Source organism: Gymnoscopelus microlampas (assembly GCF_963454915.1).
Source record: "Gymnoscopelus microlampas genome assembly, chromosome: 16".
In the NCBI taxonomy this organism is placed as follows: Eukaryota; Metazoa; Chordata; class Actinopteri; order Myctophiformes; family Myctophidae; genus Gymnoscopelus; species Gymnoscopelus microlampas.
In genome coordinates this window covers 11,226,200-11,339,323 of record NC_139953.1, presented here as the reverse complement: position 1 = coordinate 11,339,323, position 113,124 = coordinate 11,226,200, and the positions used below count along the sequence as shown (strand labels likewise).

General features: G+C 43.4%; 4 protein-coding genes across 8 annotated transcripts; 1 reads left to right on the top strand and 3 right to left on the bottom strand.

The window, feature by feature from the left end:
• Positions 1-962: 962 nt before the first annotated feature.
• On the top strand, positions 963-2,477 carry LOC311063879 (insulinoma-associated protein 1a-like; the record flags this gene model as incomplete). The annotated part of the gene is made up of 1 exon (XM_084083500.1): positions 963-2,477. Exon 1 carries the CDS (start codon positions 969-971, stop codon positions 2,475-2,477), a length of 1,509 nt encoding a protein of 502 aa, XP_083939626.1. The 5' UTR covers positions 963-968.
• Positions 2,478-36,460: 33,983 nt separating this feature from the next.
• LOC311062835 (intermembrane lipid transfer protein VPS13A-like) lies at positions 36,461-58,384 on the bottom strand (the record flags this gene model as incomplete). Its single annotated transcript, XM_084082054.1, has 2 exons — positions 36,461-36,950; positions 49,560-58,384. 2 exons carry the CDS (start codon positions 58,382-58,384, stop codon positions 36,461-36,463), a joined length of 9,315 nt encoding a protein of 3,104 aa, XP_083938180.1.
• LOC311063803 (intermembrane lipid transfer protein VPS13A-like) lies at positions 36,968-46,009 on the bottom strand (the record flags this gene model as incomplete). Its single annotated transcript, XM_084083407.1, has 1 exon — positions 36,968-46,009. A coding segment is annotated over one exon (9,042 nt), but the record flags the coding sequence as incomplete, so codon positions are not given.
• A 3,124-nt stretch (positions 58,385-61,508) lies between the features above and the next one.
• Positions 61,509-111,884, bottom strand: filip1b (filamin A interacting protein 1b). 5 transcript variants are annotated; one of them, XM_084081799.1, is made up of 8 exons: positions 111,134-111,884; positions 96,428-96,746; positions 84,522-84,695; positions 83,195-83,373; positions 67,755-70,566; positions 66,764-66,828; positions 66,068-66,125; positions 61,509-63,157 (listed from the first exon to the last, which is right to left on the bottom strand). In XM_084081799.1, the coding sequence occupies exons 2-8, from the start codon at positions 96,737-96,739 to the stop codon at positions 63,089-63,091; spliced, it is 3,669 nt and encodes a 1,222-aa protein (XP_083937925.1). In that variant the 5' UTR covers positions 96,740-96,746; positions 111,134-111,884; the 3' UTR covers positions 61,509-63,088. The 5 variants fall into 5 exon arrangements, with proteins under 5 accessions (XP_083937925.1, XP_083937926.1, XP_083937924.1 ...); XM_084081800.1 differs by having other exon boundaries at positions 61,509-63,141; positions 111,134-111,883; XM_084081798.1 differs by lacking the exon at positions 66,764-66,828 and having other exon boundaries at positions 61,510-63,157; positions 111,134-111,883.
• Between the last annotated feature and the right edge of the window lie 1,240 nt (positions 111,885-113,124).

Genomic DNA, 113,124 nt, shown 5'->3' with positions numbered 1-113,124 from the left:
TATATATTTTTTTTGTATTAACAAAAAAAAGAGTGTAGAAATATAAAATTACTGTAATGAAATTGCATTTATTTATACAATTGCGTTTATTTATACAAGTTTTGCGATGAACTTTTGTGAATTCTGACTCATGGTGAAATTATTTTGGCTTGTGTTGATATTTTGATCGTATACGAAAACAAACACTCACAAAAGATTCTTCTTTTTGAACATGTTCTTTTTTTAATTAACAGCTATGACATATTTTGCGACGGAGGGATTATTTTTATTTTTTTTAAAGATAAATCACAACCCCCTCCCAATCAGACACATAAAGCCAGGGCACGTGTAGATCTCTATACAAACTCAGCAGACCGTAAAAATAGGAGGCTAGTGGCGTGTGCCCTGTCTGTCGAGACGTGGAGGAAGAGGGCGGGGCGCGCACACTAATACAATAAAAGCCTCAGGTATACATCTGCTTTGCAATCTGCAACATCCTCCCTTCAGTTATTTATTTTATTATATTTCTTTCCATTATTTTTGATTTTTTTCTTTTCTTTCCATAATTTTTCTTTCTTTCTTTTTATTTAAAAACATTTTTTTTTTACAAGAGGGCACCCCCTCTCTCCCCCTTCTCCACTATCCATCCACACCTCCCACGCCCACTCCCAAATCCACGGGGAATCACAGTTCCATCTGATTGGTCGCAGATGAGGCAACAAGAGAGGTGGGGGTGGAAGGGGGGGGGGGGCGAGGACAATGTCATCATTTCACCCTTAAAAAGAGTGCCGCTATGTTTGGTGCTGAAAGAAGAAAGCAAAAGGAGAACAGAAGGTCAATAGACAGATAGGCACCCAAAACAAAACGAGACCCAAAAAAAATCAAAACGCATCAGATGTATCAGTGAGTGTCTTTGGAAACTGGGTTTCTCTATTTCTTAAAGCAGCATTTTAGTTTTTTGGTTCCAAAGTGCCTTTTAAAGCGCAACTATGCCGAGAGGATTTCTGGTGAAAAGAAACAAGAAGCCTAACCCGGTGTCTTACAGGGTGCGATCGGATGATGAGGAGACGGAGGCATCCCTGCCCTCCTCCTCCTCCTCCTCCATCTCATCCTTCTCAGCATCTCTGCCGTTCTTCCACCCGGCCGGAGGACGCAGCGCTCCGGCAGCGGCCGTTACGCACGGCGGAGCAGCAGCGGCTCCCGAGCGGGACGTGAAGCCGGCGCATTTCGGGGGCAACCCGGAGGCGGCGTACCAGCACCAGGCGATCTACAGCCCCACCCGGCCCGTCAGCCGATCGGAGCATCACGACCGCGAGGCGTACCTGAGCAGACGCTTCAACCTCGGCTCGCCAGTGTCCGCCGAGTCGTTCCCCACGGCGGCCGCGTTCACCGCGCTGGACCATCTGTTCGGCGCCCCCGTGGACCTGAAGATCGGCACCAGCAACAGCAGCCGCACGGGGACGATCACCGCCGCGAGGGGCAACAATGGCACCAAAAGGCCCGCGTCAGGCGACGCGGATCGCAAAGGCAAGCCGCCCTCCAAGAGAACCAAAGCCATCCGGAAACTGCACTTTGAGGACGACGTCACCACGTCTCCGGTCCTCGGGCTGAAAATCAAAGAGGCACCGGTCGATCAGAAGAAGCCCCCCAACGGAGCCCACCACCAGGCCGACAACGGCAACGTCGGTGAGTTCGTGTGCCAGCTGTGCAGGGAGGCGTACGCCGACCCGCTGGCGCTCGCCCAGCACAAGTGTTCCCGGATCGTGCGCGTCGAGTACCGGTGTCCCGAGTGCGACAAGGTGTTCAGCTGCCCGGCCAACCTCGCCTCGCACCGGCGGTGGCACAAACCCAAGCCACCGCAGCAGCAGCAGAATGTGGAAACAACGGATCATAATAACAATAAAGGGACTGTTCATGTTAAGGACGACGGGAAGGAGGACAGGGACACACCCAGCCCCGGGCCATCATCATCTGACTCCGGGTCCGAGGATCAGGGACTCTATGACTGCAGCCACTGCGGGAAAAGGTTTAAGCGACACGCGTACTTAAGAAAGCACGTCTCCTCGCAGCACAAAGCCGCCTGCGATCCGGACCCCCCCCACCACCACCACCACCAGGACCCCCGAGCCGGCGACCAGGGGACGAAGCCGCTTCATGGCTGCGACCCGGCCGCCGACAACAACAACAACAACGCCGGTACGCCGTTAAACCTGAGCTCCTCTTCCTCCTCCGGATCGCCGCCCTCCTGCCGCCACCCGTGTCCCGTGTGCGGAGAGAACTTCTCCAACCGCGCGGGCCAGGAGAGGCACGTCCGTCTCCTGCACTCCTCCTCTTCCTCCTCTTCTTCGCAAGGCCAGGCGGCGTTCCCGTGCAAGTACTGCCCGGCGGTGTTCCACAGCTCGCCGGGACTCACCAGGCACATCAACAAGTGTCACCCGTCCGAGAACAGACAGGTGATCCTGCTGCAGATGCCGGCGCTGCTGCGCCCTGCCTGCTGAGCGGAGAGCGCGGCCAGTGTTGCCAGTTTTTGAGAGAGAAACAAGCACCCCAGGTCTATGAAAGCAAGCCCCCCAAAAAAGCCCGTGCCTTTTACCTGGAAACCTGTGCGTCCTGTGCGTAAAGGCCAGTGGTGGAAAAAGTACTCACATTTTTGACTTAAGTAAAAGTACCAATACTGCAATACTGTGATTTAGAAGTAGCCTAGTCTACTCTGTTAAAGGTAAAAGTCTGGAATTCAAAATGTACTTGAGTAAAAGGACAAAAGTATTGGTATCAATATGTAGGCTAGTAAGGCTACTGAAAGTACCAAAAGTAGGAAGTACTCATTGTGCAGAATGTCCCATTTCACAAGTTTTCAAATGTATAAAAAACCTTTTGAAAATAGCAGATGTACAAGCTCACAATGTGTCACATTGTGAGCTTGTAGATCTGCTATTTTTTTTCAATTCTTCAGCTATTTTTTTAAATGGCTGAAATCTATGTAGGGCTGAAGTGGTTGATGTATGTTTTTTAATAATAATCCAAATCTACAAAGTTAACTAGTAACTAAAGTTTTCAAATAATAGTGGCGTAAAACGTACAATATTTGCCTCTGAGATGTAGTGGAGTAGAAGTAAAAGTACTGAAAATTGGAAATACTCCAGTAAAGTAAAAAAAAAAAAAAAAAAAAAGAACTCAAAATTGTACTTGAGTACATGTAGGCTTAGTTACTTTCCACCACTGGCATGAAGGCACGTTCACTGGAAAGGTCGCGTCCCCCTCTTTTATGGAGCAAAAGAGGGATGGGAAATGTGTCCATTTAACCCTGAGAGTGTGTGTAGGGGAGGCGGGGTATGTTGTTCCGTGTGGTCAGTAGTTATTCTCCATTTAATAAATGGAGAATAACTACTGACCACAGCCGCCCTCCCCCTACACAGGGTTACACAAGGGGTTCCAGAGTTTAAATAATCTACATTCGGGATTTGACTCTGTTAGAAGAACTTTGCAAGTCATCATAAACATAACTGGTAGTTTTCAAAGGGGAATGAAGCGTTTTAGACTGTTGGTTTATTTTTGTATAGCCTCTGCACAAGTGCTATTAGCTTCTAGACCTAAGAAAAAGCCACATCCTAGCCCAGTGGTTCTCAACCTGTGGGACGGCACCCCCTAGGGGGATCCCCACATGATTTTGGGGGGGTCCCCATGATGACAGTTAAGTGACATGTTAAGGACTTTACCTAATAATACCTAAAAGAAAGGAAATGACATGAAAAAAGACCATTACTGCATCAAAAGTAATCAACAAACGATTCTATAGAAACTGGTCAAACATTGGCCAAATTGTCAAATAATATAAGAAAGAGGCAAACAATTGTGAAAATAGCCGATTACAAGCTCACAACGCCTCGCAACGTGAGGCGTTGTGAGCTTGTAGCTGTTTTCACAATATTTATCTGTGGAACCAAGTCAAACTATATAATGCCTCAACTCCTACAATTCCAAGTGCTTGTCAGGGTGGGGGGTCCCCAGTTCAAATATGATTATTTTGCCGGGTCGCAGCCTGAAAAGGTTGAGAACCACTGTCCTAGCCTACTTAGCTGTACTGTTTGTCAAGATATTTGCCTTTAATTCACAGGCTGGAAATGTTATCTTATCACTTTGATTAGCTTTAAGATAGCTTGTGAATCTGTGACCATTATACATTTAGCTTTGCCTATATAGCAATTTAAAGTTAAGACTAGAGTAGCCAGTAATGCCTTTGGACTAGAACCACTGTATACTGCTGTAAAACTGCCTTAAAAGGATAAGTTAAACTATACGGTTTGTTTTTTGATGACTTATTAGCCTATTTAACTTGCTGGATATTATATTATAATTTTTTTAACGAAACCTACTACTGTATTACCACTATATATCGAAACCCTTATGACCATTTTCTATTTATTTATTTATTAATTAAATTATTTGTGTAAATTATTTACTCAGTGTGATCGACTCTGTGATTCATTACTGTATTTTTCATGATGTAGCCAAAATGTTTCATCATTGTTAACTTATTATAACATAGAAGGAAGATTGCTCCTGAGAATGGTGTGTGTAAGTGACATAGCAATCAATGAAGTGGAATTTTGATTTTATTTAAACGCAATCATCCATTTTTTAAATATTTCTTTGTAACTCTTAGCTCTTATGGCTTTGGATTTCTTTGCAGTCATTTTGCTAAATGTCCAAACAATAAAAACCAAAACTTGAAAACAAAGACTGTATTGTTCCTTTGACTTTTAGTGATCTTGGCTATTGAGATATTTACACAAACACCCTATGTGAGCTTGTGGATCTGCTATTTTCGGTGAAGAGATTTGGTGTACAGGGACCAAGTACAGAGCCAACTCAGGTAAAGTTAAAGCAGAACTATGTAACTTTGTTTAATGAATACATTTTAATTGTGTCCAATCTGTATGGTAGAGTATGTTAATACAATATAACTTATACAATTGGGGAGGTTATATTTAGTCTCCCTGCTCTTCTATTGAGACATTGAGATCGTGTCAAAGGTCATGTCTCACCTAGACACAGGATCTGACAAGAATTCTGACCTGAAGGTCAATATTCAATTTATCCCCTGAGCAAGCAGACCGGCTCTAATAGCTCAATGGTAAAAATGTCAGCAAACCGTGTTCAAATCCAGAGTAGAAGAAGAAAGTTCCAGGGGGGTTCCAGGGGGTCCCCAGCAAAATAGGCTAGCAGGCTAGTTAATATATTAACCACTTTATCCATTTATACGTTGCCAAAGTGCTGCAATTTGAGCTTGTACATCTGCTATTTTTGAAAAATTAAACAATTGTGAACAATTTAGATTTTTTTAACACAAATCTTTTCTTTTGGGGGTCCTTATACTTTTGAATTTGTATACTGAAACGTAACAGTTTTGGACATACCGGTATGACGTTTCCACCCGACAGAGACGATATTCTGGGGGGTCTGGGCGATATTTCTTGTCACATTCCTAAGACAACAATTTGATGAGCAGCGGTTCCGGTAGGGGATACAAAGGAGACTCTTTGTGTATCCTACTGGTCCGCTGGTCATCAAATTATTGGCTTAGGAATGCGACAAAAACAAATGGGGTGACTAATCCATGGGGTGACTAATCGATAGGAAAAAAAGTCATTTTGGGAGTGAACTATCCCCTTAAATATGAGACCGTTCAAACCTGTCCCTCTATTTGCGGGGTCAGTCACTTATTTTGTCTGTTATTTTGCGGCGAAGCAGTTGATCCTTCAGCTTCTTAGAATGACGTTTAGTTTGTACTGTAGCCTCACCGTCATAAACTCACCCTATCCATCATGTTGCTATTGTTGTTCAGCTGCGGTCACTATAAACGGAAGTGGAGAGAAAGCCGTGCTTAGCAGCGTTAAAAGCTGAGGTCAGGGGGGGTCACTGGTAGGTGACACCCACAGGTCACCCAGAGGTCCCCGGAGACAAAGACACCTCATTGCATGTGAAAGACATTCCACCAGTCCCCGGGCTTCCTCTGAGTCTATTCGCTACCACCCCTCAGGTTGATCTCCCTTTCTGTCCCTCTCATTCCGCACGCACGCACGCACGCACGCACGCACGCACGCACGCACGCACGCACGCACGCACGCACGCACGCACGCACGCACGCACGCACGCACGCACGCACGCACGCACACACACACACACACACACACACACACTGGCTTTCACCCCACTCACACACTTTCACCGTCACACTCCCAGGTCATCAGTCTCTTGTCTCCCAATCGCCTCACTCCTCACTCCCTTTGTGTGTGCGTGCATGCGTGTGCGTGTGCGTGTGCGTGTGCGTGTGCGTGTGCGTGTGCGTGTGCGTGTGCGTGTGCGTGTGCGTGTGCGTGTGTGTGCGTCCATGTGTGTGACAGGTGTAGGCCAGCTGGGCAGTAGAGCCCGAGATAAGAGCCCAGATAAAGCCATTCACACTAAACACTGCTGCTGCCGCTGTTGCAGCCACGAGAGAGAGAGAGAGAGAGAGAGAGAGAGAGAGAGAGAGAGAGAGAGGGGGGAGGGGGTCATTGTCACTGTAAACAGGCATCATCAAAAGACACACAACAATGTGGGTGGGGGTTAATGAGTTACATTGATGCCTGCATGTGCCTCTGAAAGGAGAGTCTTGACACATGTTGAATTACATGGAAATGTCTTCAGTAAATCCAGGGCTTCGGTAAATGAAGCTCACTGTAAATTATAAAAAAAAAACAATGTTTTTCATTTTTTTGTGCAAGGTGTCAGAATGGAGAGTGGCATTGCAAGTCAACAAGCGGAGGAAAAGCAGAGGCAGGCGGACGCATGCAAGCAAAGACTCAACTCAGTTCTTAGCGGGCATTAGTCTACTCCCTTTCTGTTTTACCCCCGCCCCCCCAAGGAAACTTCAGAAAGTCAAGTGTGACAGTCCACAAAATAAAACTAAAGCTAACTAATTCATTCATCACTTTTGCCCATATCGTTGTGGTGTGGACTCTGCCATTCACTTGAGTTGAGAACAAGTTTTACAACTATATCGTTATGGTTATATAATAGTATTAGTGCTTGGTGTGGGTGGTCCTTCACTCTCTAACCATGTTGTACGATAGAGAGATAGAATTCTTTATTATAGTGTCCTGCCTGCACCACAATACACTCACAAAATGATCATACACCAAGATGTCCACAAATATTAAACATTGTCCAGGCTGTAAGTGGTAGGGATACATCGTTCTCCAGCTCAACTGCCTTCTCTATGTCCCTGTGTCCAAATACATGTGATGCAGCTACAGTAAATCTGCTCTCGTAGGCTACTCTTGAATACTTACGTATTTAATACTGAAGTGTTAAACTGTACTTTCTGTGCTTTATTTGCAAACTGTTAATAAAGTATTCAATCAATCAATCAATCAAGTATTTATTTTAAAGCATGTACTTTTGTATTTTATAAGCAAGTATTCCAGTACTTTAAGTCAAGTACAAATTTGACAGAGCAACTTTCACCTGTGGGCCTACTTGAGTAATTTGACCAGGCGTATCTCGATACTTTGACTCGAGTACTGGGGGTTGAGTATACTTTGTCCACCACTGGCTGTGACAGCCATCTGATCCCTTCATTAACCGGGCTCAGGATAAGCTCTAATCACTTTGTTGACGTGAAGCGCTGTCCAAGTGCAAACTTCTCTAATTAATTCTTCCCAGTTACTCAGAGTTATTGTGATCTTAATCCTCCTGACAGCTCTGTTGCACTGCTTTCATTTTGTTCATCGAGAGAATAGAGAGTTTACAATATAATATCCCACAGGGAAAGATGGAAGAGAGAGAGGGGGGGGGAGTATTATGATTATGATGAACCTTACGCATGCCACTCTGTAGTTTCTAAAATTATAATAATACAAAATTGTAATTATTTTAATTCATTGTGTGTGTGTGTGTGTGTGTGTGTGTGTGTGTGTGTGTGTGTGTGTGTGTGTGTGTGTGTGTGTGTGTGTGTGTGTGTGTGTGTGTGTGTGTGTGTGTGTGTGTGTGTGTGTGAAGCTGATTCCATGGCGGTGCACACATGCACAAAGGGGCCAGGGACATCCTTCACACATGGCCACTGTACACACACACACACACACACACACACACACACACACGCACGCACGCACGCACGCACGCACGCACGCACGCACGCACGCACGCACGCACGCACGCACGCACGCACACACGCACACACGCACACACGCACACTGTCCATAATGCTTGTAAATCTATTCACTTGTCTAGGTAATGGCAAGCTGTTGTGAATGAATCTGTAACGAGGAGAGTAAAACCTCTCTGAGAATTAGAAAGCTTGTGTTTACATATTTACATAGTGACATACATTGACCCCCTACATAGCTATGCTGTTCAGCATGAGCACGTGTCACATTGCGTCCCGTTGGGAGCTTGTAGATCTGCTATTTGTTTTTGTTATCATTGGTTCTCCCATTTTGACAACCGATGTTTTAAATAATCGTTCATTAATCGTTCAATCGAAGCAAAAGGTTTTGCAATAATCGTGATTATTGATTTGAAGTCACATCGCCTATAGCCCCGCCTTCAATTTGATTCTGGACAGCTGACAGGTCGCAGTTCCGTTAAAGGTCAACGGAGGTCAGAGTGGAGGCTCTCCGTGGCGTAACAGGAAGCAGGGGGCTGTCATTATGCTAATGAACCTGGCTCCCCTAAAGCCCCTTCCTCTCTGCAGCCTGCCACTCTGGCTGGCCCCGCCGGTGGGCATAGACACACACACACGCCAGTACACACCATGCATCCATGCATGCATGCAGACACACATGCACGCACTCACTCACGCACTCACTCACGCACGCACAAGAACACACACACACACACACACACACACACACGCACACACACACACACACACACACACACACACACACACACACACACACACACACACACACACACACACACACACACACACACACACACACACTTAACAAGCAATGACAATAAGGCCTATGCGCATGAAGCACTGATGACTATTTTTAGCCGCTGATCTCTGATCTGTAACAGAGTGCACTTTGACAGGAACAGGACCAAGACAGACAAGACTGAAAGGCAAGGACACAGACTGACTGACTGACAGACAGACAGACAGACAGACGGACAGACGGACAGACGGACAGACAGGCAGACGTACAGGTAGAGAAGGGGCGAGCCAGGCAGAGACACAGTTAGGGGTATACAGTACCAGCTGGGCGGCTCAAACCACGGTGTGACCCACCGTAACTACCGTAGACCCGGGTCAGCCAGGAGTCACAAACCACAGGACGTCATCTGGCTTCATATTGTGTGATTGGAACTTCAAATCACCACACTATTAATGTACAATAGAGTCAACAAGGGTAGAATCAAATGTATATATAATTTATATATTTTTCTCTTTTTTTAATACTAGTATAATTGCTATGGAACTATAATCAGAATCACATAACACAACATATCATTCCATAACATAACATAACATTACATTACACAACAACCCAACCTACACGCAGAGAATAAAGCTTCGCTTTGGCACATCGTTGGTGCTTTGCTCAACACTACAGCACGAGCCACATGCTCTTGAACATCAACCCACACAACCTCATTGTATTCTTTATCGACATATAGTCCCCCCCCCCCCCCCCCCCATGCCAAGCCCCCCGAAAACAGATATTTGGCCAGAGCACAACAGGGTTACAAATATAGATGCTATAGCCTGTCAGAACGGGACAATGAGACAGGGCAGTAATTGAAACATTATGGCACCCCAGTGTTCAAGCTCTTCAGTGATGGGGATGGGGGGGGGGGTTGGTGCAGACCTCAATCAATATAGGTCAGAGGTCAAGGGGTCATGTGGAATCCTCCCCGTAATCTGACAGAGGTTTCAAACGGTCAAGGAGGGGGGGGGGGGGGCAGGGGCAGCAGGTGAGGCCTTTTAACTGAGGCCGATTCTACAAATGCCTTATAAACCAGTAGTGCGCACACTTTCAAGATTTTTCCAAAAATGTTCAAAAATAGCAGATGTACAAGCTTGCAGCGCGGCACGAGGTGACGTGCTGCAAGCTTGTATGTCTGCTATTTTTGAATATCCAGTGCAAAAATCTAAAAATGACACAGACACTTTCCTGGTGTTAATGGGTTAAAGGCTGCAGGTGGCTGGGTGGCCCATATGAAGGGCAAAGCTTTTTTTTTAAAAATCCTCATATCATCCCAGGTAAAAAAATAGCATACTAAAAGTATATTTTTGATGAATGTGTTAAAGTATATTTTTAGTACGGATGTACTATTTTGGCCGACTTAAATTGAACTTAAGTGTACTCAAGTACAATTAAATTACTACTTAATGTATGCTTGAGTATACTAAAAGTGCAATAAGTGTGCTAAATTCGTACAACTTTTTACAAACTTTAAGTATACTTAGTACAGTAGTGAAAAGTATACCCACGAGCAATCAAAATGCACTTTTAGTGCAATTATATTATACTATTAGTGTGTTGTAAATCTACTTTAAATGGGATTACAGTACATTATCAGTAGTGTAAAAGTGTATTATTAAAACACTTTTAACATATTAATAATACTTTTCAAATGTACTTTTTACGTGTCCCATTTAGTTTATTTAAAATGTATTAAAGTATATTTTTGATTATGTCATAATCACATGACTGCAAATTTGAAAGGCAGACCAATGGCTCTGCTGAAAGGGAACCCTGTGACTCTGACCAATCACAGGGAAGCCAGTGCAGCATGCAGTCTCAGGATTGCAGGACTTCTAGTGTATTTAAATTATTCTACACTTTAATAAAGCATATTAATAGTATATTAAAAAGGATTTGCAATAATCATACTTTAGTATTATAAGTTATTTTTAACAGAGTATTAATAATTAATAATTTTTAAAAGTGCACTAAAATACAACTTAAAATTATTATAGTGCATTTTGTATTATTATAATTAAATAAACATATAATGAAGTTAAATTAAAGTATACTTTAATGAAGCATAGAAATAGTGTATTATAACATTCTTAAACTACACTTAATTCCTACTATAAGTATTAGTAGTTAGTATACTTTTTTAAAGTACACTGGCATATCATTTTAATATACTTACATTAAAGTACAGTTATTTTAAGTATATTTAAATACATTTCTAATTGAGTGCAATTAAAGTACACTAAAATAAAGTATGCTAACAGTGTATTACAAATGTCTAAAAAATAAATGTACTTATATTAAGTACACTAAAAGTACACTTATAAGCATTAGTAGTTTATTGTACTTTTTCAAAGTACACTGGCATACAACTTTCAATGTTCTTACATTCAAGTACACTTATTTTAAGTATATTAAATACATTTCTAATTCGCTTGGTTTTCCTCACAAAAGCCAATAGTGTATATTATGGTGCTTGTTGTAGTTTTACGAACAAAGGCAAAGAGTGTCCCCTGATAGGTGAAGGAACTGGAAAAACCTATGTGACGCGAAAGGCTATTTGAAATGTCTGAGAAAAAAGCGGTCAACATCGACGTTATTATAGTTTAGCATTTTCCATTCATTTTGATATTAATTTTGTTTGGACTTTTTGAAAAGGCTTAGTTTTAATTTAGTTCCAATTATTTTATTTAAATTTTTATTGTAGGCCTAATATGGATTAGTCAGAAAAAACACTTTCTTGATGATATTAGTCAGTTTTAGTTACTTTTGTAGACACACAAAACAGTTTAAGGTTGTTTTGTAAAGCCTCATTTATAGTTTTTATTTCAGTTAACTAAAATGTTTTTCCAAGTCTAGTTTTTGTTATTTCATTATTGTTTCAGTTAACTATGATAACGCTGCTTAACGTGTCTGTAGTAGGAGCAGATGCCCTTGAGTTCAAGGAAGGAGACATTTGGCTGATGGAGGAGGACAGTGAGTGCAGAGACTCTCGTAATGCTGGTGTAATTAACCCACATCAATGGTATTGACCTTGCAGTAAGATGCTTGAAGGGGTCACGGTCACGCAGGCAGGCGCTCCCCTCAGAGAGATGATTGCACTGTAACTAAAAAGCTTAAGCTGTTCATAGGGGGCCAGAAACAATGCCCAGAGGCACACACACACACACCACCACCAACAACAGCATGCAAAACCAATATTCAACGTAGACATAGGTCCACCTCTCACACAGCTTGACACTTTAATCTGCTGTGGCCAAAACCTTTCATGGAAACTGTAGCAGGGTTTACCATTCAAAGACAGCACCGCGCTATTTTCAATCTATTAGTATTATTATACATATTTTTGGAATTTTTTCAAAGACATTCTTTTCCTTTATTGATAAACAGTATAGAGACAGGAAATAGGGAGAGAGAGACGGGGGAATGACACACAGCAAAGTTCGCCGGGATCGGGACTCGAACTCGCAACCCGCTGTCAGACTGCAATGAGCCAGCCGTCCGGGCCTTTTTTCTTTTTTTTTAAAAACCAATTGAAATCCAGCATGCCCATTCTGAGGGGAACATTTGTCAATAATAGCTGATCTACAAGCTCTATAAGCTCACAAAGCGCTGTGACGTGTTGTGAGCTCGTAGATCGGCTAATTTGCATACACTCTAGTACAGTATTAATATAGTAAATTAACAGATAAATATTGTGAAAATAGAAGACCTACAAGCTCAAAACGCCTCACGTTGCAGCAATTAACTAAGTTAACTTTTGATGCAGCAATGGTCTTTTTTTTTCTTCTTTTTTTTTGTGGTATTAAAAAGATCTTAAAAGTCCTTAAATTGTCACTACACTGTCACCTGGGGACCCCCCTGAGGGTCCTGACTCACAGGTTGAGAACCACTGCTCTAGTACTGTATGCAGGGGTATTCATTTACAGGGAAATAAATATGAAAAGGTTGTAATACGGAGATACACGGTTTGTGCCCGACAGCAACAACACGGTCTAACAGTGATGTTGAATGTGTGTCGCCGTGCTCCAGACAGCCCAGTGCTGGGAGAGTGGCTGAAATCCAATTTCAACGCCATTAACCAAATAAGTGAGCAGATTAAATTTTCATCCGCGTTTGAGCATTAAGTAAATTAAGACGGGATTGTAACCGAGACAAAGCTTGATTACTTACAAATGTGATTGTCAACTCCAAAACGCTGCTGCTCAGTGATGCTGTTATTCAGCCCATAATACAATTAGACTGAGAGGGCCTGCATCCTAATGCTTGAAAATTCATGATTATGCACAGGCTGTAGAATAGAGAAGCTGGGTGAAAGTATTATTATTTAAAAAATGTGAAACCTTTGCCACCGTATGATCAGCATACGGCATTATCACTTCACATACTATGACCCCGTGACCCTGTTCCGGTTAAGTGGAGGAAGATTCTGAAGTTCTGAAGTAATATTAAGTTCACATGATTTAAACATGCTTGAACATTTGACATTTAAGGCCTAATATCTCTAAATGTTTATCTTCACATACAATAGGCTATATCAGAAGTTCTCAAAGTGGGGTCTGGGGACCCCACATTTACTTAGGTTCAGGGGGTCCCCAGCTAAATTAGTTTCAGTTTAGTAATCAGTTTAACCACTTTAACCCTATAAACGCTATTTGACTGCCAGAGCTTGTACATCGGCTATTTTCACTATTTTTTCTTTTTTTTATATAATAACAAAAAAAGTTTTTTGACACACAAGGTTTCCACCCGACTGCAAAGATATTTATGTCTTACTATTTTAGTTTAGTTTAGTTTTATTTTTCTGATTACTTTGCTAATTTGTTTTACTTATTGTGAAATGAGGTGAGATTAAATGTATAACCCCCATGGGGTTTTTCAATCTCACCTGCACACTCTGGTTTTATTATGTTGTTGTTGCCTATATTGTTTTGTAGCTATTGTGCAAATAAACAAAAACAAACAAAAAGCCCTGAGTGACAGATACAGCATGCTACTATAAAGAGTAGAGCACAATCAGACAATTGGAAACACCTGCTGATCAATTAACCGTGCAGAATTAATGGAGTGATAGTTCACAAAAAAACGAAACAGCTTACATTTTGGGGGGAAGAAAACAAGCATCTGCTTCCTCACTCCCTTCATATGCCACTGTTTTTTTGGACACACCGACTTATTTGTGTATCCCAGTGGTCAAATTAGCCTTCGTGATTTTACAATTACCTCAAGAACAGATGTACAATTAGTGTAATATCACTTATATGCCGATATCTCATTTGGCTGACCAGTTGAATCACTTTGAATCACATTTTTCAGTGTTTTTTTCTTTCGTAGTTACTGCACTTTAGCTTCGCAGGGCAGTATAGCCTAGTAGGATATTCAGTTATAACCACTTTCAACCTGGTGACCCTATTTTGGGTCATGGTGTTGTGAGCTCGTAGATCGTCCATGTTCGCCACGCGACATCATCATACAACAAAGCATTAAACAGGGCCTCTCGATAAAGCTTGGAATCTCTGTTGCAATCCCCTGTCTTGACATAGCTGATCCACCCTTACCTCTTGTCAGGGCATGCCCAGACCCAAGTGTCTCGTTAGCATCTCCGTTTGGCCCCTTGAGAGCCAAACAGTCCTGGTGCTACAATGCCACGCTCACAGGAAAGGAAGAAGGAAGTGAAGAGAGCTGATAGTGAATCAACCCTCCCTCCCTCCTTGCCATACTAACAAACGATATAGCAACCCACAATGTAGAAATAGTCTGTTACAAGTAAAAGTACTGTATTCAAAATATTGGCATCAAAATATACTTAAAGTACCAAAAGGAAAATTCATTATGCGGAATGTCCCATTTCACAAGTTTTCAAATGTATAAAATGTACACAAATCTTTTGAAAATAGCAGATCTACAAGCTCACAACGTGTCACATTGTGACATTGTGAGCTTGTAGACAGGCTATTTTCAAATAGCCAAGGTATAGGGCTGAAGTCGTTAATGTATGTTTTGTGATAATGATCAAAATCTACAAAGTAACTAAAATAATTGTAGTGGAGTAAAGGCACAACATTTGCCTCTGAGATGTAGTGGAGTAGAAGTAAAAGCATTGAGAATTGGAAATACTCCAGTAAAATCTAAATACCAATAATTGTGCTTAAGTATAGTACTTGAGTGAATGTAATTAGTTACTTTTACTTTTCTCCCACCGATGGTGACTCAGCCCTCCCTCCCTCCTTATACCGTACTAACAAACCATATAATAACACCTCCACGCTTCTGAGAAAAGCCCTGCCCTGAGACCATTAGATACCGTAGGATCCGGGCCCTCCTGTGTGTGTAAGCATGTCCCCAAGGTTTCATCGCAGCGCAACAACTGCCACCACCACAAGTTCTTCCAAAGGTGTGTCGGCTCTAAGCAGGAAATCTAATGAAGGCAGAGAGGACCTTTAATTGAGCCTTGGGGACATTCTCTTAGTCTACATCAGCATTCTCTCTCTCTCTTTCTCTCTCTCTCTCTCTCTCTCTCTCTCTCTCTCTATGCCTGTGTTGTACGATGTACCTGGCTGTATGCTGAATAGAGACTACTGGGTTAGATAGAGTCAAACATGTTTTGTATTCTCAGTTCTCAAAAGCAAGATTATGTGCCATGCTCTTCTTCTTAATGTTATGTTATTTTAATTGTTCTTTTTTTTCGATATCTGTTTGTTGTTTGTTAAAAAAAAAGAAAAAACATTTAAGGAAGTAGGCAAGACAAATAATCCTATGCTGAAGATGGAAAGTTTTCATTTCATGTATGCCTAAAACAAGCTTGATATATGCAATCATGCAGATGTGAACTGATTTTGTACCTAACTTTGTACCTAATAATATTAATGAAAAAAACATGTATGAGGTTGTGTTCAATCAATTGTTCAACTAAAGACCTTTCTGTTTACTGCTGCCTTTTATTATTTTCTCTTCTGCACTGTAACTGTATCTATACATTTTTACTTATTTTGTTTTATGTGTCCTAATGTCATTTTACAATTGTATTATTGTGTTTCCATTGCTTGATGTTGTGCGTGAAGCACATTTCATTTCCTTGTTGTTGAAATGTGCTATACAAATAAAATGAACTTGCCTTGCCTATTAGTTGAGTGTTCATGAAGTCTGACCCATGCACTTCAGCACTGTAGGCTGTACTTCATTGTGTGAAGAATACCGTCTACAAGCTCACAACGCGTTGCACCACTATGCAATGTGAGTGGGATGTAATAATAATACTAAGACATCAATAAATACATTGTGTGTCCAAAATAGGGACACCATTAATGTGGTTAACTGTTGGATAACATCGCTCATTAATTATTGACTTATATTTCCCCTATTCATTCTCCTGGCACATCTTGCCTCTATGATACCTCAATGTTGCCTCATGTTCATAATATTCAAGGATTTACTTCCACAGCCTACTGGCAGCATGCTCAAAACATTTGGCACTGATTGGTCTTGTGCATGGGTCTTCAACAGGGGGTCCGGGACACCTGGCCTGGGGGGTCCTCAGAGTTACTACAGGGTTACAGAGTTACTATAAAATCTTTGTGTGTACTTTTGAGGTACTGTAGAGGGAAAAAAGAGCATACCTAGGACAGGGCCAAAGGTCAAGTTCACTAAGTATTGAGAGTTTAAGTGGCGAAATATCTGAAAAGATGCATCAACATGAATCCAACAAAAGAAAACATAAATTTACACACCACTGATGATAGTGCTGTCAAACAAGTCTGTGAAGCTATTTAAGTAGTGAATAAATAGTTACACCACCAGAAAATATGTTGTGCTCCCATAGAAGATTTGAATTGTTAAAATGTTTCAGAAATATTCAAAATGTTTTTTCAATAATTTTTGAAAATAGCTGATCTACAACCTCACAATGCATCGAGCTGATGGCTCATAGCCTATAGTCTACCCTACATCAAAGGGTCAAAGTGGTTAAACTGATTTCATGCATTAACACGTTTAGCTGGGGACCCCCTGAATCTCCTCAAGGACCCCCTGGGGGTCTTTGAGAACCACGGTAGTAAATAATATGCTGAGGAAACATGCTTTTGAAGTTTCATTTATGTCCTTCTAAAAGTATTGTTAATACAGTGTTATATTATTATGTAAGATTTTTTGTGTTATGTGTGATTTTTTCTTTTCAGGATAATATTGTCTCTGTCGGGTGGAAAGGTCATTATGTCCATAACTGTTACTTTTCAGGATTCAAATTCAAAAATAGCAACAGTAGCAGATCTACAAGCTCAAAACGTGTCGCTTGGCTTCGAATTTGTGGATCTGCTATTTTTGATACTTTTGTGTGACGCTGTAGTATGATCAAGTAGCCTAGTAGGGCATTCATTTATTAAAACACGGCGATAAGATGTTTCTGCCCGGACACCAACGACATGTAAAACTCCCAGTCACAACCTTTGACACTGAAGAGACCGGCGGTTCAGGGCGGTGTGCATCAGGCCTCGGCCATCTGTGTCCCTCTGACACCGCGGGGACGACCCATGTAGCAGGTCCCATATGGCGGACACACGGTGCTCCTCTCTTGTTGCTATTTTGTTGTTGTTATTTATTTACCCACAGAAAAAAAAAAAGCAGACGGATGAGACGATGAGTGAGGAGCGCGGGGTTTTGCCACCACAAACATGCCAAGACCCAAGCGTGTTGGCACCGAGTTCCAAGACCGGCAGACTCAAGCTGGGAAGCGGGCAGACGCACTTGCTAGTAACCGGCCAGAGGGAGAGCAGGGGACGGGCCATCTGTGTGGCAGACATGCTAGACTCCCCCCGGTTGTCGCCGTTTAACGGTGCCAGAAAGAGATGGCAACATAACATCCTCCCCTCCTCCATCCCCGTCCACCAGACAAGCTTGATCTTTGTATCATTCAGGGGGCGATTATAGCAGGGGTCTTCAACGTATTTCAGGCCAAGGAGTTGGACCCCTTGGAGCAGTGCTTCCTAAACTGGGGGTCGGGCCCCCCCGAGGGGTCCCCCAAATGATTTTAGGGGGTCCCCAGATGATTAGCTTAATGTGCCACATTGTTTTCTCACTCAACAGTAAACAAACCAACATACAGTATGAGTATATAGTATACTGTTTACACAGGGTATCTGCACATTTCTAAAGTGATAATTGAATGACTTTTAAGACCTTTTTAACACCAAATCAGCCAAATTGTCAAATATTACGTAAGAAAGAGGCAAACATTGTGAAAATGCAAGCTCACAACGCCTCGCAGTGTGAGGCGTTGTGAGCTTGTAGTTCGGCTATTTTCATTTTCATTTTTTGTGGAACCGAGTCAAACTAAATGTAATACCTACAATTCCAAGTGGGGGATTGGGGGGTCCCCAGTTCAAACATGATTATTTTGGGGGGGTTGTGGCCTAAAACGTTTTGGAACCCTTGCCTTACAGAGATGAAGCAGGGACCCCTACTAAATATTATATAAGATCAAACTTTTTCATTGATTTAATTAAAAACAAAAAAAGAATAGTTTTTCCACCACTGGACTGCACTGGCATGCTTTTAGCTCGCTTTCTTTCCTATTCTCCCATTTCAACGGCCCCTTGCCCCCCACCCATGTTTTTTTTTTGACTGACACGGGGCTCAGATGGGTGAACAACACACAATAGCAAACAATTAACCAAACCGACCAGCAAAGGGGGTGAAAAGGGGCGGGGGGGGGGGCTGAATTAATGTGGAAGTTATTATGGGACGAGCGTTGGTGTATGACTCATTTTGCATTAGGGGGGCTTTGAAGAAGAAGGGTCCCAGGTGACCACTGTTGTTGGTTTAGCATTAAAAAGCCACTGGCCGTCTTGGCATCTATTCTCTCTGTAGAAACAGGCGGTTGGTCTCGGCTGCATTAGCGTCCATTCTTTTGTTCTCCAGGGGTCTGTCAAATGGACAGACAGCTTCCTGCAGACGTTTTATAGACATTCGCCATTAAACGGCAGCTGAGCTCTGGCTCAACACGCTGATGAGCCGTTAGAAGAAGTCAATGTTAAAGTATCAACTTAATGCTCTAAATGAACTGGGTTTTTGCGGTGGTGGAAAGTAACTAAGTACATTTCTGTACTGTACTTATAAGCTACAGTAACATTATACTTGTAGGTCTACTCCACTACATTTATTTGAAAACTTGAGTTACTTTGTAGATTTTGATTGTTATTACAAAACATAGCCTACATGATCCACTTCTGCCCTATGCCTACATACATTTCGGCCATTTGAAAATAGCCATCTACAAGCTCTTAGCTCACAATGCATTGCCATGTGATGCATTGTGAACTTGTAGATCTGCTATTTTAAAAAGATTTATACATTTTAAAACTTGTGAATCGGGACGTTCTGCGTAATGAGTAGCCTACTTTCTACTTTTGGTACTTAAAGTACATTTTGATACCAGTACTTTTGTACTTTATTTACTCAAGTACATTTTGAATTCCGGACTTTTACTCGTAACAGAATATTTCTACATTGCAGTATTGACACTTTTGGGCCAAATTGGATAAATTGCCTGACTGGGTCTTCTTCCTTCTTCTATTCCTTCCTTTCTTTCTAGCCTATTTCCTCAGCTTTTATTTTGACCTTTAAGCCTAATTATAGTGGATTTAACCTGTATTGTAGATGCATGTTGTAAGACTACTTCTATCCATTCCAGAGCAACAATGACTAAGCATTGGCATCCCAGAGAATGAGATACACAGTTCACCATAGGGAGACAGTCGTGCAAGGTGGAATGGCAGTTACATTAGAATTGGTGACCCATGGAATTATGTGACTCCAGAGATGGCTGTTGGGAGGCTCATTTACAGGCCAATGCAGCTCTTTGGCGTTTTATCCACTATTTCCAGAAGAATTATATTTACTGTGGAGAAATGACCATACAACAACACGGGACTATTAGCCTAATAGCCCAGGTGGAAATACATTTTTGATAAACCGCCACATTGTTAATTTACTGGCCAATGTGTTGCATTATATTAACCACTTAAACTTAAACTACAATTTTAGAGGCAAATCTCTCCAGTGAAAAAATGACATCAAAAGTAATGAAAAAAGTCAACCAAAGAACTAGATTTTTGATGATGTTTTTGCAAAGTATTGTATATTTGTCTATCATTAAATATTTCGATGAATTGAGTACAAAGGACCCAAATGGAAACAAGCCATAATGCTTTCCTGGGTTTAAAATCAGACCTTGTATTGAACTGTAGCCTACTTCCTTGTGCTTGTCTTTGAAACTGTTCGTGCTGAAGAGAGGACTCCAGTAGTGCCAAAATTACAGAACAGCGCCCTCTGGAGTCACAAGATACGATAGGTCATCAATGTCCCTGTCACAACTGTTACCACGGCAGTGGTGCTGAGGACAGCTCTCCCGCAGTCACGGCCCTCCTCTGGCTTGTGGTTCCAATGGTCCTTTAAAGGGACATTTGATCAATCTGTTTGACTCCTGTAATCATTTTGTTCAGCATATGTTTGTTTGTGTTTTTTTTTTGCTGACTGACATAGCGAGCTATATTTAACTAATTTTAACCATGAACTGTCACTTAAAGGTAGGGTAAGTGATATTTGTTTTGTTTAAACAAAAGTTTTTTGGTTAAAAGGTTAAAGCACCATATTCTGATAGTAATCATTGCTATAAAGTGTTTGTTCTGTTCGGTAACAGGGGCCTCCTTGTCTCTCCAGCTCTTTAATAAACAGAAATGTCGTTTTCAGGTGATTTGCAACATTTCAGCCAATCAGGAGAACCCATTTATCAGCCTCAATTTTAGAGTGTTCCAGTTCCAAATTTGTCTGCTCATTTCTACATGTCATCACTTTCCAATTTCACTTGTTTATCCTGTATCCTGTGTGAGTTCTCTCTCCTGATTGGATGAAATTGGTATCCCGAGTGTGCGTGCGTGCGTGCATCACATATTATGTGTACAAGTGTTTTCGTTGAGGGGGGGGGGGGGGGCTGACTGAGCATGAAAGCCATGGAGCAAAAGCAAAGCAAATGGACCTGTGCTGTGTTCAGCAGCCAGCAGCAACAGCTCTAAATCCTCCAGTGGTTCCCAAACCTTTTAGCTCGAGACCCAAGAGAGAAATTTGATGTCTCCCCCAGGACCCAAACTATAGTGAATATATAGATCATTTAGATCTGCTATGCTCCACTACTTATTAAACGTTTTTTTTTAATTATTAGTATTTATTAAATTCCTTTTGGGTATTTCTTTTAATGTATGAAAACGTTTTTAATTAATAATAATAACATAATAACAATAATATAGGAAACAAGAAAAAGGGATATTTACAAAAATTGTTCCCGTTTGGGAACCACAGCTCTAAATCCTCTGGTCTAAGCTGTACTGTGCACTGAAGCAAGCTATTACACCACAACCAATTAACAAGCTGCAGCCTCAAGCAGCACCTGGCCTCCTGTTCCCCTATTGGCTGCAGGGCCCTTCAGTAGCAGCTGACTGTACACGCACGCACGCACGCACGCACGCACGCACGCACACACACACACACACACACACACACACACATATGCACATTGCACATACATACGCACAGAGACTCAAACTCTATATGCACACACACCAGGTGGTCCCACTTATGTCATATTAGCTAGTCACACACCCCTCCCCCAAAACCAAAACACAGCCCTGAATGAGCAAAAATAAGTAGGCTACATGAATATAACCACAATATACTGGCTAGTGGCTACTGTAGGCCTACTATTAAAATTTGCTGACGATGCCAATCCATTTGCAACACAGGGAGTGTACACATGTAAAAGAGTCAATTTGGTTAGACTCAGAGTTAAGATTTTACTGTGTGCACCTTTTGTTTATAAACCCGAACAGTGATTCCAGCTAAATTATTGATACAAACCAAATGGACCTTTACAGGTCTGTTACTCAGAGAGTGTACATTTGCACACTCTCTGAGTTATGGGGTCCGTGGCCTAATGAATACCAAGCTGGGGGGTCCCTTTAAATGAAAACGTTTGAGAAGCGCTGCTCTAGAAATTGCTGTCCCTCCACCACCATAGCTGTAGCAGCGTAATCATTAGGGAAGGAGGAGGAGGGATGCAGGATGCTTCCAATCTTGAGGCAGTAGGGCGGGGGGGGGGTGCCGTGCCCCCTATCCTCTTAGTAGTCCATTCGGTACAAAGAGCCAAAGGAGGATCATAATGAAGCTTTTCATGAACAGACAAGACAGATGGGGAGGGCCAATTGTAATGAGACAGCCCAGGCACTGTATACGTATCTGCCCGGGCACCAGGCAATATGGAGGGATTCACACACACAAACAAGTGGCTCGAACGATCAAGGCCCAAGCCAAGAGGAATGGCTTGCCTGTTGCTTTTGTGTGTGTTTGTGCCCCCCCCCCACCCTCCCCCCTTCCCCAAACCATGTCTGCCAATGGGTTATCACACTCAAACAGCTTGCAAACAAACCCAAGACAACAATTAAAAGAGGTGCAGGCGAATCCGCCGTGGCTTCGTGATCAATAGTCATTTGTAACCGCAGAGTGCATAGGACTGAGGAGGTCATTATGTAGAGTAATTCAACGAGTCTAGGCCTTTACCCATGAGCAGTGTGACAGATACATCATACAGAATGACTAATTCATATCAAAACTATTCGTAGGAATCTTTTATATTAAGGCCCTTAAAGATCGACCATGTTTCGAATAAAAATTGTGTCGCTTCAAATATCTCGTTCCAGGGTGTGTAAACGACCTCAAAGCTCTTTACACACGATGAATAAACAATACGAAAATGCAGACTAATATTACATACAAAACTATTAATAAAGTTTATTCATTCATACAGGTTGAGGCCTTTATTCGTGGGGAAATATCGACCTTGTGCCATTTAAAATGTGCATTGCTTTATTGCCGTTTGTGTGTAATCATGACACAAAGAACAGTAAAAGCAAGACATGACTCAGTCATGTATACCAGCATGCAGAACGGACGCTACTTTACTTAAATTTTGTCCTATATATTACTCTGTGTCACGGCGATTTGAACCGACGGCAGGCGTGTAATAGTAGCCTTAGAGGCGTGTACCATAGCTTGGGAGGACGAGACCGCCCGTTCAGAGTATGGGAAAGTATCCCCATTGGCTTAAATGACAGCCAATGATCAAAAACATGTTGAGAATATGTCGAGAAATGACTAGTGCTGAGTCTCTTTGTAGACCCGCATTGCATGCTGGTAAAAACTAAAACAAAACACTGCTGCTGTGTGCCGGAAATAGCAGATCTTCAAGCTCACAACAGGCGTCAATTTGCTATTTTTGGCACACAACACCATTGTAAGACAAAGTATAACTTTGACTTTACAATCCCAGACCTAAATGACCTATTCTGGATGGCACCAGAGAAGAATTTGAGGAGAGAAGAGAGAAGGTCGAAGAAGGTGGGTTTGGGGAGAAGAAGAGAAGACTTGAGAGGAGAGGAAAATGGATTGGAAAAGTAAAGCAGAGGTGGGGGAGAATATGAAGAAAGAAGAGAGGAGATGCGTCAGAATGCAGGTGCTTGAATCTCCTTTCTCCATTGATGTGAGGAGAGCCCTGAATTCCATTAAAAAGAAAAAAAGAAAAACTGAAACCGTCTCTATGCCAGACTGAACAAATTGGGATGCAAAACCGCGGCCTTTGAACTGTGTAAAGTGGTATAATGGAAAGAAGCATCAATTATTAATCAGCGTTGGTTCAGCTGAGAGCTGAGCGAGGAACAGATGACATCACCAGCAGTACAACCAGAATGATCACCCAGAATGCATCTCAACTGGATAGAGTTAATAACGTACAAACACACGTTAACTCTAGACGTATTAGATGATGGGCAGAACAATAAGTCATTCATGTTTTTTGGTCAAACGCTCCTTTAAATGACATTTTCTTGTCCAATTAGCAAAAAGAAAAAGGAGCCTGTTGTTCAAATGGATTTGTTGTGGCACTGTTCCATTTTAGCTGTGCTCCTCTCCTCTCCTCTCCTCTCCTCTCCTCTCCTCTCCTCTCCTCTCCTCTCCTCTCCTCTCCTCTCCTCTCCTCTCCTCTCCTCTCCTCTTCTCTCCTCTCCTCTCCTCTCCTCTCCTCTGCATGCGTGTGTGCTGGCCAGACTATGGGAGCAGCTGGTCAGTTAGCAGGCCTAGTCAGCGTCAAGCCGTCCCACTGATAATGGGATTAGGCTAAGACAGGGAGCAGGGAAAGCAGTGTGTGTGTGTGTGTGTGTGTGTGTGTGTGTGTGTGTGTGTGTGTGTGTGTGTGTGTGTGTGTGTGTGTGTGTGTGTGTGTGTGCGTGTGCGTGTGTGTGTGTTGGAGAGGGGTGAAAACACAGAAATGAAACGAAATGGGAGACATGTCTATGCTGAATCCCTCAAATATGTTCTATAAGTGTACAGTACACCCACATGTGAAGACAGTGCAGATATAGCAGTTGTCAGAGACTGGGAGATTTCTGTGGGGGTGAGGGGTTCATGGGGGGCAATCCCCCCAGGGCATCTTCCAAAAAAACACCCCCCAAAAACCCAATTTTTTAACTTGAGCCCTATACTTCATCGTACGACAAATATTAGCCAATCTACAAGCTCACAATGTGGCACATCGCAACGCGCTATGAGCTTGTGGATTGGCTATTTTTGCTATTTTTGGAAGATTCGCCATTTTTTATGTGGACAGCTATTCCTACAACAACAAAAACCTTAACCCATTATCTGCTGTTGAATAATTTAGATTACGCACTCCTGTGTTCATGATATATGTTTTGAAGGGACAGGAGTTCAACTTTCAACCCGTATAATATACGTGTACATCTGGTTACATTTGGTTACACTCTCAGTCAGAGTTAGAAAATGATTTGGAGGATTTTACTGTGCTGCAATGAGCCCGTGGTCTTCTGCATTTGCAGTGGCTTCAGCATTTGGAAGGATGAGTCAAGGGGATTAGTCATGCTGAATCTCAATAATACTCTTTTCAATCATGGCTCCTGGGCAGAGGAGGAGGAGGAGGAGGAGGAGGGGGGGGGGGGGGGGGGGAATAAGCATGGTTATTCTTGTAACATTTTTATCTTGTTTCTGGCTATGTAAGACAAAGCAGAATCTCCACTGATAGAAGTGTGAACCTTATTCAGATTCCCATATTCTTCTACTATACACCGATTAAAGGCTGTGAGGGATTGTGTGACCTTTGTTATCACGGGGTCACTTTCCACTCCACACTTCATCTAAAATCAATGGAGGTCTCTTTCCCTCACACCACACTGTAAAATGCTCAGTGTTCATTTCACTCTGGGAGTGTACAAACGGAACCTTAATAATGGACCCATGCCCAAGGGTGCACCTGTTCTCTCCCATAGGATTAATTCCTTCCAAATCCTACAAATACATGGTTTAAAATGTTGATGTCTTCCCCTCTCTTCCTATCTCGCCTCCTCCCTAGGGTGACCATATTTTTTAAAACCCAAATCCGGACCCATAATCACTCAAATCTACCAACAAGCTCAAAATACAAGCCAATTTACAAGCACACAAGCTCACAACATGAGACATTGTTTTGAATTAATATTATTTTTCATCCAGGATTATTTAGCACTTACTGTAGTACACCAATCGACCACACCTATCAACAGAACAGAACATGATAAACATCCATGAAAGCGCTCAAAGCAAGTGTTATTTTTGTTTTTTATTGTGGTGAAAACCGGGACAATTTAGACATATTTGCCATGACTCGGGACACCCAGCTTGAACCCAGGACGTCTGGTCACCCGTGCCCCTCCCCTCTCTACCAAAATGTCCTCCCTTTGTCTTTCTCTCCCCTCTATTCCATCCCCTCATCATCTCCCACCTCTCTCTCTCTCTCTCTCTCTCTCTCTCTCATCCACTTTCTCCGTCTGTCTCTGTCTCTCTAGGGAGCGAGGCCCCCAGGATAGAGCTGCCTGGGCAGCTTAGTCACTGCTAAATCACTTGGCTTCCTGTGGACGGCAGCTGCACCCCCCACCCCACCCCGACTCCAACCACAAGCACTGCAGGCCCCCTGGGGGGCCCGCCGCAAACAAATGACACTCATGTAAAGGAACCAGAGAGCGGAGCTGGGTGACAAAATGTCAGCAACACACAGTGACAGTCAGTCAGTCAGAGAGAGAGAGAGAGAGAGAGAGAGAGAGAGAGAGAGAGAGAGAGAGAGAAAGATCGGGGGAGGGAGAGAATCAGAGGGATGGAAGGAGGCAGAATTAAGGAGTGGGTTGGCGAGAGAGGGATGGGGAGAGAGAGGGAGAGAAAGTGGCGTAGAGAGAGGGAGGGAAAGACATCAGACGAGTGTAAAGAGCAAGAGGAGAGAGAGAGAGAGACAGAAAGAGAGAGATAGCGAGAAACACTTTTTTTTTTTTTTTTTTTGTTTAGGTACAGCATCACTACCATAACTACTTAGGCCTTGTATGCTTTGTTGTACGACAAGTATAGTGAAAATAGCCAATCTGTAAATGTTTTAGCTATTGTTGAAAATTGTGTTGATTAGTATTATCATTATAGTATTATTATTAATGATGTTCCCAAAATAAGGATGCTAGGTTGAAAGTGGTTAATGAGTGGTTAATAGGTGATTAACCAGTCAAACCCCAGCATCCGTATACAGGGAAAACGTTCGCAGAAAATAGCAGATCAGCTATTTTCAGTGCAGATATTTACTGTACAGTAGAGCGAAAACAGAAACGTTACAAGTATAGAGCCCTGCATGAGGGACGCAACAACGTATGGGGTTTCATGTGTAGTTAATCTCACCACAAATTAACTTTTTGTCCCAACAGTTGAAGCAATCCATTTTATGTTGTATCCATAGCACTAGCTTGTAAACTCTATATGTGTGTGAATACAATACCCAAAGGGCTGAGGTCCTACCAGTGGCACTATCCAATCATTTCTAAACTATTCAACAGTTTTCTGAGATGCAACGCCCCGTGATTCCTAAACCAATCCAATTAATTCACAGAATCCAAACAGCCAATCATGCTTGACCATCACCACCAGTGCTACAATTTACAAGAAATGACTGGCACATGAGATCCAGCATAATGGCTTTTAAAACCATGTTAGCAGAACGCCGTTTCTTTTTGTTGATTACAGGTGTAGCACACTAGGTGAAACGTAGTGTGCTAAAGCCTGATTTATACTTAGTTACGTGTGTGTGTAGCGCACCGGAAATAGCAGATATACAACAAGTAAGACGCGCGAACGCTGGAAGCGAACGCAGCTCGAAAATATTGTATATTTACAGACTTTGTTTGTGTGTGTGTGTGTGTGTGTGTGTGTGTGTGTGTGTGTGTGTGTTTGTGTTTTGACTGTAGCTGCACTCTGGCGCACTCTGTTGGCCATACCCAGGCAGTGCACTGCACACAGACAGACAGACACACACACACACACACACACACACACACACACACACACACACAAGCCGAGCAGACTTTCATAGTAAGCTCCACTTGGGCCTCCTTCCGCGTTCGCAACAATGCGTCACATCGTGACATTGTAGATCTGCAGGTTTTTCAACAGCACCAGCACACAACCGAGTCTAAGTCCGAGTCTACAAATCGAGACTAAGCCCAAATGCCACCATTGTGAATGAGGTCATATCTCCATTCGAAAAATAGAAAGTAATTCATACACTGCGAAAGAAGGATGGGGGGGTGGGGGGGCTGAGGCCATATATGTTTGGAAGTATTCCAAAAACTTTAAAAAGTTTGCACAAGATCATAACTTGCACTTTTGGGTCATTATATTCTAAAAAGAAATTGTCAAAAGTACTCAAAAATAGCATGGAGTCCCAGCTGGCCTTGATGTTGTCAAAAGATCTCCATGCATTAACACAGTGTTAAGTGGTCAGATGGGTGGGCCCGTGAATTTTCAGAGCTTATTTTATCACTATGCCACAGGTTGGGAATCAATGCATTAAGGGACTGCTTAAGCTCGTATGCACGCACACGTGCGAGCGCACACACACACACACACACACACACACACACACACACACACACACACACACACACACACACACACACACACACACACACACACACACACACACAAACACACAAACACACAAACACACACACAAACACACACACTCCAACGCTCCCAAATCAAGCTGCCTGACACAGGCAGCTGCCTAGAGGTGACATGTCTCTGCATGTCATTGTGTGTGTGCTGCTGGCAGGTAGGACAAAGACACAAACACTATACCTCCGCTAACACTTAAGGCTCAAAATACATACATTAGAATAGGATAAGAGTTCTCAAAAGGACACCTAAATTAATATGGATTTGGCCGCAGCCCACTCATCTGAAAATGCTTTGTGCCAGGGACCGCCATACACGATTTGTGTTGTGAAAATGTTTTAACACATAACACATTTTTCAGATTGTGTCAAGTTGTTTTGAAAACAACAGATCTACAAGCTTTGAGAACAATTGGTATAGAATAGAATAGAATAGAATAGAATAGAATAGAATAGAATAGAAAGTGTGTGGGTTCTAATAGATTATTACAGCATTTGTGTATTTCCTGCTACCATATATGAACAGTATTATCTGGAGTAATACTTTTACAAATGTATATTTTGAGTTAATCAGCTATTTTCACAATATTCATCTGTGGAGCCGAGTCAAACTAAATGCAATGCCTCACGGCCTGTAAAGGTTGAGAACCACTGACCTAGAGTACCTTCATTTTTTTCCTTACACCCTACCTGTAAACAGCCCTTCATCTTCCCTTACACCGGCGATTCTCAACGCGGGGTGTGGAGACCCCCAGGGGTCCTTTAGGGGGTTCCAGGGAGTCCCCAGCTAAATTATTGATAGTATAGGAACCAAACAGACACACACTTATGGGTCTGTAACTCCGAGGGTGTGAAATGGAAGCCGTTATGATGAGTAGGCCTAAAATGAACACTGAGGAAATGCCTGTGCAGATTGGGGTCCCAGACCTAAGAAAATGTGTCAAATCAAATGGGGGTCCACAGCCTAATTTATATCAAACTGGGGGTCCTTGAAATGAAAAAGGTTGAGAATGCCCTACTTACAGCTTTTAATCTTCACTGCACCCTGTCCAACCTCGCCCATATATCTGTCCATCCCACCACCCTGTCCTTCTCTCACCTTAAACCCACCCACCGACCCACCCACCCCCGACTCTTACCCCTCAAACCCTCAGCCCCCCTCCATGTCATATTCGCCCGAGTGCCCACTTGGCCAGCCGTGCCATTGTGTGAGGTGTCCACATGCATCTGTCACGCATGGACTGCACTGGCACTGATAGTCCTGTTATATTCTCTCACACACACACTCAGGCAGGTACGCACACACGCACGCACGCAGGCACTCACGTACGCACGCAGGCACTCACGCACGTAGGCACTCACTCACGCACGCGCACACGCACGCACGCACGCACGCACGCACGCACGCACGCACACACACACACACACACACACACACACACACACACACACACTTGTGTGGGCAAACACTTAGGACAAGATGCTGGTCCTCCTAATTAGTACAAGCACACACACACACACACACACACACACACACACACACACACACACACACACACACACACACACACACACACACACACACACACACACACACACACACACACACACACACACACTAGTGCTGATGATTATGGATCCAATCTAATCATAAAGGGTAACTTTTAAAATACAGAAAGCCAGCATTGCTATTTTCCTGTTATAGGCTATATTTCTTTTGTTTATGTCTAGATTCATGTCCACAGTGTGCCAGCAAACTCTCATTTTCTGTTTCTCATGTGTCACTTTATTTCCCTTTCTTCACAATGATGTCTTATTTCCGTTGTGGTCCTCACAATGTATATGACATGACAAATTTGATATATAAGTACAGTATTAGAGTCTGTATTAAAAATCAGCTACCTTCTTCAAGAAAATACAAGCCGTAGGCTTATTATTAAACAATATCGCCATCTAGTGTAAATGAGATTAATCACAGCTAAAGTTCAAAGCTGAAATGCACATTTTGACATAACACGATTGTTATTATAGGCCTATCAAAAATATTTTAAAACATTTCCCTCACAATTCAAATCATAAATCAATAAATCAAAGAAATGTCGTTAAAAATAAATATGTTTAAAAAATGCTGCTTTCTGGCTAGGCCAGTAGGGTTAGGAGAGTAGAGTTAGGCAGAAATGTCAATTTCAAGGCTAACTATTGGTTACTATTGCAGAGGTCTTACAGATCTTTTTGAGTGCGTTTTTCTTTTCTTTTTTTTTGGCACAGGCTGGTTGTGCGTTTTGGTTATGATATATTGATTATAGACTACTTAATATTTTCTTTGCTTTGTTGATCACTGTCTGGGAGGCGCTGTCATTTTGTGGATTAGTGTCTGCTTGTGACAAGCACAAGCAGTGATTTAGTGCTCATTGATTTAGACTAGTAAACAGTGGTGGAAAAAGTAGTATCAATACTGCAATGTAGAAACACTCACTTACTTGAGTAAAAGTACAAAAGTATTGGTATCAAAGTGTACTTAAAAGCACCAAAAGTAGAAAGAATACACGTTTTCAAATGTATAAAATGTTAAAAAGTATTTTTAATTAGCTGATCTACAAGCTCACAATGCGTTGCATATACATCGGGCATTGTGAGCTTGTTGATCGGCTTGTGGTCAAGAAAAGAAACAAATCTAAGAATCTAACAAAAACATACGAACATTGACCAAGATAAATCTGCATAGCATCTACAAGAAGGAAGATAAGTAGAGAGGAGAGAGCTAGGAGTGTCACGGTCCGCTCCTCGGGCCATGGACTTTGACTTTATTATTTAGACCTTGAATCCCCTTATATGGTCATGGACACTTTAGGCCGGGTAGGCCGACTTTATTATTTAGACCTTGAATGCCTTATATGGTCGTGGACACTTTAGGCCGGTTAGGCCTAAAGTGCATCCTGCATGTTCTGTATTCTGTTTACTGTATGTTTCTGAAAACTTCACGTTTGAATTGTATATTTGTATTGGTGGTTACTGTTGCCTTCTGCCCTGATGTTGTGCACCTTATTTTGTAGTCTTGTTTCCTGTCTGCCTTGTTATCGCTTCCTGTCTTGTCTCACCAGTCTGTATTAGTTATGTTCTCCACCTGTGTCCTGTTGTGCCCCAGCCAATCCCTGTGCTGATTTGTCTTGTGTTCACCTGTGTCCAGTTAACCCTGTGTCTATATATATTCCCCTGTTTGTTCAGTTCCTCGTCAGGTCGTCGTTTATTGTCAAGTGAGTTATGTACTGTGTGTTGGCTACAAGCCTTTCTGTATTTGAGCCATTTAGTGTTAGTGTGTTGTACTTAGGCTGTTCGCCATCTGTATCTTGAGTCCTTGTTTTGCCTGCCCCATTTTATGGTAAGTTTAAGTTTGGTTAATAAACCTTTGAACTCTAATCGTTGCTGTCTGTCGTACTGCATTTGGGTCCTCTGAACTCGCATCCTGACAAGGAGTTCCGCAGTTTGGGAGACAGGGGGAAGAATAGTCTAGGCCACATGGGTCTTCAACAGGGGGTCCAGGATCTCAGAGCCAGTTCTGTCAGGACAACTCATAAATGGATAAAGACAACTTATGAAGGATAATATATTTTAATTGAATATAAAATGAGCAATATATTTATTATGTTTTTGCGATGAATTGGATCTGCTTTTAGGTACTCTGATGAAGCGCATCTCCCAACCAGGGACTCCGAATCCCCCGTACGTAAACAGCAGATCCAAAACGACAGGTGGTAGCTGGGGTGGTGGAGGGTGAGCAGCAATGACTGCAGCAGCAATAGCATGAGCGCAGCAAAAGCAAGCACGATGAGAGGTGCAAACTTCCAGCTTAAATAGAGTGGTCTGAGAATGATATGAGTGTGAGTGGATGTGAACGTGGAGCTGAGGCGGTCCAATGGTCAGCTGCCAACAACTGCACTGAGTTCCCTGGCAGAACTTGCTCTGCGCATGGCTGTGCCAGGCGCGACGCTAATTTTTCTGGCAAAATCCTTGTGTGATACTATAATTATTATATATATATTTTTTACATTAACTACTTGAACACTAGCATCCCTATAGTGGGAACATTTCCCGAAAATAGCAGAACTACAAGCTCACAATCCACCGTAGCGATGCGTTGTGAGCTTGTAGATCGGTAATCTGAGTTCCCAGAAGTTTTCGCCGGCTCGGCGAGGAACTTCTGGGCCAAACCCCCTGTATTTGTGGGCGGGATGTACGTCACGCTCTGAATCTGAGCGGACACGCCTCTTACCGGTTGCAACTCGTCTAAAAAGTCCGACGAGAGGCAAACAGCAGTACACAACAATGGCGGTCGAAATTTCTCAAGGGGAAATTGCTTCCCGTCGATCCTATTTAGAATGCAACACCCACTGCATGTGGATCCCGCCCCCTATTCTTCATTGGCTGTTGATTTGAATCACAACGCAGTGGCCGCGCCCCCGCTGTCCAAACTCCGAGGCAATGCCTCCCAGACTAGTAGATCGGCTATCTTCCGCTAAGAGGTTTGGTGTATAGGTAAAGAAGAGTAGACCAAGTACAGAGCCAAAGGTCAAGTTTACTTTGATAAATTGGAGGAAGCAACTTTTTTTTTCATTTACTTTAAGTATTGAGGGTTTACGCTGTTAGATGTCTGAATACACATTAACATGAATCCAACATATTGATAGAACAGATAATGTATAAACAAACACACAAACAAAAAAACCTACATTTACACAACACTTGATGATGGTGCTATCAAACAAGTCTATGATGAAGCTTTAAATGAAATTTATGAAAAAGTTGAATCTGCAACACAGTTTTATACAATATTATTTAGAATATATATAACAAAACCGACTCCTAATGACGTAACCACTCCACACAATACAGTATATAAGACACAGACGGAAGGACAAGTCATAGACAAGACAGAGAGACGTGTCACAGAAAAGAGGGTGTCAGTTCTTTGGGTGTCCTTTCTGGCAAGCGACAGAGAAGCGTGGGTGCAGCATCCAGGGACACAAAGACGCAGCAGCGAACATGGAGGACGACATATCACTGTCTCTCACCGACTATGATGGTTCGATAGGGCAAAGTATGGATGCTGTGCAGCTAGGCGATATGGAAGAGAGCGCGGGGGAGCAACAGCGGACGACACAGCAACAGCAGAAAAGGAGGGTGAAAGTTCCTCGTCGAATCATCCATTTCGTCAGCGGGGAGACGATGGAGGAGTACAGCACAGACGAGGAGGAGGAGGACCTGGAGCAGCTTGAGATCAAACCTCCCCCGCCAAAGAACGTGGGTCCCTACGTCTGGTTCCACCTTTCGAAGGCCGCTAATTCCACCCTCTCTGTCTGCGACTACCTGGGAGAGAAGTTCGCCGACCTCTTCGGCATATCGTCGGCCAAGTATCAGTACGCCATCGATCAACATGACAGGCTGAAGAAGGAGGAGGAGAAGAAGAAGAAGGACGGCCAGTTGCCAGAAGAGTCGGAACACTACGTCATCGACCAATTGCGGTCCGAGGAATATTGGGACGAGCGAATCACCATTCCGGATGTGTCGCATGGCCCCGCTCCCCACAGTGATTTGACCTATGAAATTGCAAAAGAAGAACAGCTCCTGTCTCACTTTTAGTGATAACTCTCTCACTAAAAAGACGACATCATTCAGACTTATGGACTAGGTGTCAAATCACTACGACGTGGGATGTCCTGCATGTTGCTGAATACTTTTGTATACAAAAAGGGGTACGAAAGACGGATGTAGAGAATACAAGTTTTTTGTTGCTGTGGCGTGAGGATAGAGTGAAGGAATAAATGAATTAAGGATGGAGACGTTGGCGAAGGAGACATTTGGAGAAACTAAGATGATTGTTGTTTGTTTGCTTGACAACTGTTACAACAGCCATGTGTCGTAATCAGCCAATAGAGTGCCCTGGTCAACAGGGGCTGTGAAATAGCTAGCCTCGTTCCCAGCCTTTACTCATCTCCAAGGAGAAAGGCCTGGTCACGACCTAATGCAGAGAGTGTCTAGAGCTCGTTCCCAGGCTTTACTCATCTCCGAGGAGAAAAGCCTGGTCAAACCTAATGCAGAGAGTGCCTATTCACCTTATTCTTTGCCCTTCTCCGAGCGGCGCTGTTGTCCTTTTTTGCTGCTTCATTCAATATCTGTCCACTTCCTCCCTAGTAGGCTACAGGTGTAATGCATGTACTCAGTGTGTTGCCAGATTCTGCAAGAAAAACAAGCGGCCAGGTCTGTAAACAAGCCCCCAAAAATCAAGAGTTTTACCACTTTACATCAGCTAGCTTGAAAATAGCAGATCTACAAGCTAACAACGTGTCACATCGCGACATGTTGTGAGCTTCATCTGCTATTACTCGAAAACATTTTTAACAGAAATCTTGTATGGGGTCCCTGGCACAAAGTATTTTCAGATGGGGGTCCGTGAACAAACACATATTAATCTGGGGGTCCTTGACATGAAAAAAATGTGGGAACATGTGTTTAAAAGACATTAGGAAGCAAGCCAAAATAAGCAACTACGATATGGGGCTCCCCACCCCCCTACTCCCCTACCTTCCTACCTACTTTCTGGGCGTGGCCAGGAATAAGGTGGATAGGGGTGGGACTTCCGTCGTATGTATTTCCCCCACAAACTTGTTTCATTCACTGAGAATACAAACAAATTTGAAAACATAATTTCCTTCGGCGGTACTTCAGTTTAGACACTCAACCGACTAGGTCTTGCCCAGCGTGGAGCTGCCAGCACTAATGCCATATTCTGTGAGGTCAACGGTTTTTCTTTTCTTTTTTACGGCGTAGCATGATGGGGTCAGCTTAGTAGGGCTGGGCGATATGACTTTATATCAATATCACAATTATTTCAAACTTCTGCCTCGATTACAATGAATTAACGATTATTTTGTACCCTCTTTTTTTACACTGCCCTCATAGTTCTCTGACAAGATCTGTACTTTACAGGCTCACACAATAACACCACCATTGTACAGTGAAGTGATAATTAAGTGGTTAATCAGACTAATCAATTTAATCTATTATTTAAATGATTAGCATGGATAAAAAAAATCCTGCTTCTCGACAATTTGATTAACCTACAGTACATGAGCAAGATTAAGTCAGTTAGAGGTTCTAAATGTTGGTTTGGAGAATCGATATATTTCCGGTTAGTCTTTGATGCTCCACAGTTCACTACGACTACGCAAACACAAATATATATATTATTATTACAAACTATATTTTCTTACAAACTGGACATGCCATTAGTCCTTGAGTGAACTTACAAACAGAACAGGACATCAGCAAGTGGTGTTAACACTCCCTCTGGAGTGTACCCTAAAGTTTACTTTTACTTTGAAGCCTGGTTCTTGTTCAATTCCAACGTCCGTCAGTAATGCATCCGGTAGCTGTGGAAAGCTATTTTGATAACTTGATGGTTTGTAGTTGGGTTGTATTGATCATTGGCCAATGTACTGTATATAAGGTTAAAGTGGGGCTTGGGCTTCTACTCCCCCCTGGTCTGTTTGGATTGGATTTTTCATGTCAAAGACCTCCAAATTTGGCTGCAGACTCCATCTGAAAATATTTAAATTTCAAATATGGCTGATCTACTAGCTCAAACCTGGCTCATTATGGGCTTTGCAGGTCGGCTATTCAAAAATGAAATAGGGTTAAAGTGTTCCTCACTTTGCTTGGGACCCCCTGGAACCCCCTCACGACTAAGAAAACATTGGTGAATGTAATAATCTTCGTGAAAACTGCGTAAGTGGGTCTTAAGAAATGGTTGGTGAATGAGGCCCAATGTTGATTAATCTTGACAGATGTTCAACTGGAGTACAGAGCTCAGAAGGCTGCTCCTGATAGAGGACGCACAGAACTTAATCAAAAAAGAAAGCGCTCAGCTCAGCTGAAAAAATAACAGTTGAACAACATCATTCACATGCTTATAATGATCTACATTATGAGCATGTAGATCAGCTATTTTCAGCGAAGATATTTAATGTAGAGTGAAAACAGAAAAGTCACTAGTATGCCCTGAGGGACTCCGGCCATCCAAGTATAGGGTTTTAAGTGGTACTGGAGCTGAAATCTCCTAAAATAAGTGAGTGAGATGTAAACTGTACATTTGCTTCTAATATAGCAGGTGTCACAACAATCAGAAAAGTAGGAATAATGGCACAAAAATAAGTTTCAATGTAAATGAAAGGTAAACGCTGACGACTATATACTATTTATAGACTGTGCATATCTGTGGTTTGCATTTCCAGAAGGTGGCATAAATAATTCATATTCCGGGTCAGTTTCCCATAGCTTTGTTTGAATAGCTCGGCAGCAAATCTGAACTGGAAACACACGATACCTTCATGCGTGCGTGTGCGTGCTCATTTCTCAGTTCTGGATTGTTGCTAATCTGTATCAGGAGTGAGGTTCTTGCTTCCTTGCTTCCTCCAATTTATCAAGAAACCACCTTGCTATCTCTGGAGTTTGGAAATGAATAATCTTGCCAAATCCATCCTCTTCGCGACGGATGACATCTGTATGATATTTGACTCTCTCCGCAGCCTCGATGCGAAGGCACTGGCCCTCGATTAAATGAGGGTCCTTGGTGAACTCATTGAACAGATACTGCCACATACAGGTCATTTGGCCATAAGGACGCTTGGTCACATATACGATACCACTCTTGGTAATGATGAGGAAGTTGGACTCATTGATCTTGGTATGAGCAAAGTATATATAGTTTGCAAAACGTCCGTTCTCAATTACCTGAAGAATCTGTCTGCCGATAGCCTCTGCCTCCTTATATGGTCGTATGACCCCATGCTCGTGGATGAAGCGAGGAGGACGCAAAGACTCAAGGTCCTGTGAAGTCGCTGCCATCTTCTTGATCCCGTGGAAGGTACTTCTGAAAACATCCATAACGCCACCTGTAGGTTTGGCCACCAATCCCACCAGACCCTTCACACAACCCTTACAGAAGCCTGCCACACCACCTTTCTGAGCACCTTCTATGGGTTTAGTGAAAACACCTGTGATCCCACCGACAAAACTTGACATCAGTGCGTTTCCAGTTCTGGATATCTGCTCTGCCCGGCTGATGTGTTGATCGTTGTTCATGCTCTCTCTTCTCTCCTGCTGGTACTCATCATCCATCGTTATGGCAGCAAGACTCTTTGCCGCAGTACCCGTGATCTTGGAGGCTACATCGGTAATGCCCACAACAGCACTGCTCACCAGAGCTTTTGTTCCAAGGTTAATGCCTTCTATAAATTCCTCACCCCCCTGCCTGACTCCCTCACGGGACTCAGACACGAATCTCTGCATTCCTTCAGAAAGCACCCTGATCAACCCATATGGATTTCCCAGCACATCAAGACCGAACACCAACACATACGTTTGTTTAATGGCCTGCTTGACATAATGATTTCTAACTTTTATTTGGAGCTGCTGAGTTGTGCAGAACTGGTAAGTCATCTCAAAGAAGCCCAGTTTGAAGACAACGTCCTGTATGTCAGTGAGTATGGCACCTATATTCTTCAGAAGCAGTTTGAGGGACTCGATAGGGATGAGTTCTGTATTTCTCTTATCCTTCTGACCCTCCTCGCCACCCGCACTAAGAGTGAAACTCAGGTGCACCTTTATGTCAGAGATTTGGAAGTTCTCATAGAGGCTGACAGGAGAGGTGTCTGTAGCTGAGATGTGATCGAGTTCTGCCAATGTATACTGCACGTCATTGTCAAAGAGCTGCACCTCCTGCTCTGAGGTTGTGATACTGGCATTCTCAGGTGTGAACAGATCTATGATGGCATTGAGGAAACCCAGGTCGAGCTTCAAACACATCTCCAGGATCACCACCTTGAAGATCTTGATGCGAGAGATATTAGAGTGTCCTGCTGCTCTGGTAAGAATGTAGATATCTGTCAGGGGTTTGGGCGTAGAGGCCCCTGTGATGGACTTGGGCAGTTTGATGGTATAGAACACATAGGGGAAGATGGCTCCTGGCAGCTGATTCTGGATTTGTACACGGTTGATTTGAATGCGGCAGGAGCTCCGTTGTGGGGAGACGCTGTACTGCACCTTCACCCCAGGCAGGAAGTTCCTCTTGAGCTGAGCCTTGAATGGTTTAAGCACCGTCATATCCCTGCCATTGGGAGTCAGATAAACCTTGTATTTCTTCCCCAAAGCAACTGTGGTGTTATCTGTGGGCTCACGCTCTATATACTCTCTGTAGCTGTTTTCCAGCAACTTTGTCGTTTTACCACTCAGTGACTTCCATCTGGCCTTCTTCTTCGTCATGAACTCCCACACCACATCAGAACTTGTAATCCCGATGAAACAGATCTCCTGGCAGGTAGTGTTGTTTACCAGAGACACACCTACATCTTGGAGGGAAAGAATTATTTCTGTCTCAGCCGTCTGAGCTTTCTCCGTCTTGCATAGTAAGTTGTAGATCTGAAGCTCACCTGTAAAGAGCACCACCCGTTGGAGGCCTTCATAGAAGGAGGTCACAAAAAGCTTTCCCTCTTTGTTCATATCCATCCATAGATCTCCCTCACTCCTCAAAGTGCCTTGGTACTTGCCACATATCCAGTGTAACTTTCTAGACCCAGTGGCCTCAGTCCACGTGTAATAAACAGCTTTACCTGGCTGCAACTCTTCCTTCTCCTTCTCCTCCAGTGAGCTCTGGTAGAACTGTAGAACCTGGTTCTTGGTATGGTTGATGATAAGGAAGGGAGCAGCACCATCATGGTAGTCAGAGAAACAAATCACAGTTGAGTGCTCCGATTGGTTCACATCAACTGTGATCCCACCCAGTGTCTTGTCCAGATGCAGCAATAAGCAGTTCTCTGGCCGTGTGAAGTCAATGGTCTGAGGAGGAGATTCACAACCTTCAACTTTTATCTTCAGGTACTTAGTGTCTCTCTCAGGCCAGAATGGAATGGCTGACTGTTCAGGCTGTGCCTTGGTCCATTTCTCCTGTCCCTTCACACTGATCCAGATGGTGTGTTTGGTTCTGTTGACCAGCAGGTAGAATGGCATGATGGTCACAATGCATGTCAAACTGAAGCTACTGGTGTCGATCTTCACCCCAAGATGGTAATCTTTGTCTTTTCCTTTTCCTTTTCCTTTGCCTTTGCCTTTACATTGTATGTCTCCATAGCTACCGACAGTATCCAGAGAGAATTCATTTGAATAGTCACTGTCTGAGATCATCACGCGCACTTTTTTGTTTTTCAGGAACATCCGTGGCTTGAAAGAGAAAAGCAGTGGCATGCCGTAGTCCAGGGGGTGTTTGCAAATTATATCACCAGCACTGTACTGCAGCAGCTGGCCTGTCTTGTTCTCCATCCAGTAAGGTGAATGGATGGCCACTATGGTTTGTTTTGGGTCATATTTGACATGCATCGCTATGTTGAGCTCTGCCCTCTTCCTCTCTGTGCGGTCACTCTGTCCGCTCTTGTCATCCTCCCCAAGAGACTTGAACACAGTAAAGGTGATTTCTTCCTGTTCACTGAGGAGACTGTACTCAGCAGACCAATCCTGAGCCAAGTAGTTGAGGAGGCGGAGAGTGAGAATTGACTGGTCGATAACGGCGGTTTGCAGCTGAGCAGAGTGGCCTGGTTTCAGAGTGTTCTCGGAGGCAATGTCTCCCCTGTCCTGTAGTTTGTAGGTGATCATGTATGGCAGCAGATTACGCAGCAGGATGGATGGCCACAGGTGAAGGATGTAGGGCTCGTCACAATTATCCCTGATGCATCCTGTGTGTTTGAATGTTGTCACTGTGTCCTTCAGCGGTACAATATTGACAATCAGCATGCCAGCCTTTTCTCCATAGTGGTGACAGGTCTGCTGAAGACGTGTGTCAGGTTCCTGTCTGATGACTTCCTTGTAGTTGAAACCCTCAGAGCACTCAAACTCCTCTGCATGACCGCTTTCGCCCGCCTCTATTACTGGCTGCAGACTCAGCTCCGATCTGTAATAATCCAGAGGCACACAGAATTCCTCATTGGGTAGTGACATACCCAGACATGTTGATCCTTCAAACACTTTGAATGGGATAGAAAAGTGATTGATGATCTGGATGGGAGAGCGGATTTTGATGTACTTGTTGCCCTTCACAGAGTAGATCTGACACACCAGGAAGCGAGTGACCCCTGAATCAATATGCACCACACTGTACATTCCTTGGCCCACCTTGACCAGCGGGATGACACTGGACGACGTGTGGCCCACCGGAGTGGACTTTATGTAGTAACGTTTTTCACTTAGGGAAATTATAATGGAGAATTCATCAGAGTCGGTGGCGGTACTTGAGTAGTCCATATTGAGGCTCTCTCCATCCTGCAGCTCCACTGTACAGTTGTCGCCCTGTCCATCGGTGGGGCTGAACATCTCACTGTAGAGGACAGACACCGGCAGGCCTAGACAGTTCTTCACCATAAATGGATGCTTTTGGAAGTATTCGGTTGTCTGTTCTGCTGCCTCTGCAAATGTTGTGTGCAAGTTACTGAGTATGCCCAGTCCACATTTTGAGAGGGTGATGTTGAGATGGTCCTTGCTGCTGACGCTGATAACTGTCTTATACTGTGGGATGTTGCAATCAACCTCATGTGATACTCCTGTACATTCCTTCTTCATCTTTAGGTCTAGAGCCCAGGGTCTTTCTTCCTGTAATGGTTCCTCTAATGGTTCCAGAAATGGCTCCCACACTTCCATCATCTCATTGTAGTAGTGAATCTCTAGACTAAGCTGACCATGGAAGTTAATTAACGTTTTCCAGTTCTTGACATCTGCATTGAAGGAGGACTTGGCCAGAAGCATGGGGACGGCACCAAGCCCGATACCTGCCTCCACATTCAGGCAGATAGAGTTGATGGCTACCTGTAGTGACTCTCCCTGTGGTATCAGTGGGGCCAGTGACTTTGCATCCTCATCCACTTCATCCTCCAGGAACCACAACTTTAGCCTCTTCCAGCTCTGTCGCTCCCATAACTCTGGGGGTACAGGGCTGTCTAGCTCCTGTGGAGCCTCTGGAGCCTCTGCAGCAGCCTTCGACACAGACTGGATGATGGTGTTCACTGTGTCAATGATTATAGGAGATACCGTCATTGTGAGGGCACTCATGCAGACCTCGATAGCTTCAGGGGAGGTGGGCATCTGGGTGCTTTTGAAGGAGACCTGACAGGGCTGCAGCACCGTGGTTACGTTGTTTCTCCTATTGCCCCTCAGTAAAGGACATGCCACAACCTTGAGGTCCTTGATGGTGGCAGTCGTCAGCGATCCCTCAGCATCATTCTTCATCACCAGTTCACACTGCATGACTCGCATCACCAGAGTGGGAGCGTTGGCACGTGTTAAGTCTGCCACAAAGACAATCTCTGGGTTCCTCAACATAATGTTGTAATTGAATGTGCTCACCGGAGCTGGAGCTGGGGCTGGAGCTGGAGCTGGAGCTGGAGCTGGAGCTGGAGCTGGATACACAGCATAGGCTTCCTGGCTGCCCTTGAGGAAGATGTTTGCAACATTGAGCAGGAACTCCATGTTGGCACACAGGTAGAAGTCCTGAATAACGGTGTCCATAGTGGTGAAATTGCAGCCCTCACAACAGGTCACCTCCATCATGATGTTCAACTCAGCAAGCGCCATCATTCTGGGATTAATCATCTCGATACTGGGGTTCTTGTCCTCCAGTAGCCAGTTGGTAAGTTTAACTACGGTCTTCATGGAACAGTCAGAGTACTGGAGGAGAGAGGTGGTGATGGTTCCCAGGGTAAACTCTGCCAGTTTCTGCTCCTCTTCCTGCACCTCGTTCCCACTAGGGCTGTACAGGACCAGAGTGATGGAGTCAAACTTTACGTCCAGTTTGAGTGTGTTAGTCACCTTGGAGGGGGAGGGGGGGGATGGGGGGGAGGGGGGTGGCACGACTTCAGCTACCTCCCCTTGCGACATGGACAACAGTGTACACAGTAACACCGTCACGTCAGCCTGCCTCTGCATCAGAGTCATGGGTTTGATGTGAGCTGTGATCTCCATGTCAGGTATGTCATGGTACCAGGTGGATGACAGGTTTCTCGAGATAGACAAATCCATGTTAACTGGTTTGAGCAGCTGAGTTTCTCCTTGAAACTGATCTGCCTCAAATGTGGTTCTGTAGAGCCTGAGGTCACTCAGTCCCACTGTCATCATATCCACTACAGGGGGGATCTTGGCGTGGGTTTTGGACGGCATCTTGACAAAGTGGTTCTTAACGGAGATCAGGCCCAGGTGGGCTACGATGACATTCCTCCCCCAATCAGAAGATTGGGGGAGGAAGAAGAAAGGCATATTTATGTTGACGTTGAGAGTGATCCGTGCACTGCGCTCCGCCAGCTCCACTACGCCCATGGCAGCCATCTCTGTGGGCTGTACACCTGTGGTAGCCTTCTCTGCAGGCTGTACACCTGTGGTAGCCTTCTCTGCAGGCTGTACACCTGTGGTAGCCTTCTCTGCAGTCTGTACACCTGTGGTAGCCTCCTCTGCAGGCTGTACACCTGTGGTAGCCTTCTCTGCAGGCTTTACACCTGTGGTAGCCTTCTCTGCAGGCTGTACACCAGTGGTAGCCTTCTCTGTAGGTTGGACATGTTGAAAGTTGTTGATGAAAGCCATTATGGAAGAGACAAACTTGGTGAGATACATGACTTGGATGCATCCCACTGTCAGTGTGATGGAAGTGTCAACTTTAGACATATCCAGATAGGAATCTCCCTCTGTGGCATCTGTATAGTTCACCATGTGGAAGGCGAGCACCTCTTTATCTGCTATGGACACCACTTTCTTGTAAACAGCGTCTTTGTCACAGTCCAGGATGGCAATGTTCTTTAGCTTGGCCTGAACCTCCATCTTCTTTTTCATCATCAGAACATCTGACACCAGACCTTCAATACTGATCTCAGAGATCCTGGCTTTCTCTCCTGGGATGAAAACCTTCAGATTATTGAGATCTGCTCTGATGTGCAGATTCACCATATCTTCAAACTTAGATTTCTTTGAAGTCTGTCTCTTGGCAATCACAGGTTCCTCCTTCTTATTCCTCATGCTATTGTCCTCCTCCTGCCCTCTCTCCTTCGACTTAGAAGGAGGGATGAGGTTGTTGACGAAGTTCATGACATTGAAGAGAGCCTCGCTGTAGGGGTGCATGTCTAGCGATGACAGGTTCACCTTGATTAGCTGTTCTGTATTTTTGTGTTGAGACTTGAACTCAGGACCATACCTATCAGCCGTAATGTACTCCAGAGTGAGAAATACATCATCCTTCGGGTTGTCTAGAGTGGTGATGAGATGAACCTCCTTCTCCTCAGAATCCATGTACTCAGGGCACTCGAGGCATATGTTGTGGATTGAAATGGACGATGACATGTCAAAGGTGCACAATTTGAGCACAGTCTTAAGTCCTTCGATGTCCAGTTGAAGGATGGTGACCTCCTGACTCCCTGATAGATGACACAACTGTATGGACACCTTGGTAATCTCAAAGTTTATAAGGAAATCGGTCATGTTCTTCTGAGGATGTTTCTCGGTGTGTTCTGTATTTATGAGTGTGTGGGAAGCAGTGCTTTGTGGGGCAGGTCTGCTCTTAGGCAGTGGGATGCTGTCTATCAGCTCTAGAATGCCGTGAATCTTCTTGTCAAAGATCCGAAGGGATAGCAAAGGTATATCCACAGACATTTTAATCTTGGCCATGCGTGAGTCTGTGACAACCATGGCCTTGCTGAACACCACTTTCAGATCCACCGGCTCAAGAATGTGGAGCACTGACTGCTTCTGTTTACGAGCCTTCTTCCAGTCCCCATCTGGTTTGCTGTAGAGAAATTGCAGCCTGTTGAGCTGTATGTCAAATATGTCGTACGCTCTGGACATGATGTCCTCAATAGCGCTGCTGCCCACTGACAGCTGGGGCAGGTCTTTCTTGCTCTGACTGGACACCTTCAAGTCTCCCAGGTCCAGCACCATGATTTTCTGGGCAGATTCATAGAAGCCGGTCTGGGGAATGATAACATAGGACGCCAACAGGTTCACATTCAGGTCTAGAACCTTCTGTGTCTTAATCACATGCATCAGACCTGAGGATGTACGGTCCCTGAACTGCTCCAGTTTCATCAGGGTAACATTGGTCAGCTGGTCTAACTGCTGGTTGTCGGGGGGTCTGAAGAACTCTAACATGCTGTTCACTGTTACAGCATCATAGATGATTTCCAGGGGTTGTGACTCAACATAAAGCTTCTGGTCAGCGGTCTCATCCAGCGGGTTGGTCTCAAACTCAATGCTTAGCAGCTGAGTTCCTTTTCCCGTGGCAGCCTTCCTTGACGACAGTAGGGTGGGTGCGACTCGGTCACCGGCCAGGCCCGTGACCTCAAACATATTGAGCTTAACTATAAGTTTGATGGCTTGTGCTCCTGATCTCTGTGTAAGAATGGTCTTGAGCTCTCCAAGTGTCAGCTTGATTATCTCATTCTGATCTGTGGTGTTGTCTTTGAAGGACACAGAGAGCTTCTCCATGTGGAAATTAACCTTCATATCCTCAAAGTCCTTTGGCAGGTTGTGATTGTCAGCAACCTCACTGTATCCAATGGCAGTGTAAAGCCTTGCCTTCTCACCAGGGGTCAAAACTTCATCAAAAGCTTCAGTTGTGACATCTTCATGCTGGCCATCAGGCTTACCTGTCTTGTTAAACATCCATCCAAACCAACCTGGGGTCCCTATTTCCGTCTTCTCTGCGGGACGGTTGACATTGCTCACCTCCATCTCAGCTTGCTGCCGGGCCAATGTGATGTTAAATATATCCAGCATCCTCTCAGTGTCCTCCAGTAGCTTGGGGTCATTGCCATTGATCTTTTCTTTGTAGAGCTCCCGGTAGCGTTTTACCGTCTCCCGGTGTTGGTGGATGTGCTGCCACGACCACATGTGGAGGCGGGGCTTCACATCCACCTCCAGGATGCCCATGATCACATACCGCCACCATATGGGGCCATTGGTGTGAACGGGGACCTCTGGCCTGTATTTTCTATATGGCAGGTTCAGTGTCATCATAGACACCGAGTCCATCAGCTCCAGAATGCTGATATACTGTGGTCTATTTAGCTCAATGGCCAAGGCTGGGAGATTGACTTCCAGGTCCAGTTTAGGAGAGGAGAAGTCCACATCCGACCTTGGATTCATCCGGAGTTTAGCATCCACTGTCATCAGACGAAATAAGTACAAGTTGTTTATCTCCATGTCGGCCTCTAGATATTGCAAAACCTGCTCTGGACTGTAATCAGAATAGATCTTGGAGTTAACATTCCAGTATGCAAACAGGTTCTCAAGCTGCACAAGCTTAAAGAAAAGCTTGGCATTCCCATCCAGAATGCAGGGTTCCCATTTCTCATCAGCGGTGTGGAAGCTAAGGTCTTTCAGCGTCACACCAAATGACAATGGACAACGGGGATTCGTCATGTCATCCTCATAGCGGACATGGATGTTAGAAATTCTGACCTGTAGGTTCTTGATGATCTGAGTGATCATCTTCTCCATAAAGGTGTCCTGCTTCTCTACCTCTGGGTTTTCTTTTTCGGTGGCCTTCTGCTTGGTCTCCTCTATCATCTGCAGTTCCCTCTGGCGAGCCTCTTGCAATTGCTTTTCTTCCTTCTCTGCATCATACTTTATACGGGCTGTTGGGACTATGAGCAGCCTGACACCATTCAGTGTTACCTCCACTGACTGGGTGTAGAGTTGGGACCATGGGATCTTCAGCTCGAGATGTTCTATCTGTCCCGCTATAACTTTAAAAGGAATGTCAAGTTGACTCAAAGCATTTTCCTTGATTTCAAGCTTTCTGAGAACAGCATTACCTCCCCATATGCCAAGCTTCAGTTCAGAGCTGTCGAGCTGAACGTAATCCCCTAAGCATCTATTCAGGAGTTGCAGAACCAGCGCTTCTAACACCATGTTGATGGAAGTAACATTTTAACTGTCTCTCTTTCTGTCTCTTGCCACCACTGTAAGACCTTATATAGGTCTCTGGTCCGATGTCAAACACAGCCCATACCCTTTGCTCCTAACAGGGCCAATTTGCGCAGATGCAAGTTGCAGTGCATTCATGAGTGTCCTGACATTTGGCATTGTATGCCCATGGCTTGCTCGCCAGCACTATTGGTAAAATGGAGAGTTTCACGTAATCCTCCCTCTGCCCTCCTTCATAAACGGACTGGTACAAGTCACATCTGTGATTTAAGCTGTTGTTTAACCGCTTGAACCCTAGCATCCCTATGTTTTCGGGGGGAAGCACCTTTGCCGAAAATAATAGATCTACAAGCTCACAAAAGTGACGTGTTGTGAGCTTGTAGACCGGCTATTTTCTTCAAGGATATTTGTGGGCATCTGTACGTAATGTTGTGTCATGGTGTTCATTTGAACATTTGAAAGGGACCATTCAAGGAAACGAGGGCAGGGTCATTCTTTTTTTCATTTAATCTGAGGGAGGAACTGTTTTTCATTGGAGGCCAGGGAGGGGGGGCATACACATTTAATCTATCAAATAGTTTATTTTTTATTTGTAAAAGACAGAGACAGAGGAGCTTTTACCCTAGACGTGTAGAAGTGTAGTCCATGGGAATATGGTCAACTTCGTATAAGGCCCATGGAATACAGTCAACATCAAATGTAGGTGTTTAAGTGGTTCAAACTTGGACATTCTCCTCTGCTCAAAGAAATGACAATCATGATGATGGAAATGTCTCCGACTCTCCGTACAGTCAACTATTTCCATCATCACGGAAAATGGATTTCTCTGTGACAGACCTGATTCGTCCACAGAGGCAGCCCACGTGACACTGTTTAATGGCATGTAACACCATCTCAAAATTAATAAATAAGAAAATAAACAACAAATGTACGAAGAACAAAACTAAACTAAACATAACATAAAGTTATGGGGCAGTATGTCTTCCCCTTAGAAAGACTGGTCTAATGTTACCCCAAATACGTTACCGTTGACTTTGATCCAATGTCATCCCAGTTACAAACAACATTAATCCTATTTAACCTCTGAAGGCGTCTCTTAGAGAGGCGAACAAGATAGACTCTGTTTTGCCAAGATTTATTTTCAGTCAGCCATTCACTGACTGATTCTAATTCCACTCTTAATGTCTTCTCGGTCTCAGACACATTTTCCCCTGGAACCAGTGATGCTGAATCATCCGCGTACAGCAAAAGTTTACATTTTACTGCAGCAGATATATAGTTAAGTGCTGAGAAAGAGAAGAGGTATCGAGCCCTGTGGAACGTCAGATGAAATACCATTTTCCTCAGACAGCACACCAGTAACATCTGTCACCGGCATCCGTCCAGTTAAATAAGATCTAAACCAAACCACTGTAGAATCATTAAGACCAATACATTTCAGTTTAGGTCCTGTTGGACAGACCTTCTGTGCGACTGTGTAAAACCAGACTGAAATTCGAAGAGTCAATTATGTTCCATAAGGTAGTCATTTACCTGCTTGTAAACAACCCTTTCGAACACCTTAGAAATAGTACTAAGGATGGACACGGGAGGAGTTTCCTACCTCTGATTTGCTCTTGCTTCTATATAGCGGAAGTACTAGAGCCATTTAGCTATCACAGGAGCTCCATCTTTCACAAATCTAGCTGGTATGCTATGCTGTCCAAACCTGTAGCCATATTATCACTCATCTTGGCTAAAACAGAGTGAACCTACGCTAATGCTCACTTAACCAAACCTAACTGGGCACAGATCATTTACCAATTAGGGAAGAAGCCACGCTAGTAAAAGAAAAAAAACTGTTAAAATGGTTTGCCACTTTATATTTGTAAAAACATTTTTTTTCTAGACCTATACTGTTGGCTCCTGCTTTGCTTTTTGATGAAGAACCAAGCTCTCTCAGTGTTGGCCAAAGCTTCTTGGGTCTATTCTGATTCTCACTAACCACATTTACATAATGGTCTGATTTAGCTTTATTTTTATATGCACAACTGTAACACAATTTTATAGCTTATAGCATTCGCCTCCATTGCACATGGAGCAGTAGGGTTGAAATGGCAGTTTTGTTGCAGACTTTGTTTAGTTTTAGGGAGTTAGGTTCAGTGACTTTCTTTTGTTTTGTTTTGTAGAAGCTAATTAGGGGTATCTGACAACTAGTTGATCACCACTATCGTGGTGGCTGATAGCCTATTGACAATAAATGTTAATGAATTAGGTCTAATAATCACAATAGACACTCAAGTCTAGCAGTTTGCTCATGAGTCAGCAGCCAAATGAGTATACATTTTACTAAAACCTCTTCCAGTCAGCCCATGGTATAAGTGAGGACGAGAGCTGTGGAACCATACAATGACAATGTATTATTACAAAAAAAAGAAAATAAATTGCTGTGATGTCTCCTGCAAAGATTAGGGTATTGCATTATGTTTGAGCTTAAGGTTTTGTCAGCCTAATTTAGGTGGCTATAGGCAAAAGTAGGATTTCCCAGCATGCCCTGGGCCCAGAATGTTCTTTCTGTGTGTTTATTACTTTGTTGTTGGTTGAATATGGGAATGCATTATGATATTATGTTGTGGGCATCTATGTCATGTTGTGTCATGGTGTTCATTTGGTAATTTATGTTGGTGTAGTATGTTTTGATGAAAGGGACCATTCAAGGAAACGAGGGCAGGTCATTCTTCTTTTTTTTTTTCATTTAATCTGAGGGAGGATCAACTATTTTTAATTGGAGACTGGGGGGGGGCAAACACATTTTAATCTATCAAATAGTTTAGTTTTTAAATGGCTTTATTTGTAAAAGACAGAGACAGAGGAGCTTTTACCCTAGAAATGTAAAAAATGTCTTGAAGTAAGTTTGAGTCAGATTTTTTAACTTTTGTTCTAGAAATAGCAATCTGTTACAGCAATCTGAATCATGGCACAAAAAAGGGTTCATTGTAAATGAATGGTAAAAGCTGACATGCTTTTCTCCCTTCGGCTTTGTATGGAGTACTGTACTGTACACTCCTTTATTATCTGATAACCATGCACACACATGCAAGCACACTAACAATACACAATCTCACAATCACACATTTCTAGCCAATGAGTGTCTACTTATTATTTTGCACGTACAGTCTAACAGCCAGAATACAGTTTCGGGTGCAAGTAATGCAGGCAAACAATACTAACAAGTATTGTTTGCCTGCATTGTGTGTGTGTGTGTGTGTGTGTGTGTGTGTGTGTGTGTGTGTGTGTGTGTGTGTGTGTGTGTGTGTGTGTGTGTGTGTGTGTGTGTGTGTGTGTGTGTGTGTGTGTGTGTGTGTGTGTGTGTGTGTGTGTGTGTGTTTGCTTTTATTTTTCAGTTCTGGTTTGTTGCTCATTTCTGTTGCGGTCTATTACTTGCTTCCTTGCCTCCTCCAATTTATATGGTCGTATGACCCCATCGTCACGGATAAAGCGAGGAGGACGCAGAGACTCAATGTCCTGTGAGGTCTCTGCCATCTTGATCCCTTGGTCAAGCATGTCGATGATGCCTCCTGCAGGTTTGGCCACTGCTCCCACCAGACCCTTCACTACACCCTTAAAGAAGCCTGTCGCACCACTCTTCTGAGCACCTTCTATGGGTTTGCTGACAATCCCTGTCACCCCACTGACAATCCCTGTCACCCCAGACAGCAGTGCACCTCGCAACCTCTGGATTGTCGCCACCTCTGGACTGTCGCCACCTCTGGACTGTCTCTCCTGCTGGTACTTTTCATCCATTGTTATGGCAAGGAGACCCTTTGCCGCGGCACCCGTGATCCTGGAGGCTCTCCCGGCTATGCCCCCGACAGCACTGTCGACCAGTGCTTTTACTCCAAGAGCCATGCCTTCCACAAACTCCTCAGGCCCCTGAATGGCTCCCTGATAGGGCTCATAGAAGAAGGACTTAACTCCTTTAGACAGCCCTCTGATCAGACCAAAGGGATTTCCCAGCACATCCAGACCTAACACCAACACATACATTTGTTTAAGGGCTTGCTTTTTATAATGACTTTCAACCTCCCTTTGGAGCTGCTGAGTTGTGCAGAACTGGAAGGTCAACTCAAAGAAGTCCAGTTTGAAGACAACGTCCTGTACATCAGTGAGTTTGGCTCCTATACGCTTCAGCAGCAGGTTGAGGGACTGGATAAGGAAGAGTTCTGTATTTCTCTTCTTCTTCAGACCGTCTTCTCCACCCGTACTCAGAGAGAAACTCAGGTGTAGCTTGATGGGGGAGATGTGAAAGTACTCATAGAGGCTGATAGGAGAGGTGTCTGCAGCAGAGACATGGTTGAGTTCTGATAATATATATTCTATGTCCTTTTCAAACAGCTCCACCTCCTGTTCCGATGTTGCGATGCTGGCATTCTCAGGTGTGAACAGATCTCGGATGGCATTGAGGAAACCCAGGTCCAGCTTCAAATCCATCTCCTGAATCAACACCTTGAAGTACTTGATGCGAGAGATATTAGAGTGTCCTGCCACTCTGGTAACAATGCAGATGTCTGTTAGGGGTTTGGGACTAGAGTCCTCTTTGACAGACTTGGGCAATTTGACGGGAAAGAAGACATAGGGGAAGATGGCTCCTGGAAGCTGATTCTGGATCTGTATGCGGTTGATTTGGATGCGGTAGGAGCGCTGTTGTGAGGAGACACTGTACTCCACTTTCAACCCAGGCAGGAAGGTCCTCCTGAGACGAGCCTTGATTGGTTGAAGCAGCTTCATATCCCCGCCACTGGGAGTCAAAGAAACCTGGAAGTTTTTCGCCAATTCAACGATGGTGTTTTCTAAGGGCTCACGGTCTATATACTCTCTGTAGCTATTTTCCAGCATCTCGGCTGCTTTACCACCCAGGGCCTTCCATCTGGACTTCTCCACCTCTTCGTACCCCCACAGCACATCAGAACTTGTAATCCCGATGAAAGCAACTTCCTGGCTGGTAGTGTTGTTTACCAGAGACACCCCTACATCTTGGAGGGACAGAATTATTTCCTTATCAGCCAATTTAGCTTTCTCGCACTTGCAAAGGTACTTGTAGATCTGACGCTCTTCTGTAAAGAGAACCACCCGCTGTAGACCTTCATAGAAGGAGATCAAGAAAAGTTTTCCCTCATCATTCATGTTCTTACATAAGTCCCCCTCTCTCTTCAGTGTGTGATGGTAACTGCCACATATCCATTGTAGCTCTCTAGACCCAGTGGGTTCAGTCCAGGTGTAATACACAGCTTTACCTGGCTCCAACTCCTCTGGCTCCAAGTCCTCCCTCTTCTTCTGCGAGCTTTGGTAGAACTGTAGAATCTGGTCCTTGGTATGGTTGATGATAAGGAAGGGAGCAGCACCATCATGGTAGTCGGAGAAACAAATTACAGTCGAGTGCTCAGATAGGTTCACATCCACCGTGATCCCACCCAGTGTCTTGTCCAGATGCAACAATAAGCAGTTCTCTGGCCGAGTGAAGTCAATGGTCTGAGGAGAAGATTCACAACCTTCAACTTTGATCTTCAGGTACTTGGTGTCTCTTTCAGGCCAGAATGGAATGGCTGTCTGTTCAGGCTGTGCCTGGGTCCAGTACTCCTGTCCCTGCTCACTGATCCAGATGGTGTGTTTGGTCCTGTTGACCAGCAGGTAGAATGGCAGGAAAGTCACAAAGCATGTAAGGCTGAAGCTACTCGCATCGATCTTCACCCCAACCTGGTAATCTTTGTATCTGCCTTTACATTTTATATCTCCATAGTTACCAACAGTATCCAAAGAGAATTCTTGTGAAAGCTCACTGTCTGAGATCATCAGACGGACTTTGTTATTTTCCAGAGAGTTCTGTGGCTTGAAGGAGAAGAGCAGTGGCATGTCATAGTCCGGGGGGTGTTTGAAAAAGTTATCATCAGCCTTGTACTGCAGCATCCGGCCTGTCTTGTTCTCCATCCAGTAAGGTGAATAGATGGCCACCACGGTTTGTCCTGGGTCATATTTGACATGCACCGCTATGTGGAGCTCTGCCCTCTTCCTATTCGTCCCACCACTCGCTCCATCCTTGTCGATAGACTTGAACACAGTGAAGGTGAACTCTTCCTGTTCAGTGAGGAAACTGTACTCAGCAGACCAATCCTGAACCAAGTAGTCAAGGAGGCGGAGAGTGAGACTTGACTGATTGATGACAGCAGTGTGCAGCTGTGCAGAGTGGCCTGGTTTCAGAGTGGCCTTAGGGGCAATGTCTCCACTGTTCTGTAGTTTGTAGGTGATCATATATGGCAGCAGATTACGCAGCAGGATGGATGGCCACAGGTGGAGCATGTAGGGCTCATCAAAATTCTCCCCGACACATCCTATGTGTTTGGATGTCACTGCATCCCTCAGTGACACAATATTGACAATCAGCACGCTGCCTTTTTCTCCAGAACGGCAGCAGATCTGCTGAAGGCGTGTACTAGGTTCCTGTTTGCTGACTTCCTCGTAGCTGAAACCCTCAGAACACTCAAACTCTATTGCCTGACTGCCTTCACCTTCCTCTGTTACTGGCTGCAAGCTCAGCTCTGACCTATAAGAATCCAGAGGCACACAGAATTCCTCATTGGGGAGAGACATACCCAGACATGTTGATCCTTCAAACACTTTGAAAGGGATAGAAAAGTGATTGATGATCTGGAAGGGAGAGCGGATCTTAATGTACTTGCTGCCCTCCACAGAGTAGATCTGACACACCATAAAGCGGGTGACGCCCGACTTGCTGTGCATCACACTATACATCCCCCGGCCCACCTTGATCAGCGGCATGACACTGGCTGATGTGTGGCCCAACGGAGTGGGCTGTATGTAGTAATCCTTTTCACTTAGGGAGGTTATAGCAGTACTTGAGTAGCCCATATTGAGGCTCTCTCCATCCTGCAGCTCCACGGTGCGGTTGGTGCCCTCTCCGTCAGTGGGGCTGAACATTTCACTGTAGAGGACAGACACCGAGAGGCCTAGACAGTTCTTCACTACAAATGGAGCCTCATCCTTTTGGAAGCATTCGGTTGTCTGCTTCGCAGCCTCCAGAAATGCCATATGCAAGTTACTGAGCATGCCCAGTCCACATTTTGAGAGGGTGATGTTGAGATGGTCCATGCTGCTGATGTTGATGACTGTCTTATATTCTGGAACATTGAAATCAACCTCAGATGATATTCCTGTATATTTCACTGGCATCTTCTTCATCTTCAGTTGTAGAGTCCAGGGTCTTTCATCCTCTAATTGTTCCTCTAATGGTTCCAGGAATGGCTCCCACACTCCCATGAACTCATTGTAATAGTGCACTTCCAGATTGAGCTGACTGTGGAAGTTAATGAACGTGCTCCAGTTCCTGACATCTGCATGGAAGGAGGACTTGGCCAGAAGCATGGGGACGGTCCCATGCCCAACCCCTGCCTCCAGAGTCAGGCAGATAGAGTTGATGGCTACCTGTAGTGACTCCCCCTGTGGCATCAGTGGGGCCAGTGACTGTGCATCCTCATCCACTTCATCCTCTAGGAACCACAACTTGAGCTCCTTCCAGCTACGTTGCTCCCATAAGTCTAGGGGTACAGGGCTGTTTAACTCCTGTGGAGTCTCTGCATTGGGTGTCAGCACAGAATTGACAATGTTGATCAGTGTGTTGATGATGGTGGGAGATACTTTAATTGAGAGGGCATTGATGCAGACCTCCATAGCTGGAGGGGAGGTGGATGCTTGGTTGCCTTGGTAGAACACCTGACATGGCTGGAGCACCATAGTTACATTGTTTCTCCTCCTGTCCCATAGGAAGGGACATGCCACAACATTGAGGTCCTTGATGACAGCAGTCGTCAGCAAACCCTCTGCATCATTCTTCTGCACCAGTTCACATTGCGTCACTCGCATCACCAGGGCAGGGGAGTTGGCACGTGTTAAGTCTGCCACAAAGACAATCTCTGGGTTCCGCACAAGAACGTTGATGTTGGAAGCCGTCACTGTATCTGCAGCATTGGTTGAAGTGGGATTGGTCCCATTCTTTTTATCCCCTCCTCTGTTTGTGGCCTTGGGCTGCGAGGCTGGAGCAAAGCCTTGCTCGGTGGCATTGAGGAAGATGTCAGCCACTTTAAGCAGGAACTCCATGCTGGCACACAGGTAGAGGTCCTGAATAGCTGTGTCCAGAGTGATGCCATCACGGCCCTCACAGTAGTTCACCTCCATCATCATGTTCTGCTCAGCACTGGGACGCATAGCCAGCATCGTGGGAGTGACCATTTTGATCCTGGGGTTCTTGTCATCCAGTAGACAGTTGGCCAGTTTAAATGAGACCTTCAAGGAACTGTCAGAATGCATGTGGAGGGAGGTGGAGATGGTTTCTAGAGTGAACTCTGCCAGCTTCTGCTGCTCATCATGACAGTCCAGCAGCTGCACTTCGTTTGCAATGGGGCTGTACAGGACCAGGGTCATGGAGTCAAACTTGAAGTCCAGCTTGATTGTGTTTTTAAACTTTTTGGGAGTAGCGGGCACTGTGTCCAATGTCTGCAAAAGGACTTCGCTAAGTGTAATCAGTAACAATGTCATGTCGGCCTGACTCTGCATCAGAGTCATGGTTTTGAGGTGACCTGTGATCTCTATGTCAGGTATGTCATGGTACCAGGTGGATGACAGGTTTCTCCAGATAGACAAATCCATGCTAACTGGTTTCAGCAGCTGAGTCTCTCCTTGAAACTGATCTGCCTCATGTGTGGTTCTGTACATCCTGAGGTCACTTAGTCCCACTGTCATCATATCCACTACTGGGGGGATCTTGGCATGGGTTTTGCATGGCATCTTGGCAAAGTGGTTCTTGACGGAGATCAGGCCTAGGTGAGCTACGATGACATTGGATGAGGACGAGTGGGGGAGGAAGATGACGGGTGTGTTGAAGTGGACATTGAGAGCAATCCGTGTGCAGTGCTCTGCAAGCTCCAACATGCCTATGGCAGCCTTCTTTGCAGGCTTTACCTGTTGGAAATTGTTGATGAAAGCCAGTATGGAAGAGATAAACTTGTTGAGGATGATGACTTGGATGGATCCCACAGTCAGTGTGATTGAAGTGTCTACTTTTGACATATCCAGATATGCAGCTTCCACTGTGGCATCCGTATAGTTCACCATGTGGAAGGAAAACACCTCATTATCTGCTATGGACACCACCTTTTTGTAAACAGCGTCTTTGTCGCAGTCCAGGACGACAATATTCTTCAGGTTGGCCAGAACCTCCATCTTCTTTTTCCTCATCAGAACCTCTGAACCCAAGCCTTCAATGCTGATCTCAGAGATCCTTGCTTTCTCTCCTTCGATGAAAACCTTCAGACAGTTGAGTTCTGTTCTGATATGCATATGCACTACATCCTCAGACGTTAATTTCTTTGAAGTTTTTCTCTTGGTAACCACATATTCCTCATTCTTCCTCCCCCTGTCATCCTCCTGTCCTTCCTCCACCCATGAAGAAAAAGGGGGGAGGTTCTTGAAGATGTTCATGATGTTGAGGATAGGCTCAGTGTTAAGGTGCATGTCCAATGATGAGAAGTTCACCTTTATTAGCTGCTCTGTATTTTTGTGTTGAGACTTGAACTCAGGACCATGCTTATCAGCCTTAATGTACTCCAGAGTGAGCAAGCCATCCTCCATGTTGTCTAGAGTGGTGATGAGATGAACCTCCTTCCCTTGAGAATCCATATACGTCGGGCACTTGAGGCAGATCTCTCGCACAAATGTGTATGAGGACATGTCGAAAGTTCGCAATTTAAGTTCAGTTGCCACTCCCTCTATGTCCAGGTGAAGGATGGTGGCCTCCCGACCCTCTGATAGATGACACAGCTTTATGGACAGCTCGTTGATCTCAAATGTCACAAGGAAATCGGTCATGTTCTTCTGAGGATCCTTCTTGACCAGATCTTCTCTTTTACTTGCAGGTCTGCATGGGGCAGGTTTTCTATTAGGCACTGGAATGCTGTCTATCAGATCCAGAACACCTCGAACCCTATCATCAGAGATACGAAGGGATAGCAAAGGTAGCTCCCCTGAGATCTTAAACTTGGCCATGCGTGAGTCTGTGACGACCATGGCCCTGCTAAACACCACCTTAAGATCCACCGGCTCTAGGATGTGGAGCATAGACTGCTTCTGCTTACGAGCCGTCTTCCAGTCCCCATCTGGTATGCTGTAGAGAAACTGCACTCTGTTGAGCTGTATGTCAAAGCTGTCGTACGCTCTGGCCATGATGTCCACAATGGCACTGCTGCCCACTGACAGCTGGGGCAGGTCTTTCTTGCTCTGACTTGACACTTTCAAGTCTCCCAGGTCCAGCACCATGATATTTTGAGTGGAGTCATAGAAGCCGGTCTGGGGAATAATGACATAGCATGCCATCAGGTTCACATTCAGGTCTAGAACCTTTTGTGTCTTAATCACATACATCAGACCTGAGGATGTACGGTCCCTGAACTGCTCCAGTTTCATCAGGGTAGCATTGGTCAGCTGGTCTAACTGCAGGTTTTCAGGGGGCAAGAAGAACTCTGACATGCTGTTAACTGTAATAGCATCATAGATGATTTCCAGGGGTTGAGACTCGACGTAGAGCCTCTGGTCAGCAGTCTCATCCAGCGGGTTGGTCTCGAACTCAATGCTAAGCAGGGTTCCCGTGGCAGCCTTCCTTGATGATAGCAGGGTGGGTGTGGTCCGGTCACCGGCCAGGCCCGTGACCTCAAACAGATTGAGCTTAGCAATAAGTTTGATGGCTTGTGCTCCAGGTCTCTGCGTAAGAATGGTCGTGAGCTCTCCAACTGTCATCTTGATGATCTCATTCTGATCTGTGTTGTTGTCTTTGAAGGACAAAGAGAGCTTCTGCATGTGGAAATCAACCTTCATATCTTCAAAGTCCTTTGGCAGGTTGTGATTGACTGCCATCTCACTGTATCCAATGGCAGTGTAAAGCTTGGCCTTCTCAGCAGGGGTCATCAAGTCATCAAAAGCTCCAGTTTTCACTTGTGTAACATGTGTATCTGGCTCTCCTCCCCATTTCCACACCCATCCAAACCATCCCTGGGACTCCTCTGCTTCCATCTTCATGCCAGGACGGTAGATACGCAGGCCTGCCTTGCTCGCCTCCATCTCAGCTTGTTGCCTGGCCAACGTGATGTTAAATATATCCAGTGTCCTCTCAGTCTCTTCGAGCTCTTTGAGCAGTTCCCAGACGGGTTTATTGCTGGTGATCTTATCCTTGTAGAGTTCCCGGTAGCGTTTCACTGTCTTCCGGTGTCGGTGGATGTGCTGCCACGACCACATGTGGAGGCGGCGCTTCACATCCACCTCCAGGATGCCTGTGATCACATAACGCCACCATATTGGGGAATTGGTGTGAATGTGGACCTCAGGCCTGTATTTCCTATACGGCAGGTTCCGTGCCATCACATACACTGAGTCCATAAACTCCAGAATGTTTATATACTGTGGTCTATTGAGCTCAATGGCCACAGCTGGGAGATTTACTGCCAGGTCCACTTTAGGAGAGGAGAAGTCCACATCTGACCTTGGATTCATCCGGAGTTTGGCATCAGCTGTCATCAGATGAAATATGAAGTCATGGCTGGAGTGGCCAGAGTTGTGGAGACATTGTAGAGCTTCATCTGGACTGTGATTAGAGTAGAGCAACGAGTTGACATTCCAGTAGGCAAACAGGTTGTTAAGCTGCACAAGCTTAAAAAAATGTTTGGTATTCTCATCCAGAAGGCAGGGTTCCCAGTTCTCATCAGAGGTTTGGAAGCTAAGGTCTTTCAGCGACACACCAAATGACAATGGACAACTGGGATTTGTCATGTCATCCTCATAGCGGACATGGATGTTAGAAATCTTGACCTGCAGGTTCTTGATGACCTGAGTGATCAGCTTCTCCATAAAGGTGTTCTGCTTCTCTAGTGTAGGGTTTTCTTGTTCGGCGGCCTTCCGCTTGGTCTCCTCTATCCTCTTCAGCTCCCTCTGGCGAGTGTCTTGCAATTGTTTTTCTTCCTTCTCAGCATCATACTTTATATGGGCTGTCGGGACTAATAGCAGATAGACACCATCCAGTGTTGCCTCCACTGACTGGGTGTAGAGGTTTTTCCATGGGATCTTCAGCTCGAGACGTTTTATCTGTCCCACTTTCACTTTAAAGGGAATGCCAAGTTGATTCAAGGAACTTTCCTTGATTTCAAGCTCTCTGAGAATAGCATTACCTCCCCATATGCCAAGCTTCAGTTTAGAGCTGTCAAGGTTGATAACGTAGTCCCCTAAAAATGTATTGAGGATTTCTACCACCACACTTTCGAAGACCATGCTGTTGCTTCTAAAAGAACATCAATTGTCTCTCTGTCTTTCTCAATCTTGCTCTGTCACTCCCAGCGGTCTCTTTCTAGTTCTCTTGCTCCGTCTCAATAGAATTCTCTGATTGACTCTGACTCCATCCTTCCCTCTTTATAACACCTTATATAGGCCTGTGATGCGATGACACACAACATAAACCGTTGCCAAGCTTGTCTAACAAGGTCGATTTATACAGACACATGTTTCAGTTCGTCCATTAATGTCTTGAATTTGCATGCCAAAGGCTTGCTGCGTGGCACAGTGTTAAAATCAACTCAGTTTCACATAACCCTCCCACCCGTCAGGCTGTTATTTAAGCTGGTGTTTAAAACTGCTAATGGCAATCCTTAATAATCATCCCAGGTTCTATGCCCAACTGTAGGATTTCTCCAATTTTTTTTCCATTGAAATGTACAGTAAGAATCATCAGTCCTGCCTTAAGTGGGTCAGAGAAATGTGTGAGGAACGTGCTCAATGTAGGATACATGCGTTCTGCAGCAGACCAATTGGCCGAGCTTTGCATAACCTTTGTGCCGCATGTACCTGTACAATAGAGCTCCAATTTGCGCATGCTCTTGTTCGTCGGTCTTGTGGTATGGTATGTGAGGATTGGTACAACGGATGACCATGCATTCCCAACTTGCGTTCAGCAGGCCGGTGCGTGTGGATACCGCACTGGGTACAGTTACAGCAGTGGTGGAAAGTAACTAAATACATTTACTCAAGTACTGTACTTAAGTACCATTTTGAGGTATTTGTACTTTACTTGAGTATTTCCAATTTCCAATACTTTTACTTCTACTCCACTACATCTCAGAGGCAAATATTATACTTTTACTCCACTACAATTATTTGAAAACTTTAGTTACTAGTTACTTTGCAGATATAAATTATTACATTATAAAACATACATTAACCACTTCAGCCCTATTTTATACCGAGGCTATTTGAAAATAGCAGATCTACAAGCTCACAACGCGTCGCATCGCGACGCGTTGTGAGCTTGTAGATCGGCTATTTTCAAATATTTAGTACTTTTACTTTTGGTACTTTAAGTACATTTTGATACCAATACTTTTGTACTTTTACTCAAGTAAATGTTTAATTCTGAACTTTTACTTGTAACTGAGTATTTTTATATTGCAGTATTGGTACTTTTACTTAAGTAAAGAATTTGAGTACTTTTTCCACCACTGAGTTACAGAACGTACTCTGACTACAGGTACAACAGGTATTGTATAACCAGGTGTGGCATGCATTCCCAACGTGCATCTTCCCCGATTTACATCATTTCTGACTTGCGTGGTCTCTGAGTAGGCCGGTGCCCGAGTAGTAACTACGAAGCCTGACTGCTTTGGCTGTTCTTTTCAGTCATATATAGTAACGGGGAGCTATTTGTATTATGCAAGATAACATAAGGAAAGAATGAGTGTCCTAGTGACACATATGAAAGGGTGTTGCTGTTGTCAGTGGTGGAAAAAGTACTTGCATGTTTTACTTAAGTAAAAGTATCAATATTTCAATGTAGAAATACTCTGTTACAAGTAGAAGGCCTGTGTTCAAAATGTTACTTGAGTAAAAGTACAAAAGTATTGGCATCAAAATATACTTTAAGTACCAAAAGTAAAATACTGACATGTTTGAAAATAGCAGATCTACAAGCTCACAACGCGTTGCATCGCGACGCTTTGTGAGCTTGTAGATCGGCTATTTTCAAATAGCCTATTTAATAAAATAAGGCTAAAGTGGTTAATGTATGTTTCTAGTAACTAGTAACTAAAGTTGTCAAATAATTGTAGTGGAGTAAAAGTGCTATATTTGCCTCTGAGATGTAGTGGAGTAGAAGTAAAAGTACTGAAAACTGGAAATACTCAAGTAAAGTAAAAAATATGTCAAAATTGTACTTAAGTACAGTACTTGAGTAAATGTACAGTACTTAGTTAGTTTACACCATTATTATTATTATTTTATTATTATCTCCCAACAAGGCGGACTCACCAAGGGACCTGCACTACTAGTCCTGTCACAATTATTACATAATAATCGTCAAATCGCAATTATTTGAGATAATCGCAATTATATCGTTCATACATTTTCAAACATTTTCCAAAATGTGCAGAAATAGCAGATCTACAAGCTTACCACATGTGACGTGTTGTAAGCGTGTACTGTAGATCAGCTATCTCTGCAAACAAAAAATATATATATTTTTTAAAGTATGAAATTATCAAATATGTCTGTAATTTCTTTGTATATTTAAGTTATTTGTCATATCGGCCCTGTGCCAATTTGGGATTATGAAGCAAATGAAAAAACTAACAGAAATTAAAACTGTATTATGTTATTTGTGTGACAATTAATCGTCAACTTTTATTGTGACAGTCCTACTACACACGTGTCGTGCAGAGTGGAACAGCCTGCTATGGCTTGAAGATGCAAATCGTTTTTATGTTTCCTATATTAAAACTAGAAAGTGTGCTCCTCGGAGCACAGGTCTCCGACAGTACTGTTCCTGATTAATCCTGTCTTACCTATTTATATTACATATTGTCACGTGTCACTTGACCAATGTTAGCTTGGCTGATGGAAGCTCACTTCCAAAAATATAAATGATTTTTTGAAGTGACACACCTATTTATTCGTTTCTATTTCGTCATGCGTCTCGCTAGCCAATCAAAGCACACCCTTTCAACATATTGTCACGTGTCACGTGAGGCTTGACCAATGTTAGCTTGGCGGACACACGGAAGGACGGAGACGAAAACATACTCTCCACCTCTGGCGGAGACAATTATCCATAAACAGATCTCCATATATGGGCATAAAAGGGACATGGACTGATAGATACAGAGATCTCCATATATAGGCATATCAATCAGATCGGCGGTGTGAGGGCCACGTAGTACCATACTACAGTGTCACACAAAAGTAGCAAAAATAGCCGATCTACAAGCTCACAACGTGTCACACCGCACTTACTTGCTCTTGCTTGTTAATAATGGCACACACAGCTTTACATTTACAGAATCTTTTGAGGTTTTTCTTCTCTGAAGGCTTGTCTTGTCTTCATTCCTTGATAATGGACAGAAGTTGAACTTGACAGTATGGTTGAAACCTGAGACGCAGCCAGTGTTAAAATGTGACGTAAATGTGACGCTTATTCTATGGAGGCAAAACTTTACCACTGTTCATTTATTACATTTTTCATCCATTTTTATTTGATTCAAAACATCAGACAGGTCCACTGTTTGGCCATACAGATTAGGCTACATATCTGTACTGATGTATTACTGACTTATTAGATACCAACAAGAGAAAACTCATATGCATAGCTGTAGTCTCCATCACAACGTAAGTTTAACCAGAATGCATAGTGTCACACCTTCGATAATAGGCCTCATTTTAATCCAAACCACTCCATAAACAACCAAAAAAACATCTGATTTGATGTTAATTCTTATGAAGAACACAAAACTGTATTTCAACATTGACTTAGATTTGTTTTTATCCCTGTTTAAACTGATACTTTCATTTGTCTACAACACTTCTGTCTCTTACACACTTTATATGCAAATCAATTCAGATTTATTATACTTGCTTAGACGCTTCACAATGATGCAATACATTTACCATTCCATCTTCATGACCTTTTTGCAATTTTCAACTTTCCTTACTGCAACTTTGCATCTCAACTCTCCGCGATCAAGCATAATCTTTGATACTCATCTTTTAAAATGAGGCAATAAACAGGTATTTTCTTGGCCAGATGCCTCTAAACGAATAGAAATCATAAATATGAATAAATCATTGTATGCAACCAGATGAGGAGTGAAACGTTGGCCCTGTTGCTGTTAATATCTTGCCAAGAAGATGTAAAAAGAAGTAAGTAGATTCAAGAGCGTAATCTTCTCCACCAATAAAGTTTCTACACAATACTTCATCAAATAAACTCCATCAGGCTCTGTGACATCTCTGACAGGCAGATCATGTTTTGTTGATCAGGGCCAACTTGAAGAATCTTGAAGGCGTCCGCGGGCCACCCACCTGACCACTCAACACGGCATCCGAATGTGGGCAGATGGGTGGGCCGGCGGGCCTTGTGCAGTTTCAGAGCATTTTTTTTTTTCATTTTGATGATCAATAGGCTCTATGCACAGCAGCCATATTGGGAATGAATTGGGGCCCCTTCCTTACTTCCTTCACAGGTGTCACCAATAATACTAATTAAGGCGCTGTTCCATTTAGTGTGGTATAGTGGTTGTCTTATTTTCAAGGAGTGTTTCTAGTGAGCCAACATGCACAATATCAGCACCCTGACCATAATGGAACAGAGCCTTCATTAGTATCATCGGTAACACCTGTGAAGGAAGTAAGAAGCGGCCCAATTTCTTTCCAATATGGCTGCTGTGCACAGAGCCTATTGGCTTGTATCAATGGAATCAACGTAGTATATGTTCTCATTTCTTGGTATCACTATGAAACCACGTTTATCAATGTTTTAAAGACAAAATACCATGTAATCTTTAAAGGTTATTATTTTATATTAATATTATATTACCATTAAAATCTTAGTGTTTGGCAGTTATTCGGGGGCCCACTTGCAGTATCCTCACGGCTCACAGGTTGAGAATGGCTGCAGCAGACAGGCTGTAGTTGAAGGCCAGTGACCAGAGAGGACTAGTAGGGACCTCCATGTTGTGCTATCATCTTCACATAGTGCATAACATTCCCTGGAAGATAAATAGACTGTGAATGACAGTGAAGTTGCTGTCTTTTTTGTCTCTCTCATGCACGCACGCACGCACGCACGCACGCACGCACACACACACACACAGAGAGAGAGAGAGAGAGAGAGAGAGAGAGAGAGAGAGAGAGAGAGAGAGAGAGAGAGAGAGAGAGAGAGAGAGAGAGAGAGAGAGAGAGAGAGAGAGAGAGAGAGAGAGAGAGAGAGAGAGAGAGAGAGAGAGAGAGAGAGAGAGAGAGAGAGAGAGAGAGAGAGAGAGAGAGAGTACTGTAGGTTGATGGGTGGATGGATGGATGGATGGATGGATGCTTTATTATTTTTAAACTATACGTTTTGTTATGCTGATGTTAGCCAGCAGCCAAATGTTAGTTACTTGTCTCTTGTTTCTTTCTTTCGTTCGTTTTTACCAGAAATTATTTTTGCGCAACGATCATTGTAGGATCACAAGAATATTGCCTTGGAACCATATTCCAAGGCAATATTTTCAGAATACAGCTCAAAGAAACGGCTAATATGTTTCATAAAGGCAGAGGTCTTTACCACCGCACCATATCTGCATAACAAAATATAATCATTTATTTGAAAAGCTATTCTCCAAATGATATTGTAAGTCACTACAGATTCAAGTACACAATGTTCCTCAATTAGATTAACTTTTTTTTTCTTTCAAAAATGATGCTTTGTATGGTCCTATGTTATTGTTGACATATGAACTTTCCAGCAGTATTTGTAAAAGATGCATCATTATCAGCCCTTATGAGGGGATTATTAAGGGTAGGCCATTTGATATCTTGTCTTATCTACTCTTGGAGTATCAGTGATTGCTATGAATGAAGCTATTTTGTATTTCCAGGAACAGTTGCTTTATCTGACCATGTGGGGGAGCTAGACGATTGGAAAAACAAGACCTTCTCATCAAATGTAAACTTTATTCAAATCACTGTAAAATATCCTATAACTCTAAAGTTGTTTCAAATTACTCTGATTGCTATATCTGAATAAGCTAAATAGACAGACAGACAAACATTTTATTTATTATTTTTGTATATATATTTTTCAATATACGTAGTGATTCCTGTCCTGTCATGGCGTGACAACATTCTTGAGCTCAATTAATAATAATTAAATATTTAATTTAAACACTTTAAGTGTAACCCTATATATTTACCATTTGACCAGCAACCACCGCATTGAAAAAAATGAAAACGATGGCCATGGAAACAAGTGACAAATTATATGAAAGCATGCAATATGATACAATTCAGGTTTGTGTTGTATAGCTGAGAAAAACTTTGATTTGATTGTTGTTCGTATTTATCTACACAGTAAAATCCTCAGTTTAACTCAGAGAGCGTACAATGTAACCAAATTGACCCATTATATTTGTAAACTCTGAGATACAAACGGATAAATTAACAGTAGGCCTGCCCTATGTAAATCAAACCTTTGGTTGTCTGACAGCTCCAGGTCGGTCAGTGTAGATATAAATGGAAAGATGGGTAAAATGATGGAGGTTTCCTATTACATAGGTACTGTGCCTGATTTTGAACAAAATATTACTGCAAGATCACGCAAAACATCCATGAAAAATGAATATATAACAGACAATGCTGTACTTGGTTTGGAGATAAATGTTTATTTGACTATTTAGATTCCACAACGTGTCTTCAATAAAATCATAACAATTACTTCCACACATAAGGAATAGACTTTGGAAACCTCCATAAGAAATGGTGACATATAACACTGCATGGACGATATATGAGGAAATACCAAAATAACAGTGGTGGACACTCAACTCCGGTACTCCAGTCAAATTTGTATTTTGTACTTGAGTTAAAGTACTGGAGTACTTGCTTTTAAAATACTTAAGTACTCAAAAGTGAATGCTTTAAAAAGATACTATTCATTCAAAAGTACCAAATACAAAGTACATTTTCTTTTTAATATCAACTCATTGCTGTATTGAAATGTGGATTTTTTTTTTTAGGAATTTCAAAAATAGTGACAATTGCAGATTTACAAGCTCCACAACGCATCACATCACAATGCATTCTGAGCTTGTAGATCTGCTATTTTCACTACAATTGAAATAGTGCTTAAGTGGTTAATTCATAATGCACTTTGTCCCTTCCTGGTAATACAGGAAAGTACAATATTTGTCTTTCAAATGTAGTGGAGTGAAAGTCATAAGTATCCAAAAATGCAAATAGTGAAGTTAAATACAAATACTCAAACAATGTTCTCAAGTACAGTACTCAAGTAAATGTACTTCGTTAGTGTCCACCACTGATGATGAAATACCAAAATAAATATCTACAGCAAGCCCCAGTGGTCCACCCAGATGGAGTTAAATACAGTCATTCATTAAGCAGTGCTTCAGCAGTGTCACATCAAAACATGCAGAGATGCTTTATGAATCAGAAGTGAACATGAACAATAACCTGAAAAGTAACCACACGGCCTGCCTTTTATATTGAATATAAAATCTCTCTCTGAAACATACATAATTACAAATGGAGTTGTTGAATGGCGAACAAACATGCCACAATTGTCCCACTGTTACTGTATGTATATATATATATATATATATATATATATATATATATATATATATATATATATATACAGTGGGCACACTGCCATGAAGGCAGAGATGGAATTCCAGTTATGGCTAGTCTGTATGTCTCCTGTATCTTTCTTAGTGGCAACATAGATTAAGTAGATGCAGTATTTATTATTGAGTCATGGCTGCAAATTGAGCTCTCAGCTCTTTCCACCCAGCATGGAGGAAGTGCTACACACAGCCGTCGATTTCCGCAGTTCAATTTTCATCGACTGGCTCTCAGCTCGTGACTCTACCCTTGTTAGTGTGGCGACACTCAGCATGGCCTTGCCAACTGTTTTCATACCTTTGGACATAGGGATTCGTGAGCCTGCCGTCCGAGTTGACTGCACATCCGAGACGGGCTGGAAAGAACACAAATAACGTGAGACAAGAATTGCCAAGAAGACATTTGCATCGTAGTTATCTGCTTAAGCCCTGTTTTAAACAAAAAATGTGTGAATTTTCTTTTCAAAAATAGATTTTCAATCTCACAATGGGTCACGACCCATTGTGAGTTTGTAGATCGGCTATTTTCGAAAGATTTTCAATTTGTTTTTGAAAATGTTCACCTATAATAACAGGTCCAAAATAGGAAGGCTTGGTTAAAAGCCAGGTTGAAAGAGGTTAAGTAGCATACTGTGTGTGTCAAAAATATCAAGGCAATTGTCGTGATTCTGTCAAGTGAGAATTTCATGTAAATGAAAGACAAGCTCCATTTATACCAATTCATATGGGTTTGACAATGGTTGGTAATTGAATATTAATGGACACATGATACAGGTTTATTGAATTAAGGGAATTACAAGCTGTGCTGCCCTGCAGTCATTTCTAGTGCACTCCTGTTCAGTTAAAATGAGGGGATGTGTGAGTTGGTGCCAGGGGAAATGTGTGCATCAACTTAACCTGACCCTATGAGAGGCCTGTGTTCAGTTGATAATGCAAGTCAAGTCACTCCATTTGTTAGTACGGTTTATATGCAAGAGACATGACTGTGCTATACCTGGAGAGAGTGCTATCTAGGGAGCACACACCACTTGATATCATTTTGTAACATTTCAGAAGCAACTGCAATGTAAAAGATTAGACAATGTTTCAGATATTTTTGTTTTGGGAGAGAAAAAAGCCTCAAATCACTGCTGACTGATTATGAGGACACGTCAAGCATAACACACATTTGCTGTTTGTTTTGTCCAGCACATTCGTTAACAACAACATAGCGTAGTAGGCCTGCTGCTATACATAGGTTGTGTTTAAAAATGTGTCTTAAAGGCCCCATGAAATGAAACCGTTTAAGTTTGTTCATCACCCATGTCCTGCGCTGAATTTCACCTAAAGTATACCAGTATTTGTCCCAACAATGACAAATACGTGGTTTTGCAGGTAGTTCTAATGGTATTTTAGAGTTTGTCTTCTATAAATTCTGCCAGTTGGCCAACTGCACAGGACATAATGTATAACAGGTATCTATGGTTTGCAGGAACATACAATGACAATGACAACGTTTTTTCTCTGGCCACCAGGGCACTGAGTACTATAATCTTTGTCAATTGACTATCACAAAATAATAAATGTAATAATAAGTGTAATAATAATAAGGGTAATAATAATAATAGTAATAATAAATCATCTCCGTTTGAAGTTACATGCGGTTACATGCGGTTTCTGTATGGTCAAGTTTTGGTTTAAGCAAAGATTAGGTTAATAAACATCTTTTAGGGTTCTTGTTTTGGTTGCTTGACAAGATTGCCCAGGCACCGCCTCTGAGTGAAACACCTAGTTTTTAGGGAGTCCTGTTGGCTACGATAAACACCAATCAATATCCAATCCAGTACCTCCTTAGCTTCCCGTTTTTACAGGATACACTTATATATGTGGAGTCTCTCTAGCCATTTCATGGGGCCTTTAACAAACTAGGCAAGCATACATGTATGGAAAAATGACTTTTCAGGGTAGAAAAGCAATTGACATTGAACGATCTGTAGATGTCTTACCACTGACTGCGTTGATCTGGAAGGTGCTGAGGTGATGGGTGTGATTGTGATGCTACTCGTCACTTTGCTAGGAGTCACCTTCCCCTGCAATGTGGTGGTGTTTGGTTGCCGCGGGGAGCGGAGTACAGTGCCCATTGTCTCCTTGCTCTCTGAGCTCGAACCAAGTGGCCTGAGCGTCATGACGGGACTGTTGCAGCTCTCTGAGGGCCTCTTGAACTGTGGGCCTAGTAGGTGTATGTGGATCTTATTGTCCTCTGTAGTGATGATGTTAGTGTTGGAGTTGTACTTCTTGATGGACGCAGGGACCTTTTCCTTGTCTGGCGTCACCTTGAATACGGCACGGCCTGTGGTTGCTTCCTGGAGCTCGGGCGAGGAGGCGGCAACTAACTCAGCTACAGGGGTGGTGCTGACTGTAATGATGGACACCGGTGACAGGGCACTGTTACAACTTGATCCCCTGTTGCCTTGCTCTGGAGACTTTGTCCTGGAGATGGTGGTAATGGTGACTGGAGATTTCACTCTGTCAGGGCCCGTCTCACCGGCTTTGGCCTTTGAGAACACCGTGGTGGGTTTGGGGACAATGGTGATCCTAGGTTTCTGCAGGCCCAGCGTAGGGATGATGGTCGTGCTGGAGAAGAAGTCTTCTGCTCGAGGGCTGGTGATCTCCAAAGTGGCTGTGCTGTTCTCAGGACTGGGGGTTACTCGTATATGCAGCGGCTGTCCTGGCTTTTGTGACATGGTCAGCTCAGCTGGTTGGCGGAAAGAGGAGTCCCCGTTGAGTTGAGGGTCTGGCCTCAATGGACCCGTCTGCGAGATGGTGATCGCTTCCTTCTTTCTCATCCACGGGATGCTGGATTTTCTCTCTCCAGGTTCTGATGCTGCTGGAGGGTAGCGCTCCAGAACTGTTGGTTTCTTGAGGCCCCTTTGTCTTAGGTTGCTCATAATGTGGTTCTCCTCCAAGACTGACTGTCTGATAAATATTGCCGGTGTTTCGTCCTCGTGGGGCTCACTGGCTGCAGCATCAGTCTGCACTCCAGTGGAAGTGACAGGGACGTCGATCATTCTGCGGCCATTCATGCTGGGCCTCAGCGCACGGCTGTAGCGCTTAGTAGCCTCCAGCTCTTTGGTGAGGTTGGCCACTTCCTGGGTTATGCTATTTTTCTCTTCCTCTTCCTCAACGAACCTCTGTTTGAGGACCAAGTAGTCTACCTGCAGCTGGGAGAGCTGGTCCTCCTTGTTCATTAGTTCATGGATCTTCTCTTTCAGGGCTTGGACATCAGTCTGCAGCTCTCTCGTTTTGGTCTCCTCGATTTTGCAGCGTATTCGCAGCTCTGCCTCAGAGTTCACCACCTCACCCTTTTCTATGGCTTTGTTTCTGGCGATCTGGCACTTCATGTCCTCCAGCATCTGAGAGAGCTTGTTTGCTTTGTCCTGCTCTGTCCTGAATTTCTTCTCCAGGAGATCGTACTCGTCCTCTGTCTTCATCAGATCCCCTTCTACCACCTCAAGCTGTTTGAGACGCTTTTTCAGTCTCTCGATTTCCAGTGTGAGCTCTTTTATCTTGTTGTTGTCATCATCTCTGTTACTGTCCACATTGGCCCGTCTTTTCAAGAATTCCCTCTCCACCTCCTCCAGTCCATCCATTCTCCTTTTCATCGTACTTACTTTGGTGGTCAACTCCCCACACTTTTCCTCCTCACTTGCAAGTTTAGTTTTGAGTTCATCTTTCTCATTAGTAAGGGTCGTGAGTTTGACCTCCATTTCTGATTTGAGCTTAAGGAGTTTTTTGCTCTCCTCAATAAGCTTCTCTGTGACCTCCATGACTTTGCCCTGCTCAGCCTTGAACATCTTATTCAGATCGTCACTTTTTTGTTCCTCCTGTTTGAGTCTCTCAGCCATGTTTTTTCTTTCATCCACCAGCATTACTGTAAATGATTTCAGCTTCATAAGGTCGTCTTTCAGGACCAGTTCCGCCTTTTCAAACCTGGAATCTGAGCACTCCAGTTCTTTCATGCGGCTCTTCACGGTCTCCAGCTCTCCAGCCAGGTCTTTTACTACACGCTTCTCCTTTTCTAGGTTCACGTGAAGCTGGGAACACTCTGTTTTGCTCCTGTTGAAAGCTACCTCCAGTTTCTCCAGTTCAACCATTCTCTTCTGTAGCTTGTCTACCTCTAGCCTCAACTCCTTGCTGTGATTATCTTCATCTTGCAGCCTCTTTCTCAATTCCTTGCACTGTGCCTCAGCCTTAGTTATCTCCTCATCCTTGCCTTCCATCTCCAGCACTCGCTTCCTCAGGTTCTCCAGCTCAGCCGTGAGAGTGGTGTTCCCGCATTCGCCCTTGCTCATCTTCTCCCTCAGTTCTTGGAGGTCCTGCTCAGACTTCTGCAACGTCCCGTTGCTCTCCTCCAGCTCCTCGATTTTGTTTGCCAGACCGGCCAGCTTCAGCCTGAGCTGCCTGCTCTGGGATTCCCGGTCGGCTAGTTTGACGGCCATGTCCCCTTGCTCCTGGGTGAACTTGGCTGCCCTCAGCTCCAGCTCCGCCTCAAGCTTCAGGACCTTCTGGCTGTCCTCCTTTGCCACACTGCTGATTGTCGCCAGCCGCTGCTCCTTCTCCTGGAGTTTCTGTGTGAGATCTTGGATCTTCTGACTCTGCTGGTCAATCTGATCCGTGTGCAGCTGCCGTTCGTCCACCAGCATCAGGGCAAAGGACTTGAGTTTGACCAGCTCTGCTCTCACCTTTTCCAACCGCCGGCTGTGCTCTTTGTCCTTACGAGCCTGGTAGGCCTTCTCCTGTTCCAACAGCCGTTTTAGTCTGAGAAGACACAAAGGGAAAGGACATGTGAACTAATGAGTATGATATAATCATGTACTCATATTTTCACTCTTTTGTGTATTCCTAATTTATCAGAAATTGAGGCATACAGTTATTTATCCTAAGAAATTGAAGGGTGCATATTTCACAGGTAGATTGGCATTCCAGGTAGAATGGAAGTGGAGCGCTTGTTTTTAGGCTCGGTGCGGGGCTGCGATGCCAGGAGGACGGCGACGAGGACAACATGGATGTACATACCAGCTTCAGTGGCGCACTTCGATAATCATTAGACTCCCCATCCACTAGCAGTGGAAGTCTGGGTTTGACTGCCGCTTGGGACATTACTTTTTCAAACAACCGCGGACTACTTTTTTTCGCCGATAAAGTATAGTTTTGGACCATGACGGAGGCGCGCCGAATCAGCAGACCTTGAGGCTGAGGAAGTCGCGCCCGAGCGCCTCCAGGCGCGAGTGCCCGCGACGACCAGCCGATGGTCTGCTGATTCGAATCAGCGCCGTTCGAGTTATGTACCGATAGGGACAGAATCGTAAATGGTGTTGTGGGGACTGGACTGCATTTGCCCCTCTATGGTTTGCCCCAGAGCCTTCTGTTTGCCCCATTGAACTGCCACTCGCTGCACTAACATAGCCCGCCAGCCCGCCCCCTCAGGCTCGCCCCCTTGTGCGCGTGCGTGCGTGTGTGTGTGTGGGCGCGCATGCATGTGTGCGTGCTCGTTTGTGTTGTGCGCGTGTGCGATGGTGGTGTGGGACTGGCTTTTATTGGTTCTACAGAAATGCCTGGTGGGCGGACGGGCGGTGAAAATAAGCGCTTCTTTTCCATTCTACCTGGAATGCCAATCTACCTGTAACACATATACCAGCATCATTTTCTATAGTTACTGTAACTGCACTTGTGTGATAATGCTTTACACACACATAATTAAAGGTATAGTAGGCAACATTAAGCCTAAATTAAAAAAATATTTATATATATATATTTAGCATTTTTCCCCCTCTATCAGCCACTATATAATGATGCTGGGGTGTTTTCCTGCATTGAAACACAGTCCTCCTTCTGAAATCCGTATTTTCGCTACTGTTTATGTTTATGTTATGTTTGTCGGGACGTAAATTAACGCACGCATGTACGCGTCCGTGCGCGTCCGTGTCCGTGTAAAATTTTTACTTTCGGTTTTAAAACGCTCTCAAACTTCTTTTTTGAGGCACAGAATTTACTTATAAGATAGCGTTTGGATAGAATTTAGTTGTTTAACTTCATATATGTGGTCAATTTATCATGAAAGAGCCTATTTAAAAATACAAATTCAGAGAACCGGCAGGGGCGGGCAGTTCCGCACATTGTATCCGAATAAAGCAACCTATTTTCGGCATGGCCCGTTTCAAAGACCCCCCTGCGTCACCCCCCTGGTGGTCGGGGAAACAAACTGCTGGAGGGGCGGTGTTTTTTTCTTTTTTTTATCTCTGAACTTGCCTACAATCCCTTTAAGTTGATGGTCTACGGCTATCTGATGGACAGATTATAATAATCCAATTAATATGTCTATATCTATCAAGGCTGCCCTGCCAACCTCTATATATAGTGTAAATATTGTATATTGTATTCTATACTGTGTAGATATTGTTGCATGTTTATATTTAGAGTAAGTAGTCGTAAATAATTTACTGTAGATGTTTTCTCCGTCACCTAGTGAATTGTATTTAAAGACCTCCCATGAAATCTAGCAGAATATTGAGACCAAATACACAAGCAGGACGTGTTTGACTTTGAACTGACCGTCCTATTGGCCACAGTGACAGCGATCAAAAACATGCTCTTTCAAACGAACACTGGCAGGGTCATCCTGATGGGTAAAGTGGAACAAAATGTATGTTTCTTCACAATTCCAATCAAAGGCAGAGTAACTGCAAACAGCAATGGTGCAAACGTGGAGTAAAACATGTATCGTATAAGATGGCTGCATCGACAGAAGTGAATTAGGCTGTATAGGATGATGTACATCAGTGTTTCCCGACCTTTTCTGGACTTGAAAATCTAGAAAGTGTTTATGGCCCACCCATCTGACTACTTAACACGGCAGCCGAAGATGGTCAGATGGGTGGGCTGGATGCATTTTCAGAGCATGCTCATGTAACGCCCGGAATTCGAACCCGGGTCTCCCTCGTGGAAAGCCAACATCTTAACCACTAAGCCAAAGGGAATTCCCTTTGGCTTAGTGTTTAAGATGTTGGCTTTCCACGTGTGAGACCAGGGTTCAAATCCCGGGTGTTACAATGGTGCCATGACTCGGATCGGGTTTCCCCGTGGGAGGAGGTCAAAAGGGGGGTGAGTGTAGCAGAGTGGTTCACAACCTCAGCCTGATGGCCTGAACCTCTAATATCTCCCCCGAGCTATAGGGAATTCCCTTTGGCTTAACGGTTAAGATGTTGGCTTTCCACACAGGAGACCCAGGTTCGGATCTCGGGCGTTACACTCGTTTTAATGATCAATCGATTGTGTTCCAACCAACACTGGTTGGGGATCGCTGAAGTACATCATCTCACGGCTTCCCGCTTATCAGACTCAAAGTTGAGTGCATTAGACCTCTGAGCCTGTGGGCACTGCATGGGAGCCCGGATGAGTGGGCAAGTGAGCAGAATAAATGGGGGACGACGACACAGATTAGTGCCTGGATTCTCATGTGATTCTCCCCCAGCCAGGCCAGCAGAGCTGACACCGGCCAGCCCTGCTATAAGTGCACATCACTAACATCAACAACATCAGACCAGTGGTGGAAGAAGTACTCAGATTTGTTTAAAGTAGCAATACCGCAATATAAAAATACATGGTTAATGTATGTTTTGTATTAATAATATAAATCTGTAACTGGTGTACTAGTGACAGTAACTAGTGACTAAAGCTGTTAAATAATTGTAATGCAGTGGGGAAAAAAGTACAATATTTGCATTTATAAAGAAAAATGGAAATATTCAAAGTAAAAAGTACCTCAAAGTTGCACTTAAGTACAGTACTTGATTAAATGTACTTTGCACCAGTGCATGTGATTCTCCCCCAGCAGTGCTGCCCAGCACATCAGTAACATCACAGAACAACATTATAGACACAGAGATGTTACGGTTTATTCTTTTGACTTGGACTTTTGACCTTATCACATTAACCACTTAAAAACTGTGTACTCAGTTGACTCTTTTTAGAAGTACTTTATGAATAAAATTAACTTTACTTGACAACTGTAGAAGTTTTTTTCTTCCTCTTTTTTCCCCCTTCTTTTTAGGGGATTAGTTGTGTTGTTGTGTTTAAATTAGTTGTGTATTGCAAAAGTCTAATTTTGTTCTAAATGTGTTGTATCCAATCTAATGTATCTTAATTATATCTGTTACTAATGTGGGATAATACAATAAATTAAAGGGGGAGGGGGGATTGAGGTCCTGTTCAACAGGGACCATTGCAAGTATCATTTACACTGAGCAAAGACAACAGATGTTATGCCGCAGAGCTGCAAAACAAAGATTAACCTTGATTTAATGTACTGTAGGTACTGTAGATGTTTAACCCAAACTCTGCGGGAGTCTCTCTGTACTTCTGCACAGCCCCTTGCAGGGAGTCTGAAACAGGTCCTGTTTTCATATGGAGATTGAACTGGCACCAAAAAGCCTTTAAAACACATTTGAATTGTCTCTGGTTGGACTCTATTACTCTGCATGGAAACCAATTGCCAAAATAATTCTACCTAAAGACACTTGAGAGTTCTCACTCCAAAAAAAGCATGTGATGTGCAAAGCAGTGCCAACAGCATTCTACATACATAGACTCTTAAGAGTTCTCTCTCCAAAAATGTATGTGATGTGCAAAGCAGTGCCAATGGCGTTCTACATATATAGACTCTTAAGAGTTCTCGCTCCAAAAATGCATGTGATGTGCAAAGCAGTGCCAATAGCATTCTACATACATAGACTCTTAAGAGTTCTCTCTCCAAAAATGTGTGTCATGTGCAAATAAGCCAACTCTTGAAACTTGGCTAAACTTACCCATAAGTTAGGATGCAAGGCAGGTTGGTCCATATCTAATAATAAGTGTGTTTTGGGGATTTGTGCAGGAACCTGCATGGACTGGAAGCTGAGAAGCCGGACTACGGCGTTAAAGCCCCCCTCATCCCACCCTCACTCCACTCCAATGGGGAAATCAGCCATCGCATTCCAAACAGCATGTCGTCAGCAGCAGGACAATGCAAGGTGAATGTTGTGTTTTAGGAGAGCGCGCCACTCTAGCTCCACGCTGCTTGGTGATGTCATTCAGTCCATATATGGCACAGAATGGCACTTTGCCCTCTTTTATAGGACGGGGAGGGAGGAGGAGGAGGAGGAGGAGGAGGAGCTCAGGCCAGGAAGAGGGAGGGAGTCTCTTTTTTTCCTTTAAACATTTTTCCCAGGGTGGCAGCAGGCAAACAGGGGCAGCATGTGAAATAATCTCATTCAGTAGGTGTTAAATACACCAGTGGTTCTCAAAGTTGGGTCCTTGGGGGTGAGGGGGGGTGTACCAGGGGGTCCCCAGCAAAATCAGTTCATATAGCGTCACAATCATTTTAACCACTTTAACCAAATTTTATACTTTGGCTGTTCAAAAAGATCAGATCTACAAGTTCATAGCATGTCACTTCGTGCCGCGCTATGAGCTTGTAGATCTGCTATTTTAGAAAAAATGTGGTTTTTTTTTGCAAATCTTTATGTATATATATATATATATATTTTTTTTTAAAAGCAAACTTTTTAAACTCAAATCTTTGCTTAATCTGGAGGTCCCTGGCACAACATCTTTTTGAGATGGGGGGGTCCGCACTCCGCAGCCAAATACATATCATTTGGTGGTTTGAGAACCACTTGAAATACTTTGCATATTTTGGTGTTGGATTTTCTTATCCAAACTGTTGCTCTATTATTCTGACCTGTCCGTCTCGCCGACCAGCAGTGTTTCCATAGAAACGAGCCGACAATGCAAGAGGAGAGTTTTGTTGCGGCACATGACAATGGCAGAGCGCTGCACATCCCCCCTTCATTATAATCCTGTGTGTTGCTGCAAAAAGAATCATTGTAACTGCATGGATTTTAGTAGCTGTATCTATCCACACAGTAAAATGTGGATAGTGTTCATTTATCTATGAGAGTGCATGTGCAAATGTTCCAGGGTCCATTTAAATGCATTTGTGCACATTTCGGACTTATACATGGATACATTATGACTGAGCATTTTACTGTGTAGGAGATCATGAATGTGAACTGACAGAGCAGCTTTTTGCAGCAAATGGATTTCTGCCGCTGAAATACAGTAGTACCACAGTGTGTGTGTGTGTGTGTGTGTGTGTGTGTGTGTGTGTGTGTGTGTGTGTGTGTGTGTGTGTGTGTGTGTGTGTGTGTGTGTGTGTGTGCGTGTGTGCGCGTGTGTGCGTGTGTGTGTGTGCGCACACGCACGTGTGCTCGTGCGTGTGTGTTGTTCACAATTCCAAATCATAACTTAAAAATGTAATAATTACAGTAAAAATGCTTGATCAATAGTGTGCAAAATGTGGAGTCGGGGCAATTTCAATGCTTCCGTCGCACAAGACCGTTTGACAGAAGCATTTCAAAATTCTTCGAGCCACAGTCTGTCACTATAACCATTCAGCTATCGGTTCACCCACCTATTCTTCTGCCTACACATACGTCATGTTCTAGTATGAGCGAATAAGGGAAGAGGATCAATGTCACGCGATGCCCTTGTTTGGCCGGGCAAAAACTCGGATGTGTCTCAAAGAATATGATTATTGGCTTAGTTTAGAATATTTGGCGGTACCGTTTAAAAATTTCACAAGATCGGTGGTTGTTGCAATTACCTGCACTACAACACTTCACCATATGTTGCGCTATGACGAAATAAACCCATAAAATGTAACAATGTGTACGTTCCGTAATGCAGTCGGCTCTATTCACAGCAGCCATATTATGAAGACATTCACAGGTGTTACCAATGATACTAATGAAGGCTCTGTTCCATTCTGGTCAAACAGAGTCAGGGTGCTGATATTGTGCATGTTGGCCCACTGGAAACACTCTGTTACACCAGTGGGTCTACAGTTGGGGTCCAGGGACCCTCATGGGCTTCCAAATGGTCCCGTACAGGTGTGTAACTCTGAGAGTGTACAAATGGAATCAAATGGCCCGTAAGGGTCCATTTGGTTCCATTTGTACACTCTCAGAGTTGTGGGGCTCGTGGAAACCACTGTGCTAGACTAAATGGAACAGAGCCTTCATTAGTATCATTGGTAACGACTGTGAAAGAAGTGATAATATGGCTGCTGTGCATAGAGCCTATTCCTATGGTGAAAGCTGTGTTGTTTCACCCAGTGAAGGAATGGCGGATTCGGCCACGCCCCGAAATACCCGTATCTGTCTCAAAGAATTAGTGTTATCTGATCTGCAGCAACATAGTTTTAGCTGAATGTAAATAAAGTGATATGTAAGATGACTGATATGCTCGGCTGTTGTTAGCTATACAGTAACTTTGCAAGCAGCTGCCGTTTCTCCTGAACGCCTGTCCCCCTACATTCAGATCTATTCATAGTGTCATCATGACATACACACTACTGTAGGCCGTTCCCTGAGAGTGAACGGCCTGTGAGACTCAGTGTTAAGTTTGAATAAAATTCCATTTCGTTGTTGTCATATTTTAGTCATCTGAAATGTTTTACTTTTAGTATAGTTTTTGTCACGGTCCGCTCCGTGGGCCGTGGACTCATTGCCCTTATATGGTCGTGGACACTTTAGGCCTGTTCTTTAGGCCTGTCACGGTCCGCTCCTCGGGCTGTGGACTCTGACTTTATTATTTAGACCTTCCGGCCCTTTTAAGGTCTTGGACTTATTAGGCCATTGTTCTGTTCTGTACCTTGTTATTCTGATACTCTGTTGTTGTTGCCCTGCGTTTGTTCTGTACCTTATTTTGTAGTCTTGTTTCTTGTTCTGCTTAGTTATTGTTACCTGTCTTGTCTCACCTCCCTGTTGATTAGTCATGTTCTCCTCCTGTGTCCTCTTAGTCCCGCAGCCTATCCCAGTGTTGATTGTCTGTTGAGTTCACCTGTGTCTTATTATGTCCCTGTCTATTTAAGCCCTGTGTTTGCTACCTGTCCTTGCTTGTTCATTCTATTATGTTGCGTGCTGTGACATCCTGAGGTCAGTCCCTTGCCTGTATTATTACCTTTTGAGTTATTAAACCCGTTAAACCGACCAGTTCTGCCTCTGTCTCTCCTGCACTTGGGTCCTACAATCCTGCCCTGACTCAAACCGTGACAGTTTTAGTTAACTATATATCATGAGATTTTAGTAGTCTAAATCTACAGAGAATAGCAGATCTACAAGCTCTACAAGCTCCCAGACGGGAGCTTGTAGATCGGCTATTTTCGGAGCGCGACAGCCGCACGCAAACAATCATAAAATGACTTGTTTCAGTTCTACTGGATCTCCTCTCCACCAGTCCCTCACTAACATTTTAGTCTACGTTTTATTTGTTGACTAAATTAGTCATGATAGCTTAGTTTTTGTTTTTATTTTAACTAGTTGTCTACGGCCAAAGACAATGTACTGTAGTGGTTAGGATTCTGTTCCTACTTACATGTAGTCTGTACCTGTGCTGAGAGCAATTACATCACAACAACCAACAAACCACACAAGATGAGACATTTAATAGACTAGCATGCATACAATACCGTATGAATATTCTACCCTCGTTTAAAATGAACTACAACATTACAGTATCACATAAACTAACAGGGCTCTGTAAGCTGATTGTATGACCTTCTGTATAGTAGTGTGTATATCTGTCTGTCTCTTATGTCATCATGATTTGTGTGCATGGGGATCTCATTTTAAATAAGCTTAGTGCTTAATGAGTCTTCCAGTTTAGTAGACCTTGTATTGTGAATCTGTACTTCCATGTATGTTTTTTCTCATGTCTTACTAAATAAAGTACATCAATCAATCAATCAATCAATCAAACTCTATAGATGAATCCACAGAGCGCTGCGGTGTCAGACTCCTGCTGCGGTGTGTATTTTGACTCCGCAGTAATGATTGCGCCAGGGGAGCGCTCTGTCGATTCGTCTGGTCTGCTCCTTTTTTCTCTCCACACAAAATCTCGTCACCAGAAATAGCAGATCTACAAGCTCACAACTTACAGCTTGTAAGCTAAAAGCTCACTGAATGTCCGCCCCAAGAACTTTGATTGATTGATTGAATAGTTAATTAACAGTCTACAAATAGTACAGTACAGTGGTACGATAGGGAAGTTAGTTACTGTTCACTTATTACACAAAGCACAGAGCCTCGGATCGTTCTGGATCATTTGCTTCTAAGAACAGTCAGTGGTTCTCAAACAAAGTGGGGTCCGGTGGGATCACCAGTCCTTGAGAGGGTTCCAGGGGGTCCCCTAGCTTAGTGGTTTTCATCATGTGATTTTGGGGGTGTCCCCATGACAGTGAAGTGACAATTTAAACCTTTTTAATACCTAAACCAGACCATTATTGCATCAAAAGTAATCAACAAACTATACTATGGCCAAATTGTCAAATAATATAAGAAAGAGGCAGAACTTGTGAAAATAGACGATCTACAAGCTCACAAGTTGCTAGGCGTTGTGAGCTTGTAAATCTGCTATTTTCACAAAATGTATTTGTGGAACCCGGTCAAACAAAATGTAATGCCTCAACTCCTACAATTCCAAGTGCTTATCAGGGTGGGGGGTCCCCAGTTCAAAGATGATTATTTTGGGGGTCACGGCCTGAAAAGGTTGAGAACCACTGCTCTGCTCAAATGATTGATAGTTAGGAACCAAATGGATCCTTACTCTGAGAGTGTACACATGGAACCAATGTGTTCACTGGAGTTATGGGGGGTCCGTGGTCCTAATGCATACCAAACTGGGAGTCCTTGGAATGAAAACAATTTGAGAACCACTGTCTTATACTGTAAATGATGTCATTTCCCCACGTGTGTTTATAGGGCTGTTCTGTGTGTGATATCAGCTGTGGTACATCTCCCGTCCAGACTGACTCCAACATACAGGAATGTGTTGTTATCACACAGTGGTGGGACTTCATAGGGGTGGGGGTGCTGAAGATTCTCAAACCTTTTCCATTTCAAGGGCCCCAGCTTGGGGTATGCCATGGACCCCCATTCGATATACAATTCTTTATTTCTGGGACCCCATTCCCAGTTTTTATACAACTCTGAGAGCGTACAAATGGAACCAAATGGACCCGTATTTGGTTCCATTTGTCCATTTCTACGTTCTTTTGCCCCAATGGAGAAGCTTGGTTTGCAGCATGGCCACAACATGTACAAAGGTGGGTGTTATATGGCAGCTGCACAGCTAAATCCAGTGTTAATGTAACTCTCTAACTACTTAAACAGCATAAAAGCACCTTGAGGTACGTCAAATAACAAAAGAGCCTGATCTACAAGCTCACAACACGCTACAATGCAACAGCCGATCTACAAGCTCACAACACGGGAGCTTGTAGATCGGCTGTTTTCGCCAAATGCATGCCGATTTTTGCAGACTGTTCACCTATTTTTGCAGAATGTTTGCATTATTGTGACATGCCCAGAATAAAGGGACACTAGGGTTCATGTGGATAAGTTAACACTCCAGATAGTGTACACCACAAATGAAACCTGGTAGAAATCCTGAATCAATCATGCATTTAGTGCCACAGAAAAGTATTTTGTGAATAAAACCAAATGGGATATTGTAGCACAAATCTCAACCAGATAGTTACCAAGTTTTTTTTTTCCTCAAAAGGATTCCTCTTGGTAATGGGATTTCTATAGAGAATAGATAACAAAGTTACATTCATCACTCTGTAATAAGCCAGGGTTTTATTGAAACACTGCATGCACATGCACACGCAGTGAATGATGCAGGTCAGCAGCAGACCTCTTTATAATGTGGAACAGAATTATTTATAAATCTCTGATATATGGGGCTTAAGCTACACAAATGTGTTATCCTTATAAACGTTTACAAAAATATTTTAAGTTATATAATGTATTTTTTTTGGGTCTGTTTTTGTTTTTGTTGAGTTTCTTTTTGTTCAGATGGTCGATATCTCCTTTTAGAACAAGAGCTCATATGGGGAGCATTCCTCAGACTTATCAAGTGAAGCGAGCCTTGCCAGGCAGCTCTATCCTGTTCAGCATCAGCATGCTGAATGGAGTCCTTTGATGCAATATTTCATGGAGTTGTCTGACGCACAGGGCCAGGTATTTGAAATATTATGCTGTATGGACAGCAGATGTGAGCACACATTGGAGGTGGCATTTATAATACAGGGCTTCTTGTCATCTCCTTTTCTTATTAGGCGGCTCCCGAGTTCAGAAAACACATTGAACATGTAAACGCCATTCTGCATGTCTCCATGTCTCAATTGTTCCAAGTCTCAACCACTTAAACCAACCATATATACTGTACTTTGCAGACCATGCAGGCCCCTCCTGTTTTCGCTCCAGTCTACACTAAATATCTTTGTTGAAAATAGCTGATTATTTTTGCCAAATTGTCTCCCCAGAATAGGGACACAATGGTTCTAGTGGTTAAGAGTTTAGAGCCTTTTAAATCCTGACTTAAGTTTTCTGAAAAACGTCAAATATTTATTCAAAAAATTACAACAAATGTATGTTGCTATATACTGTACATAGCAACAAGAACCCCAAAAGGGGCACCGTCCTGAAAGGTTTAGTTACAAATAACTTGTCTCTTGCTTTCATCTTCCACACATCTCCAATTCATGACGATTTGATAGTGAAAATAGCCAATCTAGTATAGCTCACAACAACGCATCACAATGTGACGTGTTATCATCTGCTATTTTCATTGTTTTTCACAATTTGTTTCTGACGTTATTTTGAAAACATAAAGATTATTTTTTTCAGATTTTTGTAATCTTTTAAAATAATAATAAAAAATGTTTTTTAGGAAAAAAAAGGGATATTTACTCGCGACCCCATGAAAATCGTTCTGTGACCCAAATATGGGTCCTGACCCATTGCTTAGGAAACACTGTTGTGGTGCACCCGAATCAGGTGCGTGTTGTTGTGTGTAGTGCTGTGTGGATCATATCTGTGTTGATGGGAACCATCGTCCATGGAGCGTTGATGAGGCATTCACTGTCTATCACAGCAATCTGCTCAGGGCCTTATCTGATGCTCCTTGTTTTTTTTTTCAGGAAGAAAAAAACATGTTCTATGACAAATAAACGTGGGTTCTACTTGGATTATTATTACACACTGTAGAGCAGTGGCTCCCAAACCTTTTTAGCTCAAGAACCAAAAGAGAAATAAGACGTTTGCCCAGGACCCACACTAGTGAAAATAGCAGATCTACAAGCTCACCAGGCGTCATGAAGCGATGCGTTGTGAGATTGTAGAGCTGCTATTTTCACTATTCTTAAACTTTTATTTATTTATTTATGGAAATGATTCGATTTTTTCATTTTATTGTTTTTTTTTAAATTGATACATTTTTTTTTCATAATAACCATGTATTTTGAGTTATGATTGAGTTATATAATATGGTCATTTCCAATGCCCCGAGGATCAGGAAACTCTCTGAACTTACATACTATTTGTAGCAGCAATGGTTCTCAACGTGGGGTGCGGGGACCTCTGGGTATTGTAACTAGATAAAAGGTTGAAATCTTGTTTGAAATGACCAAACCTGCCTACTGATGATGTCACTGGTAGGCACGTTTCTGAAGCGTTCACAGCCCTCCTCTGGGACAAAGAGTGAGTAGACAGAGGTGCCATCTTATTATAAACTTTGGTGAGAACCAATTATGTGAAGATAGGCTGAAAATGGGTGAAGGGGTCCTTTAAAGCTTTTCAGGGACGTTTTCCAGGGAGTAAAACTAGTGAAAATAGCAGATCTACAAGCTCACAACGCTGCGCGAAGCGACGCGTTGTGAGCTTGTAGATCTGCTATTTTCACTACTTCTTAAAAGTATTTTCCCCCCTCTAATTAATGGATTTAAAAAAAAACAAAAAAACTAAATGTAGGACACAAAATAAAGGGGTATTTACTCGCGACCCATACCCACATAATGGGTCCCGAGTCCCGACCCACTGTTTGGGAAACAGTGCTTTAAAGCACTGATTGACATCGGTTATGAGCCTCACACATTCTTACTGGGAACAGCATGCTGGTATTGATTTCTTTGGTGCATAAAAACTGAAGCCGCATTCATATCAGTATTTATGCACCACTTTATCTGGAGCAAAACTCAACTGCAGGTCTGCTAACAACTCTCATGTTCTTTTAACATAAACCACAGCTAAAATCCTTTCTGTTTGCCGCTGCCTTTCGTTGAGTTTTCTTTACTGATTTCAAATGTGCTTTTTTATATTGTGCTTTTTTGCTCTGTATCCTGAGTGTCAGTGCTGTGTTAGTGTGACTATTCTCACGTTCAGACCCCTGAACAGTGTTTGTGCCGAGTTTGATGTTGATGCAGAGTCGGATCAGAGAAGTTAAACACCTCCACTACTGCTACTACTGCAACACACACGCACACACGCACACGCACACCACGCACCTCTCCCTCTCCTGCTCCAGTAGATTAGTGAAGTCGTCACTCTTGTTCATGAAGTCGGAGTGTTTGCGTTTCTCGTTGTCCAGCTCGCTCACCGTGCGGCGGTGCCATTTCTCCGCCACCAGCAGCTGCTCCAGCATTCTCCTGTATGTCTCTCTCTGCTTGTCCTCCAGTCTGTCCAGCTGATGGGAGGACATACATGACCACACTTCACTATGGGCTGATTTCATTCATGTTATATTTTATTATTATTATTTGGGTATCATATAGAGAGACGCCCTAGTGTAGAGGTTAGAGCACATGCCTTTCGTTGCGGATGGTCGTGGGTTCAAACCCTGCCTGAGGCACGCTGGGCAAGACCTGGGCTGCTTGGTTGTCTAGGCGGAAGTGGTTGGAATTGGCGGAAGTACCGCTCAAGGAAATGACGTTGACGCGTTACAAATCTGTTGTGATTCGTCAAAAAAGATCGGTTCCGGTGGAAACATGTACGACGGAAATCCTGTCTACACAGGACTTCAGAGACACCCTCTGCTTTAGGTCATGACCAGGCTCTTCTCTTCGCAGATGAGTGAGGCTGGGAACGAGGCTATGCCTGGGTTCGATGTCAGCAAAGGGCATGCGGTCGTAACGGGTTCCTAACGCCAATTAAAAGGGGTTCAGATCTGAGCCACGTCTCCTGAGGAGGCGCGTGTCCTCGACAGCGGTCTCCGGACGTACAGTAAAAACGGATGATGATTTGGTAGCATCGCACGGCAACTGACATACATAGTGGTGAAAGATTGTAGTCAGATTGTCAGATTCTGTCCACTTGCTCTGCCTCTCAGACGTGGGTTGTGGACAGTTCAGAAGCCTGGTCTGTTCATTTCAAACAGGATTTCAAACTTAGTTTTCCTGAAATCGATAATTTCATTGGAAGACTAGCTGACGTCAGCTAATGGGGATCCATATAAATAAACAAATAAAGTGGTAGGCACGTTTATGAACTGTCCACAGCCCACCAGTGAGACGCAGAGTGAGTAGACGGAAATGATGCCATGTTGTAATGAGTATTAGTGAGGACCAATTATATGAAGATATGGTTGAGATTATGATTGCTCCTTTAAGTAAAGGTAGCCTACCTCAAAATGATACTTAAATAGTGCACTTAGCTACTTGCACCACAGACTGCACACACATTTCTGACAGCAAACGTCCTCCGCGTGGCCCACTGGGCGCTCGCATTCCACGCCCGGCACCGAGCCGGCGAGCCGAGGCAGCCCCGCCGGAGCGACCCCGCCTACGAGTGACGAGAAGTTCTCCATTCAAAGTGCTGTTGCAGTCAGTCGCCTACCTCAGCCATGGGCGTTTCATACACGTCGTCTGTGGGGGTCCGAGTGTTGGTGAGTAGGCGGTCTCTCTGCAGGGCCTGCAGGGGTTTGGTCGGGACGGCAGAGCCGTAATGAGCTTCCAGCATCTCTGGACCCGTTCGCTCTGATTTCAGCATGCCGATGATGTCTTCTCTGGCCTGCATGCGGAGACATTAACCACTTTCAACCTGAAAGTCACTACTTTCATTTTCAAAACTAGTCCTTCAAATCTAGTCCTATATTGCACTCATCAGAGCAATGGTCAGTCACCATGTTATGGCCATTTGAAGGGTTAAACATTGCTGTAACACAACTGTAGTGCAGCATTATGTGTGCAATTAAGTTTTGGTGTGACTATTCTCATATCAGACTCCTGAACAGTGCACGTGTGATAGTGATATAATAGTGATCCAGTGTGATCCAGTCAAGACAATTCATTAAATAAATAAATAAGTTAAAGTTCATAAGTATACATTTAAAAGCAAATAAATCTTGCTGAAACCGTTTTGTGACATTAAATAAATGTAAACAAGTCATGTGAAAGTGATTAAAAAGTTAAAAGGTGAACAGAGACAAAAGAGATCACTGAATCTGTTATCTACTAGTTTCTACTAGTTCACAGTTTTGGTGTCGGTAATCGATTGGTCACGTCTGCAGGGAGCAGGGGATCTGTGGGAATGTGGGCCTGTTGCGTCATTCTCAATGCTGCTGACAGAGAACAAACACTGTGTCTACATTCTTACTGAGATTTCCCCTGTTTCAGGTACAAAACGGGCATTTCTGCTCATGAATGTTTGAAAGTGTTATCATGATGTTTTGTTTATGGTTTGAGTAACTTTGTGACCGAATATTGAGTGTTTTAAAAGCATTAGTTTAATGGATTGGATTATGCATTGATTCACTGCAGAATGCAGCAGGTGGCCATGATTGCACAATAGAGCAGGTAGCCATGATACATGCAGTGTACAAGATTGCTAATGGATGTGTGGGTAACTTACATGCAGTTATGTTCATTCTCCAAGAGAATAAAGCACCAAGCAGTATTATAAAGTCAAGAGAAAATGATTGTTTGTGTTTACAGTGTTTTTGCACTTTAATATGATTAAATTCATGGTTATTGAAAAAGATGTATATTTACCTCTATAGTTACCTGTTGAGTTTGACCTGTTGAAAAAGAAAAGATAAATGGGAATACAATGATACCTGAATGTTTACCTGACTGAGTGTAACCTGTAAAAAGAAGATAAATGTTATTGTCTTTACCAGTGTACCTACCTGTGAAAAGAAATGTGTTAAGTTGGAAAAAGGAACATTATTGTGACTATGTAAATATTTCTGAACTAAATTGAAAGTAAAGATTCTCAATGCTGCTGACAGAGAACAAACACTGTGTCTACATTCTTACTGAGATTTCCCCTGTTTCAGGGTTTAACATATGGAGGCCCCAGTGAGAAGAATGTGGCGAGGACCAGCTGTCTCAGATAGACGTCCCCGACCAACATTCAGCTCCTTTTCATCAACAACCTACAACCAGGGTGGACGATAGTGCGTGGTGGTTCAACAACTGCGTAGAGAGACTTGCATGCAATCTGAGGTCAACCACTGGTGCCAGGAAAGCTGCGTCTACTCTGCAAAGAGAAGGTTCATCACCACACTGACGTCCACGGGTCCATAAACCGTGTTGTCTATTTTGAAAAAAAAAAGCTGCTGCACCACGCTGACGTCCACGTGTCAGAGAGTTGTGTTGCCGAGTCTGCAAGAAGGTGCTGCACCGCTCCAACGTCCGTGTGTCAAAGAACTGTTTGGCCGTTTCTACAAAGAGGTTCTGCACCACGTGGCTGTCCACGTGTCAAAGAACTGTGTTGCCTATTCTGTGGGGAGAAGATTCTGCACCACAGACATCGACGGGTCAACCAACTGTGTTGCCTATTGTGTAGAGAAGCTTCTGCATCACAGTGAAACTCACAACTGTGTGGCCTATTCTACGAAGTAAAGGTACCTTATCGCACTAACATTCTCCACAGGTCCGAGACTGAGATGTCTGATTCAGACAAAGAAAGCGATTCCTCAGCACGAGAGGATTTGATCCTAGAAATTGGTGGTGCTCTATACACATTGAAAAAAGATGCTTTGATTGAAGTTTGTGATTTTCTAATGATTGCTGGTTTAACACTTGAAGATGTAAAAGGGAAAAGTCGTTCTTCTCTCATCTCCCATGTCACAAGACACTTAGAGAGAGAAGAGTTACTTAAACTTGAGGACCAGGGTATGGCAGAGCTACTTAGGCTGCAAGATAAAATTGCTGAGTTACAACAGGTTGTTCAAATAAGTGAACAAAAACAAAAAGCCTCTGATGGAAAAGAGGCAGGTTTGGTGCAAGAGCAGGTCGTTCAACTCTCAGAAACTGAGCGGTTGCAAAAAGAGGTAGAGACACTACAATTGGCATTAGCATTATCACTACAGGAGAAATCAAACCAAACCAGTGGAGACAAAAATTCAGTGGGCGGGGGAGATAATATTGTTAAGCAGGACTTTGCCTCTGCCCCCCAACCCCGTCTGTCATTACAGTGGAACAGAGAATTCAAAATATCAGGCCAGATTGGCGAACCGGGGCAAAAAGATAAACTTACATTCTCCAGTCTAGCCCACCAAATTGAGCAAGGTATCAACAAGGGATTTCCTGAAATTGAAATAGTTGATGCAGTGATCAGGGCAATTGCACCAGGCCTACAGTTACGTAGCTACCTGGAGGGAAAAACCAACCTCACACTACCGACTTTGAGGCGAATTCTCAGGTCCCATTACCAAGAAAAGGGAGCAACAGAACTGTATAAACAGCTCACGTCAGAGGTCCAAAGTAATAAGGAAACGCCACAAAACTTCCTTATCCGTGCCCTAGATTTAAGACAAAAAATACTCTTTGCTTCACAGGAAGCAGAGTCTGGTCTAAAATGTGATCCTGTCCTTGTACAGAGCATGTTTCTCCATACCGTCCTCACAGGCCTGCAAAATGATAGCATTAAAAGTGACCTCCAACCTTACCTGCAACAAACAAAAACTAGTGATGAGCTGCTCCTTGAAAAACTAAACATTGCATGCGCAAATGAAACAGAAAGACAGAATAAAAAGAAACTACTTACCCAACAGCGGCCAACCACTGTGCACACAGTCCAGTCTGATGACACCTCCACAGATAAAAAAATAAAAAACCCAAATTCAGAGCCCACCAACAAAACTCATCCTGACGTACTAAACCAACTAAAAGAAATGCGTTCTGACATGGCATTATTGAAAAACATAGGCGCTGAAGTTGCACAAATCAAAGAGTCAATCCGCCAGCCTAACCCAGCACAAGCACAGTATTTGGCCTCTCCCGTAGCGCAAGAATGCATTCCCCCTCCCCAGTTTCAGTATCCCCCACAACGCTATTGGCCTACCCCAGGACGAAGAGAAGAGAGAGCGCAGTATCAGCAAAGGTTCTTGCCACAGCAATTTCAGACCCCGAATCGGGCCCGTCAGAACAAATGTATTGGCTGCCAGGAAAGTGGAAATGAATATTGCACCCACTGCTACAGATGTGGTAGTAGTGAACATTTCGCCGCAGGCTGCAGGGCGAGAGGAACCAGACAAGACAAAGAGGGTCCTTTAAATGGGTAGGGGTTACCCCCACGGGACTGGGAGTAACTGGCAACAATATAATGTCCCAACAACATTGCTCAAACTGTGGAGCCCCTGGGAAAGACCAAAGATTTATGAGGTGTGCATCATGTAAAAATGACACTTACTGTTCAAAAACCTGTCAAGTTGAGCATTGGCCAAGACATAGAAAACGGTGCAACCAGCATGCTCACCCAAAAGTAAATGCTACCTGCACAGAGAAAGCGGACAGCCGTCCTCGTCTTGTTAGTCTGGTTGGAAAACGCTGTATAGTTGAATGTTACATACAAGGCCATAAAACCAGAGCATTATGGGATACAGGCTCCCAAGTTTGTATTGTCGATGAAAAGTGGAAAAGCAGATATTTGCCCCATGAAAGATTAAGAGATGTGTCTGAACTACTTGACGCCCCTAATGATTTGGAGATCACAGCTGCTAATGGAGAGAGCATGCCGTATAAGGGTTTCATTGAGGTCACTTTTGGATTAGCCGCAGAGGGAACTGACCCCACAGAACTTGTTGTCCCCATGCTAGTAATGAAAGGCGGATGTCTTTCACAGCCCATCCTAGGCTTTAATGTCATTGAGCAAATAATAAAAACTAGTGCTACAGAACGAATTGATACTATGAAAAGAGAACATTTGCATGAGACATTGAGAGCGGCTTTCCCAAGTCTTGAGAGAGAAAATGTCACAGCATTCATTGATCTGGTGACTGCAGAACAGTCATGTGACTATGTTGTGAGGACAACAAAAGAGAAAGTAACTGTCCCAAAACGCACCTCTGTTCAGATTGACTGTAAAGCACAGACATGGCCATTGAAGAAATTTACCACACTTGTATTTGAGCCTGATATAAATCCTCAGTGGGCTGAAGGCCTAGAGTTTTGTGAGACTTTGGTAACGCTCAGAAGTGGTGCTCCACCTTACATTGTTCTTGATGTTCAAAACCCCACTGATCATGATATTGAGTTGTCTGGAAGAACTGTTGTGGGCACCTTACAGCAGGTTCAGGCTGTTTATCCAGCTACTGTTTTAGAGAAACCTAAACACCAACCGCCAGTATCAGTGAGTCAAGTGAATGCAGGGGGTGAGCCAGTTACTGACACTCAATGGAGTCCACCAATTGACCTCAGCCACCTGGGTGAGCATGAACGAGAAATAATACAGAATATGCTTCATGAAGAACGCTCCTCTTTCTCTGAATCAGATGATGACATTGGATGTATCGGGAAATTGAAGTTGAGCATATCATTGAAAGATATGGAGCCTGTAGCGCGTACTTACCTGTCAGTGCCAAAGCCGTTATATAAAGAAATGAAAGACTACCTGCACAATCTGATTGCACAAGGATGGGTGAAGAAATCCAACTCACCTTATGCCTCACCGGTTGTCTGTGTAAGAAAAAAAGATGGAAGCCTACGCCTTTGCATAGATTACAGAGAACTAAATAAAAAGACCCACCCTGATAGACAACCAATTCCACGAGTGCAGGACATCCTTGACAGTCTTGGAGGCAACTCGTGGTTTTCATTACTAGACCAAGGAAAGGCCTACCATCAGGGCTTTGTGGATGAAGACAGTAGGCCGTTGACTGCATTTGTGACTCCATGGGGTCTGTACGAATGGATAAGGATCCCATTCGGGTTGATGAATGCACCCGCAGTGTTTCAGCGCTGTATGGAGGAGTGTTTGGAAGACGTGCGAGACAACATCTGCATCCCCTATCTGGATGACACACTTGTGTACAGCCAGTCATTTGAGGATCATGTAAATCATGTCAGAAGAGTGCTTCGGCTGTTGAGGAAGTATGGGATCAAACTAAAACCCAGCAAGTGTGTGTTGTTTAAACGGGAGGTCCGCTATCTGGGAAGAGTTGTTTCAGCCGAAGGTAGTAAAGTCGATCCAGCTGACACCATTGCTGTAACAGCCTTGAAAGATAAGAGACCGAGTAACGTAGGAGAGTTACGAACTGTCATGGGCCTACTAAGCTACTACAGACAATATGTAAAGGACTTTTCCCGTATCGCTGGGCCACTTTATGACTTGCTGAAAGCAACAGAAGACAACAATGCGTCGCAATTTAAGACAAACACAAGGCAGGTTACAAGGAAGAATAAAGGAGTGCCATCAAGCAAACCAATTGTCTGGACTGAAGAACATCAAGCCATATTGGAACGGCTAATCGCTTGTCTGGTTGAGCCACCTGTCCTCGCTTTCCCAGACTTCTCACTGCCATTTGTCCTCCATACCGATGCGTCAAATCAAGGCCTCGGGGCAGTTCTATACCAACAACAAAATGGTAAACTCCGTGTGATAGCGTACGGCTCCCGAACACTGAACACTGCTGAACGGAATTATCATTTACATTCAGGAAAGTTAGAATTCCTTGCCTTGAAGTGGGCAATCACTGAAAAATTTAGAGATTACCTGTATTACGCGCCAACTTTCACTGTGTTCACTGATAATAATCCACTCACTTATGTCCTGTCAAGTGCCAAGCTCAATGCAACAGGATATAGATGGGTAGCAGAGCTCGCTGATTTTCATTTTACCATCCGATATCGCCCAGGGAAAGAAAATGTGGATGCCGACAGTCTGTCGAGAATGCCTGTGAATATGGAGAAGGTGATGGAACAGTGTACGGAAGAGTTGACATCAGATTGTGTGGCTGCAACAAACCAAGCTGTTGAGATTCAAGACTACAACTCACCATGGGTCTGCCCGATACTTACCGATCTCCAATGCACAGCACTGAGTGAAGATACGCACAAACCATTCTCAATTAAAAAGATTCAGCAAGCGCAACAAGATGATGAGAGTATTGGTCCAATAATGCAGTGCAAAGTGAGGGACAGCAAGCCACCGGGACATGCCCTCAGTAAGCCAAGCAAGTGTCTACTGCGTGAATGGGAAAGACTTCCTATTGATGACAATGGCATTCTCCGCAGAAAAACATCAAACAAAACACAGCTTGTACTGCCTGAGAAATATAAGGCCACGGTACTGAAAGAGTTGCACGATGATATGGGCCACCAAGGCATTGATCGAACAACATCGCTGATCAGAGACAGATTCTTTTGGCCCTACATGCAAAAAGAAATTGAACATTATGTGGCTAGAACTTGTCTGTGCCTGAAACAAAAGAGACCATGCAGAGAAACACGGGCACCTCTTACCAATATTGTCACCACACAGCCGTTTGAACTTGTGTCGATAGATTTCCTCCACTTGGACAAATGTAAAGGCGGTTACGAATATATATTAGTAATTGTTGATCACTTTACTCGTTTTGCACAGGCTTATGCCACCACCAACAAGTCTGCCAAAACAGTTGCTGATCGAATATTCAACGATTATGCCCTTAAGTATGGGATGCCGGCTCGCATACACCATGATCGAGGTGGCGAATTTGAGAATCAGCTGTTCGCCCAGCTGAAAAAGAACTGTGGCGTGGCAGGATCGCGAACGACACCCTATCACCCGCAGGGAAACGGGCAAGTCGAACGTTTTAACCGAACATTGCTGCAAATGCTAAAGACACTCAATGAGGAGCAGAAGACAAACTGGAAAGAATCCCTGAACAAGTTAATATATGCGTATAACTGCACACGATGCGAGGTCACAGGTTTCTCCCCTTTTTACCTTCTATTCGGAAGGTCCCCAAGGTTACCCATTGACCTCCTGTTTGGTCTTACCTCTGAGACAGGAAAAGCAGACCATCGAACATACATGGAGAAATGGAAAAGAGAAATGCAGGAAGCATATGAAATAGTGCGAGAGAATACAAAGACATCAACAGACAGAAGTAAAAGACACTATGACGAAAAAGTGAGAAGCTCATTGTTGCATCCCGGTGATCGTGTCCTGGTCAGAAATATGACACCAAGAGGAGGCACTGGAAAGCTTCGCAATCATTGGGAAGAGCACATCCATGTTGTGATCCGCCAGGTTGGAAATGACATCCCAGTCTACGAAGTCAAACCTGAGCAGGGAAAAGGAAGATTGAGAGTCTTGCATCGCAATTTGTTGCTACCGTGTGATCACTTACCGTTGGAAGTCCAGCCAAAGGCAACACCTAAGGAAAAGGAAAGAAAGACAAAAACAGTCGCAGAAAATGTAAGCCAGGAAGAGGAATGTGACGAAGATGAATGGGGGTATTGCTATGAGCCGATGGTGCAGCCTCAAGTGCCCAATGCAGAAAGGGTCATGGAGCATGTCGACAGTGACACCCAAGAGGACATTGACCAGGGGACACCTGTTTTGAATGCTGACGAGCCAATGGTTGGAGAAAGACCTGTGACAAACACAGATGAGTCTGAGACACAGGATGACTATGTGCTGTTGGAAGATGAAAATCAGAATGATGATGTACAACCAGTTGAACAAGCCCAGTATGAAAACCCCATATCCCCATGTCAAAGTTCAAGCGAAGATGAGGGAGGACAAGTACATGACAGGCCAAGGAGAGAAAGACAAGCCCCTAGAATCTTTACATATGACCAACTTGGTACCCCAGCATGCTATAGTGCAGCACATGCCAATGAAGTGCTTTATCGGTATCAGCCCCAAGTTCAACCCATGGCAATATGGCCAAACCCATTCCAGATGTACCAACCCTTCTTTATGCAAGGATACTAGACCTAAACTAGGTTTTGGACCGTTCCATACAAATGAAGATGTGATGTCGGGACGACATCTAATATTGCAGGGGAGTGTGTGATAGTGATATAATAGTGATCCAGTGTGATCCAGTCAAGACAATTCATTAAATAAATAAATAAGTTAAAGTTCATAAGTATACATTTAAAAGCAAATAAATCTTGCTGAAACCGTTTTGTGACATTAAATAAATGTAAACAAGTCATGTGAAAGTGATTAAAAAGTTAAAAGGTGAACAGAGACAAAAGAGATCACTGAATCTGTTATCTACTAGTTTCTACTAGTTCACAGTTTTGGTGTCGGTAATCGATTGGTCACGTCTGCAGGGAGCAGGGGATCTGTGGGAATGTGGGCCTGTTGCGTCATTCTCAATGCTGCTGACAGAGAACAAACACTATGTCTACATTCTTACTGAGATTTCCCCTGTTTCAGGTACAAAACGGGCATTTCTGCTCATGAATGTTTGAAAGTGTTATCATGATGTTTTGTTTATGGTTTGAGTAACTTTGTGACCGAATATTGAGTGTTTTAAAAGCATTAGTTTAATGGATTGGATTATGCATTGATTCACTGCAGAATGCAGCAGGTGGCCATGATTGCACAATAGAGCAGGTAGCCATGATACATGCAGTGTACAAGATTGCTAATGGATGTGTGGGTAACTTACATGCAGTTATGTTCATTCTCCAAGAGAATAAAGCACCAAGCAGTATTATAAAGTCAAGAGAAAATGATTGTTTGTGTTTACAGTGTTTTTGCACTTTAATATGATTAAATTCATGGTTATTGAAAAAGATGTATATTTACCTCTATAGTTACCTGTTGAGTTTGACCTGTTGAAAAAGAAAAGATAAATGGGAATACAATGATACCTGAATGTTTACCTGACTGAGTGTAACCTGTAAAAAGAAGATAAATGTTATTGTCTTTACCAGTGTACCTACCTGTGAAAAGAAATGTGTTAAGTTGGAAAAAGGAACATTATTGTGACTATGTAAATATTTCTGAACTAAATTGAAAGTAAAGATTCTCAATGCTGCTGACAGAGAACAAACACTGTGTCTACATTCTTACTGAGATTTCCCCTGTTTCAGGGTTTAACACACGCACGCATGCACAAACGCACGCACGCACGCACACACACGCACGCACGCACGCACGCACGCACGCACACACACACACACACACACACACACACACACACACACACACACACACACACACACACACACACACACACACACACACACAAAAAGACAATGTTACTGAATGGAAACATTAACAAAGATACTTTTACTGTGTGCTGCACTGAAAAAGCATATGTAGGCATATTTGACCATAAACAAACATTCATAGCCTTGTGTATTCCCTGAAAAAAGAACTTTAGCGTGTTCATTTATTGTTTGAAGATTGCTTTTGGCAGAGAACATGGTGATAACAGAAGTGCTTTGTGTGTGTGTGTGTGTGTGTGTGTGTGTGTGTGCGCAATAGTCAACGCTGTACCCACATTGTCTCTTGCTATTTTATTTTACAGCATGTCATTACATTGACCAAGTATAACCACAAGGTGGTGTCGGTTTAGAGTAGGACAATATTGGGCATACAACCTACACCCACTAGAGGGTGCTGTTCTGTCCAGCAGCTAGCCCATTGTGTCTGGTTTCATTCTCATTGCAGGCATTGCTTCTTATAGTTGGGGTGTACAGTGCAAGACCCCTCTTTATCCCAAACACCCCAAATGTACTTAATAGTGTTTTGAATCTGTATATTAATCTTGGTGCTACCGATGTATTTTATTTTATTTTCTATCCATGCAGTATGCACCACACTGTAGCAGATTTAATTTGCACATGATTCAGATACAGTAATTGAGGCCAGATTGGTCTGTCTGTCTGTCTGTCTGTCTGTCTGTGGTCTGTTGCTCAGCATGTGAGTGTTTCTGTCTAGTTAATGGGAAATATTCCACACACCCTGAAAGGCAGATCAGCTGGGTGGAAACAGAGGGGTGAGGCGGTTGAAATGACGGCATGCAGGAACATCCTCCCTCCCCGCAGAGTTTATAAATGGACCTCCATTAGATAATCATTATCAGAGTGAGCCCAGATACAAACAAGCACCTCTGTAGTTGATTCACCAGAGCTACTTTTAGAGCTTATATGATAGATTATATGATTGCCTGTATGCGATGGGACTAACCAACTAACCAGATATCGCTGGATATGTGATAAAAAAAAAAGAAACTGTAATCAGTTTCATAAACCAAAGATTTGATTACACAGATATATAATGTGATTACTTTCATGTTTAGTATTTTAGCAGACATTTTCATTTAATGTAATTCACTTGAGCGAGCAGGTCAGCACTTTGCTCAAGATAACGTTGTCTTTTTTGGCCATGTAGACTATAGACCAGGAGTCTTCAACATTTTTCAGGGCTTAGCTGAGAGAGAGAGAGATGAAGCAAATTTTCATAGATTTTATAGATGGCCTCTAGACTTGTTTGACAGCACTATCATCATGTGTTTTTAGTTTTTACGCATCATTTTTATGCGTATTCCATTTTGCATCTTATCTACGTTGCCACTTAAACCCTCAATACTTGACTCTATGCTTGGTCTGCTGTTTTCCCCTCTATATCACACCACTTCTCAGAAAATAACCGATCTACAAGCTCACAACGTGTCGCAGCTTGTAGATTGGCTATTTTTGGTGAATGTTCCCCCCAGAATAGAGATACTCGGATTCAAGTGGTTAATGTAAAGAAACGTTCCATAGATTTGGCAGCCGCCCTGTAGTAACCCCCTACCTAGGGGTCCCTGACCCCCTGTTGAAGACCCCTGCTTTAGACTAATTTAGAGAAGCCAATTCTTTTTTAACCCTTTTTCTCTCCAATTTAGTCGTTATGCAAATTGATTATAGCCTGGTAAACCCTTCCGGAAATCTCATTTGCATTTGATTTCTGAAATCAAACACAAATGAGATTTCCGGAAGGGGGGGGGAGGGTTACCAGGCTAAATTGATTCCTCCCCACATGCATTTCTGTGTTGTCACTGCTGTTATCTCCTACTGACTCACCCTGCCAGTAGACTGAGAGAACGAGAGCAATCCATGGTCTCGAAGGGCGGATCCAAACCCAGGCGCCCGGAGCAGGCGCGTCCTCCGATTGCTTCACCAATCTATGTCCCCGCCTCCCCTCACCTCCCCCCCCCCCCCCCCCCGGTCTGTGCACGGAGCAGGCTGACGTCACCAAATTTAGAGCGACGCCCCTCTGCACTCTGGTTGGTTAGGAGTTAACAAGGTCCTAAGACCATCGTTCCTGCACCGTTCGCCCAGACGTTTTTTCTTTTGAAACAAAAAAAAAGGCTGGGATTCCGAGGCTACCCTGCCAGTGAGGAGCCCCCACCAGGAGGATGTAGGGCCTTGGTCCTATTCCTCCCGCCCAACACTCCCCGCTGACAGGGAGCCACCCCCAGCCCGTAGAAGCACGTACAATGCCCAATATCACCCTCCCCGCCCGGATTCACCACAGGGGTCCTTGACATGAAAACGTTTGAGAACCACTGTTCTACTCACCTGGACCTCACCCTCCATCACCCCCAGGAGATGCACTAGGTCCTCCTTGGAGAGATCCACCGTGCCTGGCTTTCTGCGCTGCTGCTGCTGCTGCTGTGGTGCATTCTGGGGGTTCTTTATGACCCCAGACACCACGGAGGTCTTCCCCTCCTCCTTCCCCTCCTCTCGCTGGACATTGTTCTTCTTCTTCCTCTTGGTAAGCTCGGGCGTGTTCTCCTCTTCCTCCTTGATGAAGGTTTTCTCTGTGGGCTTGACGTGTCCCTCCTCCTCCTCCTCTGGACCAGGCTGGATGTTGCAGCTCCTCGATCTCATCGTCGATCTGGAAACAAACGTGACAAAACGGGGCGTCAGGGTTGGCCTTTAACCGCTTAAAGGCCATGGATTCAAGTTTTCAGTCAACACGACTGATTTCAAGTCATTTGGATTTCATAGAAGCCAGCATGTCTTCTATGTAAGCTGGTTGCACAGCAAAAAAAGAATATCTACAAGCTCTCAACGCATTGAGAGCCAGGGCCGGATTAGCACTATGTGGTGCCCCAGGGCGACCTCAAATTGAAGTGCCCCCCGTGCGCCCGCGCGCGAAGCGCTTGCGCGAAAAATTGGCGGATTTTCTTAGTTTCTTTCCTGTTTTTGGTTACTTTATTTCGGTTTTAGGGTTATGGTTATGTTAAGGCTATGTTATTTAATTCTTATTTGGTGCCCCCATTGGCTGGTGCCCCAGGGCACTCGCCCATAACGGCCTATGGGTAATCCGGCCCTGTTGAGAGCTTGGCTCATTATTCCTAAACGTAACCTCAGTAAAACTAGGCCTAAACCTACCCTTATTCCTAACCTTAACCTCAGTGAAACTATGCCTAAACCAAACCTTATTCCTAACCTTAACCTCAGTGAAACTATGCCTAAACCAAACCTTATTCCTAACCTTAACCTCAGTGAAACTATGCCTAAACCAAACCTTATTCCTAACCTTAACCTCAGTGAAACTATGCCTAAACGAACCTAACCTTATTCCTAACCTTAACCTCAGTGAAACAATGCCTGAACCTAACCTTATTCCTAACCTTAACCTCAGTGAAACAATGCCTGAACCTAACCTTATTCCTAACCTTAACCTCAGTGAAATGCCTGAACCTAACCTTATTCCTAACCTTAACCTCAGTGAAACAATGCCGAAATCAAACCTTATTCCTAACCTTAACCTCAGTGAAACTATGCCTAAACCAAACCTTATTCCTAACCTTAACCTCAGTGAAACTATGCCTAAACGAACCTAACCTTATTCCTAAACTTAACCTCAGTGAAACTATACCTAAACCTAACCTTATTCCTAACCTTAACCTCAGTGAAACTATGCCTAAACCAAACCTTATTCCTAACCTTAACCTCAGTGAAACTATGCCTAAACAAACCTAACCTTATTCCTAAACTTAACCTCAGTGAAACTATACCTAAACCTAACCTTATTCCTAACCTTAACCTCAGTGAAACTATGCCTAAACCAAACCTTATTCCTAAACGTAACCTTAGTGAAACTATGCCTAACCCTTATTCCCTAATTTACCAATTTCTGGTGGTGAGCGTTCCGAGAAAAAACGGGGTTCCGGTTACCACCTTTAAGGGACCATTTGGTTCCTAACAATCAATCATTTAGCAAGAGACCCCCCTGGAACCTTCTCAAGGACCCCTGGGGAGAAACACTGTCTTACACTAAGCTGCTGGAATGCAGCTTTTCTCTCTTTTCTTCAGGTTCTGCACCAGGCAGGAGGATTGTATATACATCTGTATACTTTATCCATATTTGTTGGAGGGTGTCTTTATTGGGATGTCATTCTACTGTACCCAATGTACTTCTTTGCCCTGTATCTGTAACTTTTAACTGCTGTGCTGTCTCTGGCGCCTGCATTTCAATAAAGGTATCTATAAAGGTATCTCCAAAAATGGACATTGAACAGGAGCTGATTGGACCATTAGTGCTTCAACAGGAAGCACTGCTGTTGTACATTTTAAAGCCCCAACAGTAAGTATTTCAATTATAGGCTGGGGTAGCCTGAACTCCAGACGTCTGTAAGCTCAAATCCAAGGCAGTTTTTTTTGTTGTTTACCAAACAACAACAATTCAAACCAGCCTTATTTGAACAGCTGCCACTGTCACTCGTTGTGCAATGAGCTAGGTCACTTCAATTGAGATGGTGAACACACCGCCACATAGTCCTGATCTAATTAACTTCTATGAGACCGGTGATGAATCCTACTCTGAGCAAGGCACAACAGCAACAGAGGGGTGACCGATGTTGACTGTGAATAAGTCTGTGCGCATTTGTTGTTTACATTCTGTACATTCTGGACTTGTTTGGATTGTGAGTGTGTGTGTGTGTGTGTGTGTGTGTGTGTGTGTGTGTGTGTGTGTGTGTGTGTGTGTGTGTGTGTGTGTGTGTGTGTGTGTGTGTGTGTGTGTGTGTGTGTGTGTGTGCGTACGTGGGTGGGGGTGGGGGGGACGTGAGTGCGTGTTAATAGATGATTGAATACTTTAATATCATGTTGGAGGGCTTGTTGCCATTGTGGTCCATTGTACTCAATGCATTAATAAGACATTCAATACATACAGTACATTACATATCGGTAACAACACCAAAAGAAGCAAAAGATATATTTGCAGTGTGTGTGTGTGTGTGTATACGAGCGCTCGCGCGCGCGTGTGTGTGTGTGTGTGTATCCATTGGATTGTGTGGCCATTGGCACACTAGCACACACACAGGGGGGGGGGACCCTGTGTGTTTGTGTGTGCGTGCGTGCGTGCGTGCGTGCGTGCGTGCGTGCGTGCGTGCGTGCGTGCGTGCGTGTGTGTGTGTGTGTGTTTGTGTGGAAGATGAAGCCAGTGGATTTGAACAGGACAAAAGTTCCCTAAAGCTGGGGAGTGCTGGGGATGAAAGCAGTACAGTGACTCAGGCACTGAGAATCCTGGCAGTGGATCGGTAGCAACCGTTCAGCAGCCGGGTGATATTATTAGTTGTTACAGGGGAGCAGCCAAGATCTCTCCCCAAGGCCTGAGCTGTGTCTTCATTTTGTGTGTGTGTGTGTGTGTGTGTGTGTGTGTGTGTGTGTGTGTGTGTGTGTGTGTGTGTGTGTGTGTGTGTGTGTGTGTGTGTGTGTGTTGTAGTAGTGTGTGTTGTTGTAGTAGTAGCAGTAGTAATTTGAGAAATAGACATTTGGAGTGCCATTTTCCTTATCCTCACTGGAGAAATGGTTGCTTTTTATGGTTTAAACCCTATACATATTTTGGATGGAGCTGTATTGCATTCACTGAGATTTGGTGGATTTTCTCTTTTGTTAAACATGCATTCAATTATCAAGCCTTACATGCCTTCCCCATGGATCAGTGGAACAAATTAAACAATAAAAACCACATGACTGAACCCTAGCATCCCTATTCTGGGGGCGAATAATCTGCAAAAACAGCATATATTGGCATATTTTAGATGGCTGATGACTGAAACCTTGAGGGTCAAACGTGCCAATAGAGAAACAGCGCTTAAGTGACATAGTAAAAACATACCCTCCCCCTCATTATCATAACACAACAGGTGTGGGCATGAGGAGGCGGAGGGACTAGGACAGGTGGGTGGTGCTAAGGTGGTGGAGGAGGTGCTAAGGTGAGAACCAGGTATACTTAATGAACTGGAGGCGTGTCCACATAAAAACATAATTTTAACAATTTCTGTACACTTTTTTGAAAAAGATCTTCCTCCTAGTATAGTCCTAACCATAATACCTGATGATTATGTTTTAGGGGGGGGGGATCACTGAAAATCACGGCACCCCGTCTTTAACTATAGTGATAGCCCTGCAGCTACACCCTTATGGGACATAAGTAGAGGAGACACTAAAAATACCCATTTAAAATTTCACCAACAAACAGCTGCTCCTCAGATGCTCAAGGACCATTAGGGCAAGCTTGAAGTGAATGGAGCAGTTGCTGACCAAACAGCTATTAATAATTCTCAGCATGTTGTTCAGATGCTTTGATATTCAAAGACACATGTCCTGTGCATAGCAGGAATGTGACGGGTAATGATTGTATTGAGCATTTCTTGCACTAATGACAGCGAACAGGCAATTTTTGACCCTTATTTAACTAATAAGACTAGTACCAGGCCTCTCCCCCTGCAGGACCTTCTCCCAGCTCACTCTGCTAGTCTGGGTTGGGTCAAGGGCAGAGTGCAACATCTCTCAATGGGTCTGGAGCCAGTTGCACCACCACCTCACACTGAGTTCAAACTTAGCCTAGATATAGCTTAAATGTTTTTTAAAAAGCCATTTAGACCAGGAAAGTATCGGTGTCATTTTTAGATTTCTTTGGCTATTCAAAAATAGCAGATCTACAAGCTCATAGCGCACGACCGAGTGCCGCGCTATGAGCTTGTATATCTGCTATCTTTTAAAAAAAAATGTTTTTTTTTTATGCCCGTCATTAAAAATATATTTTTTTTTAAGCGAACATTTGTAAAATATTTTTGTTCCAGGGACCCCCAGAAGCAAAGATTTGAGTTACAAATGTTCGCTTTAGAAATATATATTCAAAGATTTGCACACATTTTCACGATTTTTCAAAAATAGCAGATCTACAAGCACTCGGTGCCGCGCTATGAGCTTGTATATCTGCTATTTTTTAATAGCCAAAGAAATCTAAAATGACAGAGATGCGTTCCCGGATTGAATGGGTTAAGCTGTAACTAGGCTAAGTTTGAACTTAGTGTGTGAGGTGGTAAAACTGGCTCCAGCAGGTCTTTAAGACACTATAAGGATCAGTGCCGAGATACATACCTATCAAACTACTTCTCTAGAGTGATTGATGCCCACGGGCATAACACCAGAAGGAGTGTCATCTGACCTCATTCCCCCCAAATTAGGCTCAAGTAAGTCACGATTCAATCCCGAGTCGAGTCATACCGTTGACTATAAAATTGATACGCAATACCCCCTTGCTTGGCACTCAGCATCACAAGTTGGATTGGTATGGGGTAAGGCCCTGCGACATAGCGGCATGTCCAGCGGGTGTAGCCTGCTTGTACATCTAGCTGCCTCATGCTACGTAAACAGAAGATAGGCTCCTGACCCATGGGTCACATGGATCGGGACGTTTTGGTTCCCAAGGCTGGGAGGCATGCGTTAATCCGACAGACCTTTTCTCCGACTATGTGGCATCCGCGTGCGGTTAGGGTTAGGGTGCGGGTTTGGTTCGGGTTTAGTATTGAAACGTCGGAGCGCTGCACTGTCGGAGGAATGCGCTGTCGGACTAACGTACTGCACCCCCCAAGGCTACTTACTTACTCATATTCCAATAGCAATCATTGCTCTTTAGTGAACAGAAAATACATTTTCAGGTCAGGAAAATAGCCGATCTACAAGCTCACTTTCACTTTATTTTTTTTCTCAAGTGAAAGTGAACGTGGTTAAGTCTGTGTGTCTTTTATGAATGTAGCACTGGCCCTTTAAGGAAAGTGCTTAAAGAGGGGTGGCCAGGTTTGTGGCCTCCTGTCTAGCCAGAAGCCTGGCTTGAGTGTTTGTGAGAGAGACCTGGAGGCATGAGGGGTACAGACTAATTCTCGGTAAGACAATCTGAAACAAATGACAAGGTTTTTATAACTCATTGTAGCAATAGTGTGTATATATATATAAGAGTTTAGATAGGCTGACAATATTAGGCCTGTAGTTAATTATACTAATGTATATCTGTATTTCCAGAAGCCTCCATGTCCTTTGAGCAGCAGTACCCTGTGGCTGTGCAGGCCTATATCAATGGGAGCCATGAACATATATTGACTCATTGGGTATGTTTGTTATTTTGCCGTATTTTGTCATCTTGCTATAGGGGCCTAATGTCTGGGATGAATTGTTGGAGGGCTGGTCTAATGCTTTATTATTTGATTTGTTATAGGAGCTGAACTAACCATCACTGTTTTTCCCACCGTGCCATATATACTGTTTAGACTGGGTTTTTGCTATTGGACTGTATACAACTAGAAGTTCGGGCCGCTACGCGGCCCGAACGTCTAGCGTGACGCGTCGTTCACTTTGCAGTGCGCCATGTCTGGCGTTGTATCTCCAGCCGTTGTGGCTTTGGTGAAGTTGTCGTCATTGTGGTGGAGAGAGTTCCTTGTATAGATTATTACTATTTATCACTATGGAAGCCGTCGAACTGGTGCGATCTGACGGCATCCTAGAATTTATAGGTAGGATGTGATGTCATGTGATGTCATGCTGTCGTGAGATTACGTCACACTGGCGTTGTCATCGTGATGTCAGATTACGTCACACCGTCACACTGGCGTCGCATACGGACAACCGACATGGCGCAGGATTCAAATTGTATATATACTAGAGGGTCGGGGCGCTGCGCGCCCCTCCCCCCTATCCGCTGCGCGGTGCTTTGTGTTTGTTGGTCTCTATAATATATAATAAAGCCATAATAGGAGATGTTCCCAATGGAGCTATGCCCAAATATGGAGTGTGTTGTCTGACCTCACTTGGGTCTCGTTGGGCGGTGGTCGGCGATGACGCTAAGGAACAACATGGCCGACTGTAATGTTGTGAGTTTGTGTTGGCCGCAATTAATTATGCTGCGAGGGGGCAGATGTGTGCTGAGCAGTATGAAGTGGCCTACAGACTGCGCGTAGTAATTCTGCACGTTGTGGCGTGTCTTGTTAGTGACATTGATATGTTGTTTTTGTGTTTAATCCCACACAGTGGCAGGTTTTTTTGGGGGGTTTTGGGTTTAGAAATGTATTATAGGATATAGATAGGGTTGACTGAGGACAGAGCTATACTGGGCCATTAAGTAGCATTGCATGAGTTTGATTTTGTGTATTTGTAGTTTGTTTTGATTTGCTTATTTACTTTATTTGCTTTTGGTTTTGCATTATTTGGATTTGATTTGTTTAATTTCTGTATATTTAGTTTAGAGGCCCAAGTAGGCTCTGAAGCCCTTACCCTTATTGCCCCTTTGCCTCGAGTTTAGTCCCTTTGCAGAACTCCCAGTAATACTAACCGCTTTCTTCCTTTCTGTATTTTAACCTGACTATTTTATACCAACTGTTTGAATAAACTTGACACATTTGATACATCAGCCTCTGGTTCTGTTCATTCTGAACCCGTACCTTTCTGAGGAACCATACCTTGTTCAGTCCTATATATCTATATATATACAGTATGATTAATGTGTTTAAAGAATCCCTCACTCTTATATGTGTGGGTGGCGTAGTCATTGCTTCACATAGCCCTGCTACATTAATATTGAACCAATGAAAAGTATTAACAAGAGTGTGCGACTAAATAATAACTACATTGGATCCATTGGAACACACAGCTTATTTTCTCCACTTCCTGGAAAGTAAGGTTTTTGGTCATACAAGGTTTCTGCCCGACAGCAACGATTTGTATTCTTAGTGAAGAATTTTGTTCAGCCATGCAGAGTCTGCAGACACTCTGACGCACGCGCGCACACACACACTCTCTCTCTGACATGACTTAATAAGGGAATGCGATGTCTGGGACGAAGGGATTATGAGGATGCTCCTGTCATTGTAATTCACAAGCAGGGTGGGGGGTGTGCAGTATGTACTTTTGCTATTACCAGTGGTAGACAAAAAGTACTCAACCCCAGTACTTGGTCCCCTTCTTTTTCCCCTCCACACAAATCTCTTCACTGAATTTAGCCTATCTACATGCTCACAATGCGTTGTGAATCGCGATGTGATGTGTTGGGAGCTTGTAGATTAATTAGCACTTTTCACTCATTTCTGTTTGGGGCTTAATTAATTCCCAATATATTTTTGTAAATAGCAGCATCTTTGACGTGGTCATACGGTGTATAGCACGTGCCACCGCTGCAAGTTGTCACTGGCAAGTGGCAATAATGATCGTTGAGTACTTTGTCCATCACATAGAATCTGAATAGAATCCGCGCGTTGATGTGATCCTTTCTCCACCCGTGGAGAACCAACCACTCAACATTGTAGGGCGTAATGTACCGTACAGTACTTGACCAATATCGGTATCTAGCACCCGTGCTTGAAATAGTGACACTTACAGTGAGGGCTTGAATATCAGTTAAGTGTCCAGTTACCATCTTTAGCAGGGTCACGGATATAGCATAAATAGACAGATCATTATTGCCACTTGCCAGTGACAACTTGCAGCGGTGGCACGTGCTATACACCGTATGACCACGTCAAAGATGCTGCTATTTCTGTGCTGAGGTGGGTGATATATCATCCTCTTAACTAGTCAGAAAGAGCAGGTTTATGAATGTGCTTTAAATGTTATTGGGTTATTAAAATGTATTTCATTCCTGAAATGCAATCAGTCCCTATACTCTAGCGAGCCTTTACTATATCATCTCGGGTGGAAAACTCTCATATGTCCAAAACTGTTGCTTTTTCAGGATTCAAATTCAAAAATAGCAAAAGTAGCAGATCGACAAGCTCGAAACGCGTCGCTTCGCGCCGCGTTTCGAGCTTGTAGATCTGCTACTTTTGATGCTATTGCGTGACGCTGTAGTATGATCAAGTAGGGCGTTAATTAACGAAATAAATCAAAAAGTTAGAACATGGAGATAAGAGGTTTATGCCCGACAGCGACGACATGATGCTATATAGATGGTAAACATTACAGGAGATTGTGTGAATGAGCCCAGTCTTTCAGCCCATGCAGTGACCTAACATCCATACATGCCTTACATGGGAGTCTTAAGCTCTCACAGTAGAGTGACCAGCCTGGGCCACAGAGAGGCCAGGGCAGAAATAGAAGTCATAAAGCAGACATGGTTTGATAGCATCAAAACCAGGTCAGAGGGAAACAGGTTTAACAGAAAGTCAGACTATACGCAGTCAAGCATAGACGTTAAAACTTCATTTTAACGTCTATGCTTGGGGGTGCACAAGTCTTATATGTGTTTTTAAGTTGCTTGATTCAATATTTAGATATTGCCCATTGCTCCTATACCAAAATGAACATCAATACATGTTAGACTCTTTGACACCACACATCCTTTGTTCTGGTGACTGATATTGTCTTTCTAATGTGTGAGGGGGCCGTGTTTAAAAAAAAAAAGATTATTATTATTATTTTTACCCTTATTATTTGTCTTTCTTTTCTAAATGTTTTAATTTTCAAACAAATTAATAATAATAAATAGATACGGTCCCCTCACGCTTTAGAAGGACAATATCAGTCACCAGAACCATGGGGACGTGTGTTTTAAATGAGTCTAACGGTTAAAAAGGAGATTGAAGTCGAATGGTCTTACAATATCTAAATATTGAATCAAGCAACTTAAAAACTGTCTGGGGTGCACACTCAAAACCCAGAGTAGACGTTAAAATGACCCCAGAAGTGTTTAAAAGTGAAATACCCCTTTAACTCTGAGAGTGCACAAAAGGAACCCGGAAGAAAACCTGAGAGGAAACTGCAGAATGGAAACCCAGGAGATGCTGGATTCAATCCAAAGCCAGCGATGGAGGGAGGGGATACGTGTGGGTACAGAGATAGGGGGTCTTAATATCCCACCCATGACCCAAAATTGCATTATAAAAAAAAATGCCAGACGCCAGAGGATTAACCACTTCCTCATTCACATCAAATCTCTTTACATTTACATAACATATTTAGGCTGCTGTCTTGTGATGACCTACAGTACAAGGCACCCCCTTACCTCCAGGACATGATCTGTATAGTCTTCTTTCATAGTGTGATCAACAACATGTACGTATGCTGTTGAATGTTAGCACCGATGCTATTAAAATAATACAGTGAAACCGTTGTTATTGCTGATATATAATATATCAATCTGGGAACCCATCGGCAAAAAATATCTTGAGAGATTAATAATATATAGGTATCTTGCACCGTTGTCATGTTTATGTGGCTGCGATTGTGACTACTTGCTGCTCTAGTATAAATACTACTATTGCTGCTATTATATACAGTAAAGGTCCTTACACACCGGGGGCGTTTTTTTCATGCGAATAATACGTTCTTTTTAAAAACCTTATAAAGTCAATGCACGCTTCCACATCAGTTTCGCGGAGCGAAAAATTGTCTTTTATTTATTCGGACTGAGTCCGAATTTTGCGTATATTCGCATAATCGCCGGTGTGTAATGACCTTAAGTGTGTATACATGTGTTTTTCTGCAGTAAAATGGCCATGACTTATAGTACATTATATGCCTCATGTTTCATTGCATACATTGTATCATTATTTGTTTGTTGCACAGTACTTTGTGGACCTCACAAAATTGCATTTAGCTTCTTGTACTTATACTAGTAGTGACAAATAAAACCTTCTTGATTCTACACCCCATCCCACACACCTTAGATAAGCTAACACAGGGCGTCCTGCGACAACCCTGGCCAATGCCCCAAGTGTCCGGGACTCTTCTCACTCCTGGCTCACAAAGCTGTGAAATGACAGCAGTGGCGAGCATTGGGAGGAAGTAATTGGCATAATGACTAAATTGGGGGGAAAAAAGGGTGTAAAAAAATATGACACTATCACAGGGGACACATGTGTCACCTTTCTGTCCTCACGCCCCTCCTTTATCCCGGAGTCTAATCAGCAGTGGTGTAAAGTAACTAAGTACATTTACTCAAGTAAAGTACTTAAGTACTTTTACTTTACTGGAGTATTTCCAATTGTCTATACTTTTTGAGTACTTTTTCCACCACTGCTAATCAGTGGGAACGGGTCCAGAGCGATGACATCACTGCTCCCACAGATGGGGGCTGTCAAACAGGCCGGACAGACTTTTGAATCAGACACATTGAATCAGCATGATGTCACTTCCCTCATTAAGACACAGGCAGACAGAAAGCAGTGGAAAGTCCATTTACTCAAGTACTTATACTTAGACAGAGTGTGGTGATGGGGTGGGGGGGGGGGGGGGGGTGATTGTTAGGGGGGCCATGGTATAGGGAACGGGACAAGGAAGAAGGGGGATAGATGGATGGACAGGAAGAAGAGAAAGGGCAAGAGAAGGGAGAGAGGAAAAGCAAGCCGCAGGTGTGTGGCAGGAAAAGAGATAAGAGAGATGGAGACAGAGGCAGCAGGTTTATGAGAGAGAGGATGGGAAGGATAGAAGGAGCATGAGAGAGTGTTCGTTTAACGCAGAGACCTGAGGGGTCCATTTGGTTCCATTTGTACATTTAGGACTTTATTGACTGTATGGGCAACTCCTGAAGTCCAGCAAAAACTGTTTTCTTTTTTTTCCAGCAAGTTTGGCCTGCTAGTCACTGGTTTTACGAGAAATGCATGATCTCAGTGATTTAAGTTTATCACAATTCCGTGTTTACACAACTGTAGTGGTTGTAGTTGGTCTCCCTGCTCTTCTAGTCAACATTTACATATTTTGGTCGGGTAGGACCACTAGTGGGTGACAAGTGGTATTGCGTTAAATTAAAAGGAAAATATCTCACCTTTTCTGTTTTAGCTCAGTCAACAGCAGATATTTCAGCACTCTCACTGGGTTGCACGGGGGACCGTTCAAAGTTTATGGAAATGAATAGTCATTAGTAGCAACATTAGGATTTTGAGGTTCAATTCTTAGTTCACTGGCTATTTTCGAAACCAAGTACTTTACTTCAAGCACAAATTTGACAGAACAACTTTCACTTGCAGTTGAGTAGGCCTAATATTACTTGACCAGGAGTATCTATACTCTGACCTAAGTAGGCCTGGTGGATTTGAGTATTTTGTCCACCACTGATGATGTCAGTGTTTCAGTGTGATGTCACCACAGTGTTATGGTGTGATTGTCCTTGGGTGACAGAAATGACACCCAAACGAACAATCCATCTGTGTGCTCAGCTTTCTGTTTTGATGGCATGGCAACAGTAGTTGTTATGAAACCAAACACGAGGGCAGACATTGCTGTCACCCCCCACCTTAATGCATGCACGCACGCACGCACGCACACACACACACACACACACACACACACACACACACACACACACACACACACACACACACACACACACACACACACACACACACACACACACACACACACACACACACACACACACACACACACACACACACACACACACATATACTCGCACACACACATATACACAGAGATTGCTGAGCTGAATTAGAAAAGTGATCTCATGGTACCAAGTCTTATCACTTGGCCTTTGGCTGCCGCTGTAAGAGGCATGACCGCAGCGTCACCGGCACACACTGAAGAAAATGATTTAAACAAGTGGGGTGCGTCACCCAGCAATGATCTGAATGCAGATCTGCATACACAGTAAGATCCTCAGTGTTTATTTAACTCTGAGAGATGTACAACTGCAACCAAATGTCAGAACAAATACCAACCGTCACCTATTGTTCATCAATAATGATAGATTTTTTCAAAGCAATTTCAAAAATAGTCAATCTAGGCTCACACTGCATCACATCGTGACACTTTGTGAGCTTGTACATCGAATATGTTTGCAATATTTTTTTTTCACAATGCTCAAAATAGGGATGCCAGGGCTAATTATAATAGATTTGAAACAACAAATGCGACAAATAAGAGCAGTCTGCTCTTTGTTCTAATATCAAAGATTAGTACATTTCCAGAGTATGCAGCAAAAAAAAAAGAAGGAAGGAAAACAATGTACAGTTTCCCACACCCAGTCCATAAACTATTTTCCACTAACTGTATCTAAACAAAGTCCTTCAAAATAACCTGCAATGAAAACAGCGGAAAAAGTCTATTAATGACTTGTCCCTAGAGATGTCTGGGCCGGGCATCGCAAGCTGGCTGCGGTGATATCCAGTGGTGGACAGTAACAAAGTACATTTACTGTACTTTTTTTTCCACTCAACCTTTAGCCTATAGCCCCAGTAAAACTGATTAAGCTAAAATTCCCCTTCAAAAACAGGTCATGATCATCGGGACTTGTGGTTCACACACACACACACACACACACACACACACACACACACACACACACACACACACACACACACACACACACACACACACACACACACACACACACACACACACACACACACACACACACACACACACACATTATTGCTGCATCACTGTTACTTCCCCTCGCATCTTGATGCTGCAGCTATTAGTGCTTTGCAGTTCATTCCCCAGGGGGAAAGCTTTCAAAGTACTCTCTGGTAAAAGATCTATTCAATTAATGCCTCCACTAATGCACCATTTCCTGAAACACAGACATTTACTGGCTCTGTAAGAGGTGCCTCATAACTCAGTGATTCACTGTGTGTCTCATGCTGGTCCATTCATGACTCAAGTCTATGTACCAGATACATTGGTTTGGCGATAAGTCGGCCATTAGTTGACTTTTTTGATGGCATCTGTGTTTTAACACAACCTGGTATCCCTGGCATTTAGGCAAAACATTTGAAAAGTCTATCTTTTTTTTTATAGCAGATTATTATTATAATTTTGCTTATAAGTTAAATGTTCTCAAATAGAAACGTTAATAAAAGGTTCCTCAGATTGATTGGAAAAGTTTTGAATTATTTTGACAAAATTATCGGTAGGACTCCTTTCTACTTTTGGTACTTTAAGTACATCTTGATACCAGTACTTTTGTACTTGTACTCGAGTACATTTTTAATTCCGGACTTTTACTTGTAACAGAGTATTTCTACATTGCGGTATTGATTGCTTTTACTTAAGTAAGAAATGTGAGTACTTTTTCCACCACTGGTATGGAGGCACCTGTCTCAACTACGATGCCACTGACAGACACAAGTGGTGTATTTGTGATGAGTGGTTAAGCAGCACTTGTCATTGGTTTGAATAAGGGTGGAAAGTTAGGAAGTATTCTCGTTAACATAATTGGGGGTCTACGACGGTGTAGTTTGATATTATTTCAAGCAGCACTCCAGTATATTGTATACAGTCAAATCCGTATTCTGACAGTGTAAAAAATGGAACCAAATGGACCCGTATCTCTGAGTTGAAATTAACACTGTGCAGTGTTTGGTCAAGTTATGTCAAGTTAAATGTAGTTGTAAAACCCTTTTAAAACAGGCATCAGTGCTGCTGATGGAACAAAATAATGATACCCCATCTATGATTTATTTTTATTTAACAGGTTTTTGCTTCATTGATAAGAGAGTTTACCAACACAACAGAGTTTATCAATAAAGAATAGTATTTTGTTCCACATGCTAACCATTGCTCCTGCTTTAGCGTCAACCCCTGAATTAATCATTTAATTACAATTTGCACCAATCACATCAGCACAGCTCACTTTTGCTCCACTTTCACAATGTCTTAAGCACTTGAATGTGTAAACATTGACTTACTGTAGCATTGGAGCAGTGCTTCTCAAACCTTTTCATGTTTCAAGGACCACCAAATTAAAATGTATGTGGCCGCGGACCCCCACCTGAAAATATGTTGTGCCAGGGGACCCCATAGACGATTTGTGTTGTTAAAATATTGATTTTTTTCCCTAAACATTTCAAGACTGAAGCCGAGCTTGTAGATATTCTATTTTCAAATAGCCGATGTATATAGGTTAAACAGATTTTTTATGATTAACTCATTTTTCTGGGGACCTCCTGGAATCCCCTTAAGGACCCCTGGTGGTACCCAGACCACCCGTTGAGAACCACCACATTTAGAGAAATGATATGCCATCAAGGTAGGCAGTCTTACCTGGCGTCAGATGTAATGAAGTAGTGAAGTAAAACCCAGAATTTCAACCGTCCTATTCAGTCGCAGTCAACTTATATCAGATTAGTAGCATGTGGAAGAGGTCACAAATTGTCAGAACACTATTTTTGTTTGTGTTTGTTTTTCTTGTATGATTTTTTTCTTGTTAATCCTTTAAATGTGCTCCTTCTCTGTCAGCATCCAAAGCACAGTAGAGTAGTCCTTCCCAACACAGCTTCAGTTCTATCAACAGTCTGTAATCACACACAGTTGTTGTTGATTTTTCTTCTCCTGAAATGTAGATTCTCCTTTCCCCCCTTAAACTGTTCTTCAAAATGTTGCTCCTCTTTTTTTCCTTCTCTTCCATCCAGGTCCAAAAGCACAATAGAAGATCGATATGGAGAAGAACAGCGAGCCTAGTCCTGTCTCCTGAAGTTTGGTCTGACAGTCTGACAGCTCTCACTGACAGGGTGTGTGTGTGTGTGTGTGTGTGTGTGTGTGTGTGTGTGTGAGAGAGAGAGCACCACAGTGAGCAGGAGAGAGGGAGGAGGGGGTGGTAGGGACAGAAAGAAAGAGAGTGGGACAGCGAGAGAACGAGAGAGCTACAGACAGTGTGTGAGGGATAGTACAGACAAAATGTGTTAGTCCCCTCTTCCTTCTAGTTGTCCGTTTCTGCTTTGAAGAACTTGCTCATTCACTCATATCCAGATGTATGTGGTGACTTCAGCAGCTCGGGAGAGGAGCACGAACGGCCTCTGTCACAAGGAAAGAGACACTTCTCTGCTTTTGTTCCTAGACAGAAGAATCTAGAGCCCAGTATAGTCTGGTTTGGGCTATATTTAACTGCTGCTATCAGCCTCTCTCTTTCAGCAGCTGAGGATTCAGACTGAGGGAGGCCTTCACAAGACCCCCCCCCCCCCCCCAAAACACACAAACACATGTGCTCGCGCGCGCGCCCACACACACACACACACACACACACACACACACACACACACACACACACACACACACACACACACACACACACACACACACACACACACAAACCCTGTGTCTGGGGAAGTGCTCTCTGTGTGTCTCTCTGGCTGAGCACTCCTGATACAAGACGCTCTGTGTTACTTTTTAGTTTACTTTAGTTTAGTAATTAGTTTAGTTTAGTTTAGTTCAGGTTCTGTTCGGTACTCTTTCGATAATTCGATATTTTTAACATTTAAGTTTAACATTTTAATTCGGTTCATTCTTTTTGGTTTGGTTTAGTTTAATCCACAACGGTTGTGACAGTTCTATTCAGAGGACTGCAACTTATCTTGTTTTAAAGACAGAGTTGAGAACTTCCAAGATATAGCAGTAGCCCTTTCATTCCAAAGCTTATTTCATCCCTTTCATAAATAATTGTGCCCTGACACTGATGTTTCTTGCACTTCATCTCAAATGTAATGGTGCTATCCTTAAAGACACCAGTTGATGCCAGAGTCATGCTGATAACAGCTAGCCTCAAGATAATGAGGACCACTATTTGAGTTGTCAGCAAGCCTTTTGTGAGTGTGTTCCAAGTCTCAAATAGTGGACATCTGTGATTTGGAATGAAACTCTTGTGTTTTACTGCTTTTCAAGTAACCATGTGAATAGCCTCGATCTCCAGGCTTGTATTGTTTAGTTTACCATGTGAACTAATGAGTGTGGGCACACATTAAATTGAGTCTTGTTCATTGTTTTGGTGTAAAAAGAAATACTTGGACATTTTCCTCTGACCTGCTCAGCATTTTACCTTAGTTGGATCAATCCTGGTGACTGTACAGGGGCCAGGTGAGCCTTTTCAAACAAAAAAATGATTTATTCACAGCTGTAAATATGTTGAACATTTGTTCCCAATAAAACCCAAGTGAAAATAAGGTGTTATAAAATCAGAAACAGTGAATCACTTCAGTGGAAATCCTGCTGCTGCTCCTGTTAGAATTGTGCCACCACAGCTTCTATGAGTGTCCCCTAGT

Excerpts from the sequence above, each read along its gene's own strand:
- filip1b (XM_084081797.1), bottom strand. The coding sequence starts at position 96,739 with ATGAGATCGAGGAGCTGCAACATCCAGCCTGGTCCAGAGGAGGAGGAG. Across the intron at positions 83,374-84,521 it reads ATGAAACGCCCATGGCTGAG|CTGGACAGACTGGAGGACAA; the intron begins GTAGGCGACTGA and ends TCCTCCCATCAG. Across the intron at positions 70,567-83,194 it reads CTGGAGCAGGAGAGGGAGAG|ACTAAAACGGCTGTTGGAAC; the intron begins GTGCGTGGTGTG and ends GTGTCTTCTCAG.